The 111,743-nt window shown below is 37.8% G+C and overlaps 2 protein-coding genes and 1 long non-coding RNA gene across 6 annotated transcripts; 2 read left to right on the top strand and 1 right to left on the bottom strand.

Moving 5' to 3' along the window:
• Positions 1 to 4,071: 4,071 nt before the first annotated feature.
• LOC130439346 (clarin-3) lies at positions 4,072 to 6,014 on the bottom strand. The gene is made up of 3 exons (XM_056771939.1): positions 5,744 to 6,014; positions 4,933 to 5,118; positions 4,072 to 4,470 (listed from the first exon to the last, which is right to left on the bottom strand). Exons 1-3 carry the CDS (start codon positions 5,976 to 5,978, stop codon positions 4,199 to 4,201), a joined length of 693 nt encoding a protein of 230 aa, XP_056627917.1. The 5' UTR covers positions 5,979 to 6,014; the 3' UTR covers positions 4,072 to 4,198.
• A 1,138-nt stretch (positions 6,015 to 7,152) lies between these two features.
• Positions 7,153 to 65,480, top strand: ptprea (protein tyrosine phosphatase receptor type Ea). Of its 4 annotated transcripts, none has more exons than XM_056771402.1 (21): positions 7,153 to 7,754; positions 33,840 to 34,071; positions 49,391 to 49,456; positions 51,103 to 51,199; positions 51,536 to 51,609; positions 54,048 to 54,184; positions 55,861 to 55,951; positions 57,105 to 57,181; positions 57,362 to 57,398; positions 57,502 to 57,599; positions 59,254 to 59,373; positions 59,456 to 59,619; positions 61,486 to 61,621; positions 61,884 to 62,033; positions 62,129 to 62,222; positions 62,760 to 62,836; positions 62,919 to 63,053; positions 63,144 to 63,269; positions 63,884 to 64,035; positions 64,121 to 64,256; positions 64,540 to 65,480. In XM_056771402.1, the coding sequence occupies exons 3-21, from the start codon at positions 49,396 to 49,398 to the stop codon at positions 64,612 to 64,614; spliced, it is 2,037 nt and encodes a 678-aa protein (XP_056627380.1). In that variant the 5' UTR covers positions 7,153 to 7,754; positions 33,840 to 34,071; positions 49,391 to 49,395; the 3' UTR covers positions 64,615 to 65,480. The 4 variants fall into 4 exon arrangements, with proteins under 4 accessions (XP_056627380.1, XP_056627382.1, XP_056627381.1 ...); XM_056771404.1 differs by lacking the exon at positions 7,153 to 7,754 and adding an exon at positions 11,096 to 11,188; XM_056771403.1 differs by lacking the exon at positions 7,153 to 7,754 and adding an exon at positions 29,026 to 29,467.
• An 11,821-nt stretch (positions 65,481 to 77,301) lies between these two features.
• Positions 77,302 to 79,852, top strand: LOC130439483 (uncharacterized). Its single transcript, XR_008909456.1, has 3 exons — positions 77,302 to 77,426; positions 78,481 to 78,569; positions 79,768 to 79,852. It is a non-coding gene; the product is annotated as an uncharacterized LOC130439483 (long non-coding RNA).
• The last annotated feature ends 31,891 nt before the right edge of the window (positions 79,853 to 111,743 follow it).

Here is a 111,743-nt window from a genome sequence, read left to right as displayed (position 1 = left end):
TCAAACGTTCGGTCACAGAGAAAGTGGCTCAGAATCCAAAATCAATCACAGCAGCTGTCAATGTGGCGTCCTCTCAGCTCGCTGGCCTGCCAAAGGGGACAACAGGCTTTAACAGGACAGATTAACCTGCGATTGCACCAGGCAAGCTGTGAGCTTGACTTATTGTGCCACACGATGCTGATCTGGGGTCAGGTGTATTGTGCACTCTATCATACTGAATTGTAAGATAATCACCAGGAGAGATAAGCTGAGATGCGCTGTGAAGATCGGAGGATAGGTGGAATCAGACAGGTTAACTTCCAGATCCTCAAATCATGAGGGAGACATTTTCAACCCTTGCGAGCTCACTACATAGGCAGCATTTTAAGACATCATATGTGAAAGGTTGTTAAAAAAAAGAAAATAATTTTAATAACAGCAGAATAATTGTGAATAAAAACAGAGCAATAGGGCATTTTAAAATGTTTACAAAACATTAAGTATTAAGTAAGAAAAACATTTGTATTTGCTATAGTTTATTAAAAATAATGAATATTGTTGTTAAATGAATAAAAAAATAATTTTAAAATGTTGTCTTGAATACTACAAATGTAATGGTTGTACAAAAATGCTGTTCTTGATGTCATAACATATCATTCTGCATAGAAATACCCAAAAAACATTAATATAATAGTGTTTATAAATATGTACATTTTATTTGGAAATCTATATAACACTACCTCTACTCACAACATTTTCCATTTGCACAAATGTACATACAATCTCTAAACATGTATATTCTACTATATACTACCTGCTTAATGTCTCTTATAGTATATTATCCCCCATTTTCTGTAAAATAGTATTTTATTTTATATATAAATATTTTAGAATAAATCACTTTGAATGTCTGTACTAGAAGCTTCCAACAATAAAGAAAATGACTTGTGTGTGCAAGCACACTTGGCAATAAAGTTCTTCTGATTCTGAAAATATACATTTGAAAATCTATAATTAAAATATTTTATTTGTGTGTATTTTTATTAATTACTTCAACATTGAATAGTATTTATAAAAGAAATACAGAATTTATTTAAAAAGTGCAGTTTTAATATTTAATTGTTTATCCCTTTGTATATATTTGTATTAATTAATTCAATATTGAATAGTATTCATGAAATATTTATTTATTTAATACTTAGTGTTTAATATTTCTACTTTAATATTTACACGCAAACTGTATATCTCTAGTATATTATATAAATTACACATAATGTAACTGTTTTTATTAGATTCAGTAAATACTGTAGTATGCTTACAATATAATATTTACGATGGTATGCTTCCATAAAGCTATAGTATTTTTACATTTGAGTAAAAATGATTATGGTTAATACTACACCACAGTTTTTTGGGATGTGTTTTCCTTTTGCGACATGCTAACTCTCATGTATAAAATTGAGTTGCTGTCTATGTAGATGAGTTCCAAATCAATATCTCTTCTCCGTATGAGGCGGCTGCTGCTTCGTAGTCGATAGAGAGCAAGAGAGCTGGTTAGATTTAAGAGCAGAGCCGTCGTCCCTGTCAGAAGGTTTAAATGTGTGTGAGACTGAGAAACAGAGCAGGCTTAGTGAAGAAATAGCTGGAGGTGCGATCTTATCTGATTTTACCTGAAGAATGACACCATAATGGAACAGCAAGGGTGTAATTATTCCCTCTCCTCGGCTGTCCCTCTCTCCCTCCTTCTCTCCGCCCCTTCATGCTCTGCCCTTTCTGACAAATTAAGATTAATGACGGTGATAAGCGCTGGTTCCTGCCTGTCTCTGCTCCGGTGTGTGAACAGAAATCCTTGTTTCACAGTAGTTCCCAATATGACAGTCATCCGGGTTCGGGATGCTGGATTATGACATTCGTCTGAACCCCTCATCACCTTTTCCACATCATGCTTTACATAAACAGAAGCACATAGCTGTTTATAACTTGTTGGTTTGGGTATGTGCATGTGTGTGAAGTTCCCCTGCAGGCACAGGTGTGTGTGTCTTTCTGTGGTGTGATACAGGTTTTGGAGGAATTGTGTTTCACCACTACACAGGGTCTTTCCTTAATCCATTCACACCCTCTGAGTGACCCGGGCTCAGGAGTCAGTCTGAAGAGAGAGAGAGAGGCTGTGAAAGGGCGCTGAATAAAGGAAAAGAGATTATCCGCCATTCCTGATATAATTCAAAGTCTGTTGGCATACCAAGCGCCTCGGAGAGATTTCCAATGAAACGGGGCATTGGAGAAACGTCACGCGTGGACGTCCACATTATCCCTACAAAGAGGGTAAAATGACACCTGTTGTATTCAATACCATTGTCATTCTCCCTCCATTAATAAAGCATGCTATCAAGTAAAATTGTATTTATAATCAGAGAATAAGTAAAGCTTAAACCGATACTTTGATATTAGATGTGCTTGAGGTCTTAATAAGAGGAGGTCTGCGACCTCAAAGACTTGAGAACAATCGATTATGTTAATGCGGGGATGACAGTTGATAGCATCGTATTTAAAGCTTTACACCATTTATGTCTAATGTGGACTGGATAAATACCTGTTGAATCAGGTTCAGTGCTGGGTTGAGTTTGACTTTGGCGTCAGATTAAATGTCATTTTGTCTGAATTCCCTAAAATGCACTTTGCATGTTTGTCATTTTTGTCAGTAATTGCTTTGACGGATCCTATCATAACACCCAAGGAGAAGCGAATATTCTGAAAGATCCTAAATTAATACTAGATTTTTTTTATTCCACGGTTGTTTGGAAATTGGAGGTCTTGGAGAGTTTTTAGGGGATTTTAAGAATAAGCCTTTAATTTCACTGTGGTGGCACCTCTATACATCATTCACTACTAAACACAGGTGATAGGATTGAGATCTTTGGATTTGAGTGAATCTTGAGTAACAGGTATGAATTAAATAGCAAATAATCTGATGTATTTAGTCCGTTGTTCTCAGGGTGCTCTTGTTTCAGTTATGTAAGTTTGAATTTTTGTATGTGATTCTTTTTCTTACAAATATTTTTTTAATTTGCTTTTGTATAACTTATTCTTTATATTGTATGTCTGTGCTGTAAATGCCTCACATCAAGCATTTCAGTGTACCAGTTTGTCACTAACATCTATAAAGGAACAAGAAACCTGAATTCCACCCTGTTTTCCCTACAGGGGGCAGACGAGAGCTGAAGTGATATAATGAACACATATTTGCTGCCCCCTGCTGGCAGAAGCCCTGCTGTCGTCTCACTCTTAATATTTGAAAGAAAATATTCACAAATCCAGAAGGGACAACTCGTGTTCCTAATGCGAACAATGCCGTCATATGCCGTCATATGCCGATTATTTCCTATATTATCATTTGTTATGTAATATAATTTTACTAGTGAATTAAATTACAACAGTGCAGGCAACTTTTTCCTCTTTCGTTTAAAAGAGTATTAATTATTAACTGATAATAATGAAATTATAAACTTTATAATCTACATATTTCACTCTAAGACGTACAGGCAGTGGGCAATTAGCTCTGAAAATATGAAAAACATTTCTTATTTAAACATATTTATTATTGTTATTACTTATTGCGTAATATGTACACAGTATTTGTAGCTCATGTCTAAAATGTACATTTGGTTGTAAATAAAAAAATGACAAAGAGGCAATGAGATTTTTATCTTATTTAAATTAGACTGTTTCATAAATAGTTTAACGTCTACATGTTTTTAAAACTGCAATATTATAAGAGAAATGTATTAAATTGTTTTTGTCTAGAAGTCCTAACAGAAAGTACAATGTACTGTTATAATCATTATAACATTACAAACAATTTTTTGTCTTCTAAGTAGAAAAGCAAAAGACAAATGGCATTTATGAAATATAATATTGAATGCTGTTTTGCTTTATGCTGTAGGCCTACAATAAAACAAACCTTTCTAGATAGATATAAGTATATTGATATATTTATCACAAACTTTTCAAACAAAGCATCTCAGGGCATACTTGATTTGATACTTTTCTATCAAACTTAATTACACATCTTTTCAAGTACTTTTTGGGGTCAATGTATATAGGCTACATCATACATATAAATAAATCAATAAATGAATTATTTGTCATAGCAAACAAAGGTAATGTGGCTATTTTAAAGTGAAGGGCAAAATGAGTGAAATACATCAGGAATGTTATTAATTTAGAACAGCATGATGTCTTTGGGCGCATCTTCTGTGGGTTTCTCCTGCTGTTGGCGTCGTGTGAACGCAGCGTGTGCGTAAAGATAGACAATCAGGATTGAGAGCAGTTTAGTTGCGATGTACGGTATCAGAAGATAGAACCCAACCTGAAGTACTGGCTTTTCATGCTTCAACTTTACTTGATCATTGTCGGCTAACACCAACTGTTGAAACATCTGAACCGCAAAGACGTTCAAGACATACAGAATCAGTGCCAGGGATGCCGCGCATGCTGGATGAGAGAAGAAAGAGAGTGAACACAATTTAGTTGAATGAATCTGTCATATGAGGTTCAAAAGTCAGAGGCCCCATTTCTTAATTAAATCTGGAAATAACCAGGATTTGGAAATGTATTAAAAACAAATTGAAATTGTCAAAATGTGACAATTTACACATCATAAATCGAACATCTGCAAATTTGTGACATTGACTGAGAACTTCTTTGTGCATTTATTTGATATATTTTTGCATTGTTTTGACTAGGGTTCCCTGGAAAAAGAGATTGGTGTGTCTTAATGGTACCTTCCAGGCTGAATAATCAATAGTATTTATTTATTTATTTTAATAAATATTTCATGTAACTTAAAATTTGATTTTAATTGAAGATTTTCTTTGAAATTGTTATACATTGTAAAACAGAAGGGATTTTACTCCAGTTTATGCAGAAAATACAGTAAACTCAATATAACCTCACCACTGAATCCACTGCATGTGTACAGCCCTATTGGTCCCATATATGTCTCATATGGATTACTGAAGCTGTTGTAGAGTGCGACCAGAATACTGACTGCAGACCCCAAAATAGCAAAAGCCAACAGCCCTACCACTAGACCATGCAGTGCGATCGAAGCACCACCCATTTTTGCCAGACGCTTAAACACTGAAAATCAAACAGAAAAAGAGAAGAACATCCTGTGCTGATACAGTATTGGCAAAAATAACATTTACAGTACAACGTGGATTTTATAATAAAACGACATGACATGTAATACATTTAAGCAACATAACCTGTGATGTCATTTTCAGGCCAAGCCTTAAAAAGTCCAAAGATTACTTTAGTGAGTTTTTAACTCTTGGTGTTTGGTGTTTATTTATTATTTTTCATGGGTCTATTTATATTAATGTAATATATTCGGTGAGAGCAAAACACCTCCAGACCTTTCGGATGCCTTTAGGGGTCTCTCTAAAATTTTGTTATTTTTGTTGTTATGTCATTGCTTTAAAAACATACTGAACATTTAATAAACATTTCCCCAAAAACTGCATTCACTTTAGGATTCATTTATTATATCCAATTATATATTTATTGTTAAGTCATTTGACGTTTTTATGAAGTCAGCTCCCCTACTTTTCACACAAACGCAGTACATCACATATTCTATGGACATTTCACTAGTTTCACAAAGGTTTGACAACCAGAAAGAAAAAAAGAGACAGAAATACCTTATGTTTTCATTTGTACACTGTCACACAAAACCTCTTTTAAATTCAAATAACCGGCTCACCTTCAACACGTATTCCAAGCGTATCAAACCTGGGGCAGGAGATTTTTAACTCAGTGCCATTGAAAAGTCCAATTTCAAGTGCTGATGAACCATTGAAATTATCCGAAGTAGTTGGAGAGCAGTCCATGGTGGATTTGGCCCAGTCTGTAGACATCCCATAGCCCAGTAGAGCCACACCAGCTGCGCTGAAAAACGCGCTTGACAAGAAATGCACTAATTTCTGAACGGCTGGCATTTTTCGATGTCACCGGGTGTTTTTGAGGTCCTTGGCTCGGACGCTTTCCAATATATTTCCCACTGAAAATGTTTTTCGGTTGGCACACGGAAAAAGATCATTTGATTCCTGCTTGAGGCTGGGAAAAGAGCGCTCGAGAGGGGGTCTGGGGTTGAGGGAGTGGGGTAATAAACACTGCTGATATAAGCTGTACTTTGTTACTGATCTGAAACCAGTATCAGGTGTTTCCCTGTAACGGAAAAGGTTTGGTCATGGGTGGGAAGAGCTGAACTCAGATGAGCTCATGGTGAGATTCATCATCCAGGAGGGCAATAAAGCGATAAAGCAATCACGATGGCAGTCAGGGAGAGCTGTTTGTGTTGTCATGGTGTTTACATTGGAGATTAAAAAACCATAAAGAGACACGGGTTTGATCGGCCGAAAACAAGGGCAGTTCTCTTGGAGGGACAAGTGGGAATGTGTGGGGGCCCAACTTGATCTTATATTATAATTTGAGGCTTGTCAGGTTCTGTCAGGAACATATGTCAGAAAACATGTTTTAATTTTAAGCAAATGTTACTATATATAACCTAAATGCTTCATTTACATTTACATTCTCACTGACAAGAAGTGCAAAGTCCATTCTGTAGTGATAGCATTTTACCGGGGACATGACGTACACACACACACCTATGGGGAATGTTATTATAAACAGTTGTCACAATGATAGATCCCATCAAACATTAAACAAGGTAATATAAGGTACTGTGAAACATATCAAACAACTTTAGCCAACATTGAAATTACTAAATGAACTGTCAATATAGTTTTGAACAACAGATGGCGCTTGTCTTTAATATGTATTAGATTTTTATTTCATTTAAATAACGTTATTTGTCTTATGTTTTGTATTTTCCTGCTGTGTTTGTTGTTCTGCAATTGTCTTCAGATGATACTTTAATTACGTTAAGGCGCATTTTACAAACAAACCGCTGTGCCGAGCAGATGTTCTTAACTGACAGAAATAAGAGAGTAGAAATGCAACGTGCACGAACAACGTGTTCTCAAAATGGGCGGTGCTCAGTGGCCCGGAAGCTGTCTTGAATCGACGCGTTGTGGGTCAAAATAGTAATCGTCCTATTTTAACTATTTACTGCTCTATTATTTGTTTATTAAGATTCCTCAGTGTTATTATTGAAGTGTAAATAACGTGCAGTACACAGTTGAAAACAACGCAAAGGCAAACATGATCACGTAATACGTGTTACTTTTCTCAGCGCTTTTAGGATGCACCAATCACATTTGTGTCTGTGATTAGCCGCTACAGATTTATATATACTTTTTTGGATAGTTTTTAAAAACTTTATCGTTTTTATTTATATTAACTACTGTTCCTGTGAAATAATAAATGTAAACGATAATACATCGTGGTTCATACATATGTTAAGATAGTCACAAAACGTCTCTACGTTTGAGGCAACCTAACGGTCGAATCTGCTTTTGGGCCACTAAGCGCCCCGTAGAGGAACAAACTTCAAGTCTCGTCAACACAGGTACGGGCAAGGAATGTTGGATTTTCACGCTGCTCGCCTACAGTCTTTCGAATAATTTCAGAAATGATCGCCAGGCGGCTCCCAGCCCAAGGAGAGCCCCGGAGAACCGGGCGAGCCGCTGAAAGAGTCAATCCGCAGCTCTTCCCTCCTCAGACAGCAGCTATTCGCTCGCGCCCGGCCGCTACAGTCACGTTACTGGATAATAAACCTCCGTACGCCTGGAAAACACGCGTTTGTGTTTACGGTAAGGAATTTATCAACTCATTTCAACTAAATCTCTTGGGTTTTAAACACCGAAACTATAACCAGCACATGTGTAGGAATGTGTTGTTGATAGTACGCCGGAGGGGCGTAAATATGCGCGAGCCAGTGTGCGAGATACAACCGTGTATTCTTAAACATGATCGCGACTTCGTAATCGTTTTTACTCGTTCTTATATATTTACCACGTGCTGCTTATAATAAACGTATGGAGGATTGACCGTGTCGCATGCGGAGTAACTGTAATGTGGGTTAGTGGAGCGAGGAGATGGGTTCAGGGTGATGTAGGGCATCACCGTTCGGCTTCATCCCTGCAGATCTGCGAACGCGGAGGAGAGGAATGTCATGTATGCGGGTCCCCGGGAGCGAGCGTGGGTGTCTTTTAAAGCAGAATCAGAGGGGTTTGGGAATAAAGAACCAGGACCACAGCTAGAGACCCAACTAGAACCAGAACCACAGCAAGAGTCCGAGTAATAAAGCCTGTAGGGTTGGAAGTGTTGTAGTTGTGCTCTGTAGTGTCCCACACTATAGCATTGTAGATGTGCACGTTTTTAATAACAATTTTTATAGGCCCGGTTCCACAGACAGGCTTAAGGCTAGTCCTAGTCTAAAATGAATGGTTGAGCCGTCTTAACTGCAAATAACTTTTTCTGACGTATCCTAAAATATATTAGTGCCATTGTTTTGTTTCAGTATGCACACCAGTAATGTGTTTTTCTGAAGCATTTTTCTGAAAGTGACTTTAATACACCAGATGTTGAGTAATTTAGAGAAATGTATTTATTCGAAGACACCAGAACGCTTCTCTTATTTAAAAATCTTGCGAAGGAAGACACATTCTGTCTGCCTGTGGTTTTTGTACGCTTACATACAGAAGAGAAATTGCGTGTGTCAACAGATACGGACTAGTTGTCTTTTTGCTTTTGCAGAGAAGGGACAGAGAACAGTCAAAATGATCTTTGGTTTGAATCCATTGCATGTCACAGTGTTTGTAGAGTTTAACTTGTATTTAATCTTGGATTTAAAGAGATGCAGTAATGTCTTTTATATCCATAAAATAACTTTGTGAGTTTGCATTCAAAGTCTTGTGTTGTTGGGTAGAGCAAAATTGAATGGTTTTGTTGTGTATGGAGATGGGGTGCATTAGCATTATTCCATCTTCACTATTACGTACTCCTGCCATGTTGTGTGTTTTCATTGGTGTTACTGCGTTTGACACTTTCTCTTTGAAGCTTTTTTGGATTTATGTGGAGGTAATAGATGGAAGCTCGGACTAATTGGTCCAAAGACGTTGCAGAGTAGCAGATGAAACAGATGATGTATCGTGAGCTTGTCAGATCCGTCAGGGTCAGAAGAGGTCTGGCGCTTTGTAGAAAATGTGCGCAGCAAAACGATGAGGAAGAAAGTTGCTCATTAGTGAGAGCAAAGCTTGTTTGTTTCTACATGTTAGAAAATTAAGCCGCTCAGATAATTAAACAGGAAAGATGTTCTCTTCTCTAACACAAGGTTTAAAAAGTAAATACACACAAATGACCTCTTGGCCTTATGTAAATGACTATTCAATGTCGGATCCAGTGCATACGTTTCTAAAGTCTGCTAAAATGTTATTCTCTTTAATTGTTGACATCACAGGATGGCGGACACTTTTATCCAAAGCAACTTACAAGTAACATCACATATACCTTAATAAAAGACCCAACAATACTGTATTGAAAAAGCTGAAGTTGTACAGATGCTCGAGCAGATGTTAAACAGCAGACAAGTTGAGATGGAGAGAATCATTCTTCATAAAGAATTAAAGACGGCGTATCACACGCAGTCTCTGTCAATCTCATATTAATCTTGAGTGCCTATACAGTAGTATTGCATACGTCATATCTTCAAAGAGTATTGAGTTGGGCAAATTTATAAAAGATACATTTCTGGGAAACACACAAGCTGTTAGATGTGGGACTAGTGGGGAGAGTGGGATGGGACTAAAGCACGAGAAAGCAACACATCATCACATTAATCCCTTTTCTGTTTTGTACATTATGCACGGACACGCCGATTGCCAACAAAACACAGACGTATGACTTAGTTTGACTTACCGTGTGAAGTTCATGTTGTTACAGGGATCAAGAATTATAAAAAACTTTCCGAAACAAGTTGGAGTGCTGAGGGAGTGTATCAATTACCGAAATACTACGTAATACGTCCATGAGCATGAGAAGTCAGCACGTTTGACAGTGTAAGGATGTCAGAATGCATGACATGGCATGAGACCCGGTCTTTAAAGCAACAGGGAGCTGATTTGCTATACACTTGGTGTAAAGCACTGGAGAGAACTTGAACGTTGTTCAAGCATGAATTCATTTGAGCTTTACTCCAGCTCTCCTATTCTTTTATGTTCAAACGCAGGAAAGTAGAGACAGGCAGACGGGAAACGTCCTGTCGGGAAAAGCAGAAATGGGTTCTCGCTCTCTTTACTCTGTTTTTCTCTTATCAAACACCATTTGGATTCATATCCTACTTAAAAATGTCCATTATGAGCTGTCATGTTGTCTTTTTGGAGAGTTATTGTAAATATTGTGTGGTATGCCTTTGTAATTGGGACTCACGGAGATGTTTAAATAGTTGTTAAGGAATTAACGTATATAATTAGTTGTGGTTTTGCCTCTATAATGTTGTTGTATATGTTGATTTGTTAGTGATACTGAACGGTTGAGTCTTTTATGTTAAATTGGATCATGTTCAGCTGTAATCCATTCATCTCTTGCAAGTAGTCACAAGTAGCAAATTTCTTATGCTGCTGGCTATATCGATCGTGTTAACAGTTGACTCAAATTTTTGCCATATCATTGGAAATCCACTCTTGACAAACAATACTTTATGGTGTAGAAAACATTAGGCTGTATTTTATTTTCATAAATCTTTATGATATTCTGGTCTTTAAGTCGAATTTTAATGTGTCAAACTGTTGTCCAGAGGTTTTATTTATGACCCCAAGAAATAGTTTCAAAATGTTTGTCCTAAAAGCACAACTACTAGTTATCATTTATTTACTATATTCACATTGGCATTACAGTTAGGATGAAGAGTGCAGGGTAAAGATTCTCTTGCTACACATCTGTTGCCCATCCGCTGCGTGGGATTCAGGGCTGCGTGTTTGACAGGGTGTGGCAGCATTTGGTGAACGGTCTTGAGGTGCACGTAGCACGTGGTTGCATGATGGGCTCTCAATCTCAGCTGTACAAACACATCCTCAGAGCTGTACCTGCCGCCTGCATGAGCTTTCCCTGCGCTCCCCTCGCTCTCTGAGCCTGCCTCGACACGTCTGGAGATGAGAAGCGCACATCCGCAGAAGCAACGGTGAAGCAGAGGACACGCAAGAATTCCTGAAATATCTGAGCTGTGGAATCAGACGTGGTTTTAACGGTTAGTGGTGATTAGGTGAATCTTACGAAAGCTACATAGATTGTTTTGTTTTGGACTGTTGTGAGTCTGTGAGAAGGTTCTGTGATTGGCTGAGATGGCATGCGGAAGATCCTAGAAAACAGAAGGACTGAAATATTTTGGTTTGCGATAACAGAATGATTTTAATTCTTCAAATAGGTACATGTAGTCAAAGTTTTAGGTAGATGCAGATAGCAAAGAGACCAGTGAATTTTTAGCAGGGATTTGTGTTGTAGTGTTCAGAACTTGTTGAAGTCCTGAAGTAATGTTTTCATAGTCAGAAAGAATGTGAAATATGTTAATTAGTTATTTATATATTTTAATACAATACATTTTAAACAAGTTTTTTTTTGCAACAAAAAAAAACATTTGTATCGCATTGCAGTGTTAAGGAAGTAACATCTTACATTGCGTTTTTCTGTATATTGTGCAACATTGGGTTTGCTCATTGAAGTTTCAATTTCATTTCAAATGTTTGTTCTCAATATTTACAGAAAGAAAAAAATCACACAGAGATCCTTGAAAGGTCAGTCCTGTAGGAACACGCTGTTCAAAGGTTGTTCTTCTACACCTCTGGAGGTCTAGTGGAGGTCTAAGTTGTTTTATTGATGTATCAAGTCACGGTTGGATTGAAATATTTTTGATGTTTAGCGGCAAAAACATTAAGATCTGTATCGATCTCTAAAGAAACCGCACATGAGATAACTGGGGTCTGTTTCCCGGGAGAAACATCTAAGAAGCATGAGGTATTTGAAGTTTGGCGTCTGCTCTCCAGTGAATCTCATAGCTGTCTAGAAGAGACAATTTACAATTTTTTGTGGTTTTCTTTTTAAAACGTTACTTTTTTGTGGTTTTCTTTTTAAAACGTTACTTTTTTGTGGTTTTCTTTTTATGGCCGCATTGTTTCTGAAATGGGACAGGAAGTGATGTTAACGATTCTCCCAGGTTGCGTCTGCTAGTGAAGTGAGTGGACAGGAAGGAGCTCTGGATTGAATTTGTGCTGATGGAGGAAGAGCTGATAATGGCATATTATTATTACCCGCTGCCCAGAAATATAAAGAGCAGACAGTATGCATTTCCCAGCACATTTCTGCACTCTTCTGCTTTCTCTGACTTGATTACTTTGAGTTGATTTGAGCGCTTTTGACTTTCAGCACAACCTGAACTGAATTCAATATCAGTCATGTGGTTTTTATTATTGACCTGAATCTTCGGGGAGGAGGTGGGTCATGACCGAGATTTTGTAGTCATACAGATGAAATGTGTCTTCTTATTTTACTACTTTAGTTTAACAGACATTTCTACAGTCTTGCAGCCCTGCTTCACGTGTCTCGGTCTTGGGTCATAAATGTAACAGGTTTTTGCGAACAGACAGATTTCTCTGTGAGGATCTGTGCAGCCATCCCAACCTCTCTCCAGAGAGAGAGAAACAGACAGACAGACTGAAAGATGCAGGCTAGTTCTTTGAAATGTGATATCTGGATGACCTCACCTCTCCTGAAGAAGCATCCACTATATTTGTGTGTGTATCTTTGTGTTGTACAGCAAAAAATACCTATACATGTGTGCCCCAGTTGTGTGTGATGTTTTTGGGTGGAGCACACTATGACATCTTCTCTCCTGTTGTTTTTAAATGTAGCGGAACTCAAAGTAAATGTTACAAATTTCTCTCTGAATCAATGATGTAATGGCTCTTACTCTTACAGTTCACACCCACCTGTCTGTACACACACACACACACACTGTTACATACCAAGTGTGTGTGACAGTTAGTGTCTGTTAGAACTGCGAATGAATACATTTATTCTTCACATGTTTTCCTCTAGCCTCTTTAAAATCCACCAGAAATAATCGCGTGTCTTTTTCAGTTTCCGCTGTTGGTAAATTCGGATTTTATTCGCATGTGTTTTGATACTGTGAGAGAAATCATCCACTCTCCAACTCCCACTCGAAACTCAGCAGTTTCATCATTGCCGGACTTAAAAAATGAATTTGTTTACATAAATCATTCATAAGTTTTTAGCTATTAACTAATGTAGAAACCACTGCAATAGTCTCCAAGTTCTCCAAATAAAAAATACAGTTCACCCAAAAATGAAAATGATGTCATCATGTACTCGCCCTCAATTTGTTACAAATCTGTATAAATGTCTGATGAACACAAAGATAGATATTTGGAACAATGCTTGTAACCGTTAACAGTTCTTGACCACAGCTAGCATAGTACGAAATATTGCTGTATAAATTAGGGATGGGCATTTAAAGCAAAAATAATATTCGAAGATCGATGAGAACTATTCGAAAATGATTCGAAATTCGCAACCCTCCCAGCACACACTAACGGAGAGAGAGAGAACATTTACGCTTCAAATCAGTATGACGTCACACTGCTTTATGTATTATGGAATAGGCAATCTTACATCAAGCCATACATTAAGATAACGCGCTGAAACATTAATATATTAAAAACCGAATGACGGGACTTATTAACAGTACGTCGATCAGCATCAACCGCTCATAATGCTAGAACATTTCCTTGTAAAATATGAGCATGCACATTTATACCATCTAAAAAACTGTTTGATTAATCAGGACAATATATTAAAGCCATAAAGATTTTAGACCAGACTTAACACGCGTTAAAACATATTAACCGAGTGACGTCATTTATTAACAGTCCGGAACGACTTCATGAATAAACAGCTCTAAAGGCTTCAGTTTCTATTGTCATGATAAAGTTTCTCCAGTCTGGCAGTGATGGTTTAGACGAACAGTAAACTCGGGCTGAACAAACTCCATAAGATTTTTAAAACCCTCTCCTCCGACAAAGCCGATCTGAATCATATCATTAGTGATCATCTTAGTATTTAAAGCCGTTATTTGCTCCGCCCGTCTGGCATCCAAATGTTCTGACCATAAACTAGCACCTGACTGCTGACCTGTGGATGGACCTGCTGGGTGTTTCACCCTCAGATGAGTGTGCGTCGTTGTTGTTGATCCATGATAAACCAGCTTTACATTGCAGAGTTTGCACTGCACTTTATTCTTATTCATTTTATTAAAGGACCCCACACAGAACACATTTTTGATATCAATTTATCGTTTCCGTTATGTCACGCGGCTCTACAGTGTGCGTAACTTCGTCACCAATTCTTGTGGGAAAATGTTTTCCTCTCTTGATTGACAGCCTTTAGGGTTAAGGTGCGTCGTTATTGGCAGAGCCACCCTTTGGTTACAGAAACGCGTTACACGTGAAAACACGGCAAGTTTTTTAAGATCGCACACACTATTCGAAATTCGATAATTAAATAAACTATTCGAATATTCGAAATTCGTGACTCATCCCTAGTATAAATGTCTTCGTTCAGTTGAACATAAAAGAAGATATTTAAAGAATATATAGGAAAGCAAACAGTTCTGGGGCGTTTTTGACAACCATTGTATTTTGTTCTACTGTGGTATTCTTCCAAATATCTTCTCTGTGTTCATCAGAACAAAGACATTTATAGAGACGTGGAACAACTCGAGGGTGAGTAAATGATAACAGGATTTTTATTTTATGGTGAACTTTCTGTTTTAGAACATCTGCAACTAAATAGGCTTTCTATGTCTTTTTTCAGATCAGTTAAGGTGTTTTTGTAAAAGTACAGTTGACAGCATGCTCAGACTCGAAACCTATCTCTAATGCATGGAAATCTCAGCCTTACGGCTCTGAAACGATGAAACTCTTGCTTTTTTGCTCTCAGACCCAGCGGGTTTGTACAATTGAGACGGTTATCACACGAACACTGAGCTTCAGAAGGACTGTACTGTAGCCTTCAGAGCCATACAAAGAGGTTGTGTTGTAAAGCATTGAGAAAAACGCTGGGCAAAATCTTGGAGAAAACAAGTGTTTGCCTTGCCCTTGACTGGATGTACTGAGTTTGTTCAGTCAAGAGATTGAGAGAGACATGCCATGTATTTCTAATACTTCCAGCTGCCCGGGGGCAGTTTTAATGTGATGTGTTACACTTGAACGTGTTCACATCCAGTCTAATAATTCACAGTTCAAAGGACAAATCTTTCAGTGTTTGTGCCTGTCAGAACCGCTAAGAGCCCAGAATCTCTTTACTGACCTGAAGGCTGAACAATATTAAACCATTCCATACACAACTGATTAAGTTAAGTTCACATTTGTTTTCATTCGATTTATTCTTTTAATTGGAAATGCATAGTCAAATCGGCCCAGGCAGAAGTTTTTCTTTGCCTTTTTATGACCATATGTTATCTTGCATTAAACTCATTTAAATGGTTTCTTGATATTAGCAATGCAGTATCTTCCCTGAAGTTGTTTGTCTTTAGAATGTTGTTCATTATCATAATGTTTTTAGACTCCATAGCAAAGTGTTGAGTTCTGAAATGGCTTTTTTATGTTGGTGTGCGATGATTAATTTAGATGTTGCAGATGTCCTGCAGAATATTTGGGTTATTATTGTGGTTTTAATTCATGGAATATATGATCTTAAGAAATGCACATATAACTTCTGAAAAATGTTTTATTTGTGTAAGTGAAACTAGTTAAACATTAGGCTTTATCTTTTCGTGGTAACACAATCCTTCCTTTGCTTTTTCCAATATCTCTAAAAAGATCTTAACATAAACTCTGGTACAGTAAACATGATCCCTCCCTCTGTATGATAATTATAATGACATGAGATTTTTCGGTGAGGATTTATCCCTGTGTACTGGTTTCTATAGGAGTTACAGATGTTGTTGTTTTTTAATCTGAACGTGACCACTTGCTGATAAGATGTCGACCATTTACAATTATGCATTCGGGAGACGACTATCCAAAGGAACTTCTAATGCGTTTCAAAGTATACTATAGTTAAGTACATCAAAACATGTGCTCCCTGAGAATCGAACCTATGACCCTCGGGTTGCTAATGGTTATATGTTAATTTTTTTATCTTTATAAAGTAATAATTCCAAGGTAGCAACGAAGGCGTACATGAATAGTTGACAAAAACAGCTGCGAAACACCATTTTCAAACAATTTCAAAGTGTTTTTTTATTTACTATTTAAAGGTATGTGTTAACGAACATTTTTTATTTTCTTTTTTTATGTAAACTTCAAACAATATTTCTTCCAAATTTCTAATAAAAATATTGTTTCTATTTGCATTTATTATAGAAAATGAAAACTGGTGAAACGGGTCAAAATAAAAGAAAATATGCTGTGTATTTTTTCCCACCTCAAATACTGCAAAGAAAACAAGTTCAAATGAACTTTTAAGCAATACAACAGTCATATTTCTGCATTCATTTAGGAAAATTTCTGTAATTGTATCACAGTTTTCATGTGTCTTGTGATGCAGTCAGTCTTTCACATTGCTGCTGGATGGCTTTGTCACTCCTGAGGTTTGATTTTGTTGAAATTCTACAGACGCTACACTGAATTTTACACAATAGACATGCAAATTATTTCAAAATTTGGAATGGTCTCTTAATTTCAACTTCAAGAACCACCAATAAGGGTTAAATCATGCATTCCTGACGTCAACAAGATGATGGTCAGCGGGGTCCACCTACACTCTTATGAAACACTCTTCCAGATGTGTTTTTGAAGTCAATGTGTTTTCATTTCTTTTTTTATACCCAAGGTCATTTCTGTTGAATTGTTGTTACATTTGACACTAGTAAGATGTCATTTCCGCATCTGAGATTGTTAAGAAAACCCACGGGGTGTGTCTCCTTCAGGCCTCCTGAAATACCGTCATTACTTTAACAACAGTTTGAGGTGTAATTTCAGCCCTACTAAATGAGGCCACACAAGTGGAGTTGTTGCTTATTGTTCCTCAGCACAGCGTTGAGCTGATTGAAGTGGATGTTGCTGTTCATTTCAGACCAATCCGGTTTCCCACAAATAGAGATGAATAGTTGGAACCCAGAGGTGCGGCTGCCAGATTTGATTCCCACCAGATGAAGAAGAATGGTAATAGTGGGTTTTATTTGCGTGGGTTCAGCACAGCGCGTCTCAGTGCTGAAGTCAGCCAGCACTCCCCACAGAGAAAGTAAAATCACAAATCGTTTCATGAAGATAGAAATGAGATTGAGCGCAGAATAAATGGAGGCTATTGCTTAAATCTCCCTAAATTGTAATTCCCAGGAGGAGACAAATCTGAAAAGAAACTTGTCTTAAACTAGGGATACACAATAAATTATCGGCCATATTTGTATAGGCCAGATAAATGGTTATTTTAAATGTTATCGGTATCGATAATACAATTTTGGGCGATATATTTTAGCCGATAAATTGTATATAATTTCTTCTGGTTAAAGTACAGTACTGTTTTTCTGACGTGATCATACACACTGCTACTAGCAAAACATTGTTGATGTAGTAAGTAGATATGTGTAAATGTGAAAATTATAGAATCAAAAGCATATTGTTTGAAGACGACTGCTGTCTGAATGCTTTCTCTTGAGACCTGTTAGAATTGTGGCTATTGACAACACCTTTCTGGGATACTCTGGGAGAACATCTTTATTTGTTTATTTAATAAACATGCGAGAAAAGATAAAAAGTTAATTAATCTTGAATTAGTGTAAAGTAGGATTGGTACATGATTTTCAGGGAGAAAAAGTCCCAGTCACAGAAAATGTTAAATTAATATTTAGGTACAGTATATCGGACAATATATCGGTTATCGGCTTCCAATGTTCAAGAAGTATCGGAAATCGATATCGGCCAAAATTTACACATCGGTTCATCCCTATCTAAAACTTGATCGGTTTTCATAGCATAAGGGAATCATATTTTTATCATACAATGGCTTGACCTGACAGAATTTGCTATTTATAGATCTCCTATCAATGTTAGTTTAAAATCTCATTCACAATTAATACATCGACATGATAAAACTGTAGATTGTTTTTGTTGATGATTGTTCTGTCTTGTTGTCTCTGGTACCATTTAGGCTTGTTTTTATAGGCAGCCATCTATAATGCTCTAGACACATTGGGTTGAACCCAGTCACTTCTTTCTTCACAGGTATTGATCTGCTCTTGAATAAACACTCTGCAACTGAACTGGCATGCAAAATTAAAGCCATTATAATTCAATTCGCCCTTGTCATAGAAGGAAAGATTCATAGTAAATCTGTGGTTTGAAAACATCTCGGTTCTTCCTCTCTGATTGAGCAGACGGCTTTTAGAGATGTTAAAAACCTTTCAGATTGATTTCATTTCGAAGCAGACCAGCGGCCCAAGATGAAGATCATTGATCCATTTAGTGCCATTTTACCCTCCCGAAGCATTTCATACAGGATGTTTCCGAAGTGTGATTGTTAGTTTAGTAGACTCTGACTATAATGTCACATTATTTGTACTTATTTTGCACTTATTTGAGTGTTTGCTGCACAGTGTGACACAGATATATTTGGAGTCAAATATATATTATTATAATTATTTAAGCATTGATTTTATTTTCATGATTGATTTTAGAACTGGTTGTTGAAAACAAGGTTAAACTGTCGTAGTCTTAGATTAATTCCGATCTAATTTTCATCTCTTTAACACCCCATCAGCACAAATGTTGACCCAGTGATGAGTGTCCTCTTCTGTTTCTGCTGTCCGTGCACTTGTTGGCAGTCATTGGCAAAAAAATCAAATCAGGCACAATTGACTTTTGACCCTGATTTGCATTATAATTCATTACAGGTCCAATAGACCTAATGCTGGCTGATCCAAGCAGAGATAAATTAACACTTTGGTCCCTCACCGGTGTAAATCTACTTTCTAAAGAACTACACGGACTTGCTGGTTATGCTAACCATTCGAATCTTGCACCTTCTGGTATTGCCATTCTCATTTGTAGCCTTTTCATTGGCTAAGGTGAAATAATGATCATTTCATCAATACATTGGTGACACTTGAAATTCGAGTGGCTGTTTGCCAATCAATGATATAGAGTGAAACCGAACGTTTATTGAACACAGTTCATTGAACCCTAAAGACAGACAATGATCCTCTAACTGAGGTTATGAAGTGTTCAAGATCTCCACCCAGACTCTTGATATTCCAACTAGAATCATTTACAGCATTTCTGTTGACTTTCAACTCGTGGCCTTTTGAAGCTTTTTGAAATGACTTTCTGTCACCTCTGCACAGGCCAGTGGATCAGCCGCCCATCCCAATGCATCGGAAGCTGTTGTTTTGCTCCTTCTCCTAAAACATGAGCTCATGTATACACGAACATAAAGACAGCTCAGCTGTGTGTCAGTGTTTGTTTACATCCGGAATTTGAAGCAGGAAGAGAGGGTGGTCCAAAAACGGGTGGGTCAATGCTTACAATCACATTACATCAGAGTCTGTTTCTGTTGCATGGCCAAAAGGCCAAGTACTCAGGATAAGACGCCTCCTTCTCAGCTCAACGGACGATAACAGTTTTTCAGCGTGATTTCGCATTATTAGTTCATTTAGCTGAAGTTGTGAGGCCCTGTTTTGTTATGACTTGCAGGTATTAAGTAAAACAAATTTTACAGTTGCACTAAATAGATTTTTAATAGCAGGGCTTATATTGAATTACAGATGCCAGTGTGAAACCACTTGAAGTTCTTTTGACTTTATCACATTTCAGTAATTCTCACTATTAACAAACCATTAACTACGACTTTCCCCAATAAACTCTTAATTTGTTACTTATTAATAGTTAGTAAGGTTGTTATTAGGTTAAGGGGTTAGGCAGGATTAAGGATGTAGAGTATGGTCAGGCAGAATACGAGCATTATAAGTACTAATAAACAGCCAATATGCCAATAATAGGCATGTTAATAACAGTAGTTAACGGTGGGGTGGTTGATTTGGAAAGGTTCTAACTTTACCCTACTTTACCCCACCCTAACTTTGCTACTTGTCGGTTCCGCAGAAAAGTTGATTGTTGATGATTGTCCGCCATTCTCCCTACATTGACAAAGCGGTCGTGAGCGCGCTGATGACGTATGATGTCGGTGTGAACAGGGTGCGCAGTGGTATGCAAAATACGTCGGCTGAATTTGTACACATGACCAGTCACAGCATTCGGCCAGAATGTTTTGATTGGGCGAATGTATTTTGGTCCTACGCCTTTCACAGACGATATATAATTATACAAATATTATTTGACCACTGTACTTCTTGATTGCTATCAGGATGAAAGAGATTTCCAACCAACATGACAAATATTTTTTTCTGGACAGGATCACCCATCATGCCTTTAATAATGAGAAACTGAGAATTTTCCCCTATACTGAAGTGTTACCGACTTTATTTGAATGTGTGGGTTAAAACAGCAATAGTTTGTTAGACCAGACCATGTCCACAACAGCTTTGGGTTATTTGTGTGTTGTGTTCAAGTACATGCACAATATGAACAGAATTGCTAACTCTGGTAACAGCGCGTTCCAGCCTTTGACATGTGAGAAGAGAAGAAAGAAAAAACCTGCTTCTGGAGTATTTGCTGCATTTTAATTGGCTGTTAGTTGGTTGCAGTGCTATTAGGAAAGGGTTTCACTAAAACATCTAATAAGCTGAAGAGAAAAACATCAGAAGTGATTAAATGAATTAATGGATGGATGGAAACAGGCAGATTAAATTACACAAGAAGATGTTTATGTTAAAAGGCATAAAGGGCCTATTCTGACATCGAAATGGGTTTGTTCCAGAATAGGAAATGCCACAGTGCCCTATGTTTACACTTTTTCTGAGGAACAGGTTTTACTTTGCGTACACACACACATACATACACACGCACTAACACACACTCTATGAATTGTTTTATTCCAATAAGAAAGGCTGACCCTCCATCAGAGTTATTTCAGAATAATAGAACACATTTGTACATTACATTAATTCAATTTGTTGTCATATTAACAGTACACTGTACAATTCTATTATATCATATATCATATCATAAATCTTATCATATAATATGTCACATCACATATCACAACACACTGTGCAGGTTTATATAGTTGTATAATTTAATATAAATTGCACTATATCGTGTTATATTATATTGTATTATATCAGCCGCTGATTGGTGGTCGTGATGTCATAATCTACAGCATTGCTTCTGGTTCAGTGGGATTGGACTGATAAATGAGATCTCTTGTTTTCCGCCTGCATCTCCTCTAATCTTTGTTGACCATGTCAGGAATGTAAGTCCTATTGTTTTGGCTGCTTCTGTCAGTGCAACGCAACAAAAATCCTCATTGTTTCTGGCGTTTTCCCGTGACTGTCGTCAGAGCAGACTCAGGATTTCCATAATCCCGCTCCTGCATAAATGAATGCCTAATCCATTTTTGAACCCCACTTTTGTCTTAGAAAGGCGGACACTTGACTGAGACATGCTCAGAGAATATGCTGAAATCTGAAATGAATTATACCTATTTGTTTTTATCAGTCTTTATAAATACTAATACATTTATTTTGATTGTGTTAATATGTGAATTCAAGATACATCAAGATTCATTTCCAGCGTTTCGACCACATTGCGTCTCTCTTTGCATTCACCTGTTGTGTGATAGACAATTGGAGCGCAGAACAGGAGTTTATGTTTGTGTTAACAGGCTTTTGTGAGTATTTGTGAGTGGCCTGTTGCACAAAAGGAAAAATAATGTAAATTATAATTGGGACTAAATAGGACAAAAGAATTGTGTCATCCACATCAATTTATAAATGAGGAAGGATTTAACTCTCTTGTAGTATTCAATTCTATTCATTATTTACACAAGAAATACAGTGTGTGCAATAATGTTAGTGTTAAGCTTACTTAACCAAAGCTTACTGGCATCAGCACTCGGTGATATACTTACAGAAGCCTAAACCTTTTCTGAGATAAAGATGAAGCGAATGGCCGTTTTGATCCCACATGTAAATTGCTTTCGTGGAATAATCCAGCACATCACGCCCGAAACACCACACGCAGGCAGCTCGGGACATTTTAGTACTGTAGTACACTGCAGTGGTTCTGAAGGTTTACTAAAGTTAATGGAAATGTGGAACACGGTCAAATCAAGCGTATAATAAACATGCAGACGAGCGGTTGAAGAATGCAATTATCTCGTGTTTCGATTGAATGCTTGCATTTGCATGCGGTGCTGCTTGACTGCACACCGCTGGATTTCAACTTCGGCCGTCTTTCAGAACACACCATCAGATAAACTTCGGACCGGATCTGATGGAGGAAGTGTAGTTCCAGGATGAAGGAAATATGAACAGAACAAAAACAAGCATCGGCTGGAGGAAAACGTTTATCCAGTTTGAGATTTTGAAGTCAGGGTAAAGAATGAACAAACGAAAGTGTTATGTTAATAGTGTAATGGTTTAAAGATGCAGTTTGTTACTTTTTTGCTGTGAAATATCCAAAAACCACTAGGCCAGTGTTATCTATTTTGTTTATATGAGTACTTTCAGTCATTTTAACCAGTGACAAGGGCCGTGTTTGGCAGTTGCCTGTCAATGGCATAATATCCACGTTACCAAAGACACTAGATGGAAAGCCTTCAACCTTCAGCTGAATGTAGGAAAGGAGAATAGAGGCCGTTATGTGATTGGCTGAGGTGCCTCACATGATCTGTGAGCCGTTACACTTCTTCAAACCTTGCACCTCCCTAATAACACAGTCTGTGGCGTTACCCTCGGTTAGATTAGTTTGTAGCGTCTATCAAGCATCTCTCTTGTTTTGCGCAGTCGTTATGGAGCACAATTATTCTTTACTGTTTGCAGCTGGTTCTGTCAACAAAGATATTTTTACTGGATTGAGATGCTGATCTTGCATGATTTTACTAGACAGGTGAGCAACTGTTTAGATTCCTTTAATGACAGAAAACGTATGAATATTATATAGATCAAGGTTGGTCTTATTGTTTGAATGTCTTTTTCTTAATTTTGCATGAGTGTCATGTATATATTGACTGAACAAGCAGTAATCACTTTTTATATCATCGGACTAAACGGTAATAAATACATTTTATTGACTGTAATGAATACAAGCACGGCATCAGACGCAACATTATAAAACTTTTTTTATTTAAATCAGCCATAAACGTGATTTCTCATTCACGTCTGATTGATTATTAGTGGTGGAGTTGAAGACATTATTCCACGCAACTTCATAGCATCATCAAGCTAGCCATTGTTCTTATTTTTGACCGTATCTGTTTTGAATGTGCGCCCTCTAGCGGTGGATTTTTACAAACTGCGCCTTTAACTCGTATCTCTTGGGCTTTAAAAATGAAATCTGGGTCTTGTTTACAAAAACAGTCCAAAATATTGGTTTTATTACCTGAGGTGTTTTTTGGACCTTGACGTCTGTGTTGCTTGCTAATGCAGGGATTCGTAAGATGTGGTAGTTGTAGGGCTGTCAAACAATTAATCCAGAATTAAAATTAGTTATTGCATAATATATATCTGTTTACTGTGCATATTTTTTATTTTTTATTTATTATAAAACACATAGACATACACGCATATATACCAGAAAAATATATTTTCAAAAATAATAAGAAAAAAAATAATAAGAAATAAATCTCAATATTTCCTAAATAAATATACAGTTCGTTTTGAAACTTTGTCGAAACAATTAGACGGTGGCGGGGCATTATACTCTAATGCCCTGTTCATGCATGCCCCTGGCTCCGCACGGCGAGACTCCGCTGATCCAGGCTGGGTTTTCCTGATTGGACGAGGCGTTTGTGAGTAATAAATGGCAAACATGTCCCTTGCGCGATCGCGTTCAGGACTGGGGGTGCCTCTGGTCGCTTGATCACGTTCCGATGAAAGGAAATGATTGGAATGATTGAATCACAAACTGGACTCATTGTCAATCAAAATGACGGTTGGCCTTCAGAACATCCTTCACTGGTATAAAAAATCGGTCAATGACGGAGAATTTTCACTTAACGCAACCACTGTAGGGGTTCGGAGTACTCAAGTGTTGTTATAATTTGCGAATGTGCGATGTTAAAGGGCAGCAATTATGCTTTGCCATTTGCGTTGCTATGCTGCAAGTGAACACGTATGGGTCAAGACCCGTTCAGTAGAGTATACAGGTCTGTTTCCGGTCGCCATGCCAACCAGCTAAGCAAGAGATTACCACTTAACAGTTATAGACCCCCACTGAGATGAGAGGGGGTGATAGAGAGGTGTGTAGAAATAGAGAGAGACAGAGAGAGAGAGAGAGAGAGAGAGAGATTGATAAAGCTGATAACTGTACATGTGGTGCAAGTGTGCATGCACACAATACTTTTGCATGTTTCCCACAATACATGTTTAAAGAACATATGTAATAAAACAGACTAAAATGAATCATTGGTCAAAAGCAACATGAGGTTGACTAAATAATGGCATTGTTTTAATTTACATAAGTTGTTGGTCACACTTTATTTAAAGGTCCAATTCTCTGTATTGATAAATCATTAACCATGACTTTTGCCTTAGCAAACTTCTAATTTGTTGCTTATTAATAGTTAGTAAGGTAGTTTTTAGGTTGAGGTATTAGGTAGGATTAGGGCAGCATAATATTGTTATGTTGAATATGTGTTTTATAAGTACTAATAAACAGCCAATATGCTAAAAATAGGCATCTATTAAGCAACTAGTTAATAGTGAGAATTGCTCCCTATACTAAAGTGTTACCAAATTGTTCTGTGAAGACATTAGAGGAGGTTTAAGGCCGTGTTGTCTGTTATTAAGGAAGGCACAGCGCTTAAGAAGGTTGCTTCTCTTCATGTCTCTTCTCGCCTCTTCTCCTCTTCCCCTCCTCTCATTCCTGGCAGTTAACCACATGCAGCTGCGCCGGGAAAGTTTTTTTGGGATAAAACCAGAACAAAACTGTGGTTATTTCCAGCACCTTTATTCACATTGACCGTGCAACATTATTTGGAATTTGTTTAAATATGTGTCCATATAAACTAGTTTACCCATTTATTGTAAACCAGCGACGGATATTAGCCCTTACACGTAGTTAGACCAAAACATTTTGGTTAAATACTGTAGTTTAATATGTACCTTACAGTGTCCCTTCCTGTTCTCATCACAGAACCAAGACGTAGCCACGGCAACCGGTCCGTCTCCATGAGTCTTTCGCATGTGATTATGCGTACGGCATGGCTATTGTCCTGATGACACACTCTGTAGGAAACCGATATTTGGGAAGAAGACAAACACATTTTCACAAAGGCATTTTATTATTTTTATTAATTTCTTTCTCTCAAGTTTCTTTGCATGTGGTTGGTGGTTTACATGTGTGAAAACTGTTTTCTCAGCATAGCTAATTTTATAAGTTCTTCTGTTTGACCACAAACGCTTGCTCAGATACAGGAAGTGATGGCATGAGTCTCCTTTCCTTCCGTTTTTGATCAATGAGTCAACTTCGACAATGACTGATGATTTGAGAACAGGCTTTTACTCTCCTTGTAACGCTTGGAGATGTGTTTTCTTGTGGTCACTGTGGATCACACAGTCCATGTTTGTGTGATCTTTATGTAAATAAACTGCAACTTGCTGTACAGCTTATGATGTGCTGTTATGGCAAATAACGGTGCACATAAACACTTTTCACACTTACATTGTACATATTCTGTCTATAAGCATCTGTCTGCCTCTGCGTGAGACTTAGTTTGCTTCAGCGGTCTCAGAATTGATCTCCAAAGAATGCTTATATCTTAATACTATAGACCAGGGGTACTCAAACTTTTCAGCCCGCGACCCCCAAAATAACAGTGCCAGTGACTCGAGACGAGAATCGGGACCCCACTATCCTTGGAGGTGGTTAAAGTATACAAACATTCACTTGTTAGGTCTATCCAGACACGCTCATGACGACAACACAAAGGAGCGCAGTCTAACATATTATTTTATATTTGTTATACAGTATATATATATGAACTTATACTACAGGTGGTCGAATCAAACTTATTCATGCTTCTCCGCCCTCCTCCGCTGGCCTCCCTGCGTTGTCACTGGTTGATATATTTACCAATGTTTCATTTCGACAAATAAAGATATCCTAAACTTGAAGCCTGAAAAATAATCTGCGAGCAAATGGGACTGTTCAACGTAGTCCTGTAAATGGACTTGCTGCACCCAACCTAATGTGGTTGCTAATGTTTATATGATGTAATCACATCAGGGGTCACGATCGAGTGAGGCTGATGGATCTTTAGTTGCGTGGTTTTATTTTTTATTTAACTATTATTTTGTTACACTTACAGATTAAATAAACTATTTCTAAAAAAAAAAAAGATTTCTGGAATCATCTTGCGACCCCGCCCTTGCGAACCCAACTTTGGGAACTGCTGTAGACAAGCTCAGACCATCTTAAACTATGTAAAGTCATTTGAAAATATTAGGCTATATTGTAATAGTATAATATTGCAATAAATGTAATTTTAGTTTTTGAAATGTATGATTGAATAAAGAAGAAGAGAATAGGCCAGTGACCTTTATTCCCTCTCTCTGTTTAGTATCTATTTTACTCTTTTTGTTTTTCCTTCTAAAGAACGACACAGTTTTCTTTGTTTCTGGTGTTTGTTCAATTCTTCACAATTTTGTATTCATGTCCAAACAAGACCAAACTGAAATGTGAAGCCTGCAGATCAGGTCTCGCTCTCAAAGAAATACATAAGAGAGAGGGAAATAGAAGAGACGTGAATTTGTGATATATTCTCCTCATATCCTTCTTATGATAACAAAAGTGCAAAGCAACGTTGGTGTTAATACAGAGAGACTCTTGCAGAAGAGTGTGTAACATTATATGATCATATATGTTTATTATCACTACAGTTACATTTATTAAATTAAGTTACAGGAACGTTACATTGTCCTGTTAATAATTCTTTCTTTTATATTCACTATTACTAAGTATATATTTTTCTAGTTATATTAACTGCTGTACAATATATTTTTAGACTTCTTGTGAAAAACCTGCTTTCGAGCCACGTTAATGCCAATGGGTTGTTCTTTCAAAATGATTTATTTTCAATAAATTATTGACAACTCGTGTGCTTTTTTTAAGGAAGGGATAATCCATGGCTAGTTGTGCGTTACAGTCACTGTGCAAATGAAAATGATAATACAAATTTTATTACACAGTGTTGCAGTGATTTTTATAATTGATTTATCCATGCACATCACTATTTCGACTCCGAGGCGAAGAACCACCAAATGCGAATGTCAAAGATTCTTTAAGGATTAGTTTCGTTTTGAAAGGAATCCTGACCATATTTTGAGACCAGAGTTTGAGTTTTATTATTTACTTTCATTTCCAGTAAGCAACCACACAAACGCCCTAACAACCAATCAACAAATGCCGGACCACAACATCCAGTTTGCATTCACGTGTGAGTCAGTTTGTGGTTGACTGAGCGTCTTATTCTTGCACATCCCACTGACCATGAATTCCTCAGCATCAGGTTTGATGTTTGAAAACGAAATCTGAGGTGTATAGAGGAAAGATCTTTCTTTCTTGATAACAGAAGGCATTTCCCTATCAAAAGTAGATTTTTTTGGCTCCGTTTATCAGTTCCTTAGAGCGTTCAGGAGAAACCCGGTCAGCGGTTGTCCGTATTTGTAGCTGCTGATTTAAAAGCCCTGGACAAACACGTCTGACTTGACTGATAAAGGAAGATAGAAAGAGGGAAAAGGAAGAGGTAGGGTGTGCGGACGGCAGCCAGAGGTTTGTGTCGTGTGGTTATTTTTTGTGGTTTCCTGTTTTGTGGTTTGTGACAAACACATAATGCAGAAGACTCACAAACTCGGTAAACAAATTCACGACGTGCGGCTCATGAATGCACAGACGGGTGATAATCTCCATGGCTGGATTTCTAGCAGTGTTGAGATTTCGCACCAGTGCTCTAATCTTATTGGCTCGACCCTTGAGATTCCCTCAAGAAAGATTGCTGTGTGTACGCGATCCGAGATTCATTCCTCAACTGCATAAAATGGACGTATTGCGAACGTTGAGTCACCATATTTATTATCTGCCTAAAATTAAATTGTGCAATATTTAATTAAACATTTTCATTCATTTGTATAATTAATTGTTTAAAGATCAGACAACGTGTCTTAAATGCACCGCTTTCGTAATATCACTGAAACAAAAACTCAGGGTGAGACACATTGCATAGATCCTCCCCTTTTTAATATAGCCAATAGCGTTTACCGAACTTGATGATGTCATTAAAATCATTGCTCCCTAACATGATCTTTACTTAATATCTTAATGATTTTTTGGCATAAAATAAAAATCGATAATTTTGACCTATACAACATATTTCTGTCATTTACTAAAAATGTTCCCGTGCGCCTTAAGACTGGTTTTGTGATCCAAGTGCACATTTGATAAAGAAAAAGAGAGCAAGGCAAATAATGCCATTGTAATGTTACAAAGGTTAATATGTTAATTTACTCAAGAAAGCAAATTGTATTCACATTTGGAGTTTAATAAGTGTGAATTTCGGACCTCGGATGTTTGGGGATGTCTTGTGTCCGTGTCCCTCCGTGTTTGTAGACGCAACGAAATGAATCGAAGGTGTGTGTGTTCTCACCGTTTGCCAAGGATATCTATTTTTAGCTTCACCTAAAATACAAACTCTGCAGGAGTGACTGCAGGTGATTAATGAGACGCAGTATTTTACCTCGCTCACCCCGGTACACACCGCAGTGCAGCGTGAGCGCAGCCAATGTACCAACGGAGATCTGAACCTCTGGCTGTGCATCCGCAACGCAAAACTTTGTGACTGTGAAAGGAAAAGTTCACAAAATAATGAAATTGTGTTATAATTCACTTCTAAAGTTTACACGTTATAAATCCATATGAGTTTCTTCTGTGGAACACCAAAGAAAAGATAAAGATTTGTCGTGTTTGTAGTTGAAAGGTCAACTCTTCTGTGTTCCTGTGAAGAATGAAAATGACACCGGGTTGGCAAACTAGCGAGTAAATCTTGGCAGAATTTTCTATTTTCACAAGACATCCTGGCTTTCAGAACAGACGTGGGATGTTTTATCAGAAAGTTTCTGGTGGCTTTTAGTTCCGCGACACTCTGACTCAGAGATTGGACCGAACCCAGAGTCCAAATCCCCCGTGCGGTCCACACAGGCCCAGGTGCAGCAGACACAATGCAGTCCCTTCTTCCACTCGCCCTGTTTATGTGGAACACGACCAGCCCGCATCTGAGGGGAAGAGCGGAGGAAAGACGGAGAAAGGAAGAGGAATCGCTGGAAAGTGAGACGGAGGAAGTGAGTATAACGTTCAGGGTGTGCTGGGACTCATGGACGGAGTGCAGTATTGACCAGTATTGAGTCTGAGCTTTTTTTTAAGGCGCCCCTCAACAAACACAGAGAAGCTTTTTTATTGATTTACAATTACAACCGAGCATCAACCTCAAAATATAAAGTTATGTATCCAGAGTCTGAAAAGAACCTTTTGCTAAACCTGTCAGCAGGGCCATACGCAGGATTTTGGAAATACAGAGGTCCAAAAACTGAATTTGTGTCAAACAAAAAAAATAGACTTTCTTGATATGTTCCTTTTTAAAACATTTGGAGTGCAAATGACATAACAGTGGCTTAAACCATTTCTGTATGTTTATCAGTAATGAAAGTAAACACACAGTCAATTGTTATTTTTATACAAATACTACCAGATTGAAATACAACCTGTCCTTCATAAAGGATCATATGAATTTGGGTTTGAAATTACATAAAGGTAAGAGGTTTCCATTTTTGATGGTTCTTTAACTGTTTTGTGTAGCTATAGAAGGTTTTTATTAAAAATAGGTCAACTTAAAATAATATACAAACAGAATTAAAGAACGAGAATTTGTTCAAAACGAGAGCGCAAACTCCCTGCGCTCTGAATAAAAGTAGAAAGTCATGAATGGCTGCCAACATTTATATGATAAAACATTAGTTAGCTACTTACATCACCCTCTTTCACAGTGGAAACTGAACTCAAGCTTGACTTCTGTCAATAGCAACTCGTGCCTTCTTTCATTTGATTGGACAGTAATCCTCGCGTTTTTTCATTCAGATTTAAGAGCGCTGTTAAACAGCCGAGGTAGATCAGATCTGAGAGCAGTTATCTAGGCGTTTTCGACTAAATTTGCAGAACTAAAAACTGTTTTTCACAACAAAACTACCGAGGTCTGGACCTCGGGGACCTCAATGGTGGGTACGGACATCAAATATTTTAAACCTACCTTCTGTATTCACAATTATTTTTACTAAACAATATAATTTGGTCCTCATGACAAGAGAATCATTTGGCACAAGACACCACTATTTTGACACTTTTTGTGAAATATTGCAACTCTTCCTTGCATGTTTGAATGTTTATTTAACTTGTTTTTTATTAACACTTTAAAGACGGAAGTGTTGCATTATATGTTTATATTTATATATATATATATTATGTGATATTTTATTAATATTTTATTAATACAAAACCACAGACGAACTTTAACATTCCATTTCAGGGGGTCTAAGGTCTTGTCCTAAACATTTTGTACCAGACATTTTGTGACTTTTATTATTCTTTTATGATCAAGCATCATATAAGTGTCGTCTAAATCCCGCCTGTCCTCTCGCACAAAGATTGTGTGTCATCAAAGATCGTTTGTCTGACACACAATATCCATTAATGAACACATCTGTCCGGCCGTCCTCCGTCTCTACGATGCATGATCAGAACACAGTTCTATCAACACAAGCAGAGCTCCAGAGATATGCTTTTATAACCTGTTATTTCACTGACGGGAAACACATGCTCGCTCTGAGAGAAACACGCCAGGGAAAGAAAATACGCTGAGGTGAAGAGTAAACATTGAGCTGTAGAGCACAGACCTTTTTGTTCCGCTTTTCTCTTATCTTGGCAGTTTTGTGGGTTGCGCTTTGTTTGTGTTTGTTCTGTAATGCGTGATATTGAAAGTAAAAAATCAGGCTATTGGCATGAATAATTGAAACTTTGCCCGTGTTTATGTGACAGTAAATCAGGGCACTGAATTCAGTCCATCGTTAGCTTCTTCGGGGCAGAAATTGACACGGTTAGATGTGATATTTCGAGCGCTCCCATCAGGGAAAACTGTACATCTCTGTGCAGTGTCCTGTCATTGAATTCTGGTTCTACATGTAAAATTACTCACGTGAATCTTCTGGTTCTCCATAGTTACTTTATCCAGTATTTATGGCTTGCTGTCATTTATCATATACAATAGTTTGTGCTTCCACTGTTTGTAAGAAGAAAAACTAAAATGTGAAGATTGTATTTGTAGAATTTATAAATTCATTTATTTATTAATTTGCCAAGTTCCCTGTGCACCGACAGTCCAGACTCCTCTTCTCTCTTTAAGATTGTACGTGATAGCTAAAAAAAGGCAAATAAATAAACAAAGCCATTTTGGTTTTGGCAGACTGAAGGATGAGTCAAAAAAAATTTGGATGGTAACCGAAAGCAAGTCACACATGTTGCGCATGGAGCGTTGAACACAGAGCATTCTTTCTTAATGACAGATTTATATGGGTGTGTTTTTATGAATCACATCCTAAATCACCTTTACGCACGGCCCAGAAGACATCACATGACCGAAATTTGATTTAAAGAGGCATTGTTGAGTACAGGAGCGCGGCTGTAATGGTGGTTTGTTGAATGTTTTAAGTATGAACCCTTAGACAACACTTCAGAGTCTGTTGTTAATAACACAAACAGCACAGATACAGATTTAAAACCTGTATTTTGTGTGTTTTCTGTGTTTGCATTGAAGACAGTTGGAAGTCTCGAGAGGCTAAAGGTGGTTTATTGAGAGACCTGGAGATGAGGTGTGGTCCTGGTTTGGTAGTATTATTTGTTTGGCACGGCCTCTTTGAATTGAATATCATTGTTCTGTTTGTTTTATTTCACTGTATTGTTTATTATTAGTGCTTGTTTAAGCAAACATCAAAATGTATATTATTCCTACAGACAGGATTTGAACGAACCATATTGACTTTGGCATGTTCAGGCAAAATAATTCCCAAGACGAAAGTGGGGATCACCGCCATCACAGTAGGAACCAGAATATCATAGTGTTTGTGGAACAGAACAGCTCGATTGTGTGTGTGTTTTTTTCTCTCTGGTATTTTTTTCTGGGTTTTTTCGTTCTCTTTTTGCGTATCTTAATAATCTGTATTTGCGACAGCAAAACATGTAACAATTGTAGCTGTTAACTTTATATCTTACATTGGTCAAATTAAATGTTTTACTTGTATTTTTGTCTTGTTTTCTAGGACAAATATGTAAACATTGTTAAATGACGCTACATTCACTTGAAAAGCGAAGTGACTTAAGATATTAGATGTCCTGTTTTCGGAAAAATGTTATGCTTAAAACAAGACAAAATATCTGCAAATGGGGTAAGAAAAATAAAAACAATTCGAAGGGAAAATAAGATTATTTTTCTTACCCCATTGGCATATATTTTATCAACTCAGTTTGGTTCAGAAAATGAATGATCACTGTTCAGAGATTTTTACTTAAAAAAAAAAAAAAAAAATTGTCAGTTAGTATCTTACAAGAAAGAGCGTCAGTATCATGCTACCACACTTGACATCAGACGCTTTCTCTAAACATTCTGGCTGTGATGAAAACCATCAGTCATTCACTGTTCCCTGTATCTCACACAAGTTCTGACTGGTTTCACTCAGCGCAGGATTCATTCTCTCCTCCGAGCTCAGCTTCTCGATGCCGAGAGATAAATCTTTTCTCCTTCAGAACGCCACATCCGGAGTTCACATGCACGGCATCACCGTCATCTGAGTTCTGGACTTTTTGTCAGATACAAGAACACTGATCTTTGCACACTGAGAGATGAATTATTAATGTTATCACATACATTATACATGTCACGTGAGTTTCTCTGTCAAATTTATGTTTGAGACATTGTTGTTGGGTCTTTTTCTCGGGAGACATGAGCAAACGTTTCCATTTGCGCTCCGTTTAATCTCATTGACATTATAATCGAGATATTAAAGAAATCTCATCTTTTTTTTTTAGTTTGAAAAAAGGCATTCTGGCATCTACCAGTCACGGTTATTGGTTCACTGACATTGAAATGTGGCCACTTTACCCACAATTCCATGCACGTGGGAGACATCAAACGTGGTAGCCCCCGCTCAGGCTGGTTGCTAGACTCGATGGTCACCATAGCAACAGCTTGGCATGCACTGACGTGGGGGATTCTTGCATCTTTTTTTCAGAAAGATATAATATAATATATACTCTGTTCATCCAATATTAACTATCAGACTTTTGCCGTTTCTATAGTATTTCAACCCTCTTGCATCCGATCTCTGTCAAATCAGAGTGAATGAAATGTGGTTGTGTCAAGAGTGATGACTTTATAAAGAGTACGAAACAGCAGTGAACCCCTTCCTTCAGAAATGGTGGTCCTAAAAGTTTTGTTCTATTTGTATATAGAACACTATTGCTATTTAAATTTATAGTAAAACAAAGGGACAGGGAACAGAGAATCCAGATACGCTTTATATTATAATTTTATCGTCTTGTGTAAGGAAAGACAGTTAATTACCTGAATAAACATCTAACCTGACTCTCTCTCTCTCTCTCTCTCTTCAGGTGTCAGTTCTGCACCTGTTCACTCCTAGATCCAATCTGGAGAAACGACAGACAGACAAACAAGTAAAAGAAAAGTGAGAAAAGAAGAGCCCATCATTTCATCCGTCTTAAAAGGATCAGATTAAGCGAGAAAGTGAGATAGAAGGTTTTAAGATTTGAAGGAGCAATGTAACGGGCAGCTCGCCGGCTACGATGGACCTCAAAACCAGACATTGAATCTTTTCTTCTCAAGGTAAGAACTTAATGCAAAACAAAGATTTTGTGTAAAATGCGCTTGCGGTACAAGGGCTGGTGGTGCAGTTAAGTTCTTTTAACTGAATGAAATTGTGAAGTTCAGTCAAGATAATTACACTGAATTATACTGAATTAATACACAATTATTGAGCTGAGCCGAAATGTATTTATTTTACAAATGTACAATGATAGGCACACAAATTCTCCTTTGTTTGGATTCAGTTTCATTAAATCCCCGGCCTGTCTGCTTCATTTATTGCATTTATCGTTGAGTTTGATTATCATACGGCGTGTGGTTGTGAAGTCTTTCTGATCTTCTCAGAGTATGCAGGAATATTGAAGGGCTTTTTCTTGTTTTCTTTTGTCTCTGTTATTACTCGGTTGCTGGCGCAGCATCTCTCATTATCAGCGCTGGAAGCAAATGCTCCGCAGAGGACTGAATACATGGAGATTTTCATGAGTTTTTGTCTAAGCGTGTCTGTGGATAAAAGAGGAGTTAGTGCGTACGCTATGGCCAGTTGTTGAAGAATTGTGTTTCGGATTAGAACAGGAAAACTGGCAACACAGGGAAGGAAATAACCTCAGTTGCCAGATTGGGGACAGCATGTACACACACACAAAGAGACTCAAACACACACATACATTTGATCTCACATAGACGCATTGGTTGAATATATGATATGTTGAAATTGATTTTTACTATACCGTACCTCTAACCATAAACATAACCCTCACACAGGCCTGTTGACATGATTAGATTTACAGCAAAACATGATTAGCTTGATTTATGAGCCTGTCAAATAGTGGACTGCTCGTGAAAAAATGCCAATCGCAAGTATAGTCAATACACACAAAGCACAGATTTTCTTCCTTTCATTCTCGGGGTTGGAGGATACAGCTAAAAATAATGGGTGTGACGAGATCCGATGTTTCTCATTATTGCGAAAACACAATATCTTTCCGAAACCTGTACGATCGCTGGAGGAGTGTATAAAGCACAGAAATACTACGTAAATCAACCAACTGGTTTTTTGAGAAGTTGACTAAGCATGCTTAGTTGACTAATGTTAAGCATGAGAAGACAGCACGTTTAACATTATAAAAAAGTCAGAATGCATGACACATCATTGCAGGGCCAAAAAAAGCATTTCTAGGTTAATTTTACAGCTGGGTTTGTCCCTTTTTGACCCAATTCTGGGTTGAAAAACCCCCAGCATTGTTTTGAGCCTGTATGTACAAAAACTAAATGCTATTAAAATTGTTACTTTGTTGAAAATATTAGGCCTATTTAAATATTATTTCAAAATGTAAGATTTATATCTAAAATTCAAAATATTTTGCAGTTTTCACCCATTGTTTGTTTAAATATAAATTTGAGTTTATTTTATTACATTTGGTTTTACCCAGTGTAATGTATTATATCGATCGTGAGCTGGGTCTCTTCACAAACTCACGCAGACGCTCATTAGAAACCTTGTTTATGTGGGTCAGTCTGTCCGCTCCAAATGCCAACTGAATGAATCTGCACATCCATTAAACTGAAGATGTTGTTCCCATTGGCCTTTCTCTCTCTGTCTTTCTTATTCACAGCACCGTGACATTTACTGATTTACTGAAGCTTTGCCTCTCTCCTCTTACAACAATCATTCTATTATTTTACAAAAATAGTTCATCTCAAAGATAAGGTTCAAAATCAATTTCTTTTAACAGAGAAAGACATGTTGCCGAAGAACCCGATGTTTATTTATTCAATGATTTTGACTGACATTGTTGTGCTTAATAACAAACAAAAACAGGGGGAAATGAGTTTATAGTCTTTACAGCCAGAAAGCACTGTTCAAACAAGAGACTCTGTTCTGCATCGTGTTGCTCTCGCTCTCATCATTTAAAGTCGTTTCATTTCCTCTGTCTCGGCTTAAGACCAAATCAAACCTGTAATTCCTCCCACAGGTTTCCTGCATGGATTTCATGTGTCATTATTGAAATGTCAGCGCGTATCAATAAACACAGGCACACAGTTTTCCGTCTGATCTAATCGAGCATGTCGTAATGTCACAGCATCCTCTTTGATCTCTCTGTGGGATCCTCCCATAAATTGCTTTGTGTGGTGTACAATCCTATATTTAAACACATTAAAGTGTTGGAAGGGCGGGGACAACACTGAGATCTGGACTGTGATTGGTCTATGGTGTTATTTTTATTATTTCTGCAATATGATCCCCAAAATCCCCTACTGTGACTTAAATAAACTGCGAACAGCGAAGGCATATTTGTCTTACAGTTACCATAAAATGACCTTATCTTCCTTTATAATACGTGTTTTTCATATTGCATAGTCTAATAACTTGCTTGCGATCTTTAGTTTATGGATAACCGTCTTATGATTAAGCCCCTGACAACCCCCTGACACTTTACTGGTCTCATCAATTCCCAAGATTATTAATTAAGCTTATAACTATTTATAACTATTACGTAATTTTAAATCTGAAATGTTTTACTTCATACATCGAAAAAATAGGGCCGATTTCCTGAAGAAGCCAAAAAGCTGAAACATTTCTTGTATGTGCTATTTTGTCTTACAAAAAAACAAGGAAAGCAATGGGGATCTTGCAGTTTTTTAAGAAACCGCTTTTGTACAGATTCATGCATGGCAAAATTATTTAATCTTTTTTATATTTTTATCTTATAATGTAAATAAAACTTTAGGACACGTCTCATGTTGAATTAAAGTATATTGCAATGAAGTGAATGTTGTTGGAGTTTAAGCTGATAGGAGGTCTCAGGTTTATCAAAATATTTGTGGTTTTATGTTTTCCTCTTTATTTTCTCTAATCTCTCAGACTGGCATTGTGTTGGCATTGTTCATGCCCCTGCGGTGTGTTTCCACTCTTCATGTGACCCGCCTGCAGAGAGAGAGAGATAGAGAGAGAGAGAAAGAGAGGTTTTAAGAGCTTAGATCAGTAGCCTCTTGTTGTGTTTGTGTTTGTGGACAATACCACTTTGTGGTGTAGTGTTTGAGTTGTCCACATTTCTATAGTTGTTTCTCATAAGCCAATCGGAGCGAGAGAACGCCGCATGGACTCTAATCAACAGCATGGTCCCGACAATCTGTTCACACGCAGAACAGCATGCTGGAAGTCTGTCAGGTTGAAAGCCGGGCATGTGTCAACAGTCTCTGGAGATTTCTGTGATGAAACAAGCGTGAGAAGGACCTGAATGTACCTACTGTGTTATATCCAAACAAAGTTTCGGCAAGGTCAGAAAAGAGATGTTTGGGTCTCTTTCTTATTCATGTTAAGAACAATCGTGATATTATTTATAAATAATGTGATTCCGTTTTCTGAAGTAAATGTAAGTGATGCGTATTCATGCAACATCTTACCTTATAATGCTATAATGTCCCGAGTGGTTTCTAGGGTCTTCTGGCTGGTTGCTAGGTGGCTCAAACGTGCCTAGTTGGTTTTCTGGTCTCTAGATGTGTCTCAGTGTAAATCAATGGGATTTATGAGAAATCATTACTCATACTGCAAGTGGTCCATGTGGATGTTTAATGCTTTAGGATCAAGGGTTTGTTCATATCGCTAATGTTTGAGCTGTAATTGTGATGCTTAAGTTGTCTTTATCCAAGAAAGAAGAACATAAACTCATTTTTGAAGTTTATACCTGCATGTAAACAGGACCCCTGCTATCAGTTATCAGTTATTGGTTTTTGTGTGTTGAGAGATATTGATGTACATCGCGTCATGCTAGCTGAGCTTCTTATCATACTCGCTGCAACCTGTAAATTCTCATGAAATGACTGTAGGCCATAAATAATCCTGTGCTGAAAAAGAGCAGATTAATTCTGGGGTTTAGATTATGTGATGTTCATTTGATAGTTTTAAACAGATAAAGGTAACGTTATTAACAGGCTGAAATCATATTTAATCCCTGTGAGTAGATGACAGAATCCACACATAGAGACTTTATTTTTGTTTTACGTAATATATAAAAATCACAAAGCTGTTCGGACTTGAATGTTCGTCATGGGAACATGGACTGCTTTATCATTGCAATAAAATTAATCTAAATCCTGCTGTGGTTAATGTTCATTTGTTTAGTTACTAATACAGCGATTATACATTCACCACCTTGCATAAGCATAACCAATGAAAGGCTTTCCAAGATGTTGCACTTTGGCCTCGCCTGCAATCTCGGTTATATTATAAACATCTATGAAGGTCTTATCAGAATGAGTTAATTTTGGAAAACACAGAGGCGTCTGTTTGATTGTTAACACAGGAAGCACACAGCTAGTAAAACACACAAAGTGCTTACACTTGGGTCATCTCTAGTCTAATAATAGTGCTAACTGAGCGTTCATACCAGGCGCTTAGCTAGACTCTTGAACATTTTGAGTTTACTCGCTTCATTCACACGTGAAATTCATCTGATGGGAGGGGCTTCTGCCAGGCGGCTCCAGTCTCTTGTATACATATATATAGCTCAAATTGAGTAAAGAGCGTTTTCAGATTGTCCGACCTCCTCACTCACTTTCTTCTAAGAAATATACTTGTTATTCCTGTTTCAATAAAAGTAAGAAGATGTATCGTATAGCTCTGGCTATCCACATACAGCGACGAAGATTTTGTCGTCCATTGTTGTTTTTGATCTCTGTTTCCGCTCGGTATGCGTCACTGCTAGAGCAAACTCCTGATTGATAATCGCAGTGCGAATATTGGCCAAAGTTCACATTTTTTAACTCGAACGAAACACGCGTCAAATGCCCAAAACGCTCAATTCGCGCCGCCGAATGTCTATCGCGTCTTTGGATTGACTTTACGTGTAAATCACTCGCGCTTAACTCTTTATTAGCATCTGGTGGGATAGCACCATGAGGCGAGCATTTCTGTTACTGTTGCTCTTATGTGGTGTTAGAGATAAAAATGGCCACAGACATGAATGATACCAGGGGCCCGTTTCAGAAAGGAGATTTCGTGAGTACTCGGAGTATATTAATCCTGAAATGAGGGAAACTCTGGGTTTTCTGTTTCAGAATGTGTAAAGTATGTCAAACCGGAGAAAGTGGGGAAATCGAGCCCGTTTCTAAAAGAGAGGTAACTTGCACTCAGAGTCAGTAACCAAAATAACTTACTCTCTGAACCTAACCTGGTTGGGAGCAGGTTTTCTTTGGTAAAGCCAGAGTTTCTTTCCATCTCCTCCCCCTTTTTACACTGCTACTTCATTCATTAATACTGTCATTCATGGCACTTATTTCAGAGACCATCTCAGTGACTAATATGTCATTTCTGCTTGTATAGAGGATCCTGTATATGAAGAGGCTGCATTCAGGCTGTACTTTGATTTCTGGAAAGCAATTTAGGACCCGAGTGGAATTTTGTCATTTCCCTGTGCATTTTTATTAAACTGCACCATTTTTCTTTACAGCAAATTGGATATATCAAAATATATCATCCATCATTAAATCAATAACCAGCCATCGTGGCCGTGTAGCTCCGCCCCCTTGTCTCTCTGTCTAGCGTCCCATTAGTGATTCATCTCCCTCACCTGTCTATGCCTCTTCCTGCTAGTCGCACTCATTGTTAGGTCTTGTCACCTGCCCGTCCCGATCCCTTTGTCATCTCTCCTCATTAGTTTCCCCTTATTTAATGTCCCTGATTCCCTTGCTGTTGGTAATTGGTACTGTTCATTGAACTTACTAGTTACTCTTTGTTAATACTTTGTGTTCGTTATTAACTGTTGCTACTTCGTGTCTGGATCACCTTGTTCCTGCTTCCCTTGTGTTTGGACTTATTATCTAGATTATCCTGAACTTTGTTTTGCCCCCTCGTGGGTTTATTATTTTGTGTTTTTATTAGTGGTGGGCCGTTAACGGCGTTAGTGAGACTCTTATCGCGCGATAAAAAAAATGTCGCCGTTAATCTATTCTCAAAGTTGGGTTGGGAGCTGGGTCTATACTACGCAAGCTATGATGACTTTCACCTTGATATTTTAGCGCGGATGTATACCAGCTATACTGCACTGTACGGGGCGAGAACAAGATTTTTCAACTCGCGTGATTCGCGTCATTCGCGGAGGCAGAAGCCGCCTCATCATCTCATAATCAGGGCTTCATTCGCGCAGCAAGTAGGTCTATTGGCTCTTTGCATTAACATATAAATCACTCGCGCTTGACACGCCATTCGCGTTTGGTCTGAACACAACATAACGTTACTGTGAAATTACCGCATCAAACGTGACGTGCTAACATGGATGCAGCTATGAAGCCGTCGGGTTTGCTTCAGGGAATATTAATTTTTAAGAAGCTTCCCAATAGAAACATCGACAAGACTGCGGTTGTTTGCACCTTGTGCAATGCGGAATTGGTTTAAAAAAAAACACTTTCTCTCAACAGGTAGTGGTCTAGCTTTAGTTGAAACCAGTAACTTTGTATTGAGATCTAATGTATTATGGCTCCTGTATGACATATTGCTTGTTGCTCCCTCACTCTTTGTAAGTCGCTTTGGATAAAAGCGTCTGCTAAATGACTAAATGTAAATGTACTGTAGGAGCTCTTCCAGTCTCAAGTACCACCTAAACGCAAATCATCCCTTAGCTAATGCGGAAGTAAACACAAGTTCATCTTATTGAACATAATTTAATTTTCATCACCAATTATCATAGTAGAACAGCTTTCTCAAGCAGTTTGTGATGCATTTTGGAAACAGGAGATGAGCCCCTGGTCTAATGCGCCACCTGGCTTGAGAAACCCGTTCTCAAAGACTTACTTTTAGTCATTATTTGGGTAGCACACATATTCTGAAAGTTTCCGCAGAATTCAAATGAGCCATTTTAATCTAGATTAATCTAGATTAATCTTGGAATTAATCTAGATTAATCTTGGAATTAATCTAGATTAAAAAAATTAATCTATGCCCACCACTAGTTTTTATAAATCCTTCACTTCTGCCTGCGTCTGGGTTCTGTCTGACCGGACGTGACACGTGCAGCCATTCCTACCAAAATCTGCTCCGAGCAGTGTTCAAACCGGCGATCAGACTTTGACACGAAAGTATTTTATAAATGTTTATTTATTTGTTAATATAGTCATTTACATTTAGACATTTGGCAGACGCTTTTATCCAAAGCGACTTACATTGCTTTATTCTATACATTTTACATGGGTATTTGCAATCCCCTGGTATCGAACCCACAACCTTGCGTTGTTAACGCAATGCTCTTACCACTGAGCTTCAGGAAAGCTGGGTAATAATCAGCATTTCACCATGAGAAACAAGCTTGCCTTTTAATATTCATGGACCGTAGGTTTTAACCGCAAAATTTCTAAGAAGTTGGTGATTCAACTCATGTTGCAGTCTTATGATCCTTTCAAATGCAACCTACATAGGCAGCTCGCTAGGTGTTTATCTTTTTTTTATGGGCGGGTGGCTGGTTTCTCCATAGTTCTTTACTTGTGTGTGTGTGTTTTAATACGGAGCCCAAGGCTGTAGTCTTCGTTTATTAAACCGCGTCGGTTGTCAGGTTTCCATGGTAACCCACAGGAAGGTGATGATACAGCTGTCTGGCATCTCTCCGGCTGACCTTCAGTCAGGTCTGCATAAATGCAAGCCTGCATTCCTTGAGGCAACTGCGCTGTTATAGGATCTCTGAGAGGAGCGTTCAGACTTTGGACGCTTTTGAGTTTATAATATAATGTTGTTTGATTGAAGGTCACTGTGGGGATTGGTAATATGATTGGCTGAGACATAACAGACTCTTCCTCTTACTGTAACTTGGTAAGAAACCTTGAGGCGAGAGAGAGAGAGAGACGTAGGCCTGATTCACATTTTGCGTCTCAAACCGCGCGGAAAATGCGAGCCGCGCCACTTCTCTCTTCAAATGACCCGCGGTACTATGAAAAGTTGAACTATTTCATCTTGATGCTTCGGTGACGCCTAGAGAAATGTGCCGGCCGCACCAGGTGCAGGTCCTGATTATGCAACCCCCTATTTGTATGCGCCCCACCTCAAGTCTTCATTTAAAATAACGAATATGCGCAAGGGAAACATGCGTAATGTGAGAGAGAAAACTATAAAACTCAGATAACTATGAAACTAAAGTGTAAAGAAAAAACTATAAGTTTGGGGATCGGACGAGCAGAAACTAAAAGAGAGAAGATCACACAGGGTCAAGCACGCTGTGAGAATTCTGTGCACCAGACTTTCAATCCTCGTCAGGTCAAATAAACTTCCTGTTTTCTAAAGATCATAGAGTATTGTAGCACACATCAAAATCCACACTTGATTTTAGAAATGATTTATTTATATTCATTAATTGTGAATGAGTGAACATTATATCTCTGTCATTTTTGGATCCTCAGTTCCCTACGTTTTTAAATTCCGTGTTTTTTTCATTGCGATTACTTTAAATGATTATTTTTATTATTTTTATGTGAAGCACTTTGATTTACCATGGTGAATGAAATGTGCTATTATATAAATAAACTTCCCTTGCCTGGCCTTACTCATGCGATTCACATGCCACATCACAAATGAATGAGGAAGAGTGTGTGTTATAATCATACTTTAGGGTGTGAATGTCATTTCAACACCGACGTTTATACAGAACAACATTAGATGTGTGAAGACCTGTGCTAAAATGATCTTACTGTGTTTGTGTCTGTGGTTTTGTGAGAGCAGAGACTGCTGGACATGCTTATGTGGTTTATGATTCTGAGAATGTGTGTGTGTATAGTTCTTCCCGAAATAGTTTTTTAAATGAACTATTGAAGACATTAAGGGTGCAAATGTTGAAATTTGAATGCTTAAAAGTTAAATTGTCTGTAAAAATATTCCATTGTATTCTGTTGATTTTCTTGATCCATACAGTATTCTACATTTTTTATCACATAAAAGTATTTGCACAACTTGCACGCAAACAAAAATGTATTTTTTTTATACTCCTTGTTATTGTTGATTTTTTTTGTTGGTGAGGCTATAGATCCTGGAATTTTATTTGAATGATTTGTCATTTAACTAAGACTTTTACTTTGTACTGCATCCAATTTTGATTTGTTTAAAGGTCCAGTACAGTGGTGTTGCGTCTGATGATGATGTGATGAAGAGACGAGTGATGCTTTAGTGTGTGTATTTCCTCTAGCTCCTTATAGCAGCCCTACATAAATTATCACCTCTGGGCTGTGCGAGCGTGCTTACACAATGTGTGAACATTATGAAAACTGAACAGATGTACAATGCATTTGGATATACTGATAAAGTCTGTTCTTGTGTTCTTCAAGGGAAGTGATCTCACTGTGCTATCAGAGGAACGTTGCTCATTTATAGACGTCCACTGTGAGCGTCCGTGTGGGCTGACAACCCCCACGGCTCACTATTGTTAATTCACGGTTATTACACAGACACACAAACGCAGACACTCTCACGTACCCTTCAAACCCGCTTAAGCATTCGGGGGCATCTCCAGCACGAGGGAGTGAGATCTCACTGAGGCTAAGTCCGTATGGCTTTCTTTTAAAGAGACTGTCTACCAGTTTTTCCCCGTGACCTGTTTACAATAATGACTCTTAGGAACTGTCACACCTGCTGGGGGCAAAGACAACAACAGAGGGCCGATGGCAGGACCAACAATGTCACATGATCACTGCAGTAGGGAGGAGTATATACAGCCTGAAGCTTCAAAGAGAAATAATTCCTAACATGAAATATAAACACCATACAAATATGTGTTTGTTGATGCTTTAAACTTCATGCCAAGAACCCATATACCTTTATAAAATTACATTTGGCAGTATTAGCGTTGAACTTGAAACACAATTTTGTATTACACCGGCGGGAAATGTTAAGAGACCGTTCCATATGATCATTTAATCTACATTTCTAGATCTATTGTGGTCATTGAAACCCATGAAAACAGTGAAATATCCAGTTTTTCAATAACTTTTGAACTATCCCTAGTTGGTGTCTGGTAAAAATGCATTAATGCTTGTTATTTTCACCTGTTTCTCCGGTTTTCATTTTCTGCAAATAAATTCAAATAGAAACAATACTTTTTGATATTTGGGAGAAATATTGTTAGTTGTTCACAGAAACAAGGCATTATCATTACAGTACAGTACCTATAAATGGCCGATTCAGAAAAACTGAAAATAATTGTGAAATGGTCTCTTTGTATTTTCTGTGGCTGGTGTCTGTTATATGTGAAAAAAAATGTTTTGTGAATACATGCTGCTGTCCACAAAAATGTCTTGAAACGCTGTATTTAACAAGCAATTGCAGTTAAGATGGCGCTTTGTAAGTAAACACTGTTGCACAAATTTTCTCAAATTTGTGCATTTGTAGTTTACACTGAGATGATAACGGTATCGTTTTGAAAAACTTCCACTTGACACAAAAGAAATCGTCATGTAAAAGAACGGCCAAATTGCATGATTTTTTTAACGCTTTTAGTTAAACATCGTTATAGATCGTTTCATTAGATGTACGCGCATGGCCCGAAGTTAACTTCCGATCTGTGAAGTTATAATGTAATTTCTTTTTAATATTTAATTAATATTTAAAAAATTATACATATTATTAGTGTATACTGATTGTATTAAATGAAATACTGAAGAAAAAAAACTTTTAAATTGCGGAGGTCTACCTGAAGTTGAGATTGGGCTACATAACGATTGTATATGTCTTTACTGCTAAAACCATCTCTGTAAATGCTAATACAAGTATTCACGTGTTGCAGGAAAAAATATTTTTTGCCGGGGCAGAAGTTATGACTGTGCCATGGGCGAGCCGCTTAAGTTTAATGTTAATAAATAACGGTGGAGAAAATTTGTTGCTGCCGAGAATAAAGAAGGTCGCCAGTGTGATTATAGGAGACAGCATAAAAACAAGCACAAACACATAAACGCGTGTTATATGTATGCCTATAGCCAAAGCACAATCTGTTGTACAAAACTAGCTGTGCGGCGGCATCTTAACCACCCAAACATCAAGCTATAATAAACCATGGGCAAACCAGTCACGCGATTAAACACAACTGCATGCTGCACAGCGACAGCACACAGAAATCTCAAATAAAGAAACAACTGTCTTACATTACTGCCTGCCTGCATGCAAAACTCCGAAAGTGGTCTTTCTTTCTGGGTTGATGCTGACGAAGTCCTGCATGGGGACGTTCATTTTCTGTAAAAAAAGTCTGAAAATATGTTATTCATGTATAATATGTTGTGCAATGTTATTCATGTTTCCAATTGATAGTGAATAGATGCATTAAAATGTATTGCATTAATTTTGATATAACACGTTCTTTTACGGAGTGTCTATTTACACCGAGTACAAATAGCCCGCCCAATGCAGCAATGCTACTTGCACTGACCGAAAATAGCTGTTTTTCCTTTGGATCAAGTAGAAATAGTAGTTAGAAGCTATTGATACTTATAAATGGTGGCAGATAACGTTACTATTTGCACCTCAGTATTGTTATTTATTAAACATTATTCAATAATAGCAGAGTGTAAATCATAATATTTATATTGATTATTAAAATGATGGCAACTTAGACTTCGTGCAAATAGTCTCTACCTTTATTTAGTTATTTATTTATGACATGGTTTCAGTTTTTCTTTCGCACGCACCCGCAGCACCCCCACTTCCGGGGCTAGTCAAAGTGATCAGTATAGCTATATATGAGTTGAACTGCCTACTTCCATACTGTATTGTTGCTGAAAATGAGTATGAGTAATCAGTAATATGTCCGAAACCTCAGTATGGAAATAAACAGCAGGCGACAAAAACACGAAAGGTTTACTACTTCCGACGAAGATTCGTAAGTGTGGATCGGATGGACACTTTTCTATCCCATGATGCCACGGGAGCTGAGCGACGGTCAAATTTCAAAAGTAAATCAAATAAATATGGCGTACAACTTTAAGGCGGACGTCCGTTTACTATGTAAGTGCCAATAAATTATTTTTTCTTTTTTTCAGAATAAGTTTTTATCAACGCTCACGTGTAGGTTGCTGCTATAGGTCGTAGGTCAAAGAGCAAACGGGCACACGGCCATAAAACATGGCGGACGCATTATGTCCGAAATGTATTCATACTACACCACTCATACTATATTAGAACATACTGTTTTAACGGCCGATAGGTAGGCACTTATTCAAATTTAGTACGAAATGTCACAGTATGCGATTTCAGACGCATTGAGTGTGTTCTTCTAGGAATCGACCATACCACCTTTTCACATCTTTTGTGTTTTACAGAAGAACCACAATTAGGTTTAAATGATTAAATGAACACTGATGTTTCTGTTTTGCACTAGCGTGTTCCTTTAAGAAAACGGTGATGCTTTGAGCTTGAAGCAACCCATTAACTCAAATGCACAGAGACACATATTTGCGAGAGCCGTTTGGGAGTCCATTGCCTTCGCTGCTGTGCGACTCCACAGGATTTATCTGTGTCACTGATTTAATTCACTTACTTTACACTTTCCCATTGTTTCCTAGCAGAGCTGGCAGGTGATGTGTGTGTTTGTGTGTGTGTAAAGGCTGAAGCACTGGGGCCGTGGGGAATCCTATTCTTTCCGTGTCTTTGAACAACACATTTTACCCCAGTATATTTCACCGATTGACATTAAATGAATGTAAAGAAGTAGCTTTATGGACATACTCCTGCTATAAAAGATTGTTTTGTTTGGCTTGTGTTGATGGGTTTTATATTTCTGTGTGTTGGTTTGGTTGTACCGCAGAATACAGGGAGGGTAATTTCTCCTCATTAAAATTCTCCCATTACTCCTCCTGCATCTGCAGGCGACTCTCAGGTCTTTATTAATGGCCGTGGGATTCTGTATCGACTCTAGTCCTGCCGCTGTCTGGATTCCAGCGCGATTCGGGACACCTGCAAAAAATGCTGAACATGGTGACGGTTTGTCACAGATGCTAATGCGCAAAACTCTTTATTTCAGACGGCTCTTGAAAGATGATGCGGATTGAGAGGGGATCATGTTAGTTTATAAAACAGTTGGTAAAGGTTCGTTGTGCATTAACCAATGTTAGGCAACTGATTTTAAAAATCTATTCATTGAACACCACAGAAAGGAATTAGGAAAAAGCAAATCTTACATAATGGTATTTTAATGGAAACCATCAGAATTTCTGTAATTTTCTTTCTTTCATTGTTTTTTTTTTAAAGATGCATAAATATCCTACTAACATATAGCTGACATACAGCAGGTTTGGCTGTTTAATGATATTTCATGTTAAGAAATCCATTTACTGTACTGTACCTTTATAAAAATAACCTTTGGCAGTCTAAGGCTGTGTTCACATTAGGGCTGAAAAGATTTCTCGAGTTACTTGAGTAATTTGAATACAAAAAATCATTGAGGCAATTTTTCGAAGCTTCGTTTAATCAAACTGCGTTTCCACATGGGTTATCACTAATGCACTGCCCGCTAAACCCTATTCATGTTACAGGGCTCTCAAGTCTCATGCATTCCCCGTGAGACAAAAAAAATTAGTGTGTTCACACGCTCGCACGTATTTCTCATGCTGATAAATAACTGATAGCTTATTGAAATGGTGAACTGCTATTTTACTTCGTTTTAGTTTATTTTGCGAGTGAAACTTGTTTTCCGGCTGCATTGAGTCTATAAAACTAGATGCAGACTTTTGGATGCCGAATCCTGTTATTTACACATGCCATCTGCACAGTTTTGCGTGCTACATGTGTGATGCTCATGAATTTGTCTGCGTCTGCGCTTTATGAGGACATGAGCATGAACTTCATCTCCAGAGTTGCTTTGAGAGTTTATTTCACGAACGTTTTATTGTGACAAAACATTTTTATTTATTATTAAGTGAAGAAACAGACATACTAAAAAATAAGTGTCTTTCGACAACCTGACAAAATGAAAGTCCGGTTAACTTTGTATTTTATGTTGACAGATATATTATTATTTAATAATAAAACTAATTTTGATCAACTAAATGCATCATACATAAGCTGAAGTTAATTGTTTACCTTTGAAATTATTTTTATTAACGTTATTATATTGCATTTTGAATGGCACATGGCAATGTAATGTATTAAATGGGTTAACTTTTCACAGATATTAATGTTTGCAATTTCAGCAATAAAATAAAATAATTTCTCTAAAAGGAAACAAATGAGTCGTTCATTTTAAGAGACCCATGATATCTGATTATTCGATGGAAAATCACTAGAAAACTCGATTACTATAATAATTGATAGCTGATGACTTCTTTTTTGAAGCTGCTAGCGCCTGTTTTACATTATAATCCTATAAAGTAAACGGTGTTTTCTTAAAAAGTTGAAGAAGCGCCGGCATCAATTTCTGCAGTTCAAAGCGTCTTAAGGAGTTGAACAATTTTTTACTGTTTTGAAAAAGTGTGAACACGGCCTAAGTGTTGATCATCACAGAATTCACAGATAAAACTCAGCACTTTTTCTATTCTGGGGTCTGTTATATATGCATTGTGCTGGGTGTGTAAAGTACAAGAAGCAGCTACTTTATTTTCTCAATGGAGAACATCTGCGGCCCTTTGTATGCATTTTGTGTTTGGGCTTATCTCTTAGCACCAGCACTGATATCAGAACTGGTTGTAAATACATTCAGTTCCGTTCGTCCTCGGACGTTTGCCTTATAGACAGATCACTCAAGTTTTGTAGCATTGTGAGTTAACAGAGATATTTGCAATCTAAATTTACTGTGCTTTCATGAAGAAGATTTTACGACGTGATATTTTAACTCCATGGCTGCCAGCGTACTGCTGTAGAAATTGAGAGATACAGGAAAACAAGAGTTGTCTGAATGTTATTTTTATATAAATCACTTGATATGCAGGGTAAGGGGAAGTGCTAATGAAAAAATATCAGCTTTTCCCCAAATAAACTTGCACGCATGTTTAATCAGATGAGCTTTTTAACACCTCTAAACCCAGGCCGATTAAATCTGTCGTTTTAACCAGCTTAATAGTTTTGGTAACACCACGTGGACCATAAATCCCACAAATTTATGCAAGAACAATCGCTCTTGTCTATGATGAAGTGGGTTGACAAGTTTCTTAGAAGTTCGGTCAATATAAAGAATGCTCTCTTTTTAAACTTATCTCTAGAAAGTTTTACTTCCCCTATGAGTTGGTGACATCTAGTGGAGTAGTAGCACTACTGCATCTTTTTTCCGGTTTACTCTTTTAGTTGGATTGTCCCATTTAGGGAAGAAATTATACAAGTTTATTAATTTGGAACATACTTGTATAAATGGAATATAAAATACTGATAATCCTCTCTTTTCTTTTACAGACACAATGGTCCTTGTTTTTTTCCTTGCAGTAACTGAATCAAACGCAACCACATCAGACAACAATGGTAAGTTTAACTCTGAAAAAATGTAAAAGTCAGGAAGCTCATAAATGAAGCTAATGTATTTGTGTAAGTCGTTTGGTATGCATATTTTTTTCTTTCTTTCATCCTCAAAATGATTTTGTGATCTGTAAGAATCACTGGATTGTTAGAAGCAAGGAACATCTGGAAATGAATCAGTACATCTGTTTCACTCAGGGTGGCGCTAAATGATGTCAATAGAAAAGTGCTTTTCAGATATGCTGTCTGCAAAACCAAATCACACTTTGCTGTACCGCAAGTTTTACATTCTCATGATGATAGTTGTCAAATTGACACCAAGCAGAGTGATAAACTCTGTATAGTCAAAGCTGACAGTGTATAGTCAAAGATGACAGTAGGCCAGTTGTGTATAGGTTTATACTGTTTTACTTCGTGTTGTATATCTGTATTTATGTAGCACCGTGGCCCTGTGAGGCACGACATCTCGTCCCGCTATATGTCCACACATGTAGTGGAATGACAATAAAGCTCAACTTGAACTTGAACTTGAACTCGATTAAAATCTTGTTAAAATAATTTGCCTCTGTATGTAGATATGGAACTAAATGTGAAAAATACATGAAAAATAGATTCAAATGATTAGTTAATAATCATAAATATGGGTTCTATGTATTGCCCCTCTGAAAAAAAGGAAATCATCACAATCACAGAAACCAGTAGATGTAATGATTGTGATGGAATTAAATCATACTGCTTATAAATACATATTTTACTTCTTTTATTTACTTTTTTTAATACAAAATATTGGTAAACAGCCTATATGGCTCATAGTGATATTTTGTATTGAAAAACGTTCGTAGTTGAAAACGACCAATAAGTAAATAACTGTATAAAAAATCACCATGAATCGCATCTTGAATATAAGATTGTGTTTACATAATATACTGTACGACTGTATACGGTTCATATTCATTTTGTATTTATAAACGCAAGAATATACACACACATTTACATACACCAGTATTTAGGAAACATTGAGATGTATTTATTTACACTGACCAATAAGTAGAATTATAAATAAATGTGGATTAATTCTCATATCTTTCTAACATGTATGTGTTTATAAATACAAAATTATTATGCAAAGTAAACAGACATGAAAAACACAAACTTTTCTTCTGCATAAGAATCGTATGACGGCCTTAAAATAACAAAAATAAGGCTTTGAAGTTTAAAATGCAAAAAATAAATGTTCAAATGAAGACGGGCACCATGAGAGAATGAACTCTTAGTGACTGCTTTTGTAGCTTTCGTCAGCAACATTTAAATCCTGTCTACATGTTGTCACCGTCTAAGTGTCTCATAAGCATCCGTGAGGCTTTGTGTTAAATCTATAGTGGATTATATACAGTAGTCTGTGATTTGGTCTGCAGTAAAGAGCGCTGATAGCCGGTTCTGGCATGTGATTCACGTCTAACCCGCAGTTAACCGAACGAGCGATGCTTATCCTGCAGTCAAAACGGCACAGAGCGCTGGATTAAATCACTCCTAATGGATTAGCTTGACCGGCTGCCATCCCTCACTTAAAGCCAAGCGCCGGCTCTGTTCACGGGCCAGTTTCCTGTCCTTTTGTTCGCTGTGGGTTTAACTGCCTCTCCTTCTTCCTTTAGACGACCAGTTGCAGTCCAGCCCATACATCCTGCCCACACTGCTCGGTCTGTTCGTCTTGATTCTTGTTGTGGGCCTGCTGACCTGGTGTTTTCTCAGGTATGACACACACACACGCATGCACATAAACACACGCACTCAGAATGCCTGGCTGTGTCAAGCTCCGCCCCTTCACGATTGAGGGCGTGGACCAGGAACTGAGACACGCTCACACACATGTATGATTCACACACTGCCGCTTGTAGGAGTTTGACCTCAGACACAGAGAGGTTTCGTATGGTTCTCCGGGCACACGGCGTGTCGTGTACCGCGTAGCTGATGAAAAAGAGTTCGAGTTTTCGTTGGTGAGATAAAGTTTAGGAATAGAGCTGAAGGATGTGATTTAAGGTGTCCTGACGTTCATCTTTTTATGTCTGTTTTGGTTTTATCATTCAGGTTGAAAAACCAGAGGAAGGCTGTCATCACAGCCACCGACAAGAAAGTACCAAATGGGATCCTGGAAGAGCAGGGTAAGCTATCCTTCATCCTCTCTCAGTGCGTTTTGGGTCTGATGTGAACCCCGTGTTGTGAAACGAGAGGCACGTTTGAATGCGAAATGTGTTATATTCAGTTTCCTGTTCATGATTTTCAGTTCAGTGTTGTTGAGGAGGGCAGGACGTGAGGCTTTTCTTCTCGTACAGATGTGTCACAGCAAGTGACTCATATTCCACCTTCAGTTCTAAAATGTTTGCTTTTATGGGGATTGTGGGTAATGTTATTCTTTTTTAAGGGTTGAGTTGATCTGTACACTTGAGGTTTTTTGATTAAAAGAATCGCCACTCTGTTCATTTTTATTTTGTTATTCTGATCTACTAGTTTCAAAATCCCTGAGATGAAATTGTCTGTCTGATTTATCAGACTTTTAACGTTGCAGATTATAAAGTATTATTAAAGTACATGAGGTTCTTTCAACTTTTATGTTATCAGATACACTGTGTGTTTTATATTTTTTAAGCCTTCGTCTAAATGATCGAAGTTTCCTCATAAATATTTAAATAAGAAATAAAACTCTGTAAAAGAGGAACTTACCGGTACGTGTGAAGCAAATGTTCCTGTTTGCTTTTAGAGATACTTCATTTAACACCGAATGCTTTATAGGCTGTTCGTTCTGGTTACTTGTAGGAAGAAAAATAGGCAAAACGTCTCTATTCACTCATACTGTAGGTGTCTAGGTTGTCTTATCAGATTAATAAAGACTCTCCCAAGTCTCAGATTTTAACAATGTTCTCAATATGATCCAACTTCTGATCTGTGATCTAGCAAATGATCTGATCTATGAAAGACAAGAGTCTGTGAGAGAAATCTCTGTCGCCACATATTGTGTGTCGTGTTGATGTTTCTGTAGATTACGGTACTAAATTATTTCTCCTAATAACCTCAAATAAAGTTTTAGAGCCAAATTTTAAATGTGAAGATTTTAATCGGAGAGTTTTTAGAATTGAACGCATCGTCGATGTAGAGGATGTGGCTTACCAAATCATCTCTTTGATGTTTTATTCTGCAAGCGTTTTTGTTTGTTCAGAATGCTGTCGTGTGATTGGCTCATGAGTTTGCATGTTGAATCGCACATATTACCTTTTTGGGTTTTCGAGAAAAGACCCATGTCGTATCCAGACGGGTGCTATATCAAACGGACCGGGCGATGTGTCTTTTGCAGGGTGATGAGCAACCAAAACACCATAACAACTGCATAGTTACACCCTGGTAAAATGATTCTGGCATGACTATATTGTAGTACATGTTAAAGTTTTGAACGTTCAGATTCAGATGTTCACCAGTGTGACCTGCTGTGTGTGTGTTTGTGTTGCGTAGAAGTATATATAGATGTGGATGATGATGACGAAGATGATCTTGACGGGCCATCTGAAGGTCTGTGATAAATGAGTTAAACAGGGATTTGTGAACGCTAGCATGACCGTGTCTAACATGTCATTCTCTCTAACATCTAACTCAGTGATTGCTCTTCAGGGTCTGACTTTGGGGATTTCTGGAAGTTTTCTCTTTGTCATTAATGTTATTATTCAGATGTTTTTGTGTATAACCGTATTTCCTTGATGGTTTGATGGATGGTGTTAACGTGTTTTTTGAACTAGATTTAAAAATCAAGATTTAAATTAAAGCATAATAGATTATGGCCAGGCAATATATACAGAATTAAATATTATTGAATTACGTTGAAGATGACGTTTCAATGAAAACCCAAACTCTCGCTTGAAAAAATTCAAAATTTGAAACAGAATTTTGTTAAAAATATAATTTGTTTTCCAAATGTAGCAAAAATAGGCAATTTTATGGCACCTCTATATCTTATGAGGAGACCAAAATGTATTTACATGTATTCATTTAATAAAAAAGTTGTATGTAGGTCTGCATTTGAAAATATTCAAATCAAGCTTTTTAAAGTGGGCGTAATCCTCCCTTTTTTTCTAATGCATAGGCAAAAATACCAAGATCGAGTGTTGTCAATATTTGGAAATATACTGAAAATAAACTTTGAATGAAATGTAAGACTATAAAGTAAAATGAAGACTTTTAAAGACTATGCCAGATGTTGTCAGCAGATCAAATCCAGAAAGATGATGAGATACAGATTAATGATACAGACCATGAATAAAACTTATTATAAAAGATCATTCAACGCTAGAAAATGTGCTGTTCTTGCTTACTTTTCAATGAAGCTTCAAGCTTGATAGTCTGTAATGTAATGGTGCTGGTTTTTGGGTCTTTCTGTTTTGTTGAGGTGAATGCATTGGTTGATACTAAAACACAAGCCTGTACTTGTGTTTTAAGCATGAAATAAACATCCATCTTGGCCCTATTGGATTCCCTTTGATGCATCTCATCAAGAATTAAATGGAAAGAAAATAAATGTGAACTGTGTGATTTTCATCACTGTATTCTTCCACAGAACAACAAACCGTGGTCTTACTGCCTAGATCGCCGTCCACCTCCAAAACATATTTCCCCATCCCCGTAGACAACTTAGAAGAAGAGTATCGGATACGCTCGGCCGACGATGGAAAACTCTTTCGGGAAGAGTACAATGTAAGTTTTGTTTTTGCATCATTATTTTAAGTTAATCCTGATGTCCAAGTGAACAAATTACCATTAAAATAAAAGTATCGCTGTACCAACTACTATTGTGACAATAAACAAAGATGAAGCAGAGACCATTTGTATACATTGTAATCCATTAATGTATGTTTCACATCAGGGATGATTGTATCTTATGCCGAGCCAGCAATCGTTGCGTTTTTTCTGTGTTTGCTGCCGGAGAAATTGTTGTTTTGTTCAACTAAAGATGCTGATGCCGCAGTGTTGCGTTGTTATTAACGGCTACAAACATTTTGGCGCATTCATATGGATCAGCAAATATTCCTCCACAAATGCTGACAGGTCAGCTGCGCTCAGATCCCGCTGAGGATTAATGGAATTGAAACATTAAGCAGTCATCAGGCGTCGAGTCATTTGAGAAAGCCCCTCTCGCCCTCTTTTAGACACATGGGGTCATCTCACAGGACTGTGATTCAGGAACACAATCTGAAAGAAGCATGTGAACGTTCTGTCATGGAAACATTGTGTTTCTGCACAACAATCTCAATGACACCTAAACAGTTTAAGCTGGAATGGAAGCAGTTATGCGGGTTTAACAATAGGCTGTAGATACAGGAACAATAGCAGGACTAATAGTGTACATTTGCAGTAATAACACAGTGATGAGGATGGTGGGAATTTGAACAGCAGGGTCAGTTTTGAGAGCCTGAATACTCCCAGTGTTCGCTAGCAGTTTAAAAAAATCAAATTACAAATTATTTTCGCTTCACCATATACACAAGTGAAATGATGTGCGGTTCACAAGACTGCAGTTGTGTAGATGACGTACTATTCACACAATGCAGAATAAACATTATAATCACAATGCATGGGATGCAAATAAAGCACAGCACAATGTAGGGAATTACTAATATAAATACACTACACAATATAAGCATTAAACACCCTATTGTATTTACTACACAATATACACATTACACACATTATTCATATTAAATGCAGTATACAAATGAAACGCATCATAAACTACATTATGTACCATTACACCCTATACACATTTCACAATATAGGAGTTAAATATATTGAAAACTACACAATGAACAGATACACTACACAATATACACTCACTATACAATGTACGCATTAAACACACTACACATTACACGATATAGGCGTTAAGTTCATTTAACACTATATAATATACACAATAAACACATACATTACACCATATGCACACACTATACAATGTAGGTATTAAACACACTACACATTACACAAAATAGGCGTTAAATATATTCAACAATATACACATACTATACAATGTTGGGATTGAACACACTACACATTACACGATATAGGCGTTAAACACATTGAACTCTATATGATATACACAATAAACACACACACTACACAATATACACACACACTATACAGTGTTTACACAATATGGGGGGCATAAAAAAACACACTATACAGTACACCACACAATATATACATTTAACAAACTATATAGTGTCACTACACTCTATATACATTAGATGCATTATACAATACACAATTTACAATTTACAATACACATTACACCCACTTTACATTATACACATTAAACACAGAAGCGCACTACACACTGTGTTGGTTTGGTGATGTTTATTTTGTGTTGTTGACAGTCTTTACCAGGAGGATCAGCGCATGGAACATATGAAGAGGCAAATAAAGAGGAAAACAAGGAGAAAAACAGATATCCCAACATCTTACCATGTGAGTTATCGCACACACACACACTCACATACCTTGGGCCTCATTAATGAAACATTCGTAAATATATGTGTAAATTTCCGAGTCATTTGCGCATATAACAGACCTTCCCGAAAAGATTTATATTTATATTGCATGAATACATAAAAGACTAATAGGCTATATGCATACCAATTAATTCATCAATTAAACTGTGTCCACCAAAGCGATTTTGGAAAGCAAAAATATTTATACCTGGTGCTCTTCTGAAAAGGACCTGCTGGTAGCGCCTGAGAACGGTTTTGAGGCTTATTCTGGAGATGCGCTGGTGGATTTAAAAAATCCACAACAGTTAGCCTCATTTTTACTAGTATCTTATTTTACAGAATATTACTTAATATGAAAATGCAGCAACCATTAATATTAATTTCTCCATTGTTGTGTATGATGGTTGGTCAATGTAGTGTTTGTCCCGCCTCTTCTTCACTGTGATTGGACGGCTGTGTGAAAACGGACAGTGCGAGTCTGCGTTTTACAGAAAGTAAAGAATAATTCAAGACACGGCAAAATAACTCATGAAATATCAATATGATACATAGTGCGTCATAATGCAGTGTCATCAGTTTGTCTAAAAGAATACAGAACGTTGCGTGAGGTTTTACACATGTTTTACATGTGGTTTGGAGCAGGTGTACATCTCTTTCGTACCAAATAGCATTTTGAAAATACAAAAAAATTCATGAATCCGAAAATTCACGTCAAAACGACTTTACGAACGATTTACACAAAAAATCATCTACTCATATTTCATGAATGAGGCCCAATGTCATAGAAAGTATCTTATTGAAAACCCCTTTGGTTAAGCACAGGTCTTATTTTCATACGTTGTGTTGCCTAGAAATTCAGTGGGACAAGTTTAGATGATATCACACCACAGTTTTACCGCAGTACTTCGGTCAGCCTCACACGCTTGACAAGACTTCTCTAAATACAGTGTCAATCACTCTCAGTTCCTTCTGCCTACATTTGTACCATTTCTAAGTTTTTAGTTTATATTTCTACGTACATTAAAGTTGTTTGTATTTAAAACTGAACATTTGGAAATCTTTCAACAGAAGTGTAGAAATGTTGCTTGTCTGTTTTGTATATTAAACATTTTGTCTTTTCTGTTGTCCAGATGATAATTCCAGAGTGACTTTAACACATGTCGATGGAGTTTCGTGTTCAGATTATGTCAATGCTTCATATATTGACGTAAGTTTGTGATTTGTCAGGTGTAAAATAAAGGCTGTGCCTTATGATACATATAGTAATGCTCATTCAGTGTTTTAAATGCAATTCTTGAGACTGTATGTATTTTTGCAATAGTCCACTATGATGTAGATATTTTGTTTGATAATCACACGGTCATAATCTGCTGTTGTTTCCTCTCAGGGTTATAAAGATAAAAATAAATTCATCGCTGCACAAGGTGAGCGCATCTTAAAGATAAATATTCAGAATCTCATCTTGAATAAGGTAATGATAGATATCACCGTGTGTCTGTATGATATGTCGTATTGTGTTTGTTTCAGGGCCGAAACAGGACACGGCTGCAGACTTCTGGAGGATGATATGGGAACAGAAATCAGCCACTATTGTCATGCTGACAAATCTGAAAGAGAGAAAAGAGGTTTGTGTCTCTTATTCCTGCATTTGGAACGTATATCTCATGCATCTCATGATTGAAAGATTTTCGATAAATTATAGATATTTTAAAGCTGGTTTAAATGCAATAAGATCGAACAAAGCTGTTCATAAACTAAACCAAAGCTGTTCATAAACTTTATAGCAAATGATGGCTCACAAATGTCTCCATTTCATTTCTTGCTGTTCAATGTCACCGTTGCTGTGTAACAAAACAGCTACACGACTCTCTCTTCATCACGTCCGCAAGCGTGTTCAGAAGCTCAGAAACAAATCAATAAGACGCGGGACAGAAGAAGATTAAAATCAGCTTTGGATGTGGCTCGGGATCAATGATTTTAATAATGACTGATAAAGCGCTCGGGCTTGAACCTCATTAATGGACAAACTCTCATTAAGAGAGATTTCTCCTCGGCTCTCAGCTGAATAATGTTGATGGATAGACGGGCTGTATTAAGATCTCGCATTAGCATCTTGATGTCTTATAAGTCACCTTTACTTCTCTAATGCACCTGTTCAGTGCCGGAATGACAGCTATGTGTTTATCTACACAACAGATTTCTCCCTGTGTTGTGTTTTCTATTGATCATTAGATCATACAATGACAGGTAACATCTAGTATAAGGATTTTGTACTCAGTTTTAGTTACTTTAAGGTATAACATATATATTTACAAAAATCATATTAGAAATATTAAGCATTTACCATTTAAATAGTTATTTTATAGTAAAATATTGATATTTGGCACTTTGATGTAACGTTAACATTTAAAGTTACAAATCATAAATGAAAGGAAGCAAGCAAGGAAGGTAGGCATAATAGAATGAAAGAATAATGGAATTAAAGACAGAACGAAAGAAAGGAGGGAAACTTTTTTTTTAAATAAAAAGTCAAACACTTAAAGATACAGAATAAGGGAACGAAAGATGGACAAAAAGAAAGAAAGAATTAATTAATTATTAATAGAACTAAAGAAAGATGGAATAAAAGAAAGAAAGGAAAGATTAAAGATAGAAAATAGGAAAGAAAGAAAAAAATATTTAAAGAATGAAAGAGACAGGATTAGAGAATGAAAGATGACAAAAATAAGAGTGAAAGAACGAACGAACGAAAGAAAGAGAAGGAAAGAAGTATGGAAGAAAGACTGAACAAAATAATGAATGAAAAAGAGACAAAACGATACAAAAAAAAGAGCGAATGGAAGAAAGATTGAAATACCTAAGAAAAGAATGCGTGAAAGAAGACAGAATGATGGAACAATTAGAGAATGAGTGAAAGAATGAAATAAAGACTGAACGAACTCTGAAAGGGAAAAAAAAGAAAGAAAGAAAGAAAGAAAGAAGTATCGAAGAAAGACGGAAAAAAATAATGAAGAAGACAAAACGATACAGCAAAAAAATGGAAGAAAGAATGAAAGACAGAAGAAAAGAATGTGTGAAAGAAGACAGAATGATAGAGTGAATGGAATAATAAAAAAATGAGTGAAAGAATGAAAGAAAGACTGAACGAAACTGTGAACGGAAGAGAAAAACAACGCAGAAAGACAGACACGATGGAAGAAAGAAAGAAAGTTATTTAATTTATTTGAACGTGTCTTGTGCTCTCTCTCATCTCATCTGTCTCTCTCTCTGTCTCTGTAGGATAAGTGTTATCAGTATTGGCCCGATCAGGGATGTTGGACGTACGGTAATGTTCGTGTTGCTGTGGAAGACTTCACTGTGCTGGTGGACTACACGATACGTAAATTCTGTGTGCAATATGTACGTTTACCTCATCACATGCTCGTGTCAACATGTTTGTCCTCATGTGATCTGACCCTCATCCGCCCTGTGTCCACCGCAGCAGGCCAGTGACGGAACCAAAACACCCCGTCTGGTCACTCAACTGCACTTCACCAGCTGGCCGGACTTCGGTGTTCCGTTCTCTCCCATTGGCATGCTCAAGTTCCTCAAGAAGGTGAAGCAGGTGAACCCCTCGTACGCCGGACCCATCGTGGTGCACTGCAGGTACGACCAATACACTGTTGGGCGCAGAGACTCGAATAAACGTTGTGGAGACCAGAATATAAAAAGAAGCTTCTACGTCTCTTAATAACATCATGCAACAGTTTAGAGAAACCTAGCAACCATATAGCAACACATTTAAAGCTATATTTGTTGCTATGGGGCATTTTTGCAACCGCGAGTGTCCACATCCTGACAACTACTTTCTGGCATGTAGATGGCTATTTGCAAACACCACTTACATTTCCTTTATGAAACATTAAAAACTATTTAAAAATATTTGTAATTTCTTATATTTCAAGTGCATCGGATATCATTTTTGTAAGATTTAAAGGGATAGTGCACCCCAAAATTAAACATCTTTCATCATTTATTCACCCTGATGTGATTTCAAACCAGTACAAGTTTCTATCTTCTGCAGAACACAAAAGACATCTTTAAAAGAAAGTTGAAACAACATTGAACCCCATTGTATGAATGTAAAACATTTCTCAAAATATCTTCTTTTGTGTTCCACTGAAGAAAGATTCACACAAAGGTTTCTAAAGGACGTAAGGATGAATATATGCTGAAATATTTTTCTTCCCAATCTACATTGACAAACTTCTCAATTTGAGTAGACTGACAAAATCCCATCCGATGGAATATGAGCTGAAACTTTCAGACAAAGACAAATTTGACACAACTTCTATCTCATTATTTTGGAGACCCCGCAGACGGGTGCGTCAGTCTGGAGGTGTCTGTCGCGCATGCATAATTTATTCCATCAGACAATGAAATACATTATTCAGAGTGATTAGCATGTGATTTGAATTAGGTGAAGAAAGGTCTCTTCTCTCTGCTGATTGGTCAGATATGTAAAGTGAATGTATGTAGGTCAATGGATGTTTCATGAGACAATAAACCGTTTGTGGATTGAGTTTTAGTCTGTGTGTCATCGTCTTGACCTGCTGTCCACTACTTGTGACCTAAACAACCAAATGCAGTGTGAGCGATAAGCAGCCGCTCCAGTGAAAAGCCCTTTTGAGGGTTTGTGCATGTTGTTGGTTGACCGCTCCTGCCCTCTAGTGTTCAGATTGAGACTAGACGGGAGAAAATCATTTGAAATGCTAAATAGGACCAAACACACCATTGCTGATGATCAGTGTTTCCCAAATTTTGTTTCATGCCCAATTGCTAATTGAAATAAAGGCTGGCATACCATCTAACTTGAAAAGAAATGAAATAAAAATAAATCCAATTATAATGTACTTTTGTTATATAAATGGATGTTTCTGTAACATTCACATTCAGAGCTAATCTTGTTTTAATAATAATGAAATAATCGTCGGAGAATGAAAGAAAGAATAATAGAGTGAAAGAAAGAAAGACTGAATGACAGAGAATAAGGAAAGGGGAAAGGAAGAAAAAAGCTAAAGAAGTTAAACAATAAAAGAGACGGAATAAGAGAACGAAAGATGGACAAAAAGAAAGAAAGAATGAAGGTAGAAAAGAAAGAAAAGAGGAAGTTAAGAATATACAAAAGAAAAAATTAAAAAAATGTATGTATGAAAGAGACAGAATAAGAGAACGAAAGTTAGACAAGAAAGAAAGTGAAAGAAACAAAGAAACAAAAAGAGAAAGAAAAAAAGAAGTATGTAAGAACAAAAGAATGAATAAAAAAGAAGACAGAACGCTTCCTGTCCTTTCTATCACCAAGCTGTACAAGTAAAGGCAAGACACCAAAAATGTATAATAATGGACAATCTTTGCACACATTTTGGTGGTCATTGAGATCTTGAAATACTTATCTTTCATAGATACATTACATTAATAACAGTAATGATGTGGAAATATCATTCATGTTATTATTCTTTCTTTCCGTCTCAGTGCCGGAGTGGGCAGAACAGGAACATTCATCGTCATTGACGCTATGATTGACATGACGCACACAGAACAGAAGGTGGACGTGTTTGGATTCGTGTCACGGATCCGAGAGCAGAGGTCACAGCTTATTCAGACAGACGTGAGCAGAACACTTTCATTTGTTTCCATTGTTACAGTGTCTGAACAGTGTCGCACGGATGTAATCAACTCTTTAACACATTTAATACATGTATCAATTTAATACATTTCTTTACATCACTTTTATAAGCTGCTTTCAGCCCGTCTAAGACATGATGAAAGAGACATTTAAATAAAGAAAATCTGATATGCTTTGTTATTCATGTTTTTGAACATAATAAATAAACCAAATTAATGAGGATTTACTTCATTGTGTGTTACAGTTACAGTACTCTTTCATCTATCAAGCTCTTCTGGAGTATTATCTGTACGGGGACACAGAGCTTGATGTGTCTTCTCTGGAGGGTCACCTGGATAAACTGCACAACACCTTTGTACCGCTTGACCGCGTGGGCCTGGAGGAGGAGTTTAAGGTGGGAGACGTCGCCCCTTAAGAATATGTATTCACACTAATGTTCAGGTTTTTTCAGCTGGTTATATTAACACTTGTTAACACTGTTTTTTCTAGAAACTCACAAACATGCGCATCATGAAGGAAAATATGCGAATGGGAAACCTTCCTGCCAACATGAAGAAAAACAGAGTCCTTCAGATTATTCCATGTGAGTTTAACGTCATCTGTCAAGATGAAAGACCTGAAATGAAATCTGGTTCTAGAAACTGATACAAATCTGAATTTGTTAAAATAAAACATTTCAAATCAGTTAGTGACGACTGGGTGGGATTTAAGAGTAACCAATGCCGTGAGTTTGGGGGCGGGATTATACAGTATGTATGCAAAACAGGTTGATTGTTAAAACACTTCAAAAATTCATAAAATTAACATTTTTATGAGCCAATAATTGTACTGAAATGACACACTTTAAAATAGAATAAATATGGATAAAAATTTAATTCGTTCTTACGATTTTCTCATTGTAAAACAAGCTTTGTGTACAATGCCTATTGTTTGTTCCTAGGACAAAATGTTAAATGTTTTGTCATTTGTTATCGTCACTTTGAATAAAACCTGAACAAATATATATTAATCTAATGAATTTATTTAGAAATCTTTCTTTTAATCTACGTGTAATCCTGTAAAAATTGTTCCTCACACCAGGAATGAAAGAATCAGTTCATTTTCATTTAATGTTTTTTAGATGACTTTAACAGAGTCATCATGTCGATGAAAAGAGGTCAGGAGTTCACCGATTATATCAACGCATCTTTCATTGATGTAGGTATTTAATCACTCTTTTCACATAAGTGTTTATACATGACAAGTTGTTTCTATATAGACGTTTGTGTGTGTTTTGCAGGGGTACAGACAGAAGGACTATTTCATCGCGACGCAGGGTCCTCTGTCAAGCACGGTGGAGGATTTCTGGAGGATGGTTTGGGAGTGGAAGTGTCACTCGATCGTAATGCTGACAGAACTACAGGAGCGAGAGCAGGTACACACAACAACGCAAAGCCATCTGGGCACTCTTGTGTGAGTTTCAGAGCAATCGCGTCATCTTTTTCTTTGCTTGTGTGTGTCGCAGGACAAGTGTTTTCAGTACTGGCCCTCTGAGAACTCTGTGACGTATGGAGATTTCACAGTGGAGATGAAAGGAGACACGCTGTGTGACACGTTCAGTCTTAAAGATCTGCTGCTCACATACGGACCGGTGAGTTTCTGTCTGCTGGATGTGTGAATTTATAGAGCAAATATTCACAATAAAATACTTATGATTTTGTGCACATTATAAAACGAAGCATGTTTGGAAAGTGCGTTGTATTTGCCTATTCAATTTCCGTCATCATTCTTGCTTTACTATTCATTGACTTGTGCTTTGCTGTCATTTTTTTTACTTTGTTTTTATTGTAGTAAAAGTGTATCCACCACGTTTTTTTGGCAGATTAATAACTATTTTGTTTAAGGGTTAATTTCCTTTAGTGCTCAACAAAATTTGACAATCTGACAATGTCTACAAATTACTTTTTTCTGCATCTTGATATTTTGAAATATGTATTTTTTTATAAACGATATCAACACACTAAGGAAATGTCTTGATTGTTTCAGTTTATTGTAATGCTTGTTTTGTCTTATTTAAATCATTTTAATTAATTTTAGGCTTGCTTGAAAGTTTGTAAAGTCCCCCTGGTTGTCTAACTCTTTGTCTTTGTAAATCATTTAAATGTTTTGATGATTTGATACTAAACGAATGATAAATCTGTCATAAGATTTCTGATCGCAATGTGTGTTGATGGTATAACTGATCACTGTGTGTGATTTTGACAGGACAAACACACACGTTTAGTTCGACACTTTCATTTCCACGGCTGGCCGGAGATCGGCATCCCAGCCGAAGGTAAAGGAATGATTGACATCATTGCATCCGTTCAGAAACAACAGCAGCAGTCGGGCAACCATCCCATAGTGGTGCACTGCAGGTAACACACACACACACACATCACGTCACGTCACTTTCTGTAATGAACGTCATGGCTGACTCGTGTGTGTTTGTGTGATGTACAGCGCTGGAGCAGGACGGACCGGTACATTTGTCGCTCTCAGTAATATTCTGGAGCGTGTGAAAGCTGAAGGTTTGCTGGACGTCTTTCAGACCGTCAAGAGTTTACGAATGCAGCGGCCACACATGGTTCAGACGGTGGTCAGTTCAGTTCCTTAAATCTTCTCACAGAATTCAATTTTAGTTTCAGCAAAATGCGTTTTATCTTAAAACAAAATGAAAACTGAGTTTTTTAGATTTTTCAAAAGTGATTTTAATTCATCTTTTATTTGTTACGATTTACAGTCATTTATTCATAAATACTGTTTAGTAATTATTAAATATTAATGATCAAATAAATGAATAGCAATGGTATTTTTGGCAAACTGTTCAATATTTTAAGACTAAATCCCACATCTCTCTCTGTCTTTCTCTCTGTTCTCAGGAGCAGTATGATTTCTGCTACAGAGTGGTACAGGACTTTGTCGACATTTTCTCAGACTATGCCAATTTTAAATAATCAAATCTGCCTTAAATGTTTGAGTTGTTGGATGCTTTTTTACACGCCGGTCGATCAGAATTTTCTACCACGACTGAAAGATAATTCCGCTCTATTTTGCTATGCACTTCTCCTCAACGTTACTAAAAACCATATCTATCTGTAATATAATGTACTAAGGCTACTAAAGTTTTAAAAACTGTAAATTTGTCTTCTTTATAACATATTTAAATGGTTTATTTTATTTTGGTCTCAAATCGTTTTTATTACAACAGATCATTCCAGTTTCTGTTTGAATTGTAAAATAGTGTTTGTCTTTGTTTGTATGTGCAACAAATTATTTTTATTTGTTTTTTGAAGAGTCGTGTAGAATTTGTAAAGCTGTGGCTGTGATGTATTTAAAGACGGGACAACCTGCGAGATCGGACATTTATGTGACGTTTCATATTGTTTTATTTATTCAGAGTTGTCTTATGAGAGATCTCATTGTGTCAAAGCGTTGTTTTTAATCCCTGTCTTTAACATTGTCCTTATCAGCCATCGCAAATGTGAATGTTGTTGACTTTTTGGTTTTAAAGCAGCAAATATTTCCATCAAATGAAGAGGCTATGTGAGATGATTTGAGTTTTAGGGAATATGGCTAGTGTATTGTACTTAAGAAAGGCACAAACGTATTACCTTGAAATACCTGAAAGAATTTGCATTTAGAGATGGTCTTGCACATAGCAGAAAGGAGATGTGTATGTCTCATGATCTTGCCCCTGTCTCCCTGAGAATTTACTGAGAAAAGCTGCATAGGTTTGTTAAGCACACAAACATACATGACTGATTGTTGCCCTGCAGAGGGCCAATGGTTTCCAATAAATGAACAAATGTATTACGAAACATACTTGTCCTGCCTTTTTAAACAGTACAGTAAAAAACACTCATATTAAAATCACAAGAAGACCATATCCATCCACATCACAGTGCCATGGCATTACTTAACTGATAACATTTGTGTACATTAAAAATATAGAATGCATGGCAAATATTTCAGGAGACTCTATTTCATGTCAAAAGTAATGCCTATGCTGCACTATAGCTATGAAGTAAATAATTTGGGGGAAATATTTTTCTTATATGCTGCCATCTGGTGGTCATGTGTGGTATTGGCAGTGCCTGTATGTTCAGGTTCACTTGGCCATCTGGTCTTGATAATGATAAACCAGTTTAGTTTACTGTCCTTGGAGAAGAGGCTCGATTCCTTTCTCCATCCCTTTCCCGACTATACCAGTTAATAAAATGAGGATATGTAGGATAGATCCACCTTTTTACTTAATAATAGCACACAAACATATATTTTTATTAAATAATATTTAGTATTAAATATAGATAAGGTTTAAAATAATATTTGATCTAATAGGTAAACTGTCACAGTTAGCTTTACAAGGCTTCTTCAACTTGAACTTAAAAACAATTACTGAAAATATAATATAACTATAATAACATGATTATCATAAATATTGTCCGTTGGTTCACTATACTACTAAAATTCATTCTGCTAATTGGTATTAATACTTATTGATTTTTATTAATTTTCTTGTTTCTCTGCATTGTCTTTTGTTGAGTTCTTACTAAATATGTTAAAAAAGAAACGCTTTGTCATGTGCAAAAAACAACACATTTTAATACCAAAATCAACACAATCAATGCTTAACTGTGTGTGTTCATGCTTCCGCCGGCAGGTATCGCTGTTTAAAGGCGTTGATAGCCCAGCACGACTTCCGGTCTGAACATCGCATCATGAAACTGTTCGACTTTTTCATTGTTAGTCCACCAAAACACCTTTACAACATAGATAATAAATACACCAAATATAAGTGTGTTTCACTTCACGAGGTGCTTACACACTCGTTGGTGTTTGACAAATCCGTCTGCGCCTGCGCATCGCCGCGTGAAGTTCGACAACAGCAGCGTACAGATATCGTTGACAATTTGACAAACTATCTTATTGTAACCATTTCTAAGCATTGTGGTGAGTTTAATTTGGCTGCTGTTTTGTGATCACGTTGGGTTGCGCGTACATGAGAATGTTGTTGTTATTTTCCGTCTATTTCTGTCTCCCCCTTTAAGTTACCATCACAAGTTTAGACTATAAAATTCAGCAAGAAACTGGCTAATAAAAAACAAAACCCTCATCAATAAGAATTACTCATAAGCACTTTCATCATCCCCAGAGCCGCTGTTTCTAAGTCGGCTAAAGATATACCAAACTTCTGATCCCACTTTTCCCAGCATGTCCTTTTGCAAAGTGCTTTTCTAATTTCATCCAGAAGAAGGAGAAACTGCAGGAGGTTTGAATGAAAATGTGGATTTGTTTCTGGCAGAGCCCAGCTGAGAGCCAGGACCCTAATAGTTCTGGGCATTAGGGGCTGAGCTCTGCCGACGGGACCACCATTCAAAGTGTGTGTTTAAATGCAGTTAAAAACAAATGAAGCTGGGTTTTAAGATGAGAGAAAATTTAATTTGCACAACCAGGTAGTTTGAGGTTTATGCCTCCAATAAAAGTTATTATGAGAGAACTGGTTGTTTATGTGGATATGAGCTTATTCAGAGGTCTGGTGGTCCAAATCAAGAAATTTAGGCCCGGTTTCATAGACAATGCTCAGTCTAGATTGGACTGTGCCTTAGTTTATTTAGGCTATTTAAGTCGCTTTTATTAAAATGCCGTAGAAAAAAAAACATTACTGATGTGCATCTTGAACCAAAACAATGGCACAGACATATTTTAAGATATGTCAGGGCAAGTTATTTTCAGTTGAGACAGCTCAAAATTCATTTTAGTCGGTGACTAGTCTTAAGCCTTGTCTGCGAAACCTGGGCTTAGATTTCTAAATAGATTTTTTAATATCGTTCAGTATATTTTGGGGGGTGTTTTAAAGGTTTGGAGATGTTTTGTCATGTGCTGCGACAGATTTTAGTTACTGTAGGATTGTGTGATGGTGATTACTATCTTGTATCTGTGCAAATATTGGCAGTATTTGATATTTCTTGCTGCTCTTGCTAAGAAAGGTTGTTCACTCCATTAAACAAATGCATAATTTGGATGGAACTTTGAAATGTTAGTGCAATTCGCTGGTTACACAAGATGGCGCATGTGAGGTTTTTTTGGGACGTCACGGTCGGCAGATTAATTTCGTACTGTTTGGGAAAAGGAGGATTTTGGGTGGAAAATATTGGTGTTTTTTAGTTTAAAAAAAGAAATATATCACCAATAGGACCGATCCTCTTTACATTGCTGAGTACTCCGTTTAGCCAAAACAACTCGATAGTGTCAAACAACCGGAAATGAGTCTGCCGACCCTTGCGTCGCAAAAGCACACAGGCGCCATCTTGTAAAAACTAGTCTATTTCACAGTAAAATGTTGTGCCTTGTGACCAGTTTTCTAGCTTTATATGATATGAAATCGTGCGGAAGCTGCTCGAGGTGATTGTGATTGAAAAAATTGTCATGACCATTTCCTTGCACAACAATGATGACATTTTGCTTAGTATGTTTTCTAAAAAAACAAACCCGTTACACAGTGCAGAATGTGCACACCTGTGTTGCTTGTTGTTGGTGCCTTTTACATCAATATCCTTTATAGTGCTCACTTTAGGCCTACAAAGGTAAATGTATGTAAATCACAGTAAATGTGATTTTTATATAGCTACAAAAAGTTGCCTCAAATATAGATCTGTAAATATATTGACCGTGAAGCCACTGAGGCGCCAATGTTTCCTAAACATTATGTGAAAGCAGATGGACGTGCTCCCTTATTGTCAGCACTAAAAGGTCACCATTTACTGACTCAAGAAGACCGTTTTGAGTCTAAATGAATTTAGGCAAAAAGAGTTTGTCTTGTTGGAGCCAATAGCCTAGTGGGCGGTGCTCCGACATGTTGCGCGGTTGCGCATCGGGCGACCCGAGTTCGATTTCTGTCCTCTCCACCACTGAAACTGTACAATTAAAGTAAAAACGCTGAAAACAAATCTTTAAAAAATAGTTCGTCTTTAGAGCCGATAGATGTTGTGTTATTTAACAAACAGATAAATATGATGTGGAAATGAAGTGTGTTTTTCCTAGTTTGGATGTTTTCCCCGACACTTGCTATATGGAGGAACATGTAGTGCCTCTCTTACGCACAAACAGTGCGTGTTTTTGCGCTCCTCTCTCTCTCTCTCTCTCTCTCTCTCTCTAAAGTTCTCTCTCTAATGTGCTCCTCAGAAGTGTGTGACTGCTTGTAGGTCGTCTGAAGTCAGAACGGCTCCCCCGACGCCGGACCCAGCTTCATTAAACCGCTTCTGTAATTGCTCGACTCCAACACAAAACGCCTCGTATCTGTACATTTGCAAATTTCATTTAACCTTAGTCTCTCCTTTCGGTACCCCGGTGGATAATCACTTTGTTTACCACAAATTAAACTCGGCCTGATTGTTTACCAGCCTCAGAGTCCCACCGCATTTCTACAACTCTCCTTTATTTATTTCAATAATCGCAGAGCGGGGAGTCGTGTATGTGCCGCGCGCTCATCTACATGAAAATTGTACAATTAACTTTTGATTAACCAGCTTGTTCGGTTTTTTCCTCCGTTTCTCCCGGCGCTCCGCCGTGTAATGGCTAGTCTGAATTTTAATAAACGCCTTTAAATTGGGAGCGGCCTTTCCTTTGACTGGAATGAATGCGGGCGAGCAGGCGCAGCGTTGAATAAACGCTCGCTGGAACAATAGCGCAGGCTGCCAGTTTGTGGTATCATCTTTAAGTATGCAAGGATGAAAGCGCGCGCATTTGTCCATCAAAACAACAAGAAAAGAAGCCGCTAATTCGAATGGCACAAAGTCAAGTGCTTTTCGAGGACCCGCGCCTTTAATGAAGGAGTGAGTGCGCTAGTGCGCGCGGGGAGATGGGGTCCTCCCTGAAATCATCCATCACGTAACGCACTTATCTCGAACAATTAGAGCGCACAATAACTGAAGAATGACTTTTTGTTGTGCTCTGGCTGAAGACGATGACTCCCTTCGAGGGGATGAACAATAGAGGTTGATTTGAAATACTTTTGTAAACAGGATGGTAAACAACTGATGCAAAATCGCATCTTTTATCAGGGTTCTTGAAGATGCTGGGAAAGGTCACCGATTACAAATAACAATACAGCAGCTATTCAGAGACTTAATGAAGTTTTTAATTTCAGTGGAATGAGTGATCTTTGATTTAATGTCTGCTTGTAAATGACAACAATAATTATGATAAATGGCTCTTTTGCATTTTAAGAAGATTTGGTCGTTTCAACTCATGCATAAAAGTTTATAAATGTGGCCTACATGTGTCCAATGGTGTGACCTAACATTTCGAAAACAAACGATTCCTTATATGTGACCATGGACAAATAAACCAGATTAATGGGTTAATTTCTGGAAATTTAGATTTTTACATAATCTGAAATCTAAATAAATAAGATTTCTATTGATGTATGAGTTGTTATAATAGGACTATCTGGAATCTGAGTGAGCAAAAAATCTAAATATTGAGAAAATTGCCTTTGAAGTTGTTCATCAGAGGCACTGTGGCAGGCCATCCACTCACAAGATAAAGTTTTTATATATTTAAGGGAGGAAATTTACAAAATATCTTAATGGAACATGATCTTTACTTAATATCGTAATTATTTTGGGCATAAAAGAAAAATCGATAATTTTGACCCAAACTATGTATTTGTGTCTTTTACTAAAAATGTTTCCGTGCTACTTAAGACTGGTTTTGTGATCCAGGGTCACATATTATTTTGTATTATTAATATTTATAATATTAAATAACGAAGATAATTTCTCTTATACAATTTTTCTACATTTTTGCTGTCACACCATGTGACACATCAACGCATTATTTGTCAACTAATCGTATGCTGTCTATTTTTTTAGTAGGTCACTTTTGTTGGAAATGTTAATGCTTTACATCTTACTGCTCGTAGTGCACGTATAAATGTGGTCTTCGGAACATGGCAGGTTTTTTTGCATGGCAAAAGTTATGGTTAGTATGGTTAATTCTGGTAAAGACTTGTTTGTAATACGTTAACACTGTTTTGTTCATTTTATGAAATAAATACATGCGACTGTACTTTTACTCATCGTGTTTAATGGTTGACAAGTGGTTAGCTTTAAGGTAAGGGGCTGGGATTGGGGTTAGCTGCTCTTGTAATATCTTTGAATCCATAAACATATATTCAACTACTAATACTTTTACAAATGCAAAAATAAATGCGTCTTTATCTGTCTGCACAAAACGGCATGAGGTAGTTATTATGAAAATCGCTAGAGGAAGCTAGAATATCAAATGTGAACTGTTGTTGTAAGAAGCTTCTTGTACAAACAACCTTATGAGTCGTTTTTACTTTGAGGACAGGCTGAAATTATAAAATGATCTTTTCTCAAAGTTGACAAGCACATTTTTAATACTTTAGTACTTAATAGATGTTTGCAAAACCAAATGACAAACATAAAGGGTGACTTATAATAATAATTAATGACAAAAATGATTGGAAACATCTCGCTTTATTGTTTCCTAATTCTTTGTAAATCGCTTTGGATAAAAGCTTCAGCTAAATGACTAAATGTAAATAAGTAGGCTATGTATGTATGTATATTAACACCACCTTTCAAAAGTTTATGATCACTTATTCATTCCTTACTCATACTAATTTTGTTGTACATTGTAGAGTAAAAAACAATAAATACTAAACTAATAATAATTTGAAGATGAGAACTGTATGTGACTAAAGAAAGCTATCGCATTGATTTGCCTAAAATTTGTAGAATTGCATTTTAAACGCCAGTTTCTTCAGGTCTCACCCTGCACCTGTGATGCTTTATAAACAGTTTTGACTTAGTACCCATCTTTGCTGGGCTCATATTGGCCTTTTCTTCATTACACTATTTAGTCCAAATCATCCATTTCAATTATAGAAATGATCACGTTTCACAATTATATTTAAAAACCATTTCAAAAAAGCAAATGCCTTTAGAATAAATGAAATATTTAGATCACAAAAATACATTTCAGTCAAGTGATTCTAAACGTTTGAATGGGATTGTATATAGTGCAAAGTCTATAGAAGGCAAAGTTTTATAATGTCATATAAAAATAGCATGTAGATGTTAACAGTTTTATTGACAAAATGGCATTGATTTAATTATGGTCACTTGTGGCACTGCTCAGCCAGTGTTTGTGTCAGTAACACAGCTTCTTTTGTAACCCCTTCATACAGTGTTTTCATTCTAGAGGAAAAGAGACAGAGACACAGAGAGAAAAAAACTCTAAATAACAACGAAAGAAATCGTGAGTTCTGAAGGCATCGGGCCGATCCGTTGGGGAAAAGCACAGAAAGAGTGTCAGACAGCGGAAAACAGAGCTATGAACAGCAGCCGAGGAAGATAAAACAAGCTTTGTGCTTTTTTATTTCTCACTGATGGCTGCCAACAAGGCCTGAGTTCCAGTAGAAACAGGATTATCTGATAGGTCTTGTGCTGTATAATGAAAGAAGCTGATTCTGGGGACATGTTAGAAAGCAAGGTGATTCTCCGTCTCCCGGGACGATATTTCAAGACCCGGGCACCCGTAGTGGAGAAACGGAGACACGAGGTTGATCTATAGTTTATAAACTGACCAAAGTAATTAGCATTCAAATGAGATTTGAGGAGAGCGTTTGACAGAGGAGATGACACGAGCCAGCGGTGCCGTATTCCCCCGACTGTCCCACCACATCGCAGACACGCCGATCGGCCCGTTTGTCATCTCTTACCTCTCTTTTATAACTCGGAGAGGAAGAAAAAAGACAAGCGTTTGGCTGACAACGTGACGCTGCAGTCGGAGCGAGTCTCATTGAAGATGTGCTTTGCAAGTTTTTAGCCGCATGAATAATTCGATATCTCGCTCTTCTCTGGATGTGTTTTTCAGAAATCTTAAGAGCGCGTCGGCTGCGTTTTAGTGGTTTCGCAGCAGCTCTCCGCCTTGTGTTCTCGTCCCACTTTGTTCCGGCAAAATACACATTCGAGAGACGCAAATTAGGGGCCCACCAAGTTAGCGCTTTTTAGCGCCAACGAACCAAAGGAAGGCTGTCACAAAGGGCCGAGAGAGACCGAAAAAGCAAAAGGCATACAGGCAACATTTGGGCGGCCGTCCAAGGCCCCGCTAAGAGGCCATTGTTCGCTCACAAGAGCCGCGGGGCTGGGAGGGAGATACGGGGGGATTTAGCGACATGACTTGAAGCAGGGCTGCGGGAGCGAGAGGATTGGGGGATGACCAGATTAACGTGTCGGCCTGGAAGCTTCCCGTCAACTTTATCTCCTCCTGCATGGCAGTCGTAACAAAGAGAACAACCTCAGTGCTTAAGGCCATGAAGCAAAACCTGTAGAGTCCTCAGTCTGAAGAGCCTCTTCTCTCTCTCTCTGGCACAGGGCGCGCGCCGTCGCATGTAAAGGTGCAGCGGCTGTCAGCGCAGACGGCTCCTCTGGGATCTGGCGGGGCAGGGATGCCGAGGAAGAGAGAAACTTTGATGTAAGCTTGTAATCGTGGTGCCACAGCCTCAAACAGCAAACAAAGCTTGTCATTCGACGCGCGAAAACAAACAAAATAAAAAAGCGTCTGCGGGGCGACTTCAAAAAGAATGCGGTAAAAGTTGAGGCCGGCAGTACAAGAGCTGGATAATTGTCTCTTTGTTCTGCGGATTTGTGACTGTTGTGGAAGAGATTTCAAACAAAGGAAAATTCGTAGCTGAGACGCGTTTGAATGAGTGGAACATGAGAGCACAAAAATGACGTTATATAAGCGTTACGAAGCGATACAAATCTGTTGGATGTGAATAATGCGCTATGGATTCTTTTTACAGCTCTGATGATTTGATGGAGTTCTCAGTTGTGTTTCATTATCAACTTAGTCGCAGATGTTTTAGCTAAAATGGCTTATGAGAAATAAAAAACAAAATGAGACTTAGTTCAAATACATGGAGTGAGGTGTAAAATTAATGTCGAATACATTATTATGAGTTGATATTGAGATCTTCAATAATTTAGAGTTTTGACGGCAGACTTGACAAATCTGAGCTCAGTTTGAGACATTGTTGAGATCTCTTCTCAAACTCTAATGGACACGTTTGTGAGATTTCTGCCTGTTTTTCTCCTGAGAAATATCTGAGACAGCAGACTTTTCATTTGCTCTCCATTTAAACACATTGATGTCTACTTGGAATAATAATTGAGATATCATATATGCCAAATTTCATATATGATACAGAATATGGAAGATTTATAATCAGAACCCGTGATATAAGGAACATATATAATTCAGTAGTAAATTGAATTGTTTATGTAATTTATTTCAAAATGTAGTAGACGAATCGGTACAAGTAGAGACTTTTTCTCTCAATGTTTACAAAGTCTGAAGGTTGAGATAAACGGCTGCTCGTGTGGAAAATGTTCCTGTAAAAGCGTGGAGATTTTATCTGGCCTCTCATGCGTTTCTCATCCAATTCGCAAAGCTATCGGTTTTAAATCTGAATATAAAAACACGAATAATCTGGCAGCTGAATCGGAACCATTATCGAACTTCTCGCAGTGATTCATTCAAATGTTTGCAGTGTGCTCACACATTGATTTGTCTGAATGTTTTTTGGAGACTGAGTTTTTCTCTTAAAGAAAGTTCACCGCTATGCTTTCAGAAACTTGCAAGACACAGAGTCACGAGGCCAGGCCGGAGTTTGAGTCTCAGGAGAGCCGAGGTCCACACACTGTAACTGACGAACCAGCTTCAGTCTGTTGCTTCAGTTTACTCCCAATCATTTTGACAGTCTTCAAAAGTGACTGAGGTGGGCTTTGGTAACGTGAGGTGAGACCGGCGTCTGTCAGATGTGGACTGAAGGCCGAGCAGGGCGTTTTTTTCTCGTTTCATCTTTCATTAGAGTCAGAATGTGAAATGGCCCCGTCGCTTTGAACGTCAGACCGATATGTGATTATTTTGTGAGTTGACAGTTTGTGGGCCCACAGCCAACGTGTATAAAAATGTAATCTGTGTAATCATTCATTATCGCTGTGAAATCTTGTGAAATGGACTTAATAGTATGTCTTAAAGAATAAAAGCAGTCGTTTAACTGAGAAAACTTAAAGTTAAAAAAGTGCATCCGAATTTTCAATCTGGAAAAAAAACTGCATACCAAGTTGCAGAAACTGACAGGTGCTTTCAGATAGGTTGTTGTCCACCATTGGTCAGACAAACAGACACTTTTGTAGATACTGAATCAAAGGAAGTAATGTTTGGATTGCATCACATAGCTGGACTTTTTAAGCGATTGAAAAAAAAACCTGTCTTCATTTACTCGCTTGTCATTTCACACCTATCCGACTTTCTTTCTCCTGCAAAACACAAAATAAGATATTTTGAAGAATGTTGGTAACCGAACAATGACGCCGTACCCGTTGACTTGCATTGTTTTTTTTGTGAGTGGGTGCCGCCGTTATCAGATTACCAACATAAATATCAACAATATGACACCCTGGATCACAAAACCAGTCTTAAGCAGCACGTGAACATTTTTAGAAAAATTGAAAAATATTATATTTATAAAATGTTATGCCAAAAATCATTAGGATTAAAGATCTTGTTCCATGAAGATATTTTGTAAATTTCCTAATTTAAATACATAAAACCTTTTTTTTGTGAGTGGATAGCCTGTCACAGTGCCTCAGATTAACAACATCAAATACGCTTTTCTCAATATTGTGATTTTTTGCACCCTCAGAGTTTTAAATGGTTGTATATCAGCCTGACAACTCATACAGCAGTATAAAACTCATTTATTCAGCTTTCAAATGATGTTAACTTCTCAATTTCGAAAAATTGACCCATAAGACTGGTTTTGTTGTCCAGGGTCACAAATAATGTTTTGTTTTTACCGTGGAAGAAATAATGTCGAGAGGTTGAGTAATCAGTTTCCAATTTTGGGTGAACTCTTCAACCCACAAGCGCTTTACATGCAGGTGTCTCTTCATGAGAAAGTATTTTAACACCAAAATATGGCTCACATCACCTTTAACATCTTAAGCATAACCGTGATAGGTCAGAACTGATGTCCGCCCGGTTCCCTGTCTTTACACCCCCAACAATCGATAAACCTCCACACGTAACATGACACGATGTGAACTTGTGTTTAATGAAAGATCTGTGTGAAAGTGAATAAAGAGCATCCAGGGATCCGGCGTGAACGCTGATGATGAAGATGCATTTGTCATTTGCATCAAACATTAGCCTAAACGTATCAGAGGCGCAGACGGGCGAGAACATTGGCGAAAAATTGCATTAGCTCAGTATGAGCGATGGTGGAAGCGGCGTGCGAGCTGGGTCCATGTCAAGCCCTTAAATGGCTCGCTGTTTCGACCTTCTTAAGTAGCCAAATCTTTATTGAGTGTTGCACCTCTGGGACATTTTAGCCTTTGAGAAGGTTGTTCTTGTTACTATAGCTTTAGTGGATAAAACCCACAAGGACGTTCTTTTAACTTGTTTGGACTCCAACTGTTGTGTTTCATTTGATTTGAGGTCGCCGGGGGAAAGGCTAATTTAAACAGCTCCGTGTTGCTTTTATTTTGGACTTTTTAACTTGAGAAAGGCAGGCAGGTGATCTTTACACGGTGTACGCGCAGACACTTTAGATTCGACCCCGACGAGCTTTTGCTCGAGTCAACATGTGACTTCAGACGCAGGGCTTCTGGAAGACGTCGTCCCGAGGGCCGCACAGAGGAGAAAAACACGAAACACGTCTGGCGAGAAAACAATTGAAAGTCAGTTGAAAAAAACAGCAATGCAGGCACCAAACAAAACCTGACCAGAGATAGAGAGAGAGAGAGATGATTTGTCCTATTTTCCAACAATTTGCACAGAAACTGAACTGAGAAATACTCAAATGATTTATCAAATGCAGAGATTTTTTTAAACTAATGAAACAATGTAACAAATAAAAGACACAATTTAGTCTTTGATCTTTTGTAGTATCAGGGAGTTTGTGAGTAGTTAGTGTCTGTTCAGACCAAATGAAGATTCAGTTGAATTAAATGAATTTCTAAATGGTTTTATTTTCAGCACCAATACATAAATAAAATTATGTCATCAATAGAGAAATGTAACAATAATGGTTTTTATTACCATGAAATCCCCACATGCAAAGATTTTTAAACATGATTATGATTGAAGAAACTCTTCTTTCATCGTTTTACCAATTTAAATCAGAGACCAACATGGTCTACATTAAAAATCAAAACTTGTAATAACAGTTTTGTCCACAGGGTGGCACTCTTAAGCTTTGAATTACCAAGAAGTGTAGCCTTCTCTCTCCCTCTCTCTCTCTCTCTCTCTCTCTCTCTCTCTCTCTCATTTCAGAAAGCCAACACACAGGATTTGTTGAACAGCATCACAATGATTATTGCCCTCGAAGTGGCCAAGAATAAATCTGGCACGTGTTAATACATAAATTCCATATGTTTATAATTCCCGAAATTGCTTTGACACAGTCAGAGAGTGACGGGACAGTCGAGGTCCTTTCTGGATCCATTAACATTTCAAACTTAGAAAAACCAACTTTGATACCTGCAAGTATTTCCTCAGATGAAATGTGAGAAAGTGGCTTGATTCGCTGGAGGAGAAACAGACCGGAGTTCAACTAAAGCTGATTGTGAATATTGGAAGAAGCAGTGAGAGGGTGAAAGCGGGTCTCTGGGTTTCAAGGGAAAATGGGAGTCAATAACATGTTCCAGATCCTCCAGACAGGCAGAAGGTCAAGTACTCACTTAAACACCGACTCCACAGACAAAAACCATAAACCACTCTCTCTCTTTCTTTCTCTTCCATCAGCGGCTTAATTTTTCTCGTTTTTCTCTCATATCATGGTTTATGTCAGTTTATCTTTGGCCGTGTTCTGTCACATCTGTATTCTTGATGTATAGCAGCCTTTGAAACTCATGTTAACAAAGTCAGTATTTTGGTATGAACATTCTTGTAAAAGTGCATTGTATAGTGCTGATGTAGCGTATATAGACCACTTCACATGATACAAACACTGGTCCAGAAGCCCTGGGTGTGGTTCGTATTTATGTATTATACTCATATCAAAAATCTTACATATACAGTTAAATCTTAAAGATAATTCTTTACAATTTTGATTTGATTTTGATTTTTTGTTTGTTTTATTTTGTTGAAATGTTTGTGAAGTGTTAATGAACTGAAACAGGGGGTTTAGGATCAGCATTGCACAAGTGTTCTTTACATCATCCTAAGTGTATTTTTATTGTGCATCACTTTTGTTTACTTGTGCATTTACTAAGTTCGAGGCATTTTTTTTAATATGTACTATTATGACTGTATGATTGTATTTATGTAATAAATATTTATATTTGTATTTATGGTAGGCTGCATGATTTAAGGAGAAAAATGTGAAAAGCACTATAACAATGTTTAAAGTGTGTACAATTAAACTATATTATATTAAAATACATTGTATAAAAACGTATGTGACCAGCTTACATTTTTACCTTCTTTCTGAGGAAAGAAAGTAGAAATGTTTAAAACATTAAGATCATTAAGTTACGCAATATAAATATTGTGATAGGCTTGTTTATAATGGTTCTTTTATTTTCATTTTTTTGCAGCCTGAAAAAAAAAATGAATTCTCATTGCAACAGATTATCTAAACTATTGGAATGATAGTGATTCAGGAACATTTTATAACAAAAAATGATAAAAATGAGGTCAGGTAGCAGTTGGGTACTTTCTGGTTGTCAGACATGTAATGTGAAGCATGTAATGAACTTCTTCATCTACTTATCTTCCAGGTCACCTTTGTGAGCTTGAAAGGACCAGACTGACCTCATCCATTCAAGATCACCTGTATTACCTTCAGTTTGTCATTGCAAAACCAGCGGTGAGAAGTTGTGTTTATTCTAAAGAAAAAGCCCAGCCTAATTTCTGTGCATCTACTTATTTATATTTGACTGTAATACAATGGCGTTATAACATATTTATCTGTTCAAATACATTTGGGTCCACTGTATATAACTATAAAATGGTCAATGCATTATTTAGTGAGCTCTCATATCGTTTTAATCCTACAAAATGTCAGCCACGTTATAAAACTATGTTATGTGTGAGATGGACGGCTCTTTAATTTCCAGGTTGGAGTTTCTCTCTGAGGGTTACCTTACTAACTGCTTGCACCGATGAGGACTTTTGTCTTTAGTGATCAAAGCGTTGCAGAAAGTGCTTGAAAGTACAAGTAAACGTGAAATATGGATGAAGCCGGCCGGGTTTGATGAAGGCTCTGCTAAGTGTGTGAGTCAGGGGCTTTTTGGTAGAAAGTAAATGTGATTTGTTCCTGACTGCTCTTCTTATTGGCTACCGTACTGTGCGTTCACATCGGCCATGCATTGTTGTGTGTTATTTTACCGTGTTTAAAGCCCAATTATGTAACCTCAAATTTAGAAATGGGTCTTAGTGAGGGTGAAGTGCAGTGCCAAGGTTTCACTCCATAAACGAGGACAAACCGAAAGAAAAACAAGGGCAGTGATCAGACATAAAAAGAAGACAGCAAGAGGAGAAAGACGTGTTAGTGTTGAAAAACAACCCGCAGAGAGTCCGTAAAGCATCTGATACTCTGAAGAGTCCAAATTGTGCATCTCTCAGGTGGTGGCCCGCTGGGTTTCTGTTGAGAGCTCTGGGGGGCCGTGCTGGATCCGTTCCCCTCTCTTCAGTGGGGCGTCTGGGGTCCCTCTGAACGCCCGCTCTGGAGCCCGACCGGCCGGCTTAAGAAGGTGATAAAACTCATTATAGCTTCTGAGGGGAACTCGAAAGCCCTGTACCTGCGGTCTGTAGGGGCCCGAGCGGCGTCTCTGGATCCTCGGAGGAACCTTCACCAGGGATCATCCTCATCATCCTCCTGCCGTGAGCTCACCTCTGGGGGGCAATGCTGTAGTCTGTCATGACCTGAGAAACGCAAACTTTCTACAAGAGAAAGGGTCACTTTTAATGCGTGTTGTTTATTTGAAAAACATAAATTCATAATATAATCATTCTTTTCTAGGTGAAAGGGTATTTTTGAAATGTAAAATGTGTTTCTATTGCAGCTTGGTGTATTGCTTTGCCCAAAAAAGTGTGGAGACTTTGACTCAAAATATTGATCATGGCATGAGGGTGAGTAAATGATTTTTCTCAAATATTTGTTAACGTTTAGGTCTTTTATGTGTTTGTAGTAGTGGACAAAAGTAAAGTCCGGAGGTCATATTTGATAGAATTCTTGCTTTTAATGATAAACAAGGTTGAGTAAATATAACTTGTTGAGGTATTTAAATGACAAAGAAGGGACAACTACAGTGTGTCAGAAAATATTGCTTTTACTTTCTTATGTGTATATATATTTTTTATAGAAAAACAAAAAGCTCACGACTTTTGACAAATTTAGTTGGTCTTGACTTAGTAGTGTTCTCTTTTTTCAAGAATCCGTACATTTTTCTTCTATATCTGAACTTCAAACTTTATATTTGAATAAAAAGGATGTCACTTTTCCAAAGTTGTGTATTTTATGTTCATGAACATGTCACTTCCTGTAACATCACAAACTTACATGTCACTCTCCCCGTGTACGTGTCCTCTCTGAGATTCTTGCCTCCCGTCTCATCAGTATAATGGCAGCGATGCCTGTTATTCCGGCCTCTCTCAGCAGGGCCGTCTCGTTCTTTGATGGCGTTTGCAGATCTAGAGCCGGAACCTGCGGTTACGGTCACCCCTACCGACAGCCCTGGCTGTGAGCATCATAGACCGACCGCGGGCAGGAACCGCACGACGTCAGCGCTCTCCCGCCCGGCCTGTTATCCCCCACGCCCGCCCCCTCCCGAGCCGCTCTCCGCCTTTCCAAACACCCTCTCGCCCGCTTTTGATCAACTCCGATCCCGTCTGCTCCCGCAAAGCAGCAGGCTCGAGGCCGGGTAACGGCGCCGACCGGTTGCCGGGGCGTGCTGCTACGGAGGGGGGTGGGATGGTCCGCGTTTGGTCGTTCGGACTTCAAGGCCGGACGTACCACTGATTCTAAGCTTTAATTAGACGCTGGCATAATCATCGCTTGCTGAAGACAGCAAAAGGGCCCGTTGAGAGGCGGGGCCCGTGTGAGTCCTGGTTAAAATGCCCTCGTATAGAGGTGTTCGCAGGCGGGGAGGTCTCTAATCGCTTTATATTAATAAAAATTCTGAATAATCTTGGCAGCTAAAGTGTAATCTACATTCAGCAAGTTGATTGAATTAAAATAAACCCCAGTGTGAAGATGTTCGAAGAACACAAATTGAAGCTTTGCCGAATAAACAGATTTACATTTTTTTTATAGTTGTCTGATTATTTTGACAAGATCTGGCTGGTTTTCATGTGCTGACAGTTGAAGTTTTCTGTCACGGGACGGTTATCCAGTGAAGAAAACAACACATTTTGCAATACGTAAACAACACTGGTTCAGAAGCACTTCCTGTTTGTTTTTCTAACACAACAAAAACAAAATACAACCAACAGAACATTTAGAACTAAACTGAGATGTTAAACGAACATCTTTAAAGGGCAGTTCACAATATGGGAGATAACTATATAAAATAAAGTAAATAAAGACTTCATATTAACTATAACTATAAAGATACAGAGAACGATGCCGTTGGCATCACTTTCAGAACAACTTTTTCCATCTGATGAACGATAAAACAAACAGTCTGTAATGTTTGGCCATTGATGATCGCAACTGGGTTTAATGTAAGAATTAAAGACTGTAGCGGTCTGTTTACAGCGGTATATTATATTCTAATGTAACTCATATATAAATCTGAGCTAGCTGGCAAAATATATGCTTTACATCCCGGACACGAGCGCACTTTCATCATTCAGAGAGAGCATCCAGCCTTTGCTGTCATATTTTAGAGAGAAGACGTTAAGGAATGAAAACATCATCATCAGGTCATCTTCGTTTATTTTAGTGACTATACGAGAACAATGCAGCGCGCGGCCTTAAAATAAACACAACGTTATCGTCCGCTGGTGTAGACACCAATATAGTTACAGTTAACGTTATAGATATGGTTATAATGTAATCGCCCCTTAAGACTTAATTATATAATTTATCTGAATTTAAACATAGATATATAAGTAAATAAGATAAATAACAGGGTGTGTTTTTTATATCTTGCTAAATTGATCTTTAAACAGGAAGTGATTATACACTGCTTTTATAAGGAGGTAAGCACTTTTGACATAAAATAAACACCATTTAGTAAGTAAAAACAACCAACGAGAAGTCTATGGGGTAAGACAGTGTGGCAGAAATATGTGTTAAACATGTATAACCACAAGACTTGTGTTAACATGTTTGAACAGTAAGTGTCATCAAAACAATCCACAAATAAATATATATATGTGCATTTAACAGTTAAATGGCGTTATACATAACTGGACGTCATTTATCTAGAGCAGTATTTTAGATTTTAAATATAATATAATGTATATAATGTAAGAAGTTATTATTTCTATTACACCTTGCAAAATTTCTCGCCCCCTTGACTCCCATGGTAAGTGACTTTCTGTAAAGGGGATTCACTGTAAGCAGTTTTTTTATTGAAGCTGAAATGTTTGTCTGCGGTAGTCAACAAATGTCATCCCAAAATATTTTTAAACCCAAGATGTTCATAGAGAAGGACTTCAGCTGTCACTTCTCTCTTTTAGTTCACTGCAACAAAAATGCGGAAATCTTATTTGTTTCTCTCTCTCTTTGTCTCTCCGGTGGGGTTCAGATGGGGTCAGGGTAATATCTTTGTGCTGTAATGAAATATTGATAATCAATGATGTAGCTGACAAATACAGGGTTACGGGGACGAGCACGCAATGACACCGACCGCGCGGCCCGGCGAAGACAGACAGCTCGGTTTAATCTGGATACAGCCAATGAAAACACTGTGAAATGCTCTTAAAGGTGGCCCGCTAATGTAGGATTATCCCATCACAGGAGTGACAGAGATTAGAAATAATTACAGAGGTAATCCTAACAGCTCTTCTCTTCGAGAGAGAGATGAGATTCTGTGCTTGTGTGTGTGTGCGGACAGGCTACTCATAGATCTTGAATAGGTCAAGGATCGTAACTCAACAGAAGCCCAAACATGGAGCACTTGACCCTGGATAGAAGCGAGAGAGATGATCCAGACCTGATGAAAGCCGGCAGCTAAGCCCTGATGCTCCGAGTAAAACCTTCAGCAACCGAAGGTGATTGAAGACGAGTGTGACTGAGATAAGGAGGTAAACGCTCTCTCTCTTTCTCTCTCTTTTTCTCTCTCTCTGTGTGTGTGTGTGTGTTTGTGTGTGTCTTCAGTAATAGCCCTGATAAGTGGATGTGCTCTGTGTCGGCTCTCTAGGGAGTAAACACACGCAGATATACATCCATTAAAGACATTAGGACTATGGCTTCAGTCTAGATTTCTTTAAAAACCTCACATGTTTATTTCTTGTTTAAGCATGTGTGTCTGTCTGTTACGTAAGAGGTTTGCAATAACTGAATATTTTTAATGTTTTAAATGTTTGTCAAAGTTATAGGTGAATGCTAATAGTAGAGACTGCAATGGAGAGTTATAGAGTTCTTATAGTTCTATCACAACGATTTCTTAAATGTTTTATTGTTTTTATGTTAATTTTGGTTACATTTTTACCTGTTTTATTTTATTAGGCTATTTTTTTATCTTTTTTGTTGTTGCTATAAGATGAATTTATTTCTTTCCAGTTTATATTAGAGACTCAACCTAAATACATTTAATTTAATTCTTAAAAAAATTCTGAATTTTGTTTGTATTAAGTCTTTAAAATAAGATTTAGTTTTAGTTTACTTTTTAGTTCTTTTCAGTTAACTTCAGTGCCTCAACTTAAACGTATTTCAGTCTTGAGACAACATTTCCTGTTTATGTTTAATTGAACAGTTTTAGTAACTATTACAATCTTAACGTGAAATGCCTTGCGCACGAGTATGTATGTGTTTGGTTATAACTTTTTTTAAGATTCAGTTTAATATTGTTTACGGACATAAAGCATTATCATATCACATTATTTATCACATTAAGTTATCGCACAGTACAATTTTCTTTAGTATTGTGTTGCCCTAATGCTATGTATCGAATATCGCTTTGGATAAAAGTGTCTGTGAAATTCATAAAAGCAAGTTGTGTTTTCTGTTCCAGTTTTCCCAGACATCCCTTTGTGGTTACTAAGGTATTGTTTTGTGATGGTTGCGGTGTTGTCTAGATAATTGCTGTGGAATTGTGGTAAGTTGTGTGGTTGTTGCATGGAGAACAGTTGATATACACCTGTGACCAACATCAGTTGAATTTTATATGAATGCTTCAAGAGCAGTAAAGAACTAAACTCTGCTTTCCGTTATGTGTTGTATTGTTTCAGGTCTTCTCTTGTGCTCAGACATTCGTTTTCTTCCTCTGCTGAGGAATCTTTTAATTTAACCAAAGGTCTATATTCAGTATCTGACTGATAAACCGCATTTATTTTTAATAGACACCAAATCCCCAAAGTTAAAGCGCAGTACCCGCTCAGATTATTCCAACAGTCTCACGCAGTCCTGTTTATCACGGCAAAATACATTTTCGCTTTCTTTTGACTTCATACTCCTAAATATCCCCAATTCTATAACTCACTTCTCAAATATATGTATTCTTCACACATCTGCTCAGATGTTAAGATGGTAGTTTAAGGAGGCATTTTTAAGTTTTCACACGCCCAGTGTCTCCCGAGTACAGTTTTCAACATTTTTTTAACCCTCCGCAAACAACCCAATTTGGTTCCGTGAAGTCGACTCAGATCGAGCGGAAATTCGAAATGCACAATGTTTGTGGTCCGAGGGCTGGTCAGTCAGCTGCTCTCCTCCCCAGAGATCAAGGAAATCGCTTTAAAACGACTTGAAAAGATATTTAGACGTTCGGCGGAAAAAAGCGAAGGTGGTCAGAAGGTCGGTAAAGTGCCGAATGCTGTTTCAGAGCCTCTCTGCGTTCCCAGGACGCCTGGGACGAGGCCCCGTCCCTTCTCGGCCCCCTCCTGTTGAGACGAGGCCAGCTCGACTACTCCTAAGAGGAGTTTCAGAGGGAGCCTGTTAGCTTTCAGAAAATACATGCGTCTGGCAAAGTGAGAGCATATTTCCTTGCTCTTCCTCCTGGAGAACAGAGATGTCCAATATTTGATCAGGAGACCGGCCACCGCGCCTTCCTGCTCAAAACGCTAAATGTTGTCAAATGAGACCGAGCAGAAAATCTGCGTCCCGGCGGCACTCTGCGCTCGGCGTTACATTTAGAGCAAATCAAATCTGAGTCCAGTAAATGCTGAACATGCCTGCGTTTAAGTGATGTTTTGCAGCGTTTTCCCATTTTGAGGATTTTACTGGGAATCGCCAGGAGAATACTCGTTTTTCTTTTTTTCCTCACGTTTCTCTCTCTCCACCATTGCGCTCTTTTCCCTGCTTTCGTGTGCAGAAATAGAGTTTAGCAACCTTCAAAAAATCGTGACATTTTGTAGTTTAGTTACCACAAAAACTGTACTTCTGTCTCTATATCGCCACCTCTGTTTAAAGCCTAACATTGCAGGTCGAATCATTGTTGAATTTTTGCTCTGTTCTCTTGGCTGTGCTGCGAACAGGATTGTCCCTGAATGTAGGCTTTTGTCACGCACCACCACGGAGCGCTTTATTTGATTGGAAAAAAGGCATTTGCGCGGATGGTTCATTGTGTGAGTGTATGTGACAGTATTTACCTTGTTTCCAGTGTTTAGGGCTAATCTGACCAGCTCTAATCCGGTTTTCAGAGCGAAGATTTGTGATCACTTTGATGTACCCAATCCTCTTTACCATCGCCTTAAGCGTTGGCACACACACTTCTCTGTGTGGTCCGTGAGTCTTTGAACTGAATATTTCATTAAAAAGATCTCTCGAGACTGGAAGCGCTGTGCTTAGAAATCTATAGATCTAAATAAAACAATTAAAGTCTGAATGAGGCCCGCGTGGCTCCTGTTTGATTTGGGTGAATTTCAGAGGCTCTTTCATCAAGCGCCAGTCGAGCAGAGGTGATATGATTCCAAAACACTTTAATTAGATCTTGAAGTGAATTTGACCGTATGACCCTGGGAAGATAACCTTCGCAGGTATGTTTATGAATTTGGCCCTTTCCTTTTAAATATTTTCTATGATTTGTACCACAAAGGCAGTGCAGATAGAAATTTCCTTTTTGGAATGGGTTGTATGTAGTTATTGATAAACTGACAACACTTTACAAAAAGGCTCCATTGGTTCACATTTGTTCCCTAGATTAGTACTAACAATGTACAACACTTTCGCATTTTATTTATTTATTTAAATGAATGAAAATGTTAATTTTAACATTTACTAATACATTTAGAAAACCTAAACTTGCTAAAAGATAAAATCTGTTGACATTCGTTAATGCACAATGAGCGAACAGAAAACAAAAATCAATGATCAATAAATTGTTATATTTGTGTGTGTTGTTAGTTAATGAATCAATGAAGGTTTTTTAATAATTTGTTATAGAAACGTAGCTTTTAAGAAACATAGTTTGGGGATTTTTGTTGTAAAATGTCAAAAAGCGGTAACCGCACAATGGGATTATTTGCTTGTCTTTCTGCCATGCTGTAAAAATAAGACATACCAAATGGCTATCACAACTTTAAAGAATTTTCCATTTTTCACTTGTATCTTTTTTCAAAAGAAGTGCCCTTTCTGTTACCTCCTGACCTCTTAAAAGGACAAAAACAATTATTACACAGAAACTTTGTGAGTTATAGCCATCCCTATACAGTGAAACGGAAGTTTTCACCCCAGTAATTCCCGAATGGAGGGGGGAGAAAAAATGGTGTAATTTTTCTTTCTTATGAGTTTCAAAGTCATACACACATGCATCAAATGAAATAGCTTTTCACTGGCACTCAATAATGGACACCGAATCCTTCTTACAGCTACTGAGGGATTGATGCTGAACTCACACAGGGACAGGTCTTTGTGTGGCTTTGGGTGAATATATCTGTCCCTTCCCATACTGTCACAAGTCTGCATTCAATTCTCATTTTTTACAGTGTTTTTCTAACGCTTTATGTTTTTCAGCTGTTTTTATTTCATTTTGTCATGTCTCTGGATGCTTTCTGATTGGTTTGGGACTTGGAGTCTGTTCCACCTAATCTGTGTTGTTGCCCGAACCCAGACGCTTGATTAGCGCCGTTCAGCTTTGCATGGCCCTGTGGTGTTCGTGTAATTTATGGAAAATGAAATCCTGCCCTCAAATCCACTTGGTTTCCATTTAAAACACTGTATACTGAAGCTACGCTGCTTTTTTGGCAAGTACCCCGGTTTTAACTGGCCTTGGGATGAGTGAAGGACATCAGTGTGAGCGAATTTTTGTTATGTAATGTACAACTCACAGAGAAAGTCTTTGACTGTTAAATACACGCATACAGCATTTGTTTGGCATTAGAATGGAAATCTTTTCAATTTCAATTAAATAAAGTTTCTGAGTTTGTGAGTTCCCGGCATGCATCGCATGTACAGTTGTACGAATGTTGTAATAACGTTTGCTTGTTTTTATGCTGTTTTTGTAGCTACAATCTTAAAAACGCACGGTTATTTTCAACCAGCATTGGGTTAAAAAAGAGATGCACCAAACCGTTGGGATTGAATGAACCCAGAAAATATCAACTCAAACTACTGAATTTGTTGAAGTCTCGTTTGTTGAGGTTTTGCTTCTTAAATGATGAATTAAGTTCATATAATAAAATAAATTTAATTTGTTGGAATTTTGTGCCACAATTTTACGCTTTTGAAAAAAGTTACCCATGTGACTTTCCTGGTGTGTCTGTTCAGGTATAATTTGTGTTTTACTCAAGAAAAAAGTAACATTTTAAATGAGTAGTCCACTTCAAAATAAGCCCCCATTGACTTTCCAAGGCGGGAATAAAAATGAATATTGAAAGTCAATGGGGGCTTATTTTGAATTGAATAACTCCTTTAACTCTTATTTATCGGCAAGAGGGTTAATCAGTTTGCATGTACAAACCAGAGTTGTGTTACTGTGTTGCCTTTTCAAAATTATATTTTGATCTATTAACGGTGCCTTTTAATGTTGCATTGATATCACATTTAATGCTTTAAACGTGATGTGGTCTCGCGTACGGCAGGATTTTTGGCAGCGTTTAGAGGGCGTGCGAGATAAATTCTCCATCCGCTTACGATGTGGAAATTATCCCTTTCCACTCGAATGATAATGTTCCTTTCTTCCCGAAAACAGAAAAGACAAAAAGGGGGGAAGAAGCAAAACGAGGCGCGCAGCATATATTATATATATCCTCCTCTTTTTTTCGTGCCCCCTCCACCCCATTCCACAAACCCCTCTCTTCACATTGCATTCCTGAAACATAACTTGCAGAAACTTTCTGCTTGCGTGGTGGATTTTCATTTCAGATGTTGCCAACTCAAGGGCATTTGGACCAATCGATATCTGTCTGTCTTCTGGCACACACAAAGTTGGCCATTAGAAGTGAGCTTCTTATAGCAGGCTCAGCCAATACCATTAGCTCTAGCCTCGGGGCAGTTCTCTCCGAGAGACAGGCAAGGCACCTGCCCCCCTTCCCCGCCCCCACCATTAAGCGTCTCCCGCGGGACGTCATTTGGACATATCGGGCAAAGAGCAGTTCTTTATTCTTCCCCTCTTCAACACCCAGACTCTACCAAAAATCAATAAATCTGTTCTTTGCTTATTTTCAGAACTTTGCTTCAATATAAGCAGGACTTACCTTACAGCAACAAACTCGCACGCCAGCAGGTCATTTTTTCAATCCTCCCTCTCTCGATTTCTTTTTTTTCTTCTGCGATTCCCTCAAAGCTCCAATTTGAAGTCAAATAAATTGAGAGACACTTTGCTGTGCGTTTTGTTTTGCCCAGATTAAAAGGATCCTCTAAAAAAAACGTGATGCTCTCTCATCGCTGATGTCAGTAACGGTTCTCTCTCGCATCCGAATCTTTGAATTGAACTCACGGGATTGTAGCGGTTTGACTCTCCTGCCGTGCGAACGATCCCAAAAATGGGTTTAAATGAATTCAGCCCATAGAGGAGCTTTCGGTCTTGGCCTGGTCTTGATAGTCAATTTACATGCTTTGACCTGAACAACTGGCTTTTACGACACATCATATTGTCTGTTTTTGTGTCCGTGTTATATGTTACAGTCTCATATAACACGTGATTTCTAAGAGCGGTCCGTAGGGATCCCATAATAACAGAGGTCCACATCACAGTATATATTTGGTATCGCGACGGCACCATCTATCAGCGTTTGTGATCAAATTGCTTACACGTTATTAAAAATGACAAGAGCTTTTATTCACTGCTGTTCCATTATTTACAGGCCAGGATACTTAATTTCCAAGTATTAAATCCATCTCATTATGCTTTTAAGAGAAGGAAATATCATTCAGTTTGATTATATCATCCAGAGTGACAAATGGACATTTAACATTCTGTCCACATTATGCATATCTTTATTTTCATCCCCCCCCTCTCTCTCTCTCTCTCTCTCTCTCTCTCACTCTCTCTCTAGAGATATGTGAGGAGAGAGATTGAGAGAAAGAAAGAGAGAATTTGTGAATGTATTCAAAGTCAATGAGCTTCCATTCATCTCGTTTTTTCACATTTGAATACTCCAGGAGAAGAGTTGACCAGAGAAGTCTGTCTGTCTCTGTGTGTGTGTGTACATACATTTTTTTAAAGAGTCAACACGGCGCATTTAGACTTTTTTTCTTCAGTAACACAACTTTTGTTTTTACTGCCCACCCTGCTAAAAAATGTATTACATAAATTCTAGTTGTTTCCATTAAAATACCATTATGAACTACACAATTTTCAATTACAAAATTTAAAAAGACTCTTTAGCCATTAATGGGTGTTCTATTGATTCTCATCTGCATCTATTGTGTTTGTATTTTTTATTGAATGAATGAGGCATAAAGCGCTTTATTGTATTGCTGCACTGTAAAAAAAGATTTGTTGGTTCAACATAAAAAAATAAGTTATCTGGTTGCCTTAAAATTTTACCTGGTTTTCCATGAAATTTTTAGTTACTTCAATTTAAAAAAATATGTTGAAACAAGTAAATTGCGAAATAAGTTTTTACAGTGTGTACACCCCAAGCACTTTACAATCACATGAAGGGTGTCTCACCTCAAGCCACAGTACAACGGCGCCAGTGCGCTCACCACACACCAGCTATAGGTTTAGAGGAGACCAGTAGAGCCAATTCAGAGGGTGAAGATTATTAGGAGGTCATGATTGACAAGGGCCAGTGGAGGGAATCTGGCCAGGACACAATATATGATTTGATTTTGACTGAACAAGGCTGTGTCAAAGACTTACACTAAATCATATTGATATTACTGGTTGAAATCAAACTCTGAAAAATAATAACTAATCACTAGATTGTTAGCCTAGTTTTCCCACACTGGGTCACACTTACGAGGGCACGTTGCGCCTATTATTGACATTGATATAGTTAAAGGGGTCATATGGCGCGAACACATGTTTTTCTGTGTCTATGGTGTGTTTTTAAGTTGCCCTTTTTTGTCAATCTTCCAATTTGTCCGTGTATCTGTCTGTCTGCATGTGTTTGTCTGTCTTTATGTATCTCTCTCTCTCTCTCTCTCTCTCTCTCTTGTGTGTTTTTTTGTACTGTAACAACTGTAAATCTGTTGTTATCTCTGTATACTGTATGCCTCTCTGTCTGTCTCTGTGTATGTCTGTCTCTCTTTCTTTATCTGTCGGTCTTTCTCTCTCTCTCTGTGTCTGCCATTTGTCTCTGTGAAACTGTCTGTCTGTCTGTCCGTTTGCTTGTTTATCTCTGTCGGTCTGTCTCTATCTTTGTCTGTCTCTCTGCATCATCTGTATTTGTCTGTCTCTCTGCTTTTCGATGTGCCTGTATCTCTCTCTGTCTGCCTGCTTGTCTGTCTGCCTGTCTCTGTCTATCTGTCTGCCATCTATCTATAAACTACGAGCGACTTTGGATTAAAAATAAATACCGTATTGAGAGAGCAGAAGAAAAATAAGCGCCGACAAAGAAAATGCTTGTTTAAAGAATTGAGCGAGAACTGGAGAAGAACCTGTCCGACAGAGAGAGCAGGGAGAGACAAATAAAGATGGATAGTGAAGGTGCCATGTGTTGGACTAGCACAGAGAAGAAAGAGAGAATTTCTGCTGGCTAGAGGATGGGCAGCAGTGGCCTGTATTGATCAGCTGTAATGAGCTCCAGAGGAGAAGAGGCTAATGGTACAGCAGCTGTTGTGAACAGTACAGAGGGGAGATCGGAGATCAGCCTCTGGGGTTCAGCTCCTCTCGCCCTGGTCTCAGCCCTTAGGGCACACATGCACTTGAGACCGTATCACTGCATCAAATGAACTAGACTCATGCTTCCCTCTGTCTCTCTACACCCTTCATTTTTTTTCTCTTTTGTCCATTTTTTTTAATTCTTGAAGTCTGAGCAAAATGGTTGTTCATGTGTTGGGTCAGGCCATGCTCTTTAATTATGTTTCCTTTGACTTGCATCACTACTAAATGAAACATTTGAAGCATCGTAAATGATACATGAATTTATTGAATGCGACATATTCAAAACAGGTTATTTATTGAGAAAAATGTAGGGGCGTAATTGTTACAAGAAGTGGGTGGGGCTTAGGTGTTTCTGTTCAAGACATGTAGGCGGGACTTCACTGTATCTTCCAAGTCTTGAGGGCAGGGCTTTATTTTGCCTTTCAAAAACTGTAGGCAGGGCTCGATTGTATCTTTTAAGGTTTGTGGGCGGGGATTAATTTGATCCTTGTTTCTGCAGGAGCTGATTGGAGGGTAAAAGGAGGGCATCTGTTCCAGTAAGGATCCAATTGTGATCATGAGTTGTCTTAAACAACATGATTCTATTGTCTGTGTACCAACCAGTCGGCAAAGACCCTTTGGCAGGATCTTATTTTTGATGAAAATGTTCTAAACACAAAATATGTTTGCTGTTTAAAAAAACTTGTGATAACTGTATGACTGTATTGTGTACATACTGTGCATTGGTCAATTATGTGCGATATTCATATAAAACACTTCCTTTGATTCATTTCCACAGTTGCAATTTTCTGCACTAATAAAATAAGTACAATAAGACCAGAGACATTATTTGTATAAAGTTCGAGGTACGTTTTTGAATCAATAAGTTAAAGTTTAGAGAAACATACATTTCTGGCTGTGACATCACAAGTCAAACTCCGCCTCCTGACTGCCCCGTTGTGTTTCCCTTCACCCTGCGGTCGTAGCTTTATTATCCATGTCTCTTGTTCCTGAGGAGACTGTGTCCTTTTTACGCAGTGGGGGTTGACGTGTCCGACGAGACTCTGTCCGGGACAGCTGGTTCAAAACCTTTGCTCATCCTCAACAAGTGTCTGGGGATCTGTCAGACCCCCGGAGAGGAACAGGGGTCCCTGCAATTGGCCCTGCGAGGGCTGCCCCTAGTCCACTTTAATTAATACACAATTATGCAGTGCATACGTGTGAAGTGGGAAGTGACCCGTGTCAAACAACACAGATTACTGTGGGAGCTCAGAAGACAGATGCAGTCGCCCCTATAATGTCCTGCGGTGAAATGCACTGTATGTAAAGGTGCTCTGTAGCGTTGTCACTGCGATGTCCTGGGTTAAATCTTTCCCCTGGCATTACAGCCATGGAAAGAAAGGACATTTATAATTCTCTAAATTCACTCACATCATCTGTTATCTCAGAGTGCACAATAGGGTACAACAGGGCAAAAGGCGCCTTAGGGAAAGCGTGTGTTTTAATATTAGATTCAATATAGCTGGAGAATCATTTGTCTAAAATCAAATGATAAAGGAATTTGTTTTAGAATGTCAGATTTTAGAATAGCATTTATATAAAAACTCATTAAAATATTATTTTTAATGAATAAGTCTAAAAATCTATATCTTGACATTATATAAATGTATACACAATTCATAAAAACATTATACATATTAATTATAACTATAATATTGTCAATAATAATAATGATGATGATAATAATAAACTTTTCTTGAAATGGCTGAACATTTGATGTTTTTTAATACAAACTCATCTCAAAAATATGTCAATACACTTTTTTTATCAACTTTAAGTTTTAATGTAGCATTCTATTCATTTTATAAATCAATTAATATGAGATTATAAAAACTATACACATCAGTCTATACAAACAAAGATCTCACTGTTTCTTTCTATAAAATATGTATATGTAGGTTTTTATCACCTCAAATTAATTGTGAGACTACATGTACGATAATTTATGTGTCACCACTGACATGTATGAAATAAACATAAATCCTTGATATTGATTTTTACAAAATGGTAAATGATTTTCCTAAATGGCAAACAAAACAAAAATGTGTAATTTATAATGAAAAAGTGTATTATACTTTTCCTGACGTGGCAAAGCATGTGTAAAAATGTCTTGAAAAAACAGCATGTGTGTCCAGCAGAGAGAAACTGACTGTAAATGGTCAGTAGCAGCAGCAGTACATGTTTCGCCTCCGCCGCGTCCGAGCGTTTGCTCTGCTGTTCCTCTTCACTGGACTGTGTGCGTGCAGGACGGCGTTTAGGCCCTGCTTGTTACTTCTAATTGATTTCTTTTCATGTGCTCGTCTTTCTCACCAGGCCAGTGAAGTGTTAAACGGTCCCAGCAAGACTCATCTCCCCCACCTCTCGTGCTCCCCGTCAGCCAAACCAAATTGTACTTTAACTCCAGGAAAGATGAAATGCCGCCTCTCATGAGGCTAGCTGTCTATCCTGCATCTCGCCGACATTTATGGAAGAACTTGCCATCGCGCCGGCTTCCTCGCGACCGACAACTGCTGAAAAACACAAGGGTGAGTCTGTGTTTGGTTTACCTCTCAAAACTCGCCCGTGTGTCCAGAGAAAGAGATGTTTCCTTCTTTACCTCTGACTGGACGCTGTTGATGATCAGGTTGCGTCTCATCTGTGAGGTCTGTTTTACATTTGCCGTGTAAAGTTTGATGTTGACCCCAGGGGGGGGCTATTTTCACCTTTGATCCCAGAGCACTTTTGGGGTTAGAGGGTCCCTCTGGAAGCAGGCGGTTCAACACTTCCAGACACATGCCCCAAAACACCTTTGTTTTGTTTTTTAATACTTTTGTGTCACCAACTAGCATCGAATGTTCTCTCATCCTTTCTCTCTTTGTTGATGTAACTTATGTGCCCTGAGCAGACTTACCACCTGATATGAGGTGAAAGTGTTCTTTCTTTTCGGGCCGTGAAAATGTATACAGTGTTGAAAACGGTCACTGTCAGTCTGATTTAACCTCCGAAACCCAATACCCAGCGGACGCGCCATTTCTGAGTGACATGCAGATGTTGACATGGTTCTGATTCACTGAATCCAGCATTTATTTTCACAAGAAGCACAATTTTACATGAGTTGAGTGAGTTCCGGTTATTACCATTTTAGAGGTTTTTTTAATATATTTTTGTTTTCTTTATAGCCTTATTTTATTTAAAATTAAATGTGGTGTCTAACCTCTCTGTCTGTTTTAAAAAATATATATATTTTTTTGCGTCTTATCCTGTAAGATGGGGAAAAAAACTCAATCTCATTAATTTCTCAATTATTTCTCTCAGACCTCAATGAGATCAAATGGTGAGCAAATGTTAACACAGTTTGACACATTGTTGACATTTTTTCTGAAACTCGTTTCTAATTAAAACTCTTTTATTCATTCACACGAATTTTAACAATAGTCTAACTAGTTTAATTTTTCCTACGCATTTTATGAAAAACATCTGAGACCAAGGTGATACTTAAATGAAACACAACTGATGTTTTATTTGAACACTTTTTCTCAAATGCTATTCATAAAGGTTATAAAAAACTAGACGTAAAGGATACAATTATGCAAATGAACAAAAAAATGTACAGCTTTCAAAATGAAGTGGATAAAATCGATTGGATTTATTAGACAAAGTAGTAAAAGTACAATGTACAACTGGAATAACAGAAAAATACCGTAAAACGTTTTATTCCTGTAAAATTATAGCATATAAGGATATATATTACATTGTTTTCCCCATTGTTCTTGTTCTGTAGTTTATTTTATTAAAAAAGAAACTGTAAAAAACAAAATCTTAAAAAAAAAAAAAATTTCTGGGGTGCCAGAAATCAACCGTAAAAACAGTTTTCCCTGTAAATTTGCGGTATTTGTCTGTAATTTTGAGTTTTTTGACCAGATTAAAAATACATAAATCTGTAAAAATTACAGTTTTTTAACAGTGAAGTAAGATACAATCACATGTCAAGGATGATTTGGTCAAGATCATCAAGAACATTGGGTCTCACTTGGAATTACTGTGCTTGAGGTAATGTTGAAGATTTATCCAATTTCAGTTGGTTTCCTGATAATTATTCTTTCTCAAGAAAAAAACCATTTGCTTCTTTACTTTCATTTTCAGGCTCCTACGTCATTCCTACACAATCCCTCCGGATGCTCCATGTCTAAAAACAGAGCAGAGACTCAACACAATTCTTCTCATTCCTGTGCTCTTTCTGTTTGTTTGCACTATATAAAAGCTGTTTTATGTAGTGTCACTGTGGATCAGTTAATGGTTTGAGCACACAGAGTTTCCCACAGAAGAGTCTGAGCTGGATCCAGATTAACTTATCACCCAGCTAAAGATGCTGTCAGAGGGAGATGGCAGGACTTGGCAGTGCAAATTCAAATGCATGTAAATTTCCCTGGTGGCTCACCGCACACTATGGCTGTGCTGTCAGCGGGTGACACGTCAAAAATGCATTAACACGGTTAAAAATATATCAGCACAGAAAATCTTGTGTTTTAATAACATTCGAGAGGACAAATTTGAAGCGCCTGCCGCCACTATGGCCTTATTAGAGTTTAAGCATCTCACGAAAGGGAAGAAAACCAACGATGACGAGAAAGACGGAAATATCAGAAGGGTCGCGAGCGAAGCCGTTATTGTGCCAGGTTGTGCCTCGAACAATTAGCAATTATCTGTCAGCGCCACGGCGAGCCCCCGGGGGCCCGACAGCCTCGCTGGAACTTAGAGAGGCAATGTTCCGATAGCCTGGTCTGCCAAATTCACTTCATTTCAAAAACAAAGAGATTAAAAACATCTCGGAGACATGACGCACCCTTCAGCGGCGTAACTTTGGAGACGTTCAGAAGGCTGGTCTTCTAATGAACCGTCTGTGCTGTTAAAGGCTGTGTCATTATGGTATGTGAACACATCAAGGCTGTCATGTGCGGCCATGGTTCAATCGAAACGCTTCTTTCGTTCCTTGTGAATGTTGGAGAGAGATACTGTGTCTAATTGTATCGTCGTTGTCCACGATTTTTTTCACGTTGCATTTCTAATTAGTGTTAAGTTTGTGACATCCTTTGAGAAGAAAAATCAGGGGTTATGCAATCCCAGCATGCAATTCTTCATAACCTGTAAGTAGCCTTGTCTATCACCCAACGTCGTTTGATCTCAACGATGTGTCAAACTGAGCTCAGATTGGTCAAGTCTGCAATCAAAAGTCAAGTTTATTGAAGATCTGGAAATGAACTCAAACATTTCTCATCAAATTTACTCAAATCCAGACTATTTTACCTCCACCATCTGCAAGCAGTTTACACGCATGTCTCATTTGTTTCTGTTCCTTTTCTTCTGAAGCAATTTTTGAAGAAATATCAGAGACAAAGTTGACGCTCTAACGAAAAGTCTATCAAATCTCCTGAGATTCGAAAGAGCAAAGTCTGAGCAATAACATTTGAACAAAGCCTAGAACACCACGGTGAGTAAAGTTCTGAATGAATCTCCTGATCTGACCTCCATCGCACCTGACATGGCATGTTCTTCTGTCAGGACTTTGTCTGGTCGGTCTGAAGACATGAGAGATGTAGTTTCGAGAAGCAAATGACATTTCTTTCAATGATTTATCTTTAAACTGTCACCCGGCAAAAAAGAAGAGAGCGAGAGAGAGGCTGATTCTCCTCCCTGTGGCATCGATGTCAAATGTGACACGTGGAAAGCTCAGCTCATGATGTGTCTCTAAAACAGATCTGTCATCTATTAATCATTCATAAACAGGAGAATGCAGAGGAGTCAGACGGCATCGGCGGGGGGAGGGACGACACGGCGAGCCGCAGGCGTGCATGTGGGGTACGACTTTGATGCTAAAATGAACACGACGAAGGGTAACGTGTCAGAGGCCTTCTCGCTCGCTCACTGAGAGCCGGAGAGAGAGAGACCCTCAGTGGGATTTTAAGTCTTAAACTGTGTGGTTGTATTCCACGCCCTTGTACCTTGACCCAATAGCTTTTGTTACCTTTAGCTTCATTAGGAGGGAAGCACATGTTTGTTTGTTGTTACACAACAGTTGTTTAGTGTCTTTTTTTTGTTTGCAGGTGTTGTAGTATAATCGACCTAGTTTGCTCGTGGAACCATAATCGGATTCATCATTTTTTATTGCAATAATTCATTTGGAAGATGCTTTTATTGTATCCAAAGTGCACCGAACCCACAACCCACTGAGGTACACTGTATTAATATTCCTTAAAGGGACAGTTCACTAAAAAATAAAATTGATATAATCATTTGTTCACTCTCATGTCATTTAAAAAACATTTGACTCCTTGTTCTGTGGAACACAAAAGAAGATATTTTGAGAAATGTCTCCCTGGTTTTTTGTTCATACGAAAGTCAATGTTGTTTGGTTCTTTAAAAGATCTTCTTTTGTTGTCGTTCGAAGAAAGAAAGTCATACAGGTCTCGAATGACGTACGGATGAGTAAATGATCGAAGAATTTATATTTTTGGCCGAACTGTCCCTTTAAACATTTTTTTTGCTATTCGTAACATATATTACATATAGCCTATAGTTTACTTACGGTACTTTAAATTGTACTTTATAATACAAATTTATTATTATAATACTTTTTCTTTCTCTGCATTGTGTTTGTGAAAAGCGCGATCAAAATGAATTTGAATTCAAATTGACTAAAAGTCTTCTCTTTTTGTATTTACATGGCATAAAAACTTACTTAAAACTTTATCACTGTTCTTTTGGCTTTCCTTTAAAACTCTAAAATCTAGTTTCTAATTACACCTCCATAAAAACGATCTCATATGTTTTCTCTCTCATCTGAAAGTTGCAGACGCTTTCTAGTGTGACACATCTGAGATCTACCTGTCACTCGTGACCTAGATCCTCAGTTGCATGGTCTTAAAATAAAGTTGAAATAATATCTTCCGCACTTGACGTCCAGGGTCGCCTCAATCTTCCTGAGCATCAACAACGGCCTCCCAAATTACATTATGCATGACAGCGGAAAGTTAATTTCCAGCATAATTCCCATCAACCTGTCAGCGGCCTGACAATTAAAAGAGCCTCGGCTTTAAACATTAATGAGACGCGCCATTGACAGCGTGCTAGAGGGGGAACCCGAAAGAAGGAAATCTCAGGACCAGACGCCGCGTGAACGCGGGACGCGCTTGTCGTTTGTACCCAAATATCAATGCTAATGATATCGTGGCATATTTTTAAATACACAGAAGAAGGATGTATAATTTACAGTTTCTTATGCCCTCAGAATGAATATTTGATGTCGGCGTTTCTCTTTTTTCCCCGAGAACGAAGGAGAAAACTGTGAATTCATTGTCTGGGGGTGGAACTCAGGTGTCTTTATGTGTGTTTGTTATTCTTTTGTCAGTCTTCCTTTGAAGTGAGTTTTTAAAGTTGGCATAACTTTCGTGACAGAGGAGCAGACCTGAGAACATTGTGTGGTATTAGCCCTCAGAGAAAGAAAGTTTTTAGTGTTGTATTTGTAAAGAAAGTTTGTGAAATGAATTGAGGTTGAAAGGCATGCATTGATTGTTGAGGGTCCTGGTTTCTGACCTGCGGTCTGCAGCGTGCTGTGTGGAGATTTTCATCAATGGAGCTGTGCATCAGTGTCTGTTGCAAATCAATTGTAAAAACAAGCAGTTAAAGTGATGAAATACTGCGTTATAAAAACGTTTGGTGTCTGTGTGCATGTATGACTGTGTCTGCATGATTTTACGTTACTTTTGTGTGTGCTGGTGTGTGTACCACACTCTCAAGGGAATTTCTTGACATTGTCACAGACTGTAATTTATTAATTTCTGTTCAGGGACACGAATTTCCCACTTTTTTCTTGTCATCCAGCAGGACGTTCAGTCTAACAAACTTTAAAACTCGGTTTCTTTCATATGTATAAACATATATCTACGCAATCTGATGGGAATTCATACCTATTTTACAAGATGGCTCATTCGTGTGAATTCCTGTTTCCTATCTCATTCGTATGTTGTGTTATGACTTGACTTTGCCCCAGTGATGTCAGGGTAAGGGGCGGGGTTAGAGTAGCCATTTCTCATTTCTTTGCCCCCTCAAACAAAAAAAACGTTTTTAGCTAAATTTGCCATTGTGGCTATTCTTTTGATATCGGGTTCTAAATCAACCACGCGACTCATGTATTGAAAGTAGTGTTGACTGACATGAAAAAATGGGGAAATCCGTGTCCATGAACAAGAATCAATAGATTCCAAATTTTGTCCCTATGCCACGGACTGCCTTGAGACGGGGTTGGTGTGTTTGTGTCAGTACTAATGTATTTGTAAGTGTGTTTCTGTAAGTTTGTGTTTGCATGCGTGACTTTGTGTCTGAGTGACTGTGTGACTTGATTACTTTGTGTGTGACTGTGCATATGTGTATGGTTGAGTGTATGTCTGTGCATGTATGAGTCTGGGTGTGCTTTTCTCAGTGTCTTTTATGCGTGCATTGATATCATTCTGTGCGTTTGTGTGTAACTGTGTCTGTGCGTGCAGGTTTTTTTGTGTGTTACTGTGTGTGAATGTGTGAGGGTGTTTCAGTGTGTGTCTGTCTGGGGGGGTGTTTGCGTGTCTGCTAGTCTGATTGAATGGGTGTGTGTATGTAACTGAGACGGAGGGTGTTTCTGTATGTGTCGGTGCATGTGTGTTTTGTGTATCTGTGTGTCTGAGACTGTGTGTCTGTCTGTGTTTCTGTGTGTATGTCTGGGAATGTGTGTGTCTATACAGTGTGCTTAACTGTGTGTGTGTGTGGTCTGTTGGTCCTGGATAAATGGCAGCTGTACTGTCAGGCCATGAGGATGGAGGCAGAGCAGAAACTTGGTCTGGCCTGGTAAATGGAGGTTGATTGAAGAGATGCTTCAGTGGCTGCCTGACTGATAGACACACAGTCTCTCTCTCTCTCTCTCTCTCTCTCTCAGCTGTTGTCGAGGGTCTTTGTCAAGGCTTTGCCACTCAGACTGATGGAGTTCTTGACCTCAGTCCTTCATGACCGCTGCAGTCTGTCAGTCACTCTTCAATCGCATCTAAATCCTGCTGATTATGTCTTTAACCACCATAGAGTCAGTTTGTTACGTTCATTTGTTAATTTCTGACAATGTCTTGTATAGTGAAATATTGATTTGCATCTAAAATAACAAACTGGACCTGATTATTTGATTATCATTTGTGATTTTTTTTCTGTTAAATATAAAAAGCTAGTTTACAGCATTTCTGGTAATATTTAGTTTGTGTATTCATACAATACTATTTTACATTTATTACATACTTGTCTAGTATGAAATCCAGATCTCAGGCTTAGTTCCAAACCTGTGTCCGAAATACTAATATAATATTTTAACACATATATTGGCTCGAAGATAATTCAATCTATTTTATTTGCATGACTATGCATGACAACAAAGCACATGTTGCCCCCGAAATATCAATTAATGTGAAACTTTATTTTCAATTTTGCAAGGTAAAGAGATTGTACAGTAATTATCTTTTATTGTTGAAGTCAGAATAATCTAAATTAAATTCAGCACAGAAAATATTAGCATTGAGATATCATTGCATTTTTGTATGCATTTCAATATATAATCCAAAATGGATTTACTGTACGTTATAGTTAAGGTAATAATTATTGTAGGGATGAGGGCTAACACTTGCTTATGTCACATTTTATTCTGTAAGAATTACCTCATATTGTACTTGTTTGACATATTAAACATAAATATACAGTTATAATATTTATGTAGAGACACAGGATAGTTAAATGTCTGAAACATTTGAGATTGACATGAACGATTTTTTCATCAGTTTACGTGCAGTGTAGCAGTGTTGAGAGTGTTGAGAGGTCAATTAAAATAGATGGTGAGAGTGTGACCAGGTTAAAAATTGCTCTGCCCTTATGGAAGTAAAAGCGACAAGGCCATAAAATCCAATAAGTTCACACGAAGACGCACACAGACTGTGTTCCACATGGTAAATTCTGATTGTTTACCTCTGTTAGTTTGGCCGACGGCAGGCCTTGCTTATGGCTAAAAGCCGGTGACAGCAAGACCACAGGCCTGTCCGACCCCCCATCCACACACAATTCCCTGTCATTCAAGAGACCTGTACTGCATAGACCTGTAATTTAGCCACAGCTGTACAAAACATCTAACGAAAAAACAAGAAAATGAAATGTCTTAGATATATTCCAGAATCCAGAGAATGCTAAGTTTTAAAGTTACATTTTCTTTACCTGTTTACAGTAGATGGGTTTGATGTGGTACTTGTGGTGTTCCCATAATTTAGACTGGAATCCAGTCTAAAGAGTCAAGGGTCAAGGGTCATTCACCCGTTCTCTGTGTGTGCCGAAATTGTTGGTTTAGATGAATGTGTTTGAGTTTGAGTTCACGGCAAAATGGTTAACAGTTAAAAAATGTACTATTTTTGTTATTTTTATTAGATCAGCTGCAAGAATGAGTCTTGTGCGTCAATGATCTCTTGGAGCTGTGGCTTTGCGCCTATAAAAAAATCACAGACATGTCATGTCTTTATTGTCTCCATTATTTCTTCTATACACACAATGAGAATGAGATTAAATGTAGAACGATTAAAAACGTCTCAGATATTTATCCTGGGAAAATGTCAGAAATCTCACAAACGTCTCCATTAGAGTTTTAGAATAGTCCCAAAATTAGCTCAGATTTGCCAAATCAATAGTCAATATTATAAAAGAAATCTCAATTTAATTTAATCCATTAGAAAATAGACACAAATCTTAAAAATGAAGTAAGAAAATGGCTGAGGGGAGCACAGTTCAGCATTAAATCACAATTGACAAGAACAGCAAAATCTGTCCTGGACCTGCGTATTGGGACAAGATTTTGTCTTCGCTATTAATCAGCAGTTCTTAAAATAAATAAAAAGATCTTTACTTGGCAAATACGACACGTGCAGAATCATTCCAGCGGTGCAGTGTGAACAAGCTGTCTCTGAACTGAAACAACTCCAAAAGCTCTTCCTAAAGGTAACGTGCACGTCAGTTTAGAACACAATATTTTACGAGCATGTCGAATCAGCAAACAAGAGAAAGGTTTTGCGAGTTTTCAAAAAGAAAGTCCCAGGATGGTTTAGACTTTGGAGTGGAAATCCAGTCCTGAATCCAGACTCCGTGCCGTCCCGTTGGGCTGAATCGTCGTTCAGATTTATCTTCATTCGCACCGAGTCCGATCAGAAATGCAGACACGAGCACGTCTGTGTTAGAAAGCATCATAGGGGGAAATTTGCACACTGTCAATGTCAGAAGGTTCGGCCGGGGACTGTGAAAAAACGTTTTTTTCTTAGTGTTACCAACCTAAGTGTTCCCGAAGATTCCAATAGAGTGTGTCACGGAGGACCCGGCCCTCCCAACGCAAGATAAAATGCCTCATAAAAGCGCAGAGAAGTGGGCCCATTTGTGTCTATTAGAGAGAAAAGTTCCAGCAAGCCAGCCATTCCCGGCAACATGGCTTGTCACCGCCGAGATTCCCGCGGGATCGCGCTCTCCCCACCTGCGGCTACCACGTTATTATTTCTCCTCTTTCCCATCTCATCCTCCTCCATGAACCCAGCGGAGGGCGAGAGCTCTTCCACTTTTGAAGAAGAGAAATGTTTGTTTTGGTTTCGGTCTTTACGGTTAAATTAGGCCGAGGACTGTGAGGGAGGAAGATCCTACTGACAAATGTAGTTATACAACTGATCTCACTAACATTATCTCTGTTACGACAGTTCAGTGTAGTTCCTTGTGCGTTACTAACAATAATGTAGTATAAATGTACAGTAAGTATACTGAACTGCAAATTTACCTTGTTTGTTTAAGTGTGCACTTTTTTAAGTGCTTTTGACTTTGTCTGTCCCAACATAACATGCAGAAAATACCTTAAGTGATCCATTTGAATAAAATGTGTATATCACTTTGAAAATACTATCACTTTTAAAGAAATTGTTTCATTTGTGTGAACTTCCAGGCTTGTCCGTATCAAGTGGCATGATTGGATGGAACCAGACACAGTGTTTGAGAATCCTTTGGTTTTCAACACACTTCACTTTTTGGCAAGGTTTAGTTTAAAATAATAGAACTAAGCTTTAGTTTTAAAGTTCACTTTTTTAAATTGCAGCTGTGCACTAATGAATTTTTCATTCACGGTTAGCGTTTCCTGTTTTCCAAGATGGGCTGATAATTTGGTTTTCATGTATCCCAAACTATTTATAATAAGATGCACTTTGCGATAGATAAATTATTGAATGCATTGTGACGAATAGTTTCATCTTATATGGTTCGCAGTTGAAAGAGAGATCCAATGCATCCATACTGTATTACAGAATCTGCTGGTTCAGTTTTATTACCTCTCACCTCGGTTTGATTCACGTTTATGGCAATATGGCAACTCATAAAAGTGTGTCTGACCACATTGAAAAATGACAGCTTTAGAGTTTCAGTTTTCAGTTTTATGTTTCTGCAGATACCCTTGCAAAAAAAATAAGCCTATACTTTGAGCTCATTTAGAAAACAAGTTCATTTTTTCATTTTTAGTTCAAGTATTGAGTCTACTTAAGGAAAGTTCAGTTAAAATATATTATATTTCTATTTTAAGTATGTTTTTTTATTTTATTTTAGGTTTATTTCAGGTTCATTTTATACAATAAAGTAAAGTAAAGTAAAGTATAAAGTGTACTTGGGCAAAGTTCAAGTATGTTTTTAAATGTTTTATTAAGTTCCTTTTCATGTATGCCTAGGCAAAGTTAACTTATATTTAAATGATACATATATTGATATTTTTAAGTTTATTTAATTTTGTTTTTAAGTATACAGAAGCAATGTCTAGGTTTATATTTAAGTACATTTTATTTAGTAGTAATTTACTTTTTACTTTTTTTTTACTTTTTTAATAGTAATATACTTTTTAGTGTATTTTCACAATACCATTATGTGGCCCACTTTTTTGTTTATGAAAATGTTAAGTGTACTTTTTAACAACAGCTCATTTTAATGTAATATTATTTCTGAGAAACACATGAAGTATAATTTTCAGAAGAACGTAAAATGTAGATCAAAAATATTATTTCTTTTTTATAGGTGTAATAGAATTACACTAACAGCACACTCAAATCATTTTCTTTTTTATAAGAGTATGCAAAAACGTATTTACGCAATAGAAACAAGAAAGAAGAAAGACAAAAAAAAACAATCGATGTTTAAAATATCAAAAGAAAGATTTTAAATACCCAAAACCTGAATGAATCTTTCAAAGCATGACTGACGTGGTTATATGAGCAGTAAAAACATGTACCTCAGTTCAGTGGTTCATCTGATTCACAGTAGTAGATCTGACAGCACGACTGCTATAATACAGTTATTTCATCTGCAGATGAGTGACCCCCAAAACTGCTCATTTCCATGGACAATTTCAGACATGTCTTGCTCCGATCAGCACACCACGAGCAGCAAGCCGAGAGAGAGATGGAGGAATTGAAATGAAAGACAACCATCATTCACATCTGATGCCAGAGATCCATCAAGCCATCAGCTAACGGAAAACGGAGGAAAATCCTCTCCGTTGATGACTGAGGATTTTCAATGACCTAAAAAACAACCAGCCAGGAATGAGGTGTGTTTTCCAACTTTAGTTTCACGGCATGTTCCTAATAGTGTGCAGCACTCCTGCAGGAGCCGTGAGTCTCCATGGATAGATGGTCTGTCATCCAGCCATACAATTATTCCTCTGCTGTCCCACAATGAGCAGTAATGGCCCGGAAGGTTGGGCTCAGATGAGAGAGAGAGCAGGCTATTATTCTACTGTATATCCTAGTTCACCTCTTGATATTTTTTTACAGATCACTGCCATAACACATTTCCTGCGTCCTTTTTGGTCTGTGATTTAATCGTGGGGGTCTGGAGAGTTTGTCGAAGGTAAACTCTGCAAATTGTTATAAATGATTTGAACAGATTTGCATTGGCGAGAATGTGCAACATTGTGGCATCGTGTTCTTGTATCTTAGTTGGTAGATCAGTGCACTAGCAACACAAAGGTTGTGGATACAAGTCCTTGGTTACACACATGACCATAAAAATATACAAACTTAATGATTTGTTAATTACAGTCTTTTGACTAACAGACATGATCAGAAATATATTATGTATATACATGCCAATGTTTGTGGTGGCTACCAAATAAGAATTTTTAAGCAACAACAAGTTTCTTTTAGACGTAGAGTTAAAAGTGATGATAAAAGTCACAGTGTAATGTTTATAATGTTTCGGATTTTCAAATTATGAAGCTTTATATTTGTTACTTTCGCATTAACTTTGTTTGGTTCAATTTAATTTTCAAACCAGTTCGTCTTCAGCTTCATAGCAAATATAATTAATATAATATAAATGAATGCATTAATATTTTTTACATTGTATTATAAATAATAATAATAGGTATAATTATTATAATAATAATTCCTCAGTAGTATTGTTTTACCTTAAAATAATAATACAATATAAATGAGCTATAACGGAGAACTCATGACATCATTGAAAGTTAACTTAATGTGATAATTTTCCCAAAAATGAAAATTCTGTCATCATTTACTCACACTCAGATTGTTACAAACCTGTTTATTTAAACTCACTAGTTCTGCTAAACACAAAGGAAGATATTTGGAAGAATGTCAGTAACCAAACAGAGCTCTTCCCCTCTTCACTCTTAATGTATTTATTTTCCCTACCATGACAGTAAATGGTGTCCAAGAACTGTTTGGTTACGGACATTCTTCCAATTATCTTCCTTTGTGTTCAGTAGAACAAAGACATTAATACAAGTTTGAAACAACTCGAGGGTGAGTAAATGATGACTTTTATCTTTTCTGGGTGAACTATTACTTAAAGATAAATATAACTGCCCACATTTCTGCCCTCTTAAAATACAAAAAAGATGACCTCTACAGAAATGAATTCTCAACCCCTCTGTAGTGTCAGTATATGGGGTCGTATCCATTTTGGCTGATTCGCTTATCATATGATTAGGATCCCAGAGATCATATTCAGTGCTCACTCCAGTATCTGTCTGCAAAATTGCACACGTCCGGCTGTCACGTTAAGAAAGGAAAAAATATTGTGTCTGTTGTGTGGACGCATGCAGTGTGGCTGTCTGTGATGGAAATAAAAAGTGCTCTCATTTATAATGCAGGTAGCTGCGGTCGGGCCGGACGCACCGAAGGATATCATAGAGAGAGTGACATTGGGCGGCCAGGGTCTTCTCGGCCACGCTTCACTGAATCTTCCAAAGGGCCTCTGCATCGTCCACTTCACTTTCTGTCCCCTCCACGGCGGGCCCCTGGGGTCCCCGGGACCTCAAGGGAAGGGGAGGGTGCCGACTGCCCACAGCAAAGCTGATGGGGGGAGACAAGGAGTGGATGGACGGAGGGAGACGGTGTGTGTGTGCGAAGGGGACAAGTGTGAAAGTCTCCAGATCGGGAGCGGCTGGCACGCGGTGCAGTCTGCGTCGCATTCTGACAGAACAAGTGTTGCATGAGATGCCCAGAGGTGTCTCGGAGAGCCAGGAGCAGGTGTTGCTCATCGGCGACTGCACTGGAGCGAAGACCCTTGTGCATAAGAGCACCACAGCCAAACGGCCGGGCCAGGACACAACACACACACACACACACTAATGATAATGGATATGGGGTGAAGAGGCAGCCAGATTCTAATAGATGATAACACACACGCACACGGGGACTCTTTCAGCTGTTGGTCGGGATAGAGGATGTTAAACTCTCATTAACATGTTGACATGCAAAGGCATTTGGGTAATGTGTGCCATTATTTGCAGGTGGCCATTAAATATTAACTTCATACCTCTTAAGATGTTTGTAACTGTCATTTCATTTTTCTTTGATAATTGTATAATTCAATGATGAATTCTCTCATAAATAATTTTGGAAATAATAACATGGGTGAGAAAAGTCAATCTTTCTCCCCTGTTAACATTAAATAAAACTATTTAAATACGTTCTTGTCCAAATGTGTGGGATGGGTTGTGGCTGGCCTGCCTATAGGAATCAAACAAAGTCTAATCCAAGGCATCTCTTCTGAGTCCACCAAACATTTGCTGGTAAAAATCGAGATTATTATTTAATTATATATCTGTACTATCTGTATTACTAGTCTTTTTGAGATCTGTTACTTTGCATGTTAGATAATCAATAGAAATGGTAAGTAGCTTTTTAAAAAACTCAGAACAAATAAACGGAGACCTGGACAAAGTATTTCAGTTAAAACTATAGTTTAATTTTCGTAAATAATTTTTCTCTTAATTTTGGGGTATAGTTCTTGTACACTGTGAAAATGTGATCGATATCTCGTGCCAACAGATGTTGTTATGTTACTTCAACTCAAAATAAACTTGGTTTATCCATTTCAAGTATGTATAAGTTATAGCAACACATTAATGTTTGAGTTGAAATTATTTTTATAGTCAATTTGATAAAATGCTAAAAAAAAAGTGTGACGTAAAAAGTGTAGAAAAGATGTAAAAGTATGATTTAATTTCTCTGTTTTTCGAAATGTCATGGGCTTAAAAAGAAAATCATTTTAAGACAAAAATCGTATTCAAAAAGCAAGGTCCCATTTGCTAACATTAGTTATTTACACGTTGTTAATATGAACTCACAATTTTTTTTTTACATTTTACATTTTTAGGCATTTGGCAGACGCTTTTATCCATAGCGACTTACATTGCTATCCTATACAATTTACATACGTATTTGCAATCACTTGGGATCGAACCCACAACCTTGCGTTGTTAACAATAAACAATATACAGCCTGTATTTGTACAAATATTCTTTATTGAATAATTAATATTAAAATCAAACATTATGTTAAACATATTGCTCAATTAACTAACATGAACAAACAACGAACAATTGTATAAACAACAACAACACTTGAATTTTATATCTCATTCTTAGTTTATGTTATAACTAATGTAAATGAATGACCCCATAGAACATTATCATTTCCAACACACTCTTAGTGTTTTCACAAATAATTGCACTTAAATAATTTGAAAAGTCGGCGTTCCGACTAATGCAAAATCAGCCAATTATAATGAATTATAATTGTTAAAAACACTCCGGATTCATCAAAATCGGGAGGGGACTTCATCTACCTTCCCCGTTTGCTGATAGTTGGATATAAAATAAAGTACAGTGCGCCTGTTTATCTTCTTAGAACAATAGCGGGGCCCGATCTGGCCGGCGCACGGTGGCAAATTTCCTAATTAGGTTATATCGCCGGCGGTCACATTTTTCGTGAGTCCTTTTTGTGTTCAGCGGAAGACCAATTAGCGCTCGTAGCCTCATGAACATGGTATAATGAGAACCCTCAACCCTGGCGCAAAGCAAATACCTCGACTGTGCAATAAGGAGCTTATTTCTCCTCTTTCTGCGCAAGCCAGCTGGCTCTGACACGCCGTAAAACTGGAGGACGAGGAGGAGTGGAGCAAGACAAAACAGGCTTTAGCGGGACAAGCTGTCCATGTAGCGGCATATCTGCGTGTGCCATAAGATGCCCGTTTGCAAAACAACAACTGCTGACGCTGGAAGTGGCGAGAGGAGGGGAGGGGTTGATACAGAAATGAGCTTTTCGTGTCCAGATTTAACATGAATAAGCTTGAATTTAGGGGATTACTGACTCGATTTGTTTATTTATTTCTTTGGGTGCTAACAGAGTTTGGCATGTGGCGGCGCAACGCGTCTGCCAGCAGCGTGTTCGGGGAGCGGCGGTCGAGAGGCGCGCGCGTTCTGTCCTTCTTATCGCGCGTTCAGTGTTCTGCCCATTAGTTACGCTCTTTCATTGAAGTCGGTTGTTCCTCGTGTTCTGGCCTTCGGCAGCTGTCCGTCCGCTAGGGCTGGAAAGGGATGATTCGGTTTTCAAGTTCTGCACGATTAAGATGGCCGCCCTTCATGACCTTTTGGGCGTTTAAATGACTATTGAAAGTGTTGGCAGACGGAGAGAATCGTTTTTGGACTCGTTTGAAAAAGATAGCTGTTGCTATGCCGTTGCTTTGTTGCAAGGGGGTTGCTAGGGTGTTACTAGGGTGTTTAAATAATATTTTGAGAACTTATAATTGAGAACATTTATAAAAAAAAAAGTTGTCTAATTATGACCAATACTTAACAGTTGTAATCCACAATTGTTTGTCTCTCCATGGCCACCCATCCAACCATCCATTTTCTACCGCTTATCCGAACTACCTCGGGTCACGGGGAGCCTGCGCCTATCTCAGGAGTCTTTGGGCATCAAGGCAGGATACACCCTGGATGGAGTGCCAACCCATCGCAGGGCACACACACTCACTCATTCACTCACGCACTCACACCCTACGGACAATTTTTCCAGAGATGCCAATCAACCTACCATGCATGTCTTTGGACCAGGGGAGGAAACCGGAGTACCCGGAGGAAACCCCCGAGGCACGGGGAGAACATGCAAACTCCACACACACACACAAGTCCGAAGCGGGAATCGAACCTCCAACCCTGGAGGTGTGAGGCGAATGTGCTAACCACTAAGCCACCGTGCCCCCCCTCCATGGCCATCACTGTTTAAAATGTAAAACTGCAGTTTACTTTACGTGCTTTCTTTGCATTTGTTTGTTAAAAAATATAAAATTGCAGCTTTGTGTGATAGTCACTAAAGCGTTCTGCATATCGTAAAAATGTAGGATTTTCAGAGATTTCCAGATGAGGGCTTTTTTGCCTCCAAATCTTTAATATCTAGACATTTATGTAATGCACGGTGTCAGTTTTGCCCTGAGCCATGTTTCATTTCTGATCCTGGTTGTTAGGTGGTTTTTAGATGGTTACAAAAGAGCCCAGCCCCAAATCTCTGTGATATTCTCATCCATAGATACAGCCGAGGTCCTGCCTTGAATATAAGACTGTGAGATTTCCCAGGCAAAAATTGTGAGTCTGCTCACTCGGAGAACGACGGCACAATTCAGAAACACATTCGAAGACACATTCACAAACTGTGCACACACGTTTAATGCTTATTAGCAAAGGGAACACGCATAGTAAAATAATGTAAATGTATTCCTTTTGAATTGCCTGGATTAAAGGAACAGTTCACCCAAAAAATAAAAAAAATCTGTCTTCATTTACTCACCCTCAAGTTGTTTCGAATCTGTATAAATATATTTGTTCCAATGAACGCAGAGAAAGATATTTTGAAGATGCTTGTAACACATTTTGTCCCCCATTGACTCCCATAGTATTTATTTTCCCTACTATGGCAGAAAATGGAGGATGTGATCTGTTTGGTTACCGACATTCTTTCAAATGTCTTCCTTTGTGTTCGGCAGAACAAAGACATTTATACAGGTTTTTAACAACCTGTTGGTAAGTAAATGATGGCACAATCTTCATTTTTGGGTGAACTATCCCTTTACAGCATCTGCCAAATGCATAAACGTACCAATCACATGCATCACATCATCAATTACGAATTGATCTTAAACCATTGTAGAAGGTTTTCTCTTTGGACCAATGGTTGGCTAATGTCTTCTTGATCTGTTTCCTTTGCTGATCAAAGATACGATGGCTGCCTCTGTCCCCTCAGACCCACATTAAAGAGAAGGTGGCCTGAGGTTCTCCCTCTCTTTCTTTCTCTTCATCTGTCTATCAGCCTGTAAGCCAGCCACTGAGATGAAACACAGAACAAGCTTGTCTTTATGGGCCCCTATAAGCAGCCAATAAGATCTGCAGAAGACAGCGTTCACCACCACCACAACAACAACAGTGGCAACACTTCACCCTCAGGATAAGAAGACTTTATAACCTCATGAAGGGACTCTCTGATCATCCGGCAAGATCTTTATGATTCAGACAGACAGAGAGAAACCAAAGAATAGAAGGAGGTTCCTGCGAGAGATGCTCAGGTTATAAATGTTTGTCTCGTACCTCCTACACACGCCTGCTGCTCATGTCGCCACTCGTGCTGTGAACGTGGAGAATATCCAGACATGTCCTGGGAGCTGGCACGTTCTGGTCATACAAGCAACATTCTGTATTGAGGTGTCTTATTTATTTATTTGTCTTTTTTTTGTCTATTTTAAGGCCCAGGCTGTTTAGTCTAATCATAATATGAATGAAACCTGGGGCCTCATTTATAAAATGTTTTGTAGAAATTGTCCTAAATTTGTCAAGTGGGTATGTGCGCTAAAAAAAATACTCGTAGAATTTACTTAATAAAATCAATTTGCATGATTTTTTTTCTAGTGAAATGTGTTGCTATAATTCAAGCGCAATGTACTAATCAGAATAAATTAAATTCTACTTGTTAAATACATGTAGGATCTGTTAAAATATTAAGTAAATATTACTTAAAGTATACAAATTAAAAAAACATTACGTTGAACATAAACATGTTTTAAACATATATGGTGGTCTCTGTTCTGGTATTAGCACAGTTACTGCTTAAAAAGTGAAATATCACACTTTACTTTACTGAAAAACACTTATGCCTGGTTTCACAGACATGTTTTAAGGCCCAGACTATAATAAAAGTTTAAATGACAGTTAATCTTTTAATGCAGTC

The sequence above is a fragment of the Triplophysa dalaica genome, chromosome 17, assembly GCF_015846415.1.
Source record: "Triplophysa dalaica isolate WHDGS20190420 chromosome 17, ASM1584641v1, whole genome shotgun sequence".
Taxonomy (NCBI): domain Eukaryota; kingdom Metazoa; phylum Chordata; class Actinopteri; order Cypriniformes; family Nemacheilidae; genus Triplophysa; species Triplophysa dalaica.
The sequence above is the reverse complement of the archived record's forward strand: the minus strand, read 5'-3'. Positions and strand labels throughout refer to the sequence as shown.

What these genes read in the sequence shown, in the direction of transcription:
- LOC130439346 (XM_056771939.1), bottom strand. Translation starts at nt 5,978, where the DNA reads ATGCCAGCCGTTCAGAAATTAGTGCATTTCTTGTCAAGCGCGTTTTTC. An exon ending in GCTTGGAATACGTGTTGAAG is followed by an intron (nt 5,119 to 5,743) that starts GTGAGCCGGTTA and finishes TTTGATTTTCAG; the next exon opens with TGTTTAAGCGTCTGGCAAAA. An exon ending in CACATGCAGTGGATTCAGTG is followed by an intron (nt 4,471 to 4,932) that starts GTGAGGTTATAT and finishes TCTCTCATCCAG; the next exon opens with CATGCGCGGCATCCCTGGCA.
- ptprea (XM_056771402.1), top strand. Translation starts at nt 49,396, where the DNA reads ATGGTCCTTGTTTTTTTCCTTGCAGTAACTGAATCAAACGCAACCACA. An exon ending in TAAATTCATCGCTGCACAAG is followed by an intron (nt 57,399 to 57,501) that starts GTGAGCGCATCT and finishes TGTTTGTTTCAG; the next exon opens with GGCCGAAACAGGACACGGCT. An exon ending in TGCTGCTCACATACGGACCG is followed by an intron (nt 63,270 to 63,883) that starts GTGAGTTTCTGT and finishes TGATTTTGACAG; the next exon opens with GACAAACACACACGTTTAGT.